General features: G+C 43.5%; 9 protein-coding genes across 17 annotated transcripts in view; 6 read left to right on the top strand and 3 right to left on the bottom strand.

Annotated features, from left to right (window-relative positions):
• The window catches only part of gins1 (GINS complex subunit 1 (Psf1 homolog)), a 6,769-nt gene extending 6,362 nt beyond the window's left edge, over positions 1-407 (bottom strand). The window contains exon 1 of the mRNA XM_088086703.1: positions 190-407. Coding sequence (XP_087942829.1) covers positions 190-264 — 75 coding nt within the window. The 5' untranslated portion in view covers positions 265-407. The remainder of the gene's footprint in view (positions 1-189) is intronic.
• On the top strand, positions 389-15,497 carry abhd12 (abhydrolase domain containing 12, lysophospholipase). 3 transcript variants are annotated; one of them, XM_088086700.1, is made up of 14 exons: positions 389-524; positions 1,897-2,035; positions 10,110-10,231; positions 10,642-10,747; positions 11,118-11,237; positions 11,338-11,368; positions 11,468-11,513; positions 11,774-11,906; positions 12,006-12,043; positions 12,168-12,247; positions 12,477-12,559; positions 12,993-13,071; positions 13,173-13,300; positions 15,081-15,497. In XM_088086700.1, the coding sequence occupies exons 2-14, from the start codon at positions 1,899-1,901 to the stop codon at positions 15,124-15,126; spliced, it is 1,149 nt and encodes a 382-aa protein (XP_087942826.1). In that variant the 5' UTR covers positions 389-524; positions 1,897-1,898; the 3' UTR covers positions 15,127-15,497. The 3 variants fall into 3 exon arrangements, with proteins under 3 accessions (XP_087942826.1, XP_087942828.1, XP_087942827.1); XM_088086702.1 differs by having other exon boundaries at positions 398-524; positions 1,887-2,035; XM_088086701.1 differs by lacking the exon at positions 389-524 and having other exon boundaries at positions 939-2,035.
• Positions 15,498-15,856: 359 nt separating this feature from the next.
• On the bottom strand, positions 15,857-21,553 carry LOC148187581 (glycogen phosphorylase, muscle form-like). The gene is made up of 4 exons (XM_088086704.1): positions 19,913-21,553; positions 17,642-18,921; positions 17,440-17,506; positions 15,857-17,079 (listed from the first exon to the last, which is right to left on the bottom strand). The coding sequence occupies exons 2-4, from the start codon at positions 17,758-17,760 to the stop codon at positions 16,918-16,920; spliced, it is 348 nt and encodes a 115-aa protein (XP_087942830.1). The 5' UTR covers positions 17,761-18,921; positions 19,913-21,553; the 3' UTR covers positions 15,857-16,917.
• LOC121940279 (voltage-gated potassium channel regulatory subunit KCNG3-like) lies at positions 21,542-28,320 on the top strand. Its single transcript, XM_088086699.1, has 3 exons — positions 21,542-21,679; positions 21,785-24,584; positions 25,006-28,320. Exons 2-3 carry the CDS (start codon positions 24,010-24,012, stop codon positions 25,649-25,651), a joined length of 1,221 nt encoding a protein of 406 aa, XP_087942825.1. The 5' UTR covers positions 21,542-21,679; positions 21,785-24,009; the 3' UTR covers positions 25,652-28,320.
• Positions 28,321-28,820: 500 nt separating this feature from the next.
• LOC121939180 (cytochrome c oxidase subunit 7A2-like, mitochondrial) lies at positions 28,821-33,022 on the top strand. The gene is made up of 3 exons (XM_088086318.1): positions 28,821-29,010; positions 32,431-32,565; positions 32,665-33,022. Exons 1-3 carry the CDS (start codon positions 28,942-28,944, stop codon positions 32,803-32,805), a joined length of 345 nt encoding a protein of 114 aa, XP_087942444.1. The 5' UTR covers positions 28,821-28,941; the 3' UTR covers positions 32,806-33,022.
• A 4,133-nt stretch (positions 33,023-37,155) lies between these two features.
• tspan14 (tetraspanin 14) lies at positions 37,156-46,038 on the top strand. 2 transcript variants are annotated; one of them, XM_088086317.1, is made up of 9 exons: positions 37,156-37,220; positions 38,224-38,304; positions 39,510-39,560; positions 39,739-39,885; positions 41,493-41,663; positions 41,898-42,023; positions 42,106-42,156; positions 43,290-43,403; positions 44,968-46,038. In XM_088086317.1, exons 2-9 carry the CDS (start codon positions 38,224-38,226, stop codon positions 45,031-45,033), a joined length of 807 nt encoding a protein of 268 aa, XP_087942443.1. In that variant the 5' UTR covers positions 37,156-37,220; the 3' UTR covers positions 45,034-46,038. The 2 variants fall into 2 exon arrangements, with proteins under 2 accessions (XP_087942443.1, XP_087942442.1); XM_088086316.1 differs by having other exon boundaries at positions 37,171-37,367.
• A 2,248-nt stretch (positions 46,039-48,286) lies between these two features.
• Positions 48,287-79,143, top strand: eml4 (EMAP like 4). 4 transcript variants are annotated; one of them, XM_088086949.1, is made up of 24 exons: positions 48,287-48,620; positions 49,808-49,993; positions 50,091-50,211; positions 53,659-53,883; positions 55,364-55,504; positions 56,955-56,980; positions 57,914-57,949; positions 62,050-62,173; positions 63,230-63,379; positions 63,481-63,550; positions 63,794-63,904; positions 64,025-64,120; positions 64,216-64,350; positions 64,570-64,705; positions 67,299-67,447; positions 67,813-67,938; positions 68,442-68,573; positions 69,407-69,474; positions 69,791-69,879; positions 69,984-70,081; positions 75,325-75,412; positions 75,517-75,615; positions 75,707-75,837; positions 76,135-79,143. In XM_088086949.1, exons 1-24 carry the CDS (start codon positions 48,596-48,598, stop codon positions 76,609-76,611), a joined length of 3,039 nt encoding a protein of 1,012 aa, XP_087943075.1. In that variant the 5' UTR covers positions 48,287-48,595; the 3' UTR covers positions 76,612-79,143. The 4 variants fall into 4 exon arrangements, with proteins under 4 accessions (XP_087943075.1, XP_087943074.1, XP_087943076.1 ...); XM_088086948.1 differs by having other exon boundaries at positions 57,911-57,949; XM_088086950.1 differs by lacking the exon at positions 57,914-57,949.
• Positions 79,144-80,802: 1,659 nt separating this feature from the next.
• On the bottom strand, positions 80,803-82,093 carry LOC148187580 (uncharacterized). Its single transcript, XM_088086372.1, has 3 exons — positions 81,932-82,093; positions 81,378-81,476; positions 80,803-81,060 (listed from the first exon to the last, which is right to left on the bottom strand). The coding sequence occupies exons 1-3, from the start codon at positions 81,975-81,977 to the stop codon at positions 80,975-80,977; spliced, it is 231 nt and encodes a 76-aa protein (XP_087942498.1). The 5' UTR covers positions 81,978-82,093; the 3' UTR covers positions 80,803-80,974.
• Positions 82,094-82,203: 110 nt separating this feature from the next.
• On the top strand, positions 82,204-100,778 carry LOC148187579 (uncharacterized). 3 transcript variants are annotated; one of them, XR_015778385.1, is made up of 8 exons: positions 82,204-83,678; positions 85,434-85,467; positions 85,552-85,673; positions 85,800-85,920; positions 86,069-87,340; positions 87,430-87,613; positions 89,518-89,683; positions 100,144-100,778. XR_015778385.1 is itself a non-coding variant. In XM_088086370.1 (7 exons), the coding sequence occupies exons 5-7, from the start codon at positions 87,540-87,542 to the stop codon at positions 88,460-88,462; spliced, it is 375 nt and encodes a 124-aa protein (XP_087942496.1). In that variant the 5' UTR covers positions 84,909-85,467; positions 85,552-85,673; positions 85,800-85,920; positions 86,069-87,340; positions 87,430-87,539; the 3' UTR covers positions 88,463-88,671. The 3 variants fall into 3 exon arrangements, 2 of the variants coding, with proteins under 2 accessions (XP_087942496.1, XP_087942495.1); XM_088086370.1 differs by lacking the exons at positions 82,204-83,678; positions 89,518-89,683; positions 100,144-100,778 and adding exons at positions 88,031-88,254; positions 88,386-88,671 and having other exon boundaries at positions 84,909-85,467; XM_088086369.1 differs by lacking the exons at positions 82,204-83,678; positions 87,430-87,613; positions 89,518-89,683; positions 100,144-100,778 and having other exon boundaries at positions 84,909-85,467; positions 86,069-87,290.
• Positions 100,779-110,000: the final 9,222 nt, after the last annotated feature.

Below are 110,000 nucleotides of genomic sequence, written 5' to 3'. Positions count from 1 at the left end.
TTCGGCAGGAATAACTGCTGTTTGGTGAGTTTGGTTTAAGCCGAAATATGACGCAGTTATTGATTTTTGGGTTAGGGTAGGGTTATACGTGAATAATCCGTCTGTGTGTCTTTCAATCCGCGGGAAAACGTTAAAATGTCAGATTTTTCAATGAGGATCGTTGTCAGTGTTGTCACCGGGATGACTCACGTTAAAGGCGGGCAGCTGTCCGTCGCTCAGCCGGTGCAGCTCTCTGATCAGCTCGGCCGCTTTCTCACAGAACATCCCGCCGCCGGCTCTCACACGCACACTCACGCAGAACCGATAATTAACCGATAATTAACCGATGAAAACAGTCGTTTTGTCTCTGCGCGACTTCGCGGCAAAATCCGAGTGTTGTGGTCACGTGGCGGGGTGACGTCAGAGTCCGGCTGCCCAGGTGGGACAAACTTGGTTGCGGGAAGCGAAGCGCGCTTCGGAGTGCGGTGGAGGGTTCGTTTTCGGTAACGATGCTGTGAAGACGCGTCATTCAGCCGGACCGAGAGGTGAGAACCGTTTTTTTAAATTTATCTTGACGTTTCTGAGCGCAGACTCGCAGATTGTCGCCGTTTTTTTGGTCGGCGCGACTTCCTTCCGGTTAGCTAGCAGCTGGAGGCTAAAAATAAACCGGACAGACCGGACAGCTGACGGTTCACCGGCGGCAGGGAGCCTCCGCAGCCCGGTACCGGCTCCGTATCGAAGCTCCGCGCCTCTACATATCACCGTGAAAAGTGACGTTTTGTAGTTTGTTTTTGTCGCAGAGCGATTGAAGCGGATTAGCGTCAATGCTAACTGTGCTAACTAGCGCCGCGTGCAGCGTTCAGGGAACCCGGGAAACCAGAGAGCCTCTGAGAATGTAAATATCCGCTCACCGGAGTTTTTATTTTAACGACAGAAATACATAATCAAACTGTTTATAGCTGCAATATAAGATATGGGACCAGGGAGTTGTAGGATTTGTTGTTTTTTCTCTGAGAGAATCTGATTAAAGACCAAATTTATCTGTCAAAAAGCTGTTAACAATCAGGACTAGAAGAAGTTATGTTGATAAAGTATTAATAGATCAATGGATGTTTTTAAAATATAAACCACAAAATATGAACAGAAAAAGAGTGAAAATAAATATATATGTATTTTTAAAAGACTGCCCAGTTTAACGTTAAAGACAGGAGAATGCTTCTTTAACAATTGGAATTAAGATCTGTTTAACAAATGAAAGTAAAACAGACATATTAAAAAATAAATATTAAAGCAAATATTAATTTAAAACATACAAACAATGAAATAGAAAGATTGATGAAAACACCATCTGTCCAGCAGCGAAATACTTGTTTAATAATTAAGAAGATACTCTTTCTACGTTAAGTGACGTAAAAAATAAAACATTTAACATATTTGAGATATGATATTTAATAATAATAATCATAATAACAGTAGTAGTAATAGTAATTGTAGTTGTAGTAATAGTGGTAGTGGTAGTGTTATCGGGCTCGTTCTGTATGAATTTCCCCTCAAAGATGTGTGTTGCGCGGCTCCAGTCGCGTGACCCGGTGTTGTTTTGTAGCCGATTCTCCGACGCTCCGGGGGGCCCGTGGAGGCAGCACGGTGACATCACGTGGTGCAGAGTGAGCGCTGTGATTGGCTGAGGCCGCTGCTGCTGATCAGCTGTTCTCTGCGGGTCTCAGTCTGCGGGAGTTGCCGTTCAGCGAGACTCTGCTCCGGTCCACCGGCCCCCAACCCTCCGGTGTGTCTCCGGTTAACGGTTTTGTGTGTGTGTGTGTGTGTGTGTGTGTGTGTGTGTGTGTGTGTGTGTCTGTGTCTGTGTGTGTGTGTGTGTGTGTGTGTCTGTGTGTGTGTCTGTGTGTGAGACCGTTGCAGTGATGAGAAAGCGGAATAACTCCTCAGACAGCAGCGGCTCTCTGCTGGACACCGACCCGGACCTCAAGCAGCGTCCCGGCAGGACGGCGGCCGAGCCTCCGGCGGCCAGCACCGGCAGCATGGGCAAACCGTTCAGAAGGTAAGACCACCGACACCGGCAACAACACCGGGACTAACAAAGTTTTCAACATTATCAGTATTATACATCTATGTAAATACATGTGTAGAGCGTGCACACATGCACAACAACACAAACAACCACAATAACTGAACAGAACAAATCAAATACATGAAAAGGTAAAAGAAAACAAGATTTTTTTCAGTAGAAAGTAGAAAGAAAAGTAGAGTAGAAAAGAGAAAAAAAAGAAAATAATATATAAAATGTCCTGGAAAGTGCATGGAAATTTAAAATAATTCTGTAACATGTCTTTATGTTATTAGAATACTTACAAACATAGTTTTTCCCAGACATTTTTCTCTGGCTTTTAAAATCATCTTTTAAAAATCTACTAATTTCTGGCTATTTGTGGAACATTTATTACCAAATTATTATTATTATTCAGTAAATATCAAGTAAATTATAAGGTATGGAAACATAAAAATGTGACAATTAATAAAAAATGTAACTTCTAAGGGGTAAAAATAAAATTAGTGACATACGAAAATTATTTTAAAAATCCAGTGTTTAAGTAATTACAAAAATGAAAATGATAAAATATTTACAATAAAACAGAAACTAAATTAAAAAAGAAACTTTATGTATAAAATGTATGTATGTATGTATGTATGTATATGTGAGTGAGACTGGTCTGAGTGAGACTGCAGAGCTGGTGGGACTGGTGGGACTGGATGCTGCAGACGGAGCAGCAACAAACGAATCATTGACACACTGAAATAAAGTCAAACTGTGAAAACTGATAAAAGACTTCAGAGTGAAGCAGTGGAGCTTCAGTTCACCTGAAACCAACACACACACACACACACACACACACACACACAGCTGCTCCGTCTGCTGATTCGTAATCCACTGAGGACAGACACTCAGCTGTCCTCTGACACAGACAGCGTGGACACAGACATGATAATTACAACAACAACAATATTTTTTTATTTATTTCATGTCTTTATTTAAAGAAGGACCATGCATAAAAACATGAATCTCAAAAAGAGAATAGATGATTAGAAAATAACAACAATAATAATAATGATGATGATGACAACAACAATAATAATAATGATGATGATGATAACAATAATAATAAGGATGATGATAATAATAATAATAGCAATAATAATAATGATGATGATGATGATAATAATAATAATAACAATAATAATAATGGTGATGATGATGATAATAAAAATAATAATAATAATAATAATAATAATGGTGATGATGATGATAATAACAATGATGATGAGGATGATAATAACAATACATGAGACTTTTGTTGACTCATGAACACTTTACATAGGACTTATATAAAAATATGACGGTAAATTCCTTTGTAAAAACAGTAGTAAAACAGTAAAAAGCAGTAAAAACTAAATGAATGAATAAATAACGAGTATGCAGATCTGTGGTCATGTGATCCACGTCCTCAGCAGAGCTCGTCACTGTACCACGTTACTGTGGTTTCAAATGTTTTCCAGTGTTGTGATAGAAAAATACATAAAAAATCAGTGTGATATTTTCCTTTTTTAAAACTGTAAATTCAGGAAAAGCTTCAGTTCTTCTGTCATCAGAGTTTTCAGTTTTTGCAGTAAAATGTTTGTCGTGAACTGAAAAATCATCCGATTCATTTTTCTGATTTAAGACCAAAAGTTTCATTTATATTTGTAATATTCAGAATTTACACCGTTAAGAAATCAGTACTTGCCGTCCATTAACCCCCTCCGGTCCTCAGTGGAAAACCAAAGAAAAATACCAGAGAAAAAAACAAACAAGCATACAAACCAAAAACACGGTAAAGTTAAAAAAAAAAAACAAGACAGAAAACAGTAACATCAACAACAAAAGCAAGAAAATTATTAAAGGAAAAAATAAAACAAACAACAATGACTTAAAAATCTTTAGAAAGTAAATAAAATAAACATCAGTGCTCTTTAAAAAAGCCAGGGGAAAAACGAAAGTCACTAAAGGGTGAAAATAAAATTAGTGACATACGAATATATTTAAAAAGAATCCAATCTTAAAGTAATTACAACATATACATTAAAAACATATTTATAATAGAAACTAAATAAAAAACATCAGTGAATTTGTTCCAATTAAAAAAAAAAATTTTTTTAAAAAGCTACGGAAGAAGAAGAACTACATTTATAATGATCATAATTACAATTTTAAATTTATGTTTAAAAATAATGATAATTTTGTTGGCACTTTCCAGGCTGTTTCTTCTTCTTGTTTAGGTGTTTTTCTCTTTCGTGGCTCGTTACTTCTTTCCATGTTTTTGGAGGAAACATAAGCAGTTTGTTTGAAAGGGTTAATAAACAGGTTTAACCCCTTTTATCCGTCAGATCCTAAACTCTATGACGGCTGACAGATTTAATATGAATCTGTTCACACGCTGATCAGCTGCGTCCTGCAGGCTCTTCTTCCACTTCTTCTTCCTCTTCGTCTTATTCCTCTTCTTCTTCTTCCTCTTCGTCTTCTTCCTCTTCTTCTTCTGCTGTTTAATCCTCATTAGCGTCTCGGTGCAGCTTAACCTCTGACCGGCTGACAGAGGACACTGCAGTGCATTGTGGGACGTCTGTTGGCGGTGTAATCAGACCTGCGACAGTCGCTCGCTCGCTCAGACGGAGCAGGACGTCAGATCAGAGTCAGATCTGAATTCGGAGTCGGTCGCTGTGAGAAAATGTGAATTTACGGCAGCAGAACATAAACTGATCAATAAGATCAATAACTTCACATTATTCATCTTATATTGGAGCTCCGACAGTCATTGAAAAACCTGGAAAAGTCCTGGAATGACCTGTACAAGAACACATGATGTGTTCAAGGAGCGTCTGAAATATGAAAATCCAACAGCAGTTTCTGTTTTCACAGTTTCTGGCGGAGATTCGTGCGGTCGCCGAAACGCTTAAAGAAACTCACCGAAAAAATCAGAATAAAAAAAAATCAACAGATTTTCCTTTTTTTTTAAAAAAGAAAAGAAACATTTCTCACATTTGTACTGTAGTAGTATTAGTATTTGTACTGTAGTAGTATAAGTATTTGTAATGTAGTAGTATTAGTATTTGCACTGTAGCAGTTTTAGTATTTGTACTGTAGTAGTATTAGTATTTGTACTGTAGTAGTGTTAGTATTTGTACTGTAGTAGCAATGGTATTTGTACTGTAGTAGTATTAGTATTTGTACTGTAGTAGTATTAGTGTTTGTACTGTAGTAGCAGTGGTATTTGCACTGCAGTCGCAGTAGTATTTGTACTGCAGTAGTAGTGGTAATAGTACTGTAGTAGCAGTAGTATCAGTACTGAGCTGTTTGTTGTTGCAGTATTTTTAAATCAGTCGTGGCGAAAACGCTGACAGGAAGTGACACGGTGTTGGACAGAGTTCAGCGGACAGGAAGTGACCTCGCTGCTGACCCGGCTGAAGGTCAGGCGTGTGCATGGCGTGTGCGTGGCGTGTGCGTGGCGTGTGCGTGGCGTGTGCGTGGCGTCACCTTAAAGGACGTAGTGAAAGAGGAAGTTTGTCCCTCAGTGGACTGAGTCAGCGTCTCTAAACTCAGCACTCACTGCAACATTAATCTGCCGCTGAAAGTAGTCCCTCCTGTTTGTTTTACAATTTTTTTACTTTTTTTAAAATAAATTTTATTTGAATTGTTTTTTGTTCATTTTGTGAAACTTTTTTTGGAGGGGACACAGAGAATCAACAACAACAAACAACAACAACAATCAACAACAACAAACAACAGCAACAAAAACAACAACCAACTCTTGATGATTACTCATGTTTTTACATGATTATAACATCTTCTCTACATGACAGTAACGTGAACATGACAGTAACACGTGTACATAATACTAACGTGTACATGACAGTAACACGTGTACATGATACTAACGTGTACATGACAGTAACACGTGTACATGATACTAACGTGTACATGACAGTAACATGTGTACATGACAGTAACATGTACATGACAGTAACACGTGTACATGATATTAACGTGTACATGACAGTAACACGTGTACATGATATTAACGTGTACATGACAGTAACATGTGTACATGACAGTAACACGTGTACATGATACTAACGAGTACATGACAGTAACGTGTACATGACAATAACATGTGTACATGATACTAACGAGTACATGACAGTAACGTGTACATGACAGTAACACGTGTACATGATACTAACGTGTACATGACAGTAACGTGTACATGACAATAACATGTGTACATGATACTAACGAGTACATGACAGTAACATGTGTACATGACAATAACATGTGTACATGACAGTAACATGTACATGACAGTAACATGTACATGACAGTAACGTGTACATGACAGTAACATGTGTACATGATACTAACGTGTACATGACAGTAACATGTGTACATGACAGTAACACATGTACATGATACTAACGAGTACATGACAGTAACGTGTACATGACAGTAACACGTGTACATGATACTAACGAGTACATGACAGTAACATGTGTACATGACAATAACATGTGTATATGACAGTAACATGTACATGACAGTAACGTGTACATGACAGTAACATGTGTACATGATACTAACGTGTACATGACAGTAACATGTGTACATGACAGTAACATGTGTACATGACACTAACGTGTACATGACAGTAACACGTGTACATGACAGTAACGTGTACATGACAGTAACACGTGTACATGATACTAACGAGTACATGACAGTAACGTGTACATGATACTAACGTGTACATGACAGTAACGTGTACATGACAGTAACATGTGTACATGATACTAACGAGTACATGACAGTAACATGTGTACATGACAGTAACGTGTACATGACAGTAACACGTGTACATGATACTAACGTGTACATGACAATAACATGTGTACATGACAGTAACGTGTACATGATAGTAACATGTACATGACAGTAACGTGTACATGACAGTAACACGTGTACATCACAGTAACATGTACATGACAGTAATGTGTACATGACAGTAACGTGTACATGATACTAACGTGTACATGACAGTAACATGTACATGACAGTAACATGTGTACATGATACTAACGTGTACATGACAGTAACACGTGTACATGACAGTAACGTGTACATGACAGTAACACGTGTACATGACAGTAACGTGTACTGATCTGATGTCTTTCAAACTTGTCAGATCAACAGCTCCTACTGATGGAGGTTCACTGTCTCCTTCTCTCTCTCCTCTTCTCTCCCCCTCTCTCCTCTTCTCTCTCCTCTTCTCTCTCCTCCTCTCTCCTCCTCTTTCTCTCCGCTCTCCTCTTCTCGTCAAAAAGACAGAAAATGGAGAGGTTTTATTTTCTGTGGAGAGGAGGAGTGTGACGGTCAGGAGGAGCAGAGTTTGTCTTTGTGCTGACAACATTCACACCAACAACATTCACACAAACAACACTCACATCAACAATATTCACACAAGCAACACTCACATCAACAACATTCACACAAACAACACTCACACCAACAATATTCACAAAACACTCACACTACCAACATTCACACAAACAACATTCACACCAACAACACTCCCACAAACAACACTCACACCAGCAATATTCACACCGACAATATTCACACAAATAACACTCACACCAACAACATTCACACAAACAACACTCACACCAACAACATTCACACAAACAACACTCACACCAACACTATTCACACAAACACTCACTCCAACAACATTCACACTACCAACATTCACACAAACACTCACACCAACAATATTCACACAAACACTCACACTACCAACATTCACACCAACAACACTCCCACAAACAACACTCACACTGACAATATTCACACAAACAACACTCACACCAACAACACTCACACCAACAGTATTCACACAAACACTCACACTACCAACATTCACACAAACAACATTCACACCAACAACACTCCCACAAACAACACTCACACCAGCAATATTCACACCGACAATATTCACACAAACAACACTCACACCAACAACATTCACACAAACAACACTCACACCAACAATATTCACACAAACACTCACTCCAACAACACTCACACCAGCAATATTCACACCAACAATATTCACACAAACACTCACACTACCAACATTCACACCAACAACACTCCCACAAACAACACTCACACCAGCAATATTCACACCGACAATATTCACACAAACAACACTCACACCAACAACATTCACACAAACAACACTCACACCAACAATATTCACACCGACAATATTCACACAAACACTCACACCAACAACATTCACACAAACAACACTCACACCAACAACACTCACACAAACACTCACACCAACAATATTCACACAAACACTCAAACTACCAACATTCACACAAACAACACTCACACCAACAATATTCACACAAACAACACTCACACAAACAACACTCACACCAACAATATTCACACAAACACTCACTCCAACAACATTCACACAAACAACACTCACACCAACAATATTCACACAAACACTCACTCCAACAACATTCACACCAACATTCACACAAACAACACTCACACCAACAATATTCACACAAACACTCACACTACCAACATTCACACCAACAACACTCCCACAAACAACACTCACACTGACAATATTCACACCAACAACACTCACACAAACAACACTCACACCAACAATATTCACACAAACACTCACACTACCAACACTCACACCAACAACATTCACACCAACATTCACACAAACAACACTCACACCAACAATATTCACACAAACACTCACTCCAACAACATTCACACCAACAACATTCACACAAACAACACTCACACCAACAATATTCACACAAACACTCACACTACCAACATTCACACAAACACTCACACTACCAACATTCACACCAACAACACTCACACAAACAACACTCACACTGACAATATTCACACAAACAACACTCACACAAACAACACTCACACCAACAATATTCACACAAACACTCACACTACCAACACTCACACCAACAACACTCCCACAAACAACACTCACACTGACAATATTCACACAAACAACACTCACACAAACAGTATTCACACAAACACTCACACTACCAACATTCACACAAACAACATTCACACCAACAACATTCACACAAACAACACTCACACCAACAACATTCACACAAACAACACTCACACCAACAATATTCACACAAACACTCACTCCAACAACATTCACACCAACAACATTCACACAAACAACACTCACACCAACAATATTCGCACAAACACTCACACTACCAACATTCACACCAACAACACTCCCACAAACAACACTCACACTGACAATATTCACACAAACAACACTCACACAAACAACACTCACACCAACAATATTCACACAAACACTCACACTACCAACACTCACACCAACAACATTCACACCAACATTCACACAAACAACACACACACCAACAATATTCACACAAACACTCACACTACCAACACTCACACCAACAACATTCACACCAACATTCACACAAACACTCACACCAACAATATTCACACAAACACTCACACTACCAGCATTCACACAAACAACATTCACACCAACAACACTCACACCAACAACATTCACACCAACTGGAAGAGGGATCCCTCATCATCCTCTGTCGCTCTTCCTGCGGTTTCTTCCTTTTTTTTTCCCGTTACAGGGGTTCTTTTTCGGGTGATCTGAAGGTCTGAGGGCAGAGGGATGGTGCCTGCTGTAAAGCCCTCTGAGGCAAACCGTGTTTGTGATAATGGGCTCTATAAATAAAACTGACTTGACCTGACTCACACCGACAACATTCACACCGACAACTTTACAGACAAACACGGCAGCTCTGAATCATTAAAGAGAAACCGGATCATGTGACCGCTCAGGGATCACCTTACACACACACACACACACACACACACACACACACACACACACACACGCTACTCACTGTGTGTGTGTGTATGTGTGTGTCCTCAGGCTGGGTGTGGTGGGGAAGCTGAAGAGGATCATGTTGTGGCTTCTGGTCATCTATGTCTCCATCCCCTTTGTCATCAAACTGTGTCCGTCCATCCAGGCCAAACTCGTCTTCCTCAACTTCGGTGAGTCCTTCAGACGGCGTTTGTGAGTAAATCGACGGTTTTCTCCTTCAACTGACAAATCTGTTACTTTATAAGATCGACAAATTCTTTCAAAGGAAAAGGAAAATCATCAGAAAAAGTCACCTGACAGAAAGGACAAAGACGAAAGCGAGGAGCGTCTCAGCAGAGAGCTCCTGTCCTCTCTTCAGCAGGTTTGAGCTCCTGAGCTCTGGGAGGCGCTGTCGAGTCCCTCTGACACGAAAACTGTATTTAACGAGTCCTTCAAGTGCCATCAGTTTCCTCAACTCAGCAAAATATCGACAATGACCTGAACCTGTTGCGTTTGCAGTGTATTGTGCCGTCTTCTGTGTTTGCACACAGCCCGTCTGAGTCATGTGACCTGTCAGTGACCTCTGACCTTTGACCCTCAGTGAGGATGCCGTACTTCATCGACCTGAAGAGACCCCTGGACCAGGGATTGAACCACACTCACAACTTCTACCTGGAGCCTGAGAGTGGGCTGAGGATCGGAGTCTGGTAACACACACACACACACAGACACACACACACACACACACGCATTTAACACACACACACACACACACACACACATTTAACACACACACACACACACACACACACATTTAACACACACACACACACACACACACAGAGGGGTGCAGATACAAATACATTTGTAATTGTATGTGTTAAATTTATGTGTGTGTGTGTCTGTGTGTTAAATGTGTGTGTGTGTGTGTGTTAAATGTATGTGTGTGTGTATGTGTGTGTGTGTGTGTGTGTGTTAAATGTGTGTGTGTGTGTGTGTGTGTGTGTGTGTGTGTTAAATGTGTGTGTGTGTGTGTGTGTGTGTGTGTGTGTGTGTGTGTGTGTGTGTGTGTTTCAGGCACACAGTTCCTGCTCAGATGTGGAGAGAAGCTCAGGGGAAACAAGCCGATTGGTACGACTCCACTTTCAGCTCCACCCATTCTGCTATCCTCTATCTCCATGGAAACGCAGGCACCAGGTGACACTCCTCACCACACACACAAACATACACACACGCGTCTGTCAAATGATGTATGACCTTTGACCTCATGCTGGTGTTTTTGCTTGTTTGTGTGCAGAGGAGGAGACCACCGAGTGCAGCTCTACAAGGTCAGTTTACACCTGTCTGCTCACCTGTCTGCTCACCTGTCGATACCTGCAGATGTCATGTGACTGACCTCATCTGTGTGTGTGTGTGTCCTCCTTCAGGTCCTCAGTTCCTTGGGTTATCATGTGGTGACGTTTGATTACAGAGGTCAGAAATCTGATTCACTCACACACTTTATGATCAGGATCAACATGCTCAGTACAGCTGACAGGTATGTGTGTGTGTGTGTGTGTGTGTCTGCGTATGTATGTGTGTGTGTGTGTGTGTGTGTGTCTGTGTGTATGTGTGTGTGTGTGTGTGTGTGTGTGTGTGTCTGCGTATGTATGTGTGTGTGTGTGTGTGTGTGTGTCTGCGTATGTATGTGTGTGTGTGTGTGTGTCTGCGTATGTATGTGTGTGTGTGTGTAGGGTGGGGGGACTCAGACGGATCTCCGTCAGAGGGGGGGATGACATCAGATGCCCTCTTCATGTACGATTGGCTAAAACACCGCCTGGACGACAAAACACCGCTTTACATCTGGGGACACTCTCTGGGGACAGGGTAACACACACACACACACACACACATTTCTAAATACACACACTCAATGAAGTTGATGCGATCATTAAACGATAATAAAATTTTGTTTTGTGATTTCAGAGTTGCCACCAACCTGGTTAGACGGCTGTGTGACAGAGGTCAGACACACACACACACACACACACACACACACACACAGAGGTTATTATCTGCATCATGTTAAAGTGGCGTGTGAATAAATGGAAAATGAAATCATTAATATGTGTCTTATTTTGTAAACAGGAAGTCCTCCTGACGCTCTGATCTTAGAGTCTCCGTTCACCAACATAAGAGAGGAGGCCAAGAGCCACCCCTTCTCCATGGTAACACACACACACACACACACACACTCTATCACCTAAAACAGAAATAAAATTAAGTGGTGCAATTACATTTTAATTTATTGTAATGTTTTACAGTGTTTATTATTACAAAAACATCTAAAATGCGTTAAAAATACACACACACGTGTACACACACACACACACACACAAACCTGCAGCAGGTAAAGGTGTGTTTAGCTGGTACTCAGTCTGCGTGTGTGTGTTTCAGGTGTACAGGTACCTGCCCGGCTTTGATTGGTTCTTCCTGGACGCCATCACGGCCAACAACATCCGCTTCTCCAGCGATGAGAAGTACGTCTCCTCCTCTCTGACTCATCGCTGAATTCTTTCTGGACCTTTTCAATGAATTCAGGAACTTTTTGTAATTTGTGAATAATATTAGAAACTTTATTAGAAACAATGATTTTTAGATTTGTTTTGTAACCTTTTTGTAACACCTTTTTTATTATCTCCATCACTTTAAAAAGTCCATGAAATGTTTTTGTAATGGAGAAACTTTTTTTTGCTAAAGTTTTATCTTCTGTAGGATTTTTTTGTTCAAAGCTTGAAACTATTTGAGATATTGAGAAACATGAACCTATAAAAGTTTTTCTCGAATTTTTATTTGAATGTTGGAGTTTGTGAACCTTTCAGGATCACGGTGTCGCAGTCTGCTCCTCTAGACTGCTGATATCGTTATTACAGAGCAGCAGAGGAACATTAACCCCTAAACGTCTCTCCTCAGTGTGAATCACATCTCCTGTCCCGTGTTGATCCTCCACGCCGAGGACGACAGCGTAGTTCCTTTCCATCTCGGCAAAAAGGTAACACAGACTTTTACCACAAACACATAACAAGGATGTTTTTGTAGAATAATTTATTAATAGTAAAGTAAATGCTGACTGTTAACTGTCTACTCCTGCAGCTGTATACCATGGCGTCCCAGTCAAAGAGCCTCAGTGGTCACAAGGTCCAGTTTGTCCCCTTCCCCTCAACTTTAGGCTACAAGCACAAGTTCATCTACAGGAGCCCAGAGCTGCCAAACATCCTCAGGTACCAGCAACACCAACACAGAAAAACAACCGACATTTGGGAGTCAAAAATGTCACAGAAACGTCATAGTATATATGTTGTTGAAAATGTTGTGAAAACGTCATAGTATAGTACTTCCCTGAAAAACGTCACAAAAACTTCATAGTATGTCAAAAATGACTTGAACACGTCATAGTATATGTCGTGAAATATTTCATAAAAACATAATAGTATAGTATGTTGTAAAAAATGTCATAGTATGTCGTCAAAAATGATGTGAAACCGTCAGTAAAGTATGTTGTCAAAAATGTCTAAAAAGCATTATACTATAGTATGTTGTTAAAATGACATGAAAACGTCACAGTATATGTTGTTAAAAATGTCACAAAAACATCATAGCATAGTATGTTGTCAAAAATGTCATAGTATGTCGTTAAAAATGACACGTAAATGTCAGTATAGTATGTCGTCAAAAATGTTGTGAAAACATCATAGTATAGTATGTTGTCGAAAAAATGTCAAAACTGTCATAGAATGTCAAAAATGACGTGAAAATGTCTTAGTTATCTATTTCGTCAAAATAGTCAATGAAGTATAATGTCAAAAATGTTACAAAACATCATAGTACAGTATGTCGTCAAAATGTCCAAAAAAAAAACATCATAGTATATTATGTTGTCGAAAATATTGTGAACACTTAATAGTATAGTATATCATTGAGAAACGTCACAAAAATGTTTTGTTGAGAAACGTTACGAAACGTCATAGTTAACTATGTTGTCAAAAATGTCACAAAAAATGTCATATATAGTATGTCGTCGAAAATGTCATGAATAAAATGAAATGTCGTGAAAACTTAATAGTATGTTAAAAATGACATATGCAAATGAAACCGTATGCATGCGTAATGCAAATGGCATAGTGAAGTATGTCGTCAAACACATCAGTAAAGTATGTTGTCAAAAATGTCACAAAATGTCAGGATAGTATGTTGTCAAAAATGACATGAAAATGTCATAGTATACTATGTTGTCAAAAATGTTACATAAACGTCATACTATAGTATGTCGTCAAAAATGTGACAAAAACATAATATTGTATGTCGTCAAAAAGTCACAAAAACACCATAGTATGTTAAAAATAACATGAAAACGTCATAGTGTAGTATGTCGTCAAAAACGTCATAGCATAATTTTCCATCAAAAAACCATCAAAATTATAGCTTAGTATATTGTAATAAATGTAACAACATATGTCTTAAATGAAGTCATGTAAATATATCATATATCATATTTCAATCTGTAAAGATTTTTGTCAAATTGTCATGTGGTGTAACAAACTCAGTCTATAATGTGACAAACAGCTAACATGAGTTCACAGTATAACAAACAAACTCCACAATGTGATGAACTTACGTTAGCTAGGGAGTCCACAGCCTGATAAACTTACGTTAGCTAGGGAGTCCACAGCCTGATAAACTTACGTTAGCTAGGGAGTCCACAGTGTGATAAACTTACGTTAGCTGAAGAGAGTCCACAGTGTGATGAACTTACGTTAGCTAGAGACCACAGTATGATGAACTCATGTTACCTAACATAAGTTCATAGCGTACAAACTCATGTTTGGTTACATATTGCAAAGATTACTCTCCCATTTCTTAAATGTTTGAGTTTTTTTTTAAAGCCATGTGTAGTCAGTTTTAATCATCAGGTTAGCAAGCAAAGTAACGTTAGACCTTTGTAACGTTCAAGTCAACTTTTCTGTGGACGCTAACGTTTGTGTCTGTTTTTTGTTGTTGCAGTGATTTCCTCGGCACAGCTCATCAACAGACAGATGATTCGACCTGAAAACGCTCACACGAACCGAAAACGTAACTCATTACTTTTTTCTGACCGGACTCAATATTCTCGCATGAACTGAACAACAAACACATCATTCCTTTTTATTTACCATTCCCCTCACACCAACGCGGGCTTCACGGTGCACCGGGGCGCCACGGGCGAGTGTTTTTAACGCACTGTAAAGCGAGGACGCCCACAATCAAACCAAACTGGATAACGAACAGAGATGTTTTATCTTTTTATAGTTTAGTCTTTTCAATGTGAGATTTTAATTTTTGTTTCGGGTCCATCTGATCATGTTGGTTTGTTTTTAAAAATGTCTTTACGTTTGAAGGCCTGTTAAGACTTGAATTACGAATTAAATATTTCTTGTTTTACGCGGCTGTGGTTCAGGTTTTCTGGGTCGCAGGAAAACAGTCACTGACAGCGAGTTAATTAATACATCGTCAAAGGCGTTACAGGTGCAACTAAAGTTTGTTTTCGGCAACAGATACAGTACGGGAGTCAAACTAACATTCATGTTGAGTAAACAGTGATTCTGAATCGACTACATTACCCATAAGGCACCTGTAATGTAATGCTGAGGGCTTTGTGTTGCATTCATGTCATGTCGGCATTTCCATTATTTTTAGTTGTGGACTTGTATAAACCATTCACGTCGACTTCCAAGTCATAATTTTTGAAAAGGATTTTTTTTCCAAAAGTTTATATGCTTTTTTTTTTTTTTTATATATACTTTATTTTTATTATTCATATGAACATCCGAACATGTAAGGTCTGGGTATTACAGAACAACAGGCAGAGAAGACAAAAGACAGGTAATTAAAGGCTCTTCTACATTGGCTGATTGTAGCAATCCCATTTTTCCCAGTATTTATCTCCCTTCTCCTTTTGTAGTCTAAGGGAAAAAGTCATTTTCTCCATTAAGCGGATCCAGTTAACTATGTTGATGAGAAGGGAAACAGAGGATGTGTTCCTCTGTAGCCAGCTTTTGGTAATTGTTTTTTTGCTTGCAGCCAAAAAAATCTTCAGAAGGTAAGTGTCCCTCTTACTGAGCCCTTTTGGAATAATTCCAAGGTATAAAAAGGTGAAAGAAAAATCAGTTTTCAGATTTATAATCTTTAAGATTAAATTGTCCACACCTTCCCAAAAAAGTTTGACCTGTGGGCAAGTCCAAAAAATATGTGCATGATCCACCAACGTTGAACCACACTCCCTCCAGCATGATTGCTGAGACCCACTGAATTTGGATTTCTGATTAGGGGTAAGAAAGAACCGTACTAAATTTTTCCAGCAAAAATCTCTCCAGAACAGAGAGTTTGTCGAGGTCGACTGGGTCCCCCCGCCTTCACCTGACAGAAGAATAAAGTCAACAGTAAACACAATAAACACAGTCAAAGAAATACATCTTTAGTTTTCCTAAAGATAAGAAATCTGTAATTAAGGTTAATGAGAAAAAATGTTCTGTTCACATCGACTTCTACTTAGTCAGGAGTTTAAAGGTCAAAGTAAAAAAGAAAGTTTTCACCATTTTTTAAAAAACAGACTACTAAATGAGGATTTGTGCTATAAAGGTGTAAATATATACAATATCTTTGGGTTTTAAAGTTTAACTCTTTGTTTAGAACTAGTTTTAGAAAAAAAAAGTGCGAGCTAGACAAATATGAACTGCACGAGGGCGAGAACATAAAGAAAGACATTTAAATGTTTGGGGCTGAATAATTCCTCCCAGAGAGTTCAGAGATGAGACGTTCAGGTCCTGTCTGGGTCAGAAACCTGCTGCACAACGCCGCCTCCTCAGTCACGAGACTGGAATGGTTCGTTGGGCGCCGGGATCTTCACATCAGACGGTTCGACCCCCCAGATTGCGCGGGCGTACTGGGAGATGGTCCGGTCGCTAGAGAACTTTCCAGAGGTGGCGATGTTGCGGATCACCATCTTGGTCCACTCTTTGGGGTTCTGAAGGAAAACAGGAAACAGCAGCTGGTAAGTCTGAAATTCTTCTGTAACGTTTTCATGACTTTTTTTTAAATGACATACTGTGACGATGATGTTCTGGTGACCTTTTTACAACAGGCTGTACTGCGAGGCTTTCTTGATTATTATGATTTGAATCCTCGCATTTACAAGTCTCAGTTTGCTGAAATGTGTCGGCAGTAACACACAAAATTTTCAAAGACTTCACGACAGTAAGTAAGAAATGGAATTAGTTACGATTAAATAGCAATAAATCATAATTAAGAGTCAGACGTGGATTTGGAATTGACTGTTTGATTGATTCGGATACGTTCAAAGACAGAGGACGATGGTTGAAGTTACCTTGTAGAGCTCGCTGACTCTCTCCTGACACCTGGTGTACTCTTCATAGTCAGCAAACACTTTAAACCTGAGACACAAACAGTCATGTTGAGACGACGTTCTTTAAACTGACTTAGAAAATGGATTTTTCACACGTTACCTGATCCTGCAGGAAACTGTCAGACACACTGTCTCTCCCTCTCTCAGGTGTGATGGTGTTTACCTGTCATGGTTCATCAGCATATCAGTCAGGTCTTTGAACAGTTCTGGTTGGTTGGCACTGAAGAAGCCGCCCTGGATCTGATCCACGGCCAATTTGAGCTCTGGCAGACTCTCTGGCATCGTACCTGAAACACAGGTAAACAGGAAGTGGTCTCGGTCACTCTCACCCTTGTTTTCGACATAGTACACAATGGTGCGTCTCTACAAGCTATAATATGTCGTTTTCAGCAATTTTTAGGACATGTCAAAATCTGATATTTATACTTTAAAATTTTTGCCATTTTTTTCAACATTCTAAATTATGACTATTTTGGCCTTCTTAATATGTTGTTTTTAGACACGTTAAATTTTGATGTTTGTCACCATACTATAGTATTGCTTTTTCGGCCGTTTCTTAGACGTACCTTATTATGATGTTTTTGGCTGTTTTTGCAACATTATATGCCATGGTGTATCTCAGGTAGGTGCGCACCTGTCTCCATGTCTTTTTGGGTTGCTTGAAGGCTGATCGAGGAGAAATAAATCCACTGTTGTCAACCACATCTGTGACTGACTGCGAAAAATGTTGAAATTTGACATGCCTAAAAAACGGCTAAAAACAACTGAAAACCACATTAAAAAGCATCCAGAAACATTTCATAGCATAGAATGTTGCAAAAACGGCCAAACAGAACTTAATGTAGCATCTTGAAAAAATTACCAAAAAAGCAATATTATTAAAATTTGGCATGCCTACAAAAAAGGCTAAAAATAGGTGAAAACCACATAAAATGGCATGCTGAGACACACCATGGCATAGAATGTTGAAAAACACCCCAAAACATCATAATATCACATGTCAAAAAAATATCCGAAAAAGCAACTCTATTGTATGGCAAAAAAAATGTCAAGATTTGACATTTCCAAACAACAGCTGAAAACCGCATAAAATATAATGCATGGACACCTCATGGCATAGAATGTCACAAAAACATCCAAAAACACCTTAATATAGCCTGTCTAAGAAACACCTAAAAAAGCAATACATAAAGTATGGCTGAAATTGTCAAAACTGACTGTCTGAGATCCGTTTCCGCTCCCGAAGAGCCAGTTGAGACCCACGATTCCTCTGACGGACAGCCAGACAGCTCCGCCTACATCAGCAGAAATGTCCAATGAGAGCGCAGCAGTCTGAAGCTGCTGGACCAATCAGCAGCTGTTGTTCTGACTGATGGTTTAACTTTAACCTCTGTTCAGTTTCTGGTCCAGTTCTCATGACGCTCAGTCCGAACGACCATGGACCTGTAACATTGTGTGACACACACAACCACAAAGAGACAGAAAACAACCACAAAGAGACATAAAACAACCACAAAGAGACAGAAAAAGAACCAGAAGGAGACACAAAACAATCACAGATACGAAACAACTACAAAGAGACGGGAAAACAACGACAAAGAGAAATTAAACAACTACAAAGAGACGGGAAAACAACGACAAAGAGAAATTAAACAACTACAAAGAGACGGGAAAACAACGACAAAGAGACATTAAACAATTTCAGACACATCAAACAACAACAAAGAGACATAAAACAACCTCAGACTGACACAAAAAAAATACAAAGAGACAAATACTAACCATGAAGAGACACCAAACAACATCACAACCTTGAAGAGACGCCACAATAACAAAAAAGAGACAAAACAATCTCAGAGAAACACAAAACCTTTAACAAGACGCAAAACTTCAAGGACATACAAGACATCCTCAAACAGACACCAAACAACCTCAAAGAGACTCAAAAAACCTCAGAGATTCAAAACGACTACAAAGACTCAAAAAGCACTTCAAAGAGAAGAAAAACTTTAGAGAAAACTTTAAAGACGAGCAAAAAATCTTCAAAAAACTTTGAGTCTTCTGGAGGAGGGGTCGGAAACATTTAATGCGTCCATCAATTTATCGTGTCTTACTGAGTCTCACTGAGTCTTACTGAGTCTCACTGAGTCTTACTGAGTCTAACTGAGTCTCACTGAGTCTTAATGAGTCTGACTCAGTTTTCCTAAGTATCCCTGAGTCTTACGGGGTCTCAGTGAGTCTTATTGAGTCTCAGTGAGTCTTACTGAGTCTTAATGAGTCTGACTCAGTTTTCCTAAGTATCCCTGAGTCTTACGGGGTCTCAGTGAGTCTTATTGAGTCTCAGTGAGTCTTATTGAGTCTCAGTGAGTCTGACATGAGTTTCTGTCTCCAGCTAAATTCATGTTGATCAGTCAACACTAATAAAGACATGAACCTCAGTAGGAATGTGACTCCTCCTTCTTCCCCTCATCCTCTCCTTCTTCACCTCCTTCAAGAATGACATCACTCTCTTCCTCCTCTTTGCAAACAAGGTGCGTACTTGTGTGTGTGTGTGTGTGTGTGTGTGTGTGTGTGTGTGTGTGTGTGTGGCATTACATAACTATATGTTAACCCTGACCTGTTAAAGGCAGAGTAATCAGTGTGTGTGGTTGTGTTAGCAGCGTGTCGGTCCATGAGTGGAGGGAGGAGCTCTGTGTGCTGCTGGTGGTTGGCGGCGTCTGCTGAGGACGAGCCTGTCTGAGCAGCAGGAGACAGGTCAGTTTACAGGTCTTCACAAGTCAGTTTACAGGTCCCAACAGAGTCACAGCTCTGTAGAGCCTCGTGTTCCTCCGGCCCTCCGCAGTGACGACTTTATGAGTTTCTTCTATGATAAAATTGTAACAATTGGAGAATTATCACCTCTTGCCCCTAACTGACCTGACCTCAGACACAGGTAGCCTGGATATGGCAGCAAGGCCTGGAATTTATTTAGACTGTTTTTCCCCCATTGACCTTCAGCGACTCTCTAATTTGATTTCTGTATCTAAGCCATCAAAATGCCTGTTAGACCCCATCCCAACTAGGTTATTTAAGGAAGTCTTACCTTTATTACCTTTATTTTACCTGTATTAATCCTATAAGATCTCAGTGCCACATTTGACACCATTGACCATCAAATCTTACTGCACAGACTGAAACACTTAAACACACCTTAAAGGAACGACACTAAGCTAGTTTAAATCTTACTCTGATCGTTCCCAATTTGTTCACATCAATGATCAACCCTCCGCACATACAAAGGTCTGCTTTGGAGTGCCACAAGGTTCGATGCTTGGACCAATCCTTTTCACTTTATATATGCTTCCTCTAGGCAACATAATTAGAAAACATACTGTAAATTTCCATTGTTATGCTGATGATACGCAATTATATCTATCTATGAAACCAGATGAAACTGATCAGCTATCTAGACTTCAAACATGTCTTAAGGATGTAAAAGCCTGGATGAGCCGTAATTTCCTGATGTTGAATTCAGACAAAACTGAAGTTATTGTTCTTGGCCCAAAACACCTCAGAAGCTCCTTTTCCAACAATGTAATTTCTCTAGATGGCATTACCTTGGCCTCTAGCACAACTGTAAGGAACCTCTGAGTTTTATTTGACCAGGATTTATCTTTCGCCTCCCAAATATAACAAACTTCAAGGACGGCTTTCTTTCACTTGCGTAACATCGCAAAAATTAGACATATCCTATCCCAAAGAGACGCTGAAAAATTAGTACATGCATTTGTCACCTCTAGGCTGGATTACTGTAATTCCCTATTATTTGGTTGCCCCAACAAATCTCTTAGGTCTCTCCAGCTGGTGCAGAACGCTGCTGCTCGTGTTTTAACGGGAACCAAGAAAAGGGATCATATTTCTCCTGTTTTAGCTTCTCTGCACTGGCTCCCTGTGAAATCCAGGATTGAATTTAAAATCCTCCTCCTTACTTACAAAGCTCTAAATGGAGTGCTTTTGGAGTGCTTGTGTGGCTGTTTTGTGTGCATGCTTGGTGTTTGTTGTTCTGTGTCTTCTGTGTTGCAGGGGCTGGGCGTGGCTTCCAGGGTACTGGAGCTCAGGGCAAACTTCCTCACCTGTGCCTTGTCAGCAATCACCTCCCTCACTGCATTCAAGCTTCAGCCTCACCCGACTTCGGCGTCAGATTTTTTCCACTCCTACCGTGGTAGAGCGACCGTCTCTCTCATGAGATTCTCTCTTGTAATTTTTGCGATTCTTGTTGTCTCTAGTTCTCAAGCTCATTGTGTTTTTTATGCCTTCCTCTTTCCAGTGCCTACCATCTCCGAGCTCCAGTGCTCGCCACCCAGCCACTCGCCTTCGTGCCCAGCCACTCGCCTCCACCCCATCCCCGGATCCTCACCACCCTCTGCTTCACCAACCTCACCAGCACCCTTCACCTACCACCTTGGAGATCCCCAGCTCCCATTCCCTGACTGTCATTCCTCACCCCCTCCTTGTCATCTTCATTAAAGCCCTTTGTTTGTGCACCTCGAACCTGTCTGTGTCTGCTTTTGGGTCCACCTCACGCACGCACGGTGTACACACACCGTAATGATCTCCAAAAGTAGGATGGGAGCCAGTCTTCAGCTACCACGGTCCTCTTTTATGGAACCATCTTTCAGTTTCCACTTTTAAGGGTACACTGAAGACCTTCCTCTTTGATAGAGTTTATAGTTATGGCTGGCTCAGGTTGCCTGGACCAGCCCCTCGTTAGGCTGACATAGGTTTAATCTGCCGGGGGACTTTCTGTGATTCGCTGAGCTCCTTTTTCTTCTCTTGATCCGTCCATCTGAAAACGCTCATGTCTGTTTACTTCATTGCGTTTACTCCGTTGCCTCTCCGGAGCGCTCCTGCTCCCTTGTCTCCTAGTTTTCTTGGATCCTGGCTACAGTCTTGGCTGCGCCTGATCACGGTGATAGCTGTGCTTCTTCCTCTTTTTTCCCGTTACAGGGGTTCTTTTTTCGGGAGTTTTTCCTTGGGTGATGTGAGGGTCTGAGGGCAGAGGGAGGGTGCCTGCCGTAAAGCCCTCTGAGGCAAACCATGTTTGTGATAATGGGCTCTATAAATAAAACTGACAGGACTTTACAGGTCACAAATGGTCAGTATACAGGTCTTCACAGGTCAGTTTATAGGTCATCGCAAGTCCTGATGGGCCAGTTTACAGGTCAGTTTACACATCCTGACAGGTCAGTTTGCAGGTTATGATGGGTCAATTTACAGGTCTTCACAGGTCCTCACAGGTCCTGAAAGGTCAGTCTATAGGTGCTCACACATCCTTAGAGGTCAGTCTGCAGGTCCTCACAGGTCCTGACAGGTCAGTATTCAGGTCCTCACAGGTCCTGACAGGTCAGTCTACAGATCCTGGCAGGTTATAACTGGGATTATTCTGATGTTAAAAAAGTGTGAATAAAGAAACTTCAGAATTATTGTTCAGATTTTCTGCTTAAACTTTTTGCTTTTAGTTTTTTTATCCTTTAGATTTAATTTCAATTTGAAACCCAGTTGATTTTTCTGAATAAAAAAGGAAGTGTTTGCTATTTTTATAAAGAATAAAAGACTGAATTTATTCCCTGTCTGGCTGACTGAGCAAAGAGGAGCGGCAAAATGATGAAGGAGGCTTTTCTGTGATGGAGACATGCTGTTTCCTGTCTCATCCAGCAGGAGGTGCCATGTCCTCGCAGACTGCAGCTCCTTATGGCTTTTTTATTGTTCATCTCTGATGTTCACATGAAATTAGCATGAAGAGGATTACATGTGACATTCTGGGGGATGATGAAGGTCGTCACATCTGAGGAGGAGGAGGAGGAGGAGGAGGATGGTGAAGAGGAGCAGCTCTCTGTTCAGTCTGTCAGACTCTGAGGAGGTTTACGGAGGTTTCAACAGTCCGACTGACTGCTGCCTGAATCATCGACTGATCCTCCTCCTCTCAGACAGGAGGAGGAGGAGGAGGAGGAGGAGGCGGAGGAAAAGGTGCTGCTGCTGCTCTTCAGTCTCAGATTCAACAACGACAAAAACAGAGCAGAAGTCAAAGAGGATCCTCTGAGTCCAGAAACAGATCTGCTGCTGGACTCTGAAACATCACCAAGAAGAGAGAGGAGGAGGAGCAGGAGGACGGAGGATCTCTGAGATTTTAAAGGAGCTGGAGGAGCAGGACAGAGGAGCTCTGAGGTTTTAAAGGTGCCAGAGAGAAGACAAAGCTGAACATTTTAAAGGAGCCGGAGAGGAGGTGAAACTGTAGATTTTAAAGGAGCTGGAGAGGAGGTGCAGCTGGAGGTTTTAAAGGAGCCAGAGAGGAGGTGCAGCTGGAGGTTTTAAAAGAGCCAGAGAGGAGGTGCAGCTTGAGGTTTTAAAGGAGCCAGAGGGGAGGTGCAGCTGGAGGTTTTAAAGGAGCCAGAGAGGAGGTGCAGCTGGAGGTTTTAAAGGAGCTGATAGGAGAGGAGATGAGGTCTGGAGGAGGTCCGGGGTCTGGAGGCGGTCTGAGGTTTTAGCAGGAGCATGAAGTGCATCAGCGGTCTGTGCACACTGAACGTCGGTGGCCGCAGGTTCTCCTGCTCCGTGGAACTGATGAAGCGCCTCCCCCTCAGCAGGCTCAGCCGGCTGCATCGTTGTGTGTCGGAGAGCGAGCTGCTGGAGCTCTGCGACGACTATGACTGCGACAGGAACGAGTTTTTCTTCGACCGGCACGCGGAGGCCTTCAGCTTCATCCTGCTGTACGCGCAGCATGGCACGCTGCGCCTGCTGCCGCACATGTGCGAGCTGTCCTTCTACAACGAGATGCTGTACTGGGGCCTGGAGAGCGCCGACCTGCAGCCCTGCTGCCAGCGCCGCCTCGATGACCGCATGTCCGACTGCTTCGTCCACTTCTTCCCTGAGGAGGAGCTGCGGGGCCCCCAGGAGCCCCGAAGCTGCTGGCTGGAGCGGGTCAGGAGGACGCTGGAGGAGCCCACGTCCTCATTGGTAGCGCAGGTCCTCGCCTCCGTGTCCATGCTGTTTGTCGTCATCTCCATGGTGATGCTGTGTGCCAGCACCTTGCCAGACTGGAAGACCGCCGAGAACCTGGACCAGCACAGGTAGGACATGCCCACTTTAGACCACCTGAGAGTACCTAGGACCACCTGAGACTACCTGTGACTACTTAAGATCACCTGAGACTACCTGAGACCACCTGGGACAACCTGGGACTACCTAGGACCACCTCAGACCACCTGTGACTACTTGAGACCACCTGAGGACGCAGACTGTGCATCCATTCTCTGTTTATTTATAAATGTATTCTATTGGTCCTCTCTCGTCTGTCTCTGATCTGTCCCCTGTGTCTGTTCCCTCTGTCTCTGATTGGACCTCTCTGTCTGTCTCTGATCTGTCCCCTGTGTCTGTTCCCTCGGTCTCTGATTGGACCTCTCTGTCTGTCTCTGATCTGTCCCCTGTGTCTGTCCTCTCTGCCTCTGTCTCTGATCTGTACCCTGTGTCTGTCCTCTGTGTCCCCTGCAGGATCATCGAGGCAGTGTGTATTGGTTGGTTCACAGTGGAGTGTCTCGTCCGGTTCCTGGTGTCTCGGGATAAATGTGAGTTTGTCCGGCGTCCTCTGAACATCATCGACCTGCTCGCCATCATGCCGTATTATGTTTCTGTCACCATGACGACCCTGACAGGGGAGAACTCCCAGCTGCAGCGGGCTGGCGTCACACTGCGCGTCCTGCGCATCATGCGGATCTTCTGGGTGATCAAGCTGGCGCGTCACTTCCTGGGCCTGCAGACACTCGGCCTGACGCTGCGCCGCTGCTACCGTGAGATGATGATGCTGCTCATCTTCATTTGCGTTGCCATGGCGATCTTCAGTGCCCTGGCCCAGCTGTTGGAGCACGGCCTGGACCTGGAGGCCGGAAACCAGGACTACGCCAGCATTCCTGCTGCCTGCTGGTGGGTCATCATCTCCATGACCACGGTCGGGTACGGGGACATGTACCCGGTGACGGTGGCGGGCCGCGTGCTGGGCGGGGTCTGTGTGGTGAGTGGCATTGTGCTGCTGGCGCTGCCCATCACCTTCATCTACCACAGCTTCATCCAGTGCTACCATGAGCTCAAGGTCCGGTCTGCCCGCTGCACGCCGAGCCTGTCCGCCGAGTTCATCCACTGAGCAACCAGTTCATCAACTGACCAACCAGCAACCAGACGATCCAATGACCAACCAGCAACCAGTTCATCAACTGACCAACCAGCAACCAGTTCATCAACTGACCAACCAGCAACCAGGTCATCAACTGAACAATCAGCTGGCAAGTTGCAGAGGCGAGTTGCTGAAGTGAGTTTGGGGGCAGAGGTCAGGGGCCAGGGCTGGAGGTCAGGGGTCAGGGGTCAGGCGTTTGGGGTTTGGGGGTTTGACAGCTTAGTTGAAGTTGAGCTTTATTTATTTATTTATGTATTTTAATGATATTTTTTTGGGTTTATATTTTTGTGTCTTATCTTGTGTTTTGCTGATTTTAAGACTTTAAATGTTTAATTGTTTGTATAAAATCTTGCTTTGATTTGAACTGATTATTGAATTCTTATTGATTGGTTTGAACTGATTATTGAATTCTTATTGATTGGTTTGAACTGATTATTGAATTCTTATTGACTGGTTTGAACTGATTATTGAATTCTTATTGATTGGTTTGTTGTTACTGTTGTGATTATTGTTGACTTCAGCACTTCAGCGATGCTGCAGACGAAGTTTTCACTGAAATAAAATAAATAAACAGTTTTTCAGTTATCCAGGAAAACGCTTCAACACGTCTCCCCGAAGACATCTGCTGACTGTCGTCCCTCGCAGGACTGGGACTGCTGGGACGTGGGTCTGTGGACTAACTGGGACTGCTGGGACGTGGGTCTGTGGACTAACTGGGACTGCTGGGACGTGGGGTCTGTGGACTAACTGGGACTGCTGGGACGTGGGTCTGTGGACTAACTGGGACTGCTGGTTTCCATAGCAGCTGCAGCCTCAGAGCCAGGAAGTGGAAGTGTTGGGGACATGAGGACGGCGAGCTGCTGAAGTGCAAGTTATCTCACTGAAGACACTTTTTCTTCTTTGTCGGTGTGAAATCCTGCAGCGCTGAAACCAAAGCACGACCACCCGGGTGTCCCTTTGACTTCCTGTCGGGAGCCTTCGTTCCTCCGGCTTCAGATTTCGTCGTGATCTGTCACTGAATCTGTGAACATGTGAACACGTGTGTCGTTGACATGTGAATCTGATGAATATTTCTTCTTCTTCTGCACTAAAACGTGTGTGTGAGTAAAGGAGCAGTTCGTGTTTTTCTCCCTCTTGGTTCTGATCAGCTTATTGATTACTGTCAACACCTGGTTTTCATGGTGACCAGCAGCTGGAGTCACTGCCAAGCTGAGAGTTTGTCAGTTTGAGGTCTTTAAAACAACAATTAAACCATCAATCAATAATCAGAAACTGATCAGTAGATATTAACCCTTTAACAGCTGATCAGCAGCAGCGCCCTGTGCTGCCTGTAAGCACCTCTTATCAGCTTTTTAACTCTTTTTAACCCAAGAATCACAGAGAAAAACTGGGCAGGAAATGTTCTGTAGATTACAAAAGAATTAGAAGAAGATGAAGAAGAAAATTAATTTTTAAAAAAGAGGAAGGATTATTCAAAAATTATTAAAAAAAAACAAACAAACAAATGCTGAATCATCATAAGTACTTATTTGAAATTATGTTATAGAAAAAAGAATATATTCGTTTTTAATTTTCTGCTCTTTTTTTGGGTCATTTTCTTGATTGTTTTAGTTTTTTACTTTTCTTTTTTCTGGGCTTTTATTTTCTTAAATTATTGAACTCAGCAGTTTTTTGGTTGTTGCTGTTGTTGTTGTTGTTGTTGTTGTTTTTACTTTATTTGTAATCAAAAACTGGCTTTTACATTCATGAATAGGTCCATCAAGTAAAATTACAGACTAAGTGTCATTTTGTAAATTAAACAACAACAGCAACAACAACAACAAAATCCGCACAATTATCAAAAGAAATATTTTTTTTTAAAAAGGAAGAAAATAAAAACAGTCAGCAATCTAGTCGGGAATTAAGATATGAATCAAACTGTTTATGTGAAATGCTTGTTTAGTTCTAATATATTTCAGTGCTTTTTTGAAATTTATCAACTCATTCATAAGGACAAGAAACTTTGGTCTGATTTTGTCTGATTTTGAAAAATCGACATCTGTGAATATATTGTTTGGCCAAAATAAATACGGTGTTATACAAATTTTCCTTTTTTTGTCCTCCATTAAAATACCAAATTTAATGAGCTCATATTTCAACTTTGGAGATTCTGAGTCCTTTTCAGAAATCCAGTTTTGAAATTAACCCCAAAGAGATATCGTATGTTCACAAATAAAAAACAGATGTTCTAAAGTTTCAATTTCAGAATCACAAAATACACAATTACTTTTCTCCATGTTAACTCTTTGTCTTAGAAACTTATTACAGGGGTAAATATCATTTATCATTTAATAATGAGTTTCTTTGGCTTTAGGTGAAAGTGGGGAGAGGGAGAGATTTCCAGTGTGTATTCTTCTTATTTTTTCCTCAGATAATTGTTTTCAGAGATTTTTCCTTTTCAACAATAGAAGGAAAAAGTTCTGAGGTGAGAACACCTCTGATAACTCTGATGTTTGTACATTTCTTCTCTGTAAAATTGAATTGGTCTATGAGCAGTTTAGGCAATTGTAGAATATTTCCCTTATATGATAATATGCCTTTTACCATATTCACCATTGCTACAGGAATAGCTTTTATAAGCATTAAAAACGGCTTCTTTGTACATCCCATTTTGAATTTCCAAATAAATTCATAATATCTGGGAGGATTTCCTTCTGAATCCATTATATGTAAGACAGACCAGATAAAACTCTCCAACCACCCACAATAACGTAAAGATTTTCTTTCAGCCAAGAAACATCTGTTGTTGGGGAATTATGAGGAGTAAAACTGTGTTTATAAAACAGTTTCCAGTTTAAGAGGACACTCAGCAGGTTTATAATTTGGACAGGATTTTATTTTCTTTCACACAAAACTGTTGCTCAGCAAAGATGAAAATACACTCAAATTATTTATTTTATGCCTGCCTTAAAACCTGGGCAAATTTTGTTTGATTTATATTTCATTTTCATATTTTATTCATACATATATATACACATATATATGTATATGTATATACACATATATATGTACATATATACATATATGTGTGTATATATGTACCAACATTTCCGGTCAGGCAGATTACGGTCTACGTCCAACTCGGGTCCTTCTGTGCCGCGCTTACGTCATCACGCGGCGTAGCGTCGTCATCGGGCAGCATCAGGTTAGCTCGTGAGTCCAGCGCTAACAGGTGAGACCTTCTCGCGTTCAGGTGAGTCCAGGTGTTCGTCGCCGCAGAGATGTATTACCGACTGAACGGAGTGACGCAGCGGCTCACCGGAGCTCCCGCCGCCGCCTACAGCCCGCAGGTGAGACCGGAAGTCCTCATGACCTTGTTAGCTCCTGTGCTAATGCTAATGCTATTCCTGAGGTGATCAGGTACCGATCATCTGATCGATCTCCTCTGTCAGCTGTTTGCGTCTCTGATCGGTTTAATATCAGAGTGTAACTAATCAATACTTTCATGACGGCACGTCTGAACCTGATCAGTCAGCTGATCATCGAGTCCTGGAACTGATCGATCATTTGTCCCGTGAACCTGATCAGTAAGCCGATCATCAGTTAACCCTTTGAAACCCGAGCAGACTGATTTCTGGGAGGAAGGTACCGATCGACGGACGAAGAAACGACCCGAAATCATCATCGGATCAATCAAACGGTCCAAAAAACGACCCGAAAATTCTGATTAAAACAAACAAACAAAAACATAAAACGACCCGAAAATTATAATTAAAACAAACAAACAAAAACATAAAACGACCCGAAAATTATAATTAAAACAAACAAAAACATTCTGCTTGATTCTCTATAAATGTCTCAGATTAGTGTCTTTGTCTGAAAATGTCTCAGATTAGTGTCTTTGTCTGAAAATGTCTCAGATTAGTGTCTTTGTCTGAAAATGTCTCAGATTAGTGTCTTTGACTGAAAATGTCTCAGATTAGTGTCTTTGTCTGAAAATGTCTCAGATTAGTGTCTTTGTCTGAAAATGTCTCAGATTAGTGTCTTTGTCCAAAAATGTCTCAGATTAGTGTCTTTGTCTGAAAATGTCTCAGATTAGTGTCTTTGACTGAAAATGTCTCAGATTAGTGTCTTTGTCTGAAAATGTCTCAGATTAGTGTCTTAGACAGAAAATGTCTCCGGTTCGTGTCTTTGACTGAAAATGTCTCCGGTTCGTGTCTTTGGGTCTCTGACGTACTCCCAAAAGTGTTTGAAATGTTTGCAGAGGACAAACAAACTGTTTAAATTCACAAACTAAACAGACGAAGATCAAATATTTATTTTACTGAAGTCAATTTATATCCGATTAATCAATGAGTCCAGCACAAAGTCAGTCACAAACTCCTCAATAAACTCTTCTGATTATTGATTATTTATTGTTTTAAACACACAAACTGTCAAACTTTGAAAATCTGCTGGATCAATATTGAAAGTCTTTGTTGTTATTGACAAATACAAACGTAAATCAGACAGAAAGACAGCAGGTCCAAGAGTCAAAACAGACAAAACAACCAACAAACAACAAACATGACCAGATCAATGAGTGGACTGTGTCCTCAGGTGGACTGTGTCCTTGTGTCTTCAGGTAGACTGTGTCCTTGTGTCTTCAGGTGGACTGTGTCCTTGTGTCTTCAGGTGGACTGTGTCCTTGTGTCTTCAGGTGGACTGTGAACAGTAGATTTGTTGGAATGACTGGTCTCTGGGATCATGTTTGGACAGCCGTCATTTTCAGATATTGTCCCTCAGAGAGACAGTGGACACCGTCAGCCGGCTGTGTGTCTGACTGTTGGATCAGTGTAAACAGAACAGGCTGATCTCAGATCTGTTTTCTTCTTCAAACATTTACTCCCCTGAAGCTTCACCCCCGGCTCCAAACTGTCACCTCCTCCTCCTCCTCCTCCTCCTCCTCCTCCTCCTCCTCCTCCTCCTCCCTGTTCATCCAGTTTACTCACCAGAAACTCCACCAGAACTCACCTTTATTGTGACTGTGATTTACACTGAACACAAACAGAAACGCAACACTTCTGTCTTTGCTCCCGTTTTTCATGAGCTGAACTCAAGGACCTAAAACATTTTCTAAAAACACAAAAGACACATTTCTCTCAGATACTGTTCACAGATCCGTCTAAATCTGCGTCAGTGAGGCTTCTCCTTCTCCATCCCACCTCACAGGTGTGGCAGATCAGGATGCTGATTGGATAGGTGATTATTGCACAGGTGCGTCTCAGGCTGGACACAGTAAAGGTTCGGTTTTACGGCACAACGCCACAGACGTCGCAGGTTTTGGGGGAGTGTGCAGTCGGCGCTCTCTACAATAAGCCGTCTCCAAAGGTGTTTCAGACAATTTGGCAGTACATCCGACCGGCCTCACAATCGCCGAGCAGGCGTGACCCCCCCGGACCTCCACATCCAGCCGCCCGCACAGCTGCTGCAACAGTCGGTTTGCATAAACAAAGAATTTCTGCACAAACCGTCAGAAACCGTCTCAGGGAAGCTCGTCTGCGCGCTCGTCGTCCTCATCGGGGTCTCGACCTGACCGCAGGTCATCTTAACTGACCTCAGTGGGCAAATGCTCACATTCGCTGGCGTCTGGCACGCTGGAGAGGTGTTCTGTTCACGGATGAATCCCGGTTTCACTGTTCGGGGCGGATGGTGGACAGCGTACGTTGCGTCGTGTGGGTGAGCGGTTTGCTGATGTCGACGCTGCGGATCAAGTTGCCCGTGGCGGCGGTGGGGTTATGGTATGGGCCAGCGTATGTTATGGACAACGAACACAGGTGCATTTTATTGATGGCATTTTGATTGACGGAGATGTTGTGCCATTGATCCACGACCATCATGTCACGCTGCCGCGCGATGATGCGCGGACACATGCTGCAAAGATCCGCACACGAGTCCTGGAAGCTGAAAACATCCCAGTTCCTGCATGGCCAGCATACTTGCCAGACATGTGACCCTTTGAGCTGGTTCGGGATGCTCCGGATCGGCGTATACGACAGCGTGTTACACTTCCTGCCGATATCCAGCGACTTGGCACATCCACCGAGGAGGACCAGCGCTCCTCAGGCCACAATCAACACCCCGATCAGCTCTGTACGGAGCAGCTGTGAGAACTGCGTGAGACAAACGGGGGTCACACCAGATACTGAACGGTCCTCTGACCCCCCAGACCCCCCAATAAAGCAAAACCTAACCTTTCAGAGCGGCCTTTACTGTGTCCAGCCTGAGACGCACCTGTGCAATAATCACCTGTCCAATCAGCATCCTGATCTGCCACACCTGTGAGGTGGGATGGATCATCTCTGCACAGAAGAAGCCTCGCTGACGCAGATTTAGACGGATCTGTGAACAAAATCTGAGAGAAATGTGTCTTTTGTGTTTTTAGAAAATGTTTTAGGTCTTTGAGTTCAGCTCATGAAAAATGGGAGCAAAGACAAAAGTGTGTCGTTTATATTTTTGTTCAGTGTATGTCCAAACTGTCCAGGCTGTCCTGACTGTCCCAACTGTCCTGACTTTCCCGACGGTCCAAACTGTCCTAACTGTCCTGACTTTCCCGGCTGTCCCAACTGTCCTGACTGCCCAAACTGTCTTGTCTGTCCAGATTGTCCAAACTGTTGTGGAGTCTGTTTGGACTCGATAACAACAAGAGAGAGAGACGTCCATCCATTTTAACCATCATGTCCACACCTGTCTCTCTCTCCACCTGTCTGTCTCTTTACCTGTCTCCGTAGGGTCTGCGTCCAGGTGTACCTCCTGTCAGTCCTCCGGTTATTTTTGCATCTCCGACCAAACTGGTATCTGAAACAGGAAGTCAGGTGGAGTACCTGGGAGCCAATAAAGTCCCGGACCTGCAGAAACTCTTCCAGGTAACTGACATCATTAGGTGACTTCATCAGGTGACCTGGATGGTGACTTCATCAGGTGACCTCTACAGGTGACTCGTCTCTCTCTGTGTCTGTCCCCAGAGGACGGATGGCGTGCCGATCCACCTGAAGAAGGGGCTGATGGACCGTCTTTTGTACCGGACCACCATGGGACTGACGGTGGGCGGGGCTCTCTACTGCCTGATGGCGCTCTACTTCGCAGCGCAGCCCAGCAACAAGTGATGCAGCAGAGCCACTGCGCCCTGATTGGACCACAGGTCTGTGTGACCCTCAGTGTGATGGACAGGTGATGAGGCATTGGAGGACGGGTAGAGTGTTTGACAAACTGTTTATGGACACCATGTCAACAACGACAACAACAACAAACACTTTGTGCAGAAAATGATGTTTAGTGTCAAAGATCACAGAGATTAATAAAGTTTATTTTATCGTAAAAGAACTCGTCTGTCTGTCTGTTTGTGTGTCTCCACCAATGTCCCTGAGGACAAGTGCGATCAGCAGGTGTTACAACAGCGTCTCACTGAAAGCTGTCAACACATCAGCTCATCGTCAAGGTCTCAACATCTCACCGTCTCACTTTCTCATCATCTCAACGGTTCACGGTCTTATCGTCTCAGTGTCTCACCATCTCAATGTATCAACGTCTCACCGTCTCACCATCATAAATACATTCATTTGTTGTGTGTATTATATGCGTGTGTAGTTTGTGAGTATTATTTGTGTGTTATGTGTATTATGTGTATGTTATGTGTGTATCCCCTTGTTAGGCTGACACAGGTTTAATCTGCCGGAGGACTTCCTGTGATGCGCTGAGCTCCTTTTTCTTCTCTTTCTTCCTCCTTCTGCAAACGCTCATGTCTGTTTACTGCGTTACGTTAACTCTGTTGCCTCTCCGGAGTGTTCCTGCTCTCTTGTTTTGTAGTTTTCCCAGATCCTGGTTGCAGTCTTGGCTGCGCCTGATCGTGGTGATGGCTGTGCCGATGCTGTGATCCTGCCTTTAGTCGTGCTCGTGCTGAGGCTGCACCTCTGGCTCACCTTGAGGTGGTCTTGGTTGTGCTGTTGCTGTGGTCCTGTCTGAGGCTGCGCATGTGTTGTGCTCTTATCAACACCTACGATATTTGGACGTAACATCACTATCATAGAGTGCATTTAGTAATTTTACATCTATCACTGTTGTTGTATGACATGCGTGTGTTTCCATTATTGCTGTGCTTCTCTCCCCTCTCTCTTTCTCTTTCCTTTTTGTCATTACTGTAATTTAATCGTTACGTACGACATCTATTGCACATCTGTCCGTCCTGGAAGAGGGATCCCTCCGAGGTCGCTCTTCCTGAGGTTATAATCATTTTTCTCCCCATTACATTGTAAAGCCCTCTGAGGCAAATTATGTTTCGTGATAATTGGCTATATAAATTTATTTAAATTGTATTTTTTTGTATTTATATGAATTGTACTTTGTGTGTATTGTTTGTAATGTGTGTGGTATGTATATTATATGTGTGTATTTTGTGTGTATGGTATGTGTGTGTTTTGTACATATTGTGTGTATTATACGTGTATATTTTGTGTGTGTGTGTGTTATATTTTGTATCTGTGGACACACAGACACTGAGTTTGTCCGTGTGTGGACAAAAAAAAAAAAAGGTGTCTTTGCTCAGAATCATGAGACAAACTGATCCAAAAATTCTGTTATGTGTCATACTGCAGGCCCTGTTGCCATGGAAACAGTGATGGGAAAGCATCATGGTAACAGATTACACACACACACACACACACACACACACACACACACACACACAGGACAGTGTCCAGTTTTTTTAGATGAGGCTTTGTGTTGTGTGTGTGTGTGTGTGTGTGTGTGTGTGTGTTATTTAAGTGGTTTGTTTGTGTGTTGTGTGAGTGGTGTGTGTGTGTGTGTGTGTTGTTTGAGTGGTGTGTGTGTATGTGTGAGTGACCCAGAAACAATCACTATGGTGACAGAGAACATCAGGTCACAGTCTCCATGACAACAGCAGGATCTAGACCGCAGACACCAAAAAACTGACTCAGTTTCTCTGAAAGCTGCAACAGATCAGTTACCATGACGACTAGTTCACACACTCCTGTGGAGACACACCGAGGTCACACCGATGGGTCATGTGACCCTGAGTGAGCAGCAGCAGGGAGCCTGATGAGCTCGTTAACAGCTGAGTCATTAACAGGGGAAGGCTGTCGTCATGGTAACAGCAGAGCACAGACCACACCATTCACTCATTCACTCGTTCATTCATTTACTCATTTACTCATTCATTAATCCACTCACTCGTTCATTCATTTACTCATTCATTAATCCACTCACTCGTTCATTCATTTACTCATTTACTCATTCATTAATCCACTCACTTGTTCATTCATTTACTCATTCATTAATCCACTCACTCGTTCATTCATTTACTCATTTACTCATTCATTAATCCACTCACTCGTTCATTCATTTACTCATTCATTAATCCACTCACTCGTTCATTCATTTACTCATTTACTCATTCATTAATCCACTCACTCGTTCATTCATTTACTCATTTACTCATTCATTAATCCACTCACTTGTTCATTCATTTACTCATTCATTAATCCACTCACTCGTTCATTCATTTACTCATTCATTAATCCACTCACTCGTTCATTCATTTACTCATTCATTAATCCACTCACTTGTTCATTCATTTACTCATTCATTAATCCACTCACTCGTTCATTCATTTACTCATTCATTAATCCACTCACTCGTTCATTCATTTACTCATTTACTCATTCATTAATCCACTCACTCGTTCATTCATTTACTCATTTACTCATTCATTAATCCACTCACTCGTTCATTCATTTACTCATTTACTCATTCATTAATCCACTCACTCGTTCATTCATTTACTCATTTACTCATTCATTAATCCACTCACTCACTCGTTCATTCATTTACTCATTTACTCATTCATTAATCCACTCACTCACTCGTTCATTCATTTACTCATTTACTCATTCATTAATCCACTCACTCACTCGTTCATTCATTTACTCATTTACTCATTTACTCATTCATTAATCCACTCACTCACTCGTTCATTCATTTACTCATTTACTCATTCATTAATCCACTCACTCGTTCATTCATTTACTCATTCATTAATCCACTCACTCGTTCATTCATTTACTCATTCATTAATCCACTCACTCGTTCATTCATTTACTCATTCATTAATCCACTCACTCGTTCATTCATTTACTCATTTACTCATTCATTAATCCACTCACTCGTTCATTCATTTACTCATTCATTAATCCACTCACTCGTTCATTCATTTACTCATTCATTAATCCACTCACTTGTTCATTCATTTACTCATTCATTAATCCACTCACTCGTTCATTCATTTACTCATTCATTAATCCACTCACTCGTTCATTCATTTACTCATTCATTAATCCACTCACTCGTTCATTCATTTACTCATTCATTAATCCACTCACTCGTTCATTCATTTACTCATTTACTCATTCATTAATCCACTCACTCGTTCATTCATTTACTCATTCATTAATCCACTCACTCGTTCATTCATTTACTCATTTACTCATTCATTAATCCACTCACTCGTTCATTCATTTACTCATTTACTCATTCATTAATCCACTCACTCACTCGTTCATTCATTTACTCATTTACTCATTCATTAATCCACTCACTCATTCATTCATTTACTCATTCATTAATCCACTCACTCGTTCATTCATTTACTCATTTACTCATTCATTAATCCACTCACTCACTCGTTCATTCATTTACTCATTTACTCATTCATTAATCCACTCATTCTTCTGTGGATTGACGAGCAGCAGCGGCTCTGATGAAGGAGGAGAGAAGAAACATACAAAGAAGTGTTTGGTTGTGACGTTTTTGGCTGTTAAAGTTTGTGTTGTTACAAACTTTGACAGCGTGGCTGAAAGATCTGTGTTTTGTTGTCATGGGAACAGATGAAACCTTTGAGGTCAAATAATGAGCGACATCACAGTTCCTGAAAACAGATAATGATTTTAGAAACAACAAAAACAGATCTCTGATGAGATCTCAACGGGAATTATTTTTGTTTCTGTCTCTGTCCGTACATTTTGTTTTTTTGGTTTATGTGTTGATATTATGATCGTTTTTTATTTCGTATGATCTATGTAGAAGGTCGGCCGCTCTCAGGTATGTGTGTGTTGTAGGTAAATATTTTGTACATGTTTTTGTTAAATATAAAAAAGATCCTGAATGACTGTCAGTGCGGCGTCAGTCAGCTGATTATTACATCACTCCAACACTGATGGATATATATATATATATATATATATCAGGATAAGGTAATATGTTATCTTATGTTATACATTATGTTATTTTATATTATATTATGTTATACTATGTTCTGTTATGTTGTGTGTGTGTGTGTGTGTGTGTGTGTGTGTGTGTGTGTGTGTGTGTGTGTTCTGTGAGCAGCCTGCAGTGTCTCTGGTGTCCTTTAGGCGGCGCTGACTCTGCTGTCTGCCAACAATAATCTCACAGAAGAAGAAGCAGCTCAGTGTGATTGAGAAACAGAAGAAGAAGAAGTGCAGTTAGCGGGGTGTGTTTGTTTGTTTGTTTGTTTATTTGTTTTGCTTGCTTGTTTGTTTGTTCCTGAATTTTTGACCTTTCAGAAAAAAAAAATCGAAACCGCTGATCTCAAGAGACCGATCTGAACGGCTGATTACCGGGCCGTTAACGGTGTGAGGTGAGACCGTTTCCGTTATCCCGTTACTTCACTAATGCTAAAGCTAATGCTAAAGCTAGCATTAGCTTTAGCATTAGCTCCCAACAAACATGAACTCTTCACTCACGAGTCAGCACCGAGTCAGCACCGTGTGATTATCGGTCCCGGAGAGCTGATGAGCCGAACGGTGATTTATAACAAACTTCCGCCCGGAGTCACGGACAGATTAGCTTCAGCTAAGCTAACGTTAGCCTGACTCAAAGTTGAGATGATTCTCACTTCCGGATTCTTCTTCTTCTTTGACCAAAAACGTTTCAGCTGTACCTGCACGGGGGCCAAATACTACGTGTTTATGTATTTAAACAGTAGAAATACTACGTGTTTATGTATTTAAACAGGAGAAATACTACGTGTTTATGTATTTAAACAGGAGAAATGCTACGTGTATATATATATTTAATCAGTAGAAATACTACATGTGTATATATTTAAACAGTAGAAAGACTTCGTGTATATATTTAAACCATAGAAATACTAGGTGTGTATATGTTTTAACAGTAGAAATACTACGTGTGTTTATGTTGAAACACTAGGTGTGTGTATAAGCTGCATGAATAGAAAGAGAACACATAAAGAGAATAAATATTAACAGTATATCATTACTGGTCTGATGGTACATTAACAGTATTTATGACAGTATTTATGACAGTACTAACATTAACTGTATTTATGAAAGTACTTATATTAACAGTATTTATGACAGCACTAACATTAACAGTATTTATGGCAGTACTAATATTAACAGTGTTTATGACAGAGCTTATATTAACAGTATCTATGTACAAACAGTGTGTAACCGCAGTATTCTTTCTGTCAGATGTATTACTATCGCTATGAGAGCGCTGAGGTCAGCTGCTGCTACAAATACCTCATGTTCAGCTACAACATCATCTTCTGGGTGAGTCCCTCCTTTCAGCCGCTGCTCACACAGAGACACAAAGTTACCACTTACAGACTCGTGCTGCAGGTTGGTACAGTATTTTGACAGTATTTTTATGCTGCAGGTCGGTGATATCACAGTATTTTTATGCTGCAGGTTGGTGATATCACAGTATTTTTATGCTGCAGGTCGGTGATATCACAGTATTTTTATGCTGCAGGTTGGTGATACCACAGTATTTTTATGCTGCAGGTCGGCGATATCACAGTATTTTACGCTGCAGGTTGGCGATATTACAGTATTTTTATGCTGCAGGTTGGTGATATCACAGTATTTTTATGCTGCAGGTGGGTGATATCACAGTATTTTTATGCTGCAGGTGGGTGATATCACAGTATTTTTATGCTGCAGGTCGGTGATATCACAGTATTTTCATGCTGCAGGTCGGCGATATCACAGTATTTTACGCTGCAGGTTGGTGATATCACAGTATTTTTATGCTGCAGGTCGGTGATATCACAGTATTTTACGCTGCAGGTTGGTGATATCACAGTATTTTTATGCTGCAGGTCGGTGATATCACAGTATTTTTATGCTGCAGGTCGGTGATATCACAGTATTTTACGCTGCAGGTTGGTGATATCACAGTATTTTTATGCTGCAGGTCGGTGATATCACAGTATTTTCATGCTGCAGGTCGGCGATATCACAGTATTTTACGCTGCAGGTTGGTGATATCACAGTATTTTTATGCTGCAGGTCGGTGATATCACAGTATTTTACGCTGCAGGTTGGTGATATCACAGTATTTTTATGCTGCAGGTCGGTGATATCACAGTATTTTTATGCTGCAGGTCGGTGATATCACAGTATTTTACGCTGCAGGTCGGCGATATCACAGTATTTTACGCTGCAGGTTGGTGATATCACAGTATTTTTATGCTGTAGGTCGGTGATATCACAGTATTTTATGCTGCAGGTGGGTGATATTACAGTATTTTTATGCTGCAGGTCGGCGATATCACAGTATTTTACGCTGCAGGTTGGTACAGTATTTTGACAGTATTTTTATGCTGCAGGTTGGTACAGTATTTTTATGCTGCAGGTACGCAGCATTGTACGCAGAATGTGTCTGAATGCTGTTCTCTGTGGGATCTGACTAATCACTGAAATGTGTTTCTGTGGTATCTGGCTAATTGCTGGAGCATGTGTCTGTGTTGCAGCTGGCTGGAGTCGCCTTTATTGCAGTTGGTTTCTGGGCATGGAGTGAAAAGGTGAACAAACACATTCATAGATTATGTTAATCAAACTGTCTTTATCTCTGATTTATAATAAAAGCGACATTTAAATAACAGTTTTATTTATAGGTATATAATTTATAACGTCAATAATTATTTTCATGTACATTTATATGACACTGTCACATTATACTGATCTCTAAAATCTTTACAGGGAGTCCTGTTGGATCTGACTCAGGTGACCCGGCTGCATGGTTTTGACCCAGTCTGGTTGGTCCTGGTGGTGGGCGGAGTCACCTTCATCCTGGGCTTCGCTGGCTGCGTGGGAGCCCTTAGAGAAAACATCTGTTTGCTCAAGTTTGTACGTTAAAAACAGCCGTCTGCTGTAGTTTATACGCTAAAAACAGCCGTCTGCTGTAGTTTATAGGCTAAAAACAGCCGTCTGCTGTAGTTTATTCCCTAAAAACAGCATAAATGAGTACACCTCTTTGAAGATTCAGGTTCGTCTCTGTTGCTCAGTGTCTGAGTACAGTTTGCTGTGTTTGATAAAACTGAGTTTCATTAGACATTCATCGTCTCAGCGTAGAAGGACGGTCACCGTCAACATAATTAGGATAAGAAAAAACAATTTAACTCAACGGAGGTGTTGCAAAAACGATTAAACCTACAACAAATCCTCCTAAATCAATATTTTGTGTGGCCTCCTTGATTTTTAAGAACAGCACCGACTATTCGACATTGAACTAACGAGTTGGCACCATACTGCGTCATCTGTCTTTCTCCGGTCTTTGAGGATGAGATCTTTCGGGTCCTGGATGCTGGATGGAGAACTCGGGCTCGGCCGGTCTTTCAGGCCTCCTCACAGGTGCTCTGTGGGTTGAGGTCTGGTAATTTGTTTGTCCACTGAGTCACTTTTACCCCGCTCTTCCTCAGAAATGAAATGGTGAGCTCGGCTCTATGTTTTGGGTCGGTATCGTGTAGGAGGACCGCCCGGCGACCCGGTGCGCAGAGTGATGGGAGCATCTCCTCTTTCAGTATCTCACAGCAGGTTTGTGAATTCGTGATCCCGTCGATGATAGCAGCTCCCTGACGCCTGCAGCACTCGTGCGACCCCACAGAAGAACACTGCCACCACCGCGCTTTACTGCGGGCACCGTGCATTTGTCCTCGAACCGCTCGCCCTTTCGACGTCGCACAGTTTGGACCATCAGTGCCAAAAAGATTCGTCGTTGTCTCGTCACTCCAAAGTATAGAGTCCCAGTAGTCCACGTCTTTGTCAACACTGGCCCCGGAAAATGCTAGCCGGGCTTTTTTGTGCGTGGGCCTCAGCAGTGGTTTCCTTGGTGGACGACGCCCGTGCACGCCGCTCCTCTGCAGCGTGCGTCGTATTGAGTCACGGGAAACACTCGCCCCCGTTCGACTCTCTAATGCTTTGGCTAACTGCGACAAACTTGCATGCCGATTTCCTTCAGCTCTTCTCATCATAAGACGCTCGTGTCGAGGTGTTAACTCTGTGGACGGCCTGGACGTTTAACCAGCTTCCCGCAGGTCCGTCCTTTTTGAATCTTTGGATCATTTTTGTTTTTGTATTCTGACTTATTAGCAGTGCTTTACTGATTTCCTTGTAACTCAGGCCTTGTTTGGGTAAAGAAATGATCTTTTTCAAGTCTTGACATTTCTCTTCCATGTTTGTCAGCTCTGAGTGGATGCTCTCACCTTTAATGTCACTTACCTGGTGTCCACCTGTCTGATGGTTGATTACACTCATCTGTCGCTGAATTCCTCTTAATTAGAATTTTATCAGGTTTTATTTCTACGACAATCATCGGGCTGTACTCGTTTTTACACCAACATTTTAGTGTATAGGATCCCATAGACGGTATTTATTCTAAGGAGAGATGTGTGTTTTTTGAAAAATGTGTTATGGTGTTCTCATTTATGCTGAGCACTGTATCTGTGTTGTGTCAGTTTTCAGGTGTGATCAGCTTCATCTTCTTCCTGGAGCTGACGGCGGCGGTGCTGGCAGTGGTTTTTCAGGCTCAGTTCAAAGAGTGGATCAACGACTTCTTCTTAGCAAACGTCAAAGCGTACAGAGACGACATCGACCTGCAGAACCTCATCGACTCTCTGCAGAGAATGGTAACTTACCATGTGTCCTGTAAAGAACTACTGCTGTGGAACCCTTAGTTATACCTTCAGTGAGATGTTCTGTAAAGAACCACTGCTGTGGAACCCTTAGTTATACCTTCAGTGTGATGTCCTGTAAAGAACCTCTGCTGTGGAACCCTTAGTTATACCTTCAGTGAGATGTTCTGTAAAGAACCACTGCTGTGGAACCCTTAGTTATACCTTCAGTGTGATGTTCTGTAACAGAACCACTGCTGTGGAGCTCAGGAACCGGATGATTGGGATCTGAATGATTATTTCAGCTGTAACGGAACCCATCGCAGCAGAGAGAAGTGTGGCGTTCCTTTTTCCTGCTGCGTCACGGACCCTGCTGTAAGTTCATCACTGATCAATACTGGTTTTAACTGGTGAGGGTCCGTGTGATTGAAGAACGGGTTCTCTGTGTTTGTTTCAGGACTCGGTGGTGAACACTCAGTGCGGCTATGATGTTCGAAGCAGTAACAAGGTGAGGTCACTTCTTGCTGTTTAAACAGAACTTCCTGCTCAGAGAGCTGAGGGTTCAGTACAGCCGAGGAACTCTGATCCAGAATGTTCTGTACATTTCTAAACTCTGTGGAGGAACACAACACTAACGTTCTCACAGTGACCTCACAGTGAACAACTGTCTAAAAGATCTCCCTGGAACATCACCGTCTAGTTTGTGTTCTAAAAGGAACATGTTCTTTAATATTTTACTAATGGAAACATGCTAAAGGTTGTTTAGGCTCTAAGACTCTCTTCGTGTTCCAATTGAAACATTAAAGAAAATGTTCCTGTTAGAATGGGTTAGGGTAACCTTGGTCATGTTCCTGTCTTTCATGTTCTTTGAATTGGAATTTGATGAAAGTTATAAACATACTAAAAGGAACATGTTCCTTCAAGTTGCAATAGGAACATGTTCTTTTGCAATCCAGTAGAAATTGTTAGAAAAGGAATAGTTTTCTTAAGTTTCATTGGGAACTTTTGAAAGTTCTTCATGTTCTTACAGGAACATCATCTTTAACATTTCAGTAGAAACACAAGGAAAGTTATTCCTGTTCAAAAAGGAGCATGCTATTTCATGTTTCAGTAGAAAATGACAAAAATTTCAAAGGTTCTTACAGGAACATGTCCTTCAATGTTTTGATAAGAACATGGCGAAAGTTGTTAATGTTAAAAAAGAAAAAATTTCTTAAAGGTTTTAATAGAACATGATGAAAGCTTTATTATTTTTGAAAAGGAACATGTTCTTGAACGTTCTAATAGAAACATAAGGAGAGTTTTAAATATTCTAACAGGAACATGTTCTGATGTATTAATGGGAACATTCCGAAATATATTCATGTTTTTATGGGAGCTTGTTCTTTAAAGTTTTCTCAATGGGAACATGAATAATAGTTGTTAATATAATAAAAAGAACATGCACCGTACTGATAACATGTCATTAACCCTTCAATGTGAGCATGACAAACGTTCTGACGGGAACATGCCATTAACCTTTTAATGGAAACGTGGTCCATTTTGATAACATTGTAAAAGGAACTCATCATTAACCTTTCAATGTGATAAATGTTGAAATTCTAGTGGGAACATGTAAAACGTTCTTCTGTTCCTGTACAGAGAGATTGGAGTGACCATATCTACACTAAAGGTTGCATCACTGCGTTGGAGGACTGGTTACCGGGGAACCTCTCCACTGTGGCCATCGTCTTCGTCGTCATCTCTCTGCTGCAGGTACACCAATTCTCCGACGCTGTGGCGGGACCCGGTCTGTAAACGGTACCTGGTCTGTAAAACAGTACCTGGTCTGTTAACAGGACCAGGTCTGTTAACAAGACCTGGTCTGTAAAACAGTACCTGGTGTGTTAACAGGACCTGGTCTGTAAAACAGTACCTGGTGTGTTAACAGGACCTGGTCTGTAAAACAGTACCTGGTGTGTTAACAGGACCAGGTCTGTTAACAGGACCTGGTCTGTAAAGCAGGACCTGGTGTGTTAACAGGACCAGGTCTGTTAACAGGACCTGGTCTGTAAAACAGTACCTGGTCTGTCAACAGGACCTGGTCTGTACCTGGTCTGTTAACAGGACCTGGTCTGTAAAACAGTACCTGGTCTGTTAACAGGACCTGGTCTGTAAAACAGTACCTGGTGTGTTAACAGGACCAGGTCTGTTAACAGGATCTGGTCTGTAAAACAGTACCTGTTGCGTTAACGGGACCTGGTCTGTTAACGTGACCCAGCGTGTTAACGGTGCCGGTGTGTTAACGGGACCAGGTCTGTAAACAGTACCAGGTGTGTGTGAGAGAACAGCGTTACATCACTACATGTTGACACTGACGTGTTGTGTGGGAAAATTAAAAAAAAAAAAAAAGGGAAGAAACCTCAGGAAGAGTGGTAGAGGATGATGAGGGATCCCTCTTCAGGACGGACAGACGAGTGATAGATGTCGTAAATCAGAAATGAGATACAATCATGACAAAAAAGGAAAGAGAAAGAGAGAGGGGAGGAGAGAGAGGGGAGGAGAGAGGCGAGGAGAGGCACAGCAATAGTAAACAGATGTGTGTCATATTACAGTAAGGACAGGTGTGAAGGTCCCTAAATGACTGTATGATAATATTGTGGGTGTGGATCAGAGTCCCATGTGTATACTGATAGTGGAGGCGTGGCTCATAATAATGGCAGTAGGAGGTCGCGTCAAGCACGATTACGGCATCGGCGCAACCAGGATCCACAACACAGGCGCAGCTTCAGACAGGACCACAGCAACGGCAAAACCAAGACCACGATCAGGGCAGGCCGGGGGTTTAGTATCAGTGCAGCCACAGCACGAGCACAACCAAAGGCAGGATCACAGCACCAGCACAGCTATCACCGTGATCAGGCGCAGCCAGGATCCAAGAAAACTAGAAGACAAGGGAGCAGGAACGCTCCGGAGAGGCAACGGAGTAAACGCAATGAAGTAAACAGACATGAGCGTTTTCAGATGGACGGATCAAGAGAAGAAAAAGGAGCTCAGCGTATCACAGAAAGTCCCCCGGCAGATTAAACCTGTCTACCCTCAAAAGTGGAGACGGGGTCTGCCTCCCTGACCGAAACCGGAAGGTGGTTTCATAAAAGAGGAGCGTGGTAGCTGAAGGCTCTGACTCCCATCCTACTTTTGGACACTTTGGGAACCTAAAGTGACCCTGTGTTTTCAGAGCGCAGTGATCTTGAGGGTTGATAGGGAACTATGAGCTGTGATGGATAAGATGGAGCCTGACCGTGTGTGTGTGTGTGTGTGTGTGTTTACCTGTGTTCAGATGGTGGGGATCTACCTGGCGAGGACGCTGATCTCTGACATCGAGAAGGTCAAATTCAGCTACTGATGCCGCGGCAACAGGGGGCGGAGCCTCTGACAGGTGTTACTGGACTTTCTTCAGTCAGACGTGCCTTCTTCTTCTTCTCCTCCTTTTCCTCCTCCTTCTCCTTCTTCTCCTTCTCCTCCTCCTTCTCCTTCTTCTTCTCCTCCTCCTTCTCCTCCTTCTTCTTCTTCTTCAGTTTCTGCCCTCTGTCTTCTTCTGATGACCTTGTTGCTATGGTAACTGAGAACATGGCGCTCTATTGAATGTGCAGAGCTCCCAGGTTTTTTCTTGGTTTTATGATGTCTGTCTGTTTTATGATTTTTGTAAAAATGTCTGCCGCTGACCGCTCTGTGCCTCTTCATCATCATCCAGCCGAAGTCTTCTTCTGTGACCGGCTGACTGAAATCAGTTATTGGTTGATCAAAGTGATCAGTTATTGATCAGTTATTGATTAATCAAAGTGATCAGTTATTGATCAATAACTGCTCATCAGTTAACAGTGTGAGTGTGGGAGGCGGGGCCATCGAGCCATTGAGCTCTCATTGGATGACCATCACTCAGACTCCAGTCAGAAACCACAGAAGAAGAATGTCGGTTGAAATGGGGGACTGTCCCTTTAACTCGTCTCCGCCTCAGGTCACGTGTTTGTTTTTGAGCGTGAAAACTCGACACACTGGACTCATGTTAACGAGCTTTGAATTAATTAAGTGTTTTGTTAAAATGTTTTGTAATAAAGATTTCAGGATGTTAAATTTTCTACTTTAACTGGTCAAACTGGTCAGACTGGTCGGACTGGTGGAACTGGTTTAACTGGTCAGACTGGTCGGACTGGTGGAACTGGTTTAACTGGTCAGACTGGTCGGACTGGTGGAACTGGTTTAACTGGTCAGACTGGTCGGACTGGTGGAACTAGTTTCTTCTGTGTTTCTGTTGATGAATTATTGATTCCATGAGCTTTATTCTGAAAGGATCATGTTGTTCTTTTATAAAGTGAATTTTATATCAAAATAAAATGAAGTTTGGGTTTCATGTTTTTATTTTTGATTTAGTTTTTGTTCTCTGAAGTGAAACATAAAACCAAGATTTAATATCTGATCAATAAGATTGATCACAGACTGTTAACGGTCAGAGAAATAAAACACCTGATTTCTTCTCTGATTTTAATATTCATGTTAATGATGTCAATATTCTAATGTTCTTCTTTTGTAAATGTTTAAAAAAAAACAAAATACAAACAACTGGTTGATTAAAAACATTAAAACGTGTGTAAATGATAAACTGATTTAAACAAATAAAGAAATATAAATAAATAGATACACAAGGTTTACTTTAGACTTTAGAGATACAAACTCAAACAAATAAACACGGCATTCAAAAAACACGGGACGTTCTGAAAATGGGACATTCAAACAGAAGACGTCAATGAAAGAAACAACGATGGCGTAAAGATAACCAATAATTTTACTAAACAGAAATAAATCATCTGTTTCCCAGAATAAAATACTGCAGCAACAATGACAGAGAGGAGGTGATCACAGAGGAGGTGATCACAGAGGAGGTGATCACAGAGAGGAGGTGATCACAGAGGAGGTGATCACAGAGGAGGTGATCACAGAGAGGAGGTGATCACAGAGAGGAGATGATCACAGAGAGGAGGTGAGAGGAGGTGATCACAGAGAGGAGGTGAGAGGAGGTGATCACAGAGGAGGTGATCACAGAGAGGAGGTGAGAGGAGGTGATCACAGAGAGGAGGTGATCACAGAGAGGAGATGATCACAGAGGAGGTGATCACAGAGAGGAGGTGATCACAGAGGAGGTGATCACAGAGAGGAGGTGAGAGGAGGTGATCACAGAGGAGGTGATCACAGAGAGGAGGTGATCACAGAGGAGGTGATCACAGAGAGGAGATGATCACAGAGGAGGTGATCACAGAGAGGAGGTGAGAGGAGGTGATCAGAGAGGAGGTGATCACAGAGAGGAGGTGAGAGGAGGTGATCACAGAGGAGATGATCACAGAGAGGAGGTGATCACAGAGGAGGTGATCACAGAGAGGAGGTGATCACAGCGGAGGTGATCACAGAGAGGAGGTGATCACAGAGAGGAGGTGATCACAGAGGAAGTGAGAGGAGGTGATCACAGAGAGGAGGTGATGAGGAGGCTCTGCTGCACCCGCATCGGGTGAAGCTGCAGCACTGATCTGCTGCAGAGCAGCTGCAAGTCCTCCAGCACCTCCTCAGTGCTCACCTCCTCTCAGTGCTCACCTCCTCTCAATGCTCACCTCCTCTCTATGGAGTCTCTGTGGTCAGCAGCTTAAGAGCCGTCTGTCTGTGATCACTGAGGTTCATAGAGAGCAGCTGTTCAGGGAGTTTGGTCGTAATGGTCAGCCGGTGGTTGTTATGGGTCAGTCGGTTGTTGCTATGGGTCAGCCGGTTGTTGCTATGGGTCAGCCGGTGGTTGTTATGGGTCAGCCGGTTGTTGTTATGGGTCAGCTGGTTGTTGTTATGGGTCAGCCGGTTGTTGTTATGGCTCAGGTGCTCCTGGATCCTCCTCTGCCTCCTTTAGGCCTCTTCAGGTGGGCTGTCAGCTGACTGCAGTTTTTTGGGACTACAGTCGCCCTCCAGGGTTTCTGGTAGGGAAACGTCAGACGGTGTTTTTGACCATGAAGTTGTCAGCACATAAATACATAAATATAAGTACATACATGTAAATACATAAATATAAGTACATACATGTAAATACATAAATATAAGTACATACATGTAAATGCATAAATATAAGTACATACATGTAAATGCATAAATATAAGTACATACATAAATATGAATACATAAAAATAAATATATTCATATACATAAAAATAAATATATTCATATACATAAAAATAAATATATTCATATACATAAAAATAAACAAAAACAGCCTGATACCTCAAAGAGAAACCTGTCCCCCCTCGTGTTTCCTCCCCCTCTCTCCTCCCTCGTGTTTCCTCCCCTCTCCCCGTTTCCTCCCCTCTCTCCTCCTCTCTCCTCCCTCGTGTTTCCTCCCCCTCTCCTCCTCTCTCCTCCCTCGTGTTTCCTCCCCCTCTCCCCGTTTCCTCCCTCCTCTCTCCTCCTCTCTCCTCCCTCGTGTTTCCTCCCCTCTCTCCTCCTCTCTCTCCTCCCTCCTGCCCCCACCCCTCCTCCTCTCTCCCTCCTGTTTCCTCCCCCCTCTCTCCTCACTCTTGTTTCCTCCCTCTCTCTCCACTCCCCTCCTCCTCCCTCCCCCGGATGGAGCGCGCTCTCGGAGGGGCGGAGCAGGAAACGCGCAGCCCGCTCGGTCCGTGGTGTCTGCGGCTCGGCGGCTCCTCTCTCTCGGCCTCTGGGTGTCGGATCTTCGGGGAGCAGCCCCTTCTTCGGCCCGAAGGGAAACAGCGGATCTTCGGCCTCGCGGACTCGGCGGGCAGCGCAGCGGGGACAGACCCGGCTCGGCTCGGCTCGGCTCGGCTCCTCTCCCCTCTGCTGCGGTGGAAAAACCCGGACGGAGGCCCGCAGTGTGTGCTCAGCCTCCCGCAGGCCTCCCGCCCGGACTCCCGCTCTTATCCCGGAAAATGGACGGATTCACCGGCAGCTTAGGTGAGTCCCGGCCGCCGGTCGCGCCCCGGACTCCCCCCAGTCACTGGTCCGTGCACCGGCGGGAGGGCGAGACACGCACGCGCCTTTGGCGGCTTTACACGTGTCACTGCTGTATTTATCAAAAAGTGTCTGCACCGCCCCTCCGGCGTCTGCAGGGCCACAAATCCAACGTCCTCTCTCGGAGACACCGCTGCATGATGTGCACGAGTTTTTACTGTACGGTTCTATTGTTTTTACCGTTTCTACTGTACGGTTCTATTGTGTCTGCTGTTTCTACTGTACGGTCCTATTGTTTCTGCTGTTTCTGCTGTACGGTTCTATTGTTTTTACCGTTTCTACTGTACGGTTCTATTGTGTCTGCTGTTTCTACTGTACGGTCCTATTGTTTCTGCTGTTTCTGCTGTACGGTTCTATTGTTTTTACCGTTTCTACTGTTGGATCCAACATCCCTTCCAGAGGAGACACAGCTGCATGATGTGCACGAGTTTCTGCTGTTTCTACTGTCCGTGAGGGGACGTCGGTCTGTCTCTGTGAACTCTGAAGTTTCTATTGTTTGTTTCTAGTATTTCTACTGTCCGTGAGGGGACGTCAGTTGGTCTCTGATGTTGGGATCAAAGACTCAGGAAATCATTTATTATTCAGCCCCTCTGAGTGTGTTTCAGGAAGTAGTCAGAGCCACTGCAGATTATAAACTGCAGTCACACTAATGAATCCTATCAGCCCATCAAACACCGTCTTATCAATAACTGATCAATATTCATCACTGATTATTAAATAATATAAACTTTGCTTTAGCTAAAATCACTTCCTGTAGAAGGCTGCAGCCAATCACAGCTGAGACACATGGACATGTACGGTCTTTGTTGAGACACCTGGACAGGCACAATCCCTGCTGAGACACCTATGTGGGTACGGTTACAGTTTAGACACCTGAACAGGTACAGTCCCTGTTGAGACACCTGGACAGGTACAGTCCCTGTTGAGGCACCTGGACAGGTACAGTCCCTGTTGAGGCACCTGGACAGGTACAGTCCCTGATGAGACACCTGGACAGGTACAGTCCCTGCTGGGACACCTGGATGGGTACGATCACAGCTGGGACACGTGGACAGGTGCTGTCACAGCTGGGACACCTGCACAGGTCCCAGTTGAAGCACCTGGCTGATTTGTGTCTCTGTCCCCTGCAGATGACAGCATGTCTGGAGCGAGTGTCTCAGATGTCAACGACCGCCTGTCGGCCCTGGAGCTACGTGTCCAGCAGCAGGAGGACGAGCTGACGGTAATGAAAGCGGCGCTCGCTGATGTCCTTCGCCGCCTCGCTGCCTCTGAGGTCTCCGCCGCGTCCTCGGCCAAGAAACAACATGGAGGGAAGGGTAATTCCACACAGTTTGAGCTGGTTTTGGCCGGTCTGTAACTGGTGATGTTGAGGTTTTTGCTGTTGTTAACTGGTCGGCGTGTCGCCCCCTGCAGGCGGCGCTGCGCTGCGTGAAGCATACTCAATGTCCTGTATTGCTAACGGAGGAACGTCTGGACGCAAGAGAGACTCCACCTCCGTCACCAGGAAGGAGACAGTGTCGTCCGCTGCCAAGAGGTAATGTGCACACACACACACACACAGTCAGACTCGGGGAAGAGCGCACACAGGTTCTTCGTGTTACGTGTTCGTGTGCTGCAGCGCTGCGGCTGCTGTGATTTGTCACCTGACAGACTGATAGTCCAACAGCGAAGGAGGAAATGATTGATGGTGAGACGTCGACCTCAAACCTCTGAGAGAAAAAAGCGAAAAAACATCCGTGTGTCATGTTGTGTGCTTATAATTTAAACGTTAGCCTGCTGCTAACGAACAGAAGCTCTCCTGCTGAAACGGTGTCTCACCTCAGGACAACGAGCCAGGAAGCACGCCTCCTGCCTCTGAACTCCGTCAATAAATCAGTAAATCAATACATTGATAAACTACATGAATACAGTACAGACAAAGCGAATGGGGAATTTTGTTTGTTGGTAATAGGAGCTGCAGGGAGGGGGAGACCATCCAAACCCCCCGCCCAAAAATGACCGATGTTTATTTATGAATGTATTGATTCATTTATTTCTATAGTTTATTTGACAGGAACGATCAGACACAGTCCGTCTTCCGCCTGTTACTGACGTTTCACGTGTAGAGATCAGAGCTGTCTCTGGTTCGGCTTTTAGTGAAGAAAAAGAGAAAAAACAAGATCACATACAAGAACAGTTATGGTAAGGACACAATTATCAGTCTTACATACGCTGACAGCACTCAACTCAAAGACATGAAATAGAAATTTTCACACCTCTGATGTTGCTTCTACCAAACTTTAAGACTGTTGTTTAAAATCTTAATATCTTGTGTTAATTTTATTTCGGTCGGTAGCGTGTTCCTCATATCAGAGCTTCTTCGGAAAAGGCCGACTGGCCCGACGAGGTCGGTCGGTGTGATTTTACAGTTGCTGCTGGCTGTTCCAGCCACTGTTTCATCTGCTGATACATTTGCATCAGACGTCCATTTAAAGAATTTAAAACATGATCAGCTGTGAGTAAATCGTGCTGCTTCAGTATGTGACAGTGCTGCCGTCTCACGTTTATATCGGCTATTTTAACACTTGGCTCTGCAGCTGAGTCACACATCAGACGTGAAACAGTCACACATCAGACGTGAAACAGTCAGACATCATACGTGAAACAGTCACACATCATACGTGAAACAGTCAGACATCAGACGTGAAACAGTCAGACATCATACGTGAAACAGTCACACATCAGACGTGAAACAGTCAGACATCAGACGTGAAACAATCAGACATCAGACGTGAAACAGTCACACATCATACGTGAAACAGTCACACATCATACGTGAAACAGTCACATCAGACGTGAAACAATCAGACATCAGACGTGAAACAGTCACACATCATACGTGAAACAGTCAGACATCATACGTGAAACAGTCACACATCATACATGAAACAGTCACATCATACGTGAAACAGTAAGACATCGTACGTGAAACAGTCACACATCATACATGAAACAGTCAGACATCATACGTGAAACAGTCAGACATCAGACGTGAAACAGTCAAACATCATACGTGAAACAGTCACACATCAGACGTGAAACAGTCACACATCAGACGTGAAACAATCAGACATCAGACGTGAAATGGTCACACATCATACGTGAAACAGTCAGACATCATACATGAAACAGTCACACATCATACATGAAACGGTCACATCATACGTGAAACGGTCACATCATACGTGAAACAGTCAGACATCATACATGAAACAGTCAAACATCATACGTGAAACAGTCACACATCAGACGTGAAACAGTCAGACATCAGACGTGAAACAGTCAGACATCAGACGTGAAACAGTCAGACATCATACGTGAAACAGTCAAACATCATACGTGAAACAGTCAGACATCATACGTGAAACAGTCAGATGTGAAACAGTCACACATCAGACGTGAAACAGTCAGACATCAGACGTGAAACAGTCACACATCATACGTGAAACAGTCACACATCATACGTGAAACAGTCACATCATACGTGAAACAGTAAGACATCATACGTGAAACAGTCACACATCATACGTGAAACAGTCACACATCATACGTGAAACAGTCAGTCACACATCATACGTGAAACAGTCACACATCATATGTGAAACAGTCAGACATCAGACGTGAAACAATCAGACATCAGACGTGAAACAATCAGACATCAGACGTGAAACAGTCAGACATCAGGCGTGAAACAATCAGACATCAGACGTGAAACAGTCACACATCATACGTGAAACAGTCACACATCATACGTGAAACAGTCACACATCATACGTGAAACAGTCAGTCACACATCATACGTGAAACAGTCAGACATCATATGTGAAACAGTCACACATCATACGTGAAACAGTCACACATCATATGTGAAACAGTCACACATCATATGTGAAACAGTTAGAGCAAAAACAGCCACTCAGCTCTGATTGGAGTATATATTTATTTTATATATATATATATATATATATATATATATATATATATATATATATATATATATATATATATATGTGTGTGTGTGTTTATATATATGAACAGAAGATGTGTGTGATTGTATTTAGTGAGGCTCTGTCTCTGAGACGTGTTTTGTCCCCAGCTCTTCTTTCAGCAGGCAGTGCGTCCTCAGGAACTGATTGATCAGAAAGATGTCATCAATAACTGCTGTTTGTTTTCTCTGTTGGTTATTTCTGTCCTCAAACTGTTTCAACCACGTCCTCACGCCAGCAGAGACAGAGCAGAAACACAGCAGAGACAGTAGAGACACAGCAGAGAAACAACAGAGGCACAGCGGAGACAACAGAGACAGAGCAGAAACACAGCAGAGACAGTAGAGACACAGCAGAAACACAGCAGAGACAGTAGAGACACAGCAGAAACAGCAGAGACACAGCAGAGACAGTAGAGATACAGCAGAGAAACCGCAGCAACACAACAGAGACACAGCAGAGACACAGCAGAGAAACAGCAGAGACACAGCAGAGACAGTAGAGACACAGCAGAGAAACCGCAGCGACACAGCAGAGACACAGCAGAGACACAGCAGAGAAACAGCAGAGACCGTAGAGACACAACGGAGACACAGCAGAGACAGAGCAGAAACACATCAGAGACAGTAGAGACACAGCAGAAACGGTAGAGACACAGCAGAGAAACAGCAGAGCAGAAACACAGCAGAGACAGTAGTGAAACAGCAGAGACAGTAGAGAAACAACAGAGAAACAGCAGAGACAGTAGAGACACAGTAGAGAAACCGCAGAGAGACAGCAGAGAAACAGCAGAGCAGAAACACAGCAGAGACAGTAGAGACACAGTAGAGAAACCGCAGCGAAACAACAGAGGCACAGCGGAGACAACAGAGACAGTACAGACACAGCAGAGACGCAGCAGAGAGACAGCAGAGACATTAGTCTTTTGTTCCTCATCGTCCTGGTTTTGTCCACAGTGGGACAGACAGGAAGAAGGAGGTCAGCAGTCAGCGGTCTCAGATGGAGGAGATCCAGGAACGTGAGGAGCCTCGTCCAAAGGATCTGTCCCCCTGTCCCTCCTCCCCCCACCCTCCCTCTCAGTCCCACCTGGCCCCTCAGACCCCTCAGACCCCCCAGACTCCCCAGCAGCAGAGACCCGCCCAGTCCGCTGAAAGCAGTAAAGGCCACACCCCCCTCAAAAGGTTCCAAATTGTAATCTGTTGGCTGCTGTGACCTCACTTCCTGCTGCTTTGACATCATTTCCTGCTGCTGTAACCTCACTTCCTGCTGCTCTGACAACACTCCGTCAGAGGATACTAACCCGCCTGTGAGGACCCACAGTCCCTCCGTGCTCCGCCCACTCCTGAGTCACATGACCAGCTGAGGGACAGGTGCTCCTGATTGGCTGGTAGGACTGTGGCTCCTCAGGACCCCTCCTGGAGGTCCTGGATCCTCCTGGATTCCCCTGGAGGTCCTGGAGAGTCCTGGAGCCTCTTGGTGGTCCTTGAGTCCCTCTGTCCTCTCTGCTGGACTCTGTGTGTGTTTGATCCAGACTAACAGTCTTCTTCTCCTGGCTTCAGCTGCAGACTCACCTGCTCTAACTGGGTTCTCCAGGAGCCCCCTCCTGGAGGTCCTTGATTTTCCTGAAAGTTTCTTGACTCCTCTTAACTCTTTGCTGGTAGAAAGTTCAGGCTGAGCTATCAAGGAACTGACCTCCTCTTCTCCTCCTCCTCCTCTCTCCTCCCCTCTCTCCTCCCCTCTCTCCTCCCTCTGCTCCTCTCTCCTCTCTCCCCTCTCCCCTCTCTCCTCTCTCCTCTCTCCTCTCTCCTCCCGTCTCTCCTCCCCTCTCTCCTCCTCTCTCTCCTCCTCTCTCTCCTCTCTTCTCCTCTCCCTGCTCCTCGTGGTCTCGGCTCTGTCACCTCCTGCTGGAGTTTTGTGTGTCTGGAGGAGACTTCGGGTTCTCTCTGTTTGATCTGAAGCTTCAGTTTGATAAAATCAGAGCTGATTTTTGTTGAACGATGCAGCGAGAACTTTTCACGTCCGAACATTGTGACGATGTAACGTTGTTACATCATAACAACATAACAGCAACATAATAAGGTAACAACGTCACAACGTTACTGCAACGTAACCGCAACATAACCGCAACGTAACAGTGATGTACAACATGGTAACAGTGTCACATGTTACCATGTTACTATGTTACTATGGCGACATGGTCAGAGATTCAAAAAGACGCACATCCTGTTGTGGGTGCTGGATCCAAGATAAAATGTGGAAGATATAGAGTTCGGCACACCAGACAGCCCCCTTAAAGTATTTTATTCTGCGGAAAATAAGTGACGTCTCAAGCTAAAAAACACTTTCTCAGACTCAGACTTTTTATTTTTTCACATGGTAACAAGGTAACATGGTGACATGGTAACATGGTAACAAGGTAACATGGTGACATGGTAACATGGTAACAAGGTAACATGGTGACATGGTGACATGGTGACATGGTGACATGTTTATTGAGTAACCCTGAGCCCACATCAAACTGATCTGAGGATAAACAGAGAGAACGCTCTGCGGCCTCCTCCTGATGTTACAGCTGTGGCTCTGACTCTGTGTGTGTGTGTGTGTGTGTGTGTGTGTGTGTGTGTGTGTGTGTGTGTGTGTGTGTGTTTGTGTGTGTGTCAGGGGGCCCAGTGTGAAGCGGTCCTCAGGTATGGAGCGTTCTCAGAGCAGCACCTGGGACAGTTCAGAGGAAAACAGGAACAAACTTGTGAAAGCTGCGTCCACCTCCAAACTGCTTGCCAAAGTGGTCAAGAACGCCGACAGGTACACACACACACACACACACACACACACACACACACACACACACACACACACACACACACACACACGTGTCTTTATATAAACTGTGTTGGGCTAGAATCTGGTTCTAGCCAGAACCAGATTCTGAGATTCTGGTTCTGGCTAGACTCTCTCAGGTGAGGGGCTTTGGGCAGGTGTGCTCCAGTTATTGAGGTATCACTGCTCAGCCTCTGAGGGAAATATAGTCCAGGTCCTACAGAGGCTCCAGCCGGTTGTCAAACCTTCAGGAGGAGCGATGTGGACTCTATCTTATTCCGGGATCAGTGGACCAGCTCTTTACCCTGTAGGGCTGCTGGAGGGGTCATGAGAGTTCACCCATCCGGTCTATGTGTGCTTTGTGGACTTGGAGAAGGCCTATGAACATGTCCCTTGGGGAGTCTGAGGGTTTTGAGGGAATACGGGGTACCAGGGTCGCTGTTACGAGCCATCCGGTCCCTGTATGACCAAAGTGAGAGCGTAGTCCACAGACTCGGCTTGAAGTCAAACATGTCCCCGATGGGTGTTATCCTTTGTCTCCAATCCTGTTTCATTCAGGACCACTTAGTCAAGAAAAACACTTCTGAGCAGCTTTTAAATTTAGCTTATTGCAGTTATTGGTATTTGGCGGTATGGCTCTGTTCTGGGGACCGCCTGCCCTTCCACGTGCTTACGTGGAAAGCATTAAACAGGAACCGCACGCGTTCCTGAGGCAGGGAGAGCAGCAGCAAAAACAGAAAAGAACAAAATCCCCCACAGAGCAGGCACCAATGACAACAACCTCATTGATCAGCCAAAACGGCACAGAGCAGGAGGGGGGGGGGGCGCAAAAGTGGCGTGCTGAGGAAACAGGGAAGAGCAGGTGGGCCACAGCAGCTCAAATGAGGTGGCACGAGTGAGTTAGCGATGCTTAGAGGTGAATCAGCTGATGAGGCCTGCATGATATCAGCTGATATCAAAAGTAGCAGCGCTTGACACCGTGGCCGGCCTGAACTGACGCTACGATCAATTTGTGATATTCAGGACAGGATCTCAAGGAAGGGGATCCAGTTTGGGGACCTCAGAATCTCATCTCTTTGCAGACGATGTGGTTCTGTCGGCTTCATCACACCCCGACCCCCCAGCATGCACTGGGGCTGTTGGCAGCCGGGTCGGGATGAGAGTCAGCACCTCCAAATCTGAGGCCGTAGTTCTCTGCCCCCTCTGGACCCACCTGACCCTGACCCTTTTAACCCTGACCCACTTGACCCAGACTCAAGTTACTGACCCCAGAGAGACTCAGAGTATCTCAGGCAGAATATTACACTGACATACTGATTCATTGGTTGACTGACTGATTGATTTTTAATTGACTGATAGATTGATTTATTGATCAGCGGTCTACAGATACTGAATCCCAACCTCAGAGTGAAGTTTTTTGTTTTTCTCATTTCAGACACAAAGACCTGGTGGTCAGTCAAGGTAAATACACATTTATCCTCATCGTCATCACAAAGGTACATTCATCATCATCTTCATCATCCTCATCATCATCATGATCTTCATCATGTGTCACAGCCAATAGGACGTCAGAAATCCCCTGAGACATTAATAATGAATCCTGTTGATGCTTCTTTTAGTTCAGTTTTTAATCTGCTGCAGAGGACATGCTGTTGTTGTTGTTGTTGTTTGTGTCATAGCTGTTGTTTATGTTGTTTTTTGTGTTGTTTGTTTGTTGTATTTGTTGTTGATGTTTGTGGGTTTTTTTGCGTTGTTGCTGTTTTGTTGTTTGAGTTTTGTGTATTGTTTGTGTGTGATGTTTGAGTGTTGTTTTTTGATGCCTGTTTTGTAGTCTGTGCTGTTGTTTGAGATGTTTGTGTTGTCATTGATGTTTGTGTTGTAGTTTGCGTTATATTGTTGTTTGTGATGTTTTTTGTGTTGTTTGTGATGTTTGTGTTGTTGCTGTTAATGATGTTGATGTTTGTTGTATTTTTGGCTTTTTTTGTTTGTGATGTTTTTGTTGTTTGTGATGTTGTTTCTGTTATTGTTTGTGTTGTTTGTGCTTTATGTGATGTTATTGTTTGTGATATTGTTCGTGATGTTTGAGATGTTTGATTTGTTGTTTGTGATGTTTCCGTTGTTTCTATTGTTATGTTGTTTGTGAGGTTTGCGATGTTGTTTGTGTTGTTGTTTGTGATGTTTGCGATGTTGCTGTTTGTGTTGTTGCTTTTGTTGTTTGTGTTGTTGCTTTTGTTGTTTGTGTTGTTGTTTGTGATGTTTGTAATGTTGCTGTTTGTGTTGTTGTTTTTGTTGTTTGTGATGTTGTTTGTGTTTTTGTTGTTATGTTGTTTGTGATGTTGCTGTTTGTGTTTTTGTTGCTGTTTGTTGAGTGACGCTGTCTCTGTCTCAAAGCAGCCAAAATGTCGACCCGAGAGAAAAACAGCCAAGCCGGTGAGTCTTCACGAGCTAACAAGCTAACACCAGGCTAGCATGCTAACAGCAGCTGAATGAGCGCTTCCTGTTCCTGCTCTCGACCTATCACAGCTCTCTCTCTCTCTCTCTCTCTCTCTCTCTCTCTCTCTCTCTCTCTCTCTCTCTCTCTGCTTTACATTGTCAGCCTTGCTCACCCTCCCGCTTTCTCTCTCTCTCTCCTTCAGACTGATCAGGTGATGTCACCTGTCTGTGGCTCCGCCTCCTGCTCTTGTTAACCTCCATATAAGGTCAAACAGTTTGATAAAATGACCAATCAGTGATTCAAACACAGGCCCCGCCCACCGCCTTATTGCAAAGCTCCTGATTTGCTCTCACATTGATTGGCAGGTGTGTCAGCACCATTGAGTTTATGGAGGTAAACAACATCCTGCCTCACCTGACAGGTGTTCCATCAACGGCGACCACGAAACCTGGAAATGCCGTTTGACTAAACGCCAACTTTCTGTTCCACCAACAGCTCAGCCTTGTCTGATCAGATTAACTCGAGGCACCGTGAACTCAAGTCAGACATAACTCGTGTAACAGTGAACTCGAGTCACTGTAAACCCAAATCACAATGAACTCGGGTCCCTGTCGGGCTGAACGGTCCCAAAACAGACGATGAATCAACAGTCAGACAGACGAGAGCCGACAACGTAACTGCAGACCTGCCAGCTCAGTCAGTCACAAGGCATGCTGGGAAATGGAGTGTGGCTGCAACATATAGTCTGATATAGTTAAGCAGGGCGAATAAAATGATGGTGAATAAAACGAGGATGAACTGAAACAGAGCAGCGTATTTTATCATCTGCTGCTTTTTAAGATATTTAAAGTGGTGACGTGATTTTTTAAAATAACAATTATTATGACGTTCTTTGTAATTAAGCCAAATGTTTGTTCTCGGTCAAAAAAAAGTGAAGGCAGGTGGCTGTCTGTCTGACTGTCTCTCTGACTGTTTGTCTGTCTGACTGTCTCTCTGACTGTTTCTCTGTCTGTCTGACTGTCTCTCTGACTGTTTCTCTGTCTGTCTGACTGTTTCTCTGACTGTTTCTCTGACTATCTGTCTGTCTGTCTGTCTGTCTCTCTGACTTGTCTGACTGTCTGACTGTCTGTCTGACTGTTTCTCTGACTGTCTGTCTGACTGTTTCTCTGACTGTCTCTCTGACTGTTTCTCTGTCTGACTGTCTCTTTGACTGTCTCTCTGACTGTTTCTCTGACTGTCTCTCTGTTTCTCTGTCTGTCTCTCTGACTGTCTCTCTGACTGTTTCTCTGTCTCTCTGACTGTTTCTGTCTGTCTGTCTCTCTGACTGTCTCTCTGACTGTCTGTCTGACTGTTTCTCTGACTGTCTCTCTGACTGTTTCTGTCTGTCTGTCTCTCTGACTGTCTCTCTGACTGTCTGTCTGACTGTTTCTCTGACTGTCTCTCTGACTGTTTCTCTGACTGTCTGTCTGTCTGTCTGTCTCTCTGACTTGTCTGACTGTCTGTCTGACTGTTTCTCTGACTGTCTGTCTGACTGTTTCTCTGACTGTCTCTCTGACTGTCTCTCTGACTGTTTCTCTGTCTGACTGTCTCTTTGACTGTCTCTCTGACTGTTTCTCTGACTGTCTCTCTTTCTCTGTCTGTCTGTCTGTCTGTCTCTCTGACTGTCTCTCTGACTGTTTCTCTGACTGTCTCTCTGACTGTTTCTGTCTGTCTGTCTCTCTGACTGTCTCTCTGACTGTCTGTCTGACTGTTTCTCTGACTGTCTCTCTGACTGTTTCTCTGTCTGACTGTCTCTTTGACTGTCTCTCTGACTGTCTCTCTGACTGTTTGTCTGTCTGACTGTCTCTCTGACTGTTTCTCTGTCTGTCTGACTGTTTGTCTGTCTGACTGTCTCTCTGACTGTTTCTCTGTCTGTCTGACTGTTTCTCTGACTGTTTCTCTGACTGTCTGTCTGTCTGTCTCTCTGACTTGTCTGACTGTCTGTCTGACTGTTTCTCTGACTGTCTCTCTGACTGTCTCTCTGACTGTCTCTCTGACTGCTTCTCTGTCTGACTGTCTCTTTGACTGTCTCTCTGACTGTTTCTCTGACTGTCTCTCTGTTTCTCTGACTGTCTCTCTGACTGTTTCTCTGACTGTCTCTCTGACTGTTTCTGTCTGTCTGTCTCTCTGACTGTCTCTCTGACTGTCTGTCTGACTGTTTCTCTGACTGTCTCTCTGACTGTTTCTCTGTCTGACTGTCTCTTTGACTGTCTCTCTGACTGTCTCTCTGACTGTCTGTCTGACTGTTTCTCTGACTGTCTCTCTGACTGTTTCTCTGTCTGACTGTCTCTTTGACTGTCTCTCTGACTGTTTCTCTGTCTGTCTGTCTGTCTGTCTGTCTCTCTGACTGTCTCTCTGACTGTCTCTCTGACTGTTTCTCTGACTGTCTCTCTGACTGTCTCTCTGACTGTTTCTCTGACTGTCTCTCTGACTGTCTCTCTGACTGTCTCTCTGACTGTTTCTTCTGTCTGTCTGTCTCTCTGACTGTCTCTCTGACTGTCTGTCTTTAACCTGCAGCTAAACTAAGCCTGACAGTTATCGTGCCATGGAGCAGGCTAACTCAGCAGGGACAGGTTACCGTGCTTACTGAGCTGGGTTACCGTGGTTACTGAGCTCTGTTACCATGGTGACTGACCCAGGTAACCATAGTTACTTAGTGGGACTCACATTGCCACATTCATTGGAACAGATCTCTAACCTGAACCAGCGAGACAAAAAAAAAAGACCTTCTTTTCATTCATCTGTGTCAATGGAACATCATCGCTTACTCACCTGTCCCTCACCTGTCCTTCACCTGTCCTTCACCTGTCCCTCACCTGTCCTTCACCTGTCCCTCACCTTTCCTTCACCTGTCCCTCACCTGTCCTTCACCTGTCCTTCACCTGTCCCTCATCTGTCCCTCACCTGTCGTTCACCTGTCCCTCACCTGTCGTTCACCTGTCCCTCACCTTTCCTTCACCTGTCTCTCATCCGTCCCTCACCTGTCGTTCACCTGTCCCTCACCTGTCCCTCACCTTTCCTTCACCTGTCCCTCACCTGTCCCTCACCTGTCCTTCACCTGTCCCTCAGTTGTCCCTCACCTCTCCCTCACCTGCCCCCCAGCTGTCCTTTGCCTGTCCCTCACCTGTCCCTCACCTGTCCCTCGCCTGTCCCTTGCCTGTCCCTCACCTGTCCCTCACCTGCCCCCCAGCTGTCCTTTGCCTGTCTCTCACCTGTCCCTCACCTGTCCCTCACCTGCCCCCCAGCTGTCCTTTGCCTGTCCCTCACCTGTCCCTCACCTGTCCCTCGCCTGTCCCTTGCCTGTCCCTCACCTGTCCCTCACCTGCCCCCCAGCTGTCCTTTGCCTGTCTCTCACCTGTCCCTCGCCTGTCCCTCACCTGTCCCTCACCTGCCCCCCAGCTGTCCTTTGCCTGTCCCTCACCTGTCCCTCTCCTGTCCCTCAGCTGTCTGTCAGTTGTTGTTTTTGAGCATCTCAGTCTGTTTCAGAAACTCTTTGAGAGCCTAAATCTGATTGGACACAGTTCACCTATAAAAGCGAACCTGATTGGAGCAGGACACATGAACACACACACACACACACACACACACACACACACACACACACACACACACACACACACACACACACACACTCTCACACACTCACGCTCTCCTGATACACTGTCCAGAGTTGAAGTACACAACCAAACTGAAGCAGAAAAGTTAGAACGAGATGAACCGCAGACTCAGATCTGATGGTCCAGCTGAAGATGGACTCAGATCTGATGGTCCTGTTGAGGACAGACTCAGATCTGATGGTCCAGCTGAAGATGGACTCAGATCTGATGGTCCTGTTGAGGACAGACTCAGATCTGATGGTCCAGCTGAAGATGGACTCAGATCTGATGGTCCTGTTGAGGACAGACTCAGATCTGATGGTCCAGCTGAAGATGGACTCAGATCTGATGGTCTTGTTGAGGACAGACTCAGATCTAATGGTCCGGCTAAGGATGAACCTCCCAGAGTTGATTAAACATGATCTCTTTCAGGTTCTTCTAACTTGTTCTCTGTGTCTCAGAGGGGAACCACATCAAGATGTTCATGCGTGGACGACCCATCACCATGTTCATCCCTTCAGACGTGGAGAACTACGAGGACGTTCGCACAGAGCTTCCCTCAGAAAGACTCAAGCTGGAGTGGGTGTATCCTTCACACTGAGAACATCAGACAGAACTGATTGAGAACATCCTGCAGTCATAGACTGTAGGTCAAAACTATAAGATCCTCAGTGGAACCTTCTGTTCTTAAAGAATATAATCATTTTCATGTTTAGTCAAAAACATCAGAAAACAGACAGAACGATAAAGCCTGCCAGCAGCTGCAGAACGACTCGTTTCATGCTTAAACATCAGAGGATGATCCACAGAACAAGAGAACACTGCTGAAAGACCATCACACAGAGAAGACTGCTGACAGACCATCACACAGAGAAGACTGCTGACAGACCATCACACAGACAACACTGCTGACAGACCATCACACAGACAACACTGCTGACAGACCATCACACAGAGAAGACTGCTGACAGACCATCACACAGACAACACTGCTGACAGACCATCACACAGACAACACTGCTGACAGACCATCACACAGAGAAGACTGCTGACAGACCATCACACAGACAACACTGCTGACAGACCATCACACAGAGAAGACTGCTGACAGACCATCACACAGAGAAGACTGCTGACAGACCATCACACAGACAACACTGCTGACAGACCATTACGCAGAGAACAAGAGAACACAGCTGATAGACCATCACACAGAGAAGACTGCTGACAGACCATCACACAGACAACACTGCTGACAGACCATTACGCAGAGAACAAGAGAACACAGCTGATAGACCATCACACAGAGAAGACTGCTGACAGACCATCACACAGACAACACTGCTGACAGACCATCACACAGAGAACAAGAGAACACAGCTGATAGACCATCACACAGAGAAGACTGCTGATAGACCATCCCACAGAGAAGACTGCTGATAGACCATCACACAGAGAAGACTGCTGACAGACCATCACACACAATTTAAAGACTGAAAAGTAGAGCAGCCAGAACTGAGCATCAGTTAGAAGATTGTCAGTAGATCCTCAGTAGATACTTAGAAGATTGTCAGTAGATCCTCAGTAGATCATCAGTAGATCCTCTGGATGTTGTCCAGGTGCTTCCTTGACATCCTGCAGATATGGTTACCGCGGAAGAGACTGCAGAGCGAACGTGTACCTCCTTCCAACGGGGGAGATCGTATACTTCGTGGCGTCCGTGGTCGTCCTGTTTAATTACGAGGAGCGGACGCAGAGACATTACCTGGGACACACAGACTGCGTCAAGTGGTGAGGACACACACGCACCACCTGCTGCGTTCCCATTGGCTGCTCTGTGGTCATGGTCATCATCTGTGTGACATTATCGTCTCTCTGTCTCTGTCCGTCAGTCTGGCCATCCATCCTGACAAGATCCGGATTGCTACAGGACAGATCGCAGGAGTGGACAAAGATGGACGGGTGAGGACAAATAAGAGATGAAATCTAATTTAAATATGAACTGAGACAATCTCATTTCTAATTTTTAACTGTAAATTAAAGAACAAAATGATTTACTCGGTCTTTGTCCCTGTCTCTGTCCATCTTCGTCTCCGTTTCTGTCTGTCTGTCTGTCTTTCTCTTTTTATGTTTCTGTCTCTGTCTTTGTCTGTCTTTCTGTTTCTGCCTCTGTCTGTCTCTCTGTCTCTGTTTGTCTGTGTCCAGGCGCTACAGCCCCACGTTAGGATCTGGGACAGCGTCAGTCTGTCCACCCTGCAGGTCGTTGGTTTGGGGACATTTGAGCGAGGCGTCGGCTCTCTAGCTTTTTCCAAAGCTGTGAGTACGGTCCAGATGCATCATGGAAGCTGTAGTCCATGTAGCCCACAGTGCTAAGATCTACTGACGGTCTGTTAATGTCCATCTCACATCCTGTCCCTCTGTGTGTCCATCCCTCAGGACTCTGGACAGCACTTGAGTGTGATTGACGACTGTAATGATCACATGCTGACGGTTTGGGACTGGCAGAAGAAGTCAAAGATCGCTGAGATCAAGGTGAACGATCTCTGAACTAACCCTCTTTATTTTCAATGAATGTCCACCTTTTGTCCCTTTCGTCCCCTGCTGTCTCACCTGCCACTGTCTTTCAGACCACTAATGAAGTGGTCCTGGCCGTGGAGTTCCACCCGACTGACCCCAACACCATTGTCACCTGCGGGAAGTCCCACATCTTCTTCTGGACCTGGAGCGGGAACTCTCTGGCCCGGAAACAGGGGATCTTTGGGGTGAGGACACGTTTGACAAACGTCCCGTTTGAACCGTCTCCATGGCCACTGTGTCAGTGTCTCATTTTAAAGAAACAAACTTAATCACAGTAAACACCACAGAGACTAAATGTACAGCGTAAACACAATGTAAACACAACGTAAACAACGTAAACACAACATGGTCCTGGTCTGTAGTCCAGGTCTGTCTCCGACCCTGTTATTTCTTTGTGTTGTCAGAAATTTGAGAAGCCGAAATTCATTCAGTGTCTGGCCTTCCTGAATTCTGGAGACATCCTGACCGGAGACTCTGGAGGAGTCCTGCTGGTCTGGACCCGGAGCACAGCTGAGACCCCGACTGGCAAAGGACCCCGAGGTGATATACACACACTTTAACGCACACCCGACTGAGTGTATTCATGATGGGCGATATGACCTCAAATCAATATCCCGATTAATGAACGATTACTTGGGGGTTTTGTTTTTTTTTTTAAGCTGTTTTTGTTTGTTTTTCACCCTCAGTTCACTGAAATGGTTTGTTCTTTAAATATGCACAACTATTGAAGCTGAAATATTTTTTTAATGAAAAAGTCAAAATCTTATCTTAGTGATTTTAAAATAGTAGACTGCAATACACTCAGACAAACTTTTTATCATTATTAATTGAATATTTCAAACAATGAAAACCAAAGCACACTTTGCTTGAAATGGAAACATCTTATATAAAAGGTCACATTTTAATTTTACTGTAAAAAGCAAGTTTCATAAAAATGTAGAAAATAAATAACTTGCATTTCTTGCAAACAGAATAAATTATTTTAAATATTTCCATGTACAAATAACTTGTATCTCTCATAAAAAAATATTTTAAAAAATGCCATGTCGAAAAATGTTATGGTAATAAACATGAAACATCAATATTTATTAAACTATCCAGCATGATATAAGAATGCTAAAAAGCTCCATCTGAACTTCAGGTCAGTTTAAGCATATCGTGCTTATAACAGGCCAACGTCTCCTGACTGCAGGACTCGGACCTTCACTTCTGCCGTGTTGTGAGTTGGCCTGCTTTTTCTGTAGCTGCCAACAGCCTGCCGACATTCCTAGTTAGAGAAAGGCTGAAATAAGCTCATGTGCTTGTGGCCCCGGGCCCTCAAATCACTACACGTGGCCCTGGTAATAATAATGAGAGCTCAGCGCGAGCGGCTGGATGAGACACGGAGCGATGCATCCTGGTGTTTCTAAATAATTCAAAGTCTGACTGAAGATGAAACTAAAACAAAGTCATCTGTAGACGTCTAATGAATTCCCTTTGCACTGCTGAATATTTGGCTGTTTTTTCATTCAGAGAAGCTCCGCTCTGATTGGGTGTCGGTCTCACTGCGCCGCCGTCGGACCATCAGCTGATTGATTCATGATAATTAAATGCCATGGAAGCACAAATGACTCGGCCGTCAAATACTCAGCTGTTTTCCAGACCAGTGGTTCACTCACATGATTGTTCAACACTTGACGCTGTGTTTTGGCGTGAGATTTTCCTTGAAGTCCTGAGAGTGTGAGACTGAGCCCAAAAGTGAGAGACTCACAGCAGAAGCATGGCCGTTGGAAACCCCAGGGGGAAAAGGGTTAACAAAATTTCACAAAGTTGCTTTTCTCTGTGAAGGTCAGATAATGCACACAGAGAGTTTGTACCCTGGAAAGAGATATTTCACATGGTGTAGTACTTCCAGCGACCATTAGGTGGCAGCGGGGGGGACACAATTTCCAAGTCATCTTGTACATCGTTTATAGACCAAACCATGTAAATATCATGTAAATCCAATGATAATTGTTCCCTAAGGCTTACTTGAGATAAATCAACCTGCTAGGAGCTGAACCTCCTACTGTAAAACTTTGTCTTTCCTGTGCCTCATTATCGCTTAAAAGTGTCATATAGATGTTTACAGGGCGGGACCCAAACATGTGAAGTTTGGGTCATATCGGACCATTTACAGCAGAGTTACATACCACTTCCTGTTTACTTCCTGTTTCATAGCAGAACATGGAGATTAGAAGCCTCATACAGATCACACGTGTGATGAAAACTCACGATTGGAACAACTTTTGCTGTCAAAGGTCTTACGAAGGTAGCCCTAACATTTGAAATTGATCGGGTGAAAGCTCTGGGACAAGTTCTCAAGATTACGACCCCTGAAAATGGCCAAAAATACACCAAAATTACAACTTCAAATCAAAACGGCTGACTTCCTGTTGGTTTTACGGTACGGCCCCAGGAGACTTTTTTTAGGTACGCGGGTGTCGCACAGGCCTCCGAAGTTTCACAGCTCTAGGTCAAACGTGCTGCGGGGGCTGCTTCGTTAAAAAATCAGTAGAGGGCGCCACTAATACATTTCCTTCCACCCACACACGAGAGCATTAAAATATGAAAGTTTTCACCAGACCTGAAAAGTCTGCAAAGTTTCATGAGTTTTTTGAGCAATTCCCAAAAAGGGAATTCAGTTCTCGTCAGAGGAAGAATGATTTGTTAGATTTAAAGAGGGTCCTCGCATCCGTTTGGTGCTCGGGCCGAATGAACATGAATGAGTCTATACAACACAGACAGTGTGTGTGTGTGTACATTTATATAACACTGTGTGTGTGTGTGTGTGTGTGTGTGTGTGTGTACATTTATATAACACTGTGTGTGTGTGTGTGTGTGTGTGTGTGTGTACATTTATATAACACCGTGTGTGTGTGTGTGTGTGTGTGTGTGTACATTTATATAACACCGTGTGTGTGTGTGTGTGTGTGTGCGTACAAAATATACACTGTGTATAACACGACTGTCATTTTTTACTTAAAACTTTTCTGTTCAGCAGGTTTGACTCACGTGTGTGTGTCTTTCTGTGTCTGTTTGTGTGCGTGTGTTTATGTCTGTTTTTCTGTTTGTGTGTGTGTGTTTTTCTGTTTGTGTGCATGTGTGCGCGCAGCGTTTCAGATCAGTCGGCAGGTCAAAGGTCACGAGGGCAGTGTGTTCTGTGTGTGTGAGATGAGAAGCGGCACTCTGCTGACCGGAGGAGGAAAAGACAGAAAAATCATCCTGTGGGACCACGAGCTGAGAGCCGAGAGGGACATCGAGGTAACACACACACACACACACACACACACACACACACACACACACATTGAAACAGACATACATACACACTCTCACACACACACCCACACACACACACACACATTGATACATACACACATATTTAAACACACACACACAGATACACACATAAACACATACACACACATATTGAAACACACACAGACACACACATACATACATATGGTTTCTCATTTCTTTGTTATCCATCGCTGAAATTTTTGGCAAAAATTAAAATTTCTGTTGGTGTTCAGAGTTTTTATGTCACACTATGTAACTCAGGTCACATGACTCGGGTCACGTGGCTCGGGTCACATGACTCGGGTCACATGACTGTATGTCTGCAGGTCCCTGATCAGTATGGAACCATCAGAGCGGTGTCTGAGGGGAGGGGGGACGAGTTTCTTGTTGGAACATCTCGTAACTTTATCCTGAGAGGAACCTTCAATGACGGCTTTCTGGTGGAGGTCCAGGTGAGACCATGACATCACCATTACGTCATCGTGATGTAATGGTGATGTCATGATTGTAATTATCTGTACTTGTAAGTTCAGAGTGATGTGTTCAGTGACTCTGTGATGTGTTCAGTTTCTCAGCGTCTCTGTGTCTCTGTGATGTGTTCAGTGTCTCTGTGTCTCTGTGGTGTGTTCAGTGTCTCTGTGTCTCTGTGATGTGTTCAGTGTCTCTGTGTCTCTGTGGTGTGTTCACTGTCTCTGTGCCTCTGTGATGTGTTCAGGGTCTCTGTGATGTGTTCAGGGTCTCTGTGTCTCTGTGATGTGTTCAGGGTCTCTCTGTCTCTGTGATATGTTCAGGGTCTCTGTGATGTGTTCAGTGTCTCTGTGATGTGTTCAGGGTCTCTGTGTCTTTGTGATGTGTTCAGGGTCTCTCTGTCTCTGTGATATGTTCAGGGTCTCTGTGATGTGTTCAGTGTCTCTGTGATGTGTTCAGGGTCTCTGTGTCTTTGTGGTGTGTTCAGGGACACACAGACGAGTTGTGGGGACTGGCGTCCCACCCGTCCAGGGGGACGTTTCTGACGTGCGCTCAGGACCGGCTGGTCTGTCTCTGGAGCTCCGAGGATCATCGACTGCAGTGGAGCCGAATGCTGGAGGTCAGTCTGATCAGCTGATCAGTAACTGCTGCTGATCAGGAACTAGATTTACCCTGATATACTTTCCTTTCTTTTCTTTTCAAATCTGTTTTTTTTTTCAAAGAAGACAGTTAAAAACAGTAAAAAAAAGGAACAATTGGTCAATCAAGAGAAGATTTAACAAAAGATTTGGTATCAAGTGAAAGAAAACGAAATCACGACACGACTAACCCAAAACAAATACTATGAACCAGATCAGTACCTAGACCGAGACAAAAACTTAAAAATAATAATGCTAATTTTTAAAAAATAAACATTAAAACATGATAAAACTGTTGCTGATCAGACAGTTGGTCACAGTTTACTGTCTCTAAAATAAATGGTCAACCGTTCTGGGACATCTGAAAGTCGAGCTCTAGTACACGTTTGTAAACGGGGTCCCACATCATTCAGAGTTTCCTCAGAAAGTCCGACATTATGCACCGGATTCTCTCTAGCTTGGCGAAGTTAAGGACATCTCTCGTCCAAAGAGTGTGTGAAGTGGGTTTTGGGTTATCCAGAATTTCATTATTCGATTTGATCGGCTGCCACAGTAAAATCTAAAATTCGGCAGAGCACCTTTGGCCTCTGTAACCCTGATAAAATTTCTAAGTATATACTGCTGTCAGTAGGAGGACAACTGGGAGGATGACTGGGAAGACAGAGGACAACTGGCATGGTGACTAGGAGGATGACTGTGAGGATAACATAGAGGATCACTGGGAGGACTATTGGGGAAACAATTGTTTTGTGGCCCAGCTGATTGATTAATTAATTGATTGATTGATTGATCGACGGCTCTGTCTCTCTCTCAGGAACATGGACACTGTGCAGACTTCCACCCCAGCGGAGCCGTGGTAGCCATTGGAACACACTCTGGAAAGTCAGTACTCACCTGTCTAACTTGTCTGTAACTGGTGTCTCTGTGTCTCTTATCGGTTTCTAACTGGTCTCTCAGTAGTCCCCGCATCTCTTACTGGTCTCACTGGTCTCTAACTGGCTGCTTTTTGGTCTCAGTGGTCTTTAACTGGTCTCACTTGTGTCTACTGGGGTCTCTCACTGGTGTCTTTCACTGGTGTTTCTCACTGGTGTCTCGCACTGGTGTCTCTCACTAGTCTCTAACTGGTCTCACTGGTGTCTCTTACTATAGTCTTGTACTGGTCTGACTGGTGCCTCTTACTGGTGTCCCTGTGTCCCAGGTGGTACGTTCTGGACGCTGAGACCACTGACCTGGTTGCGATCCACACAGATGGAAACGAGCAGCTGTCAGTGATGCGCTTCTCTGTCGGTGGGTGACGTCATGCTACAATATTCTGTTTACAAACTGTTTCCATGCCAATGTTATGAGAGAAGTGAACTTCATTACCCAGAATGCTGTGTGTGTATCTGCAGATGGCAGCCTGCTGGCAGTCGGATCTCACGATAACTTTATTTACCTCTACACCGTCTCCGAGAGCGGCAGGAAGTACAGCCGATACGGGAAGTGCACGGTGAGTCGGCTGTCTGGACATCTCTTTCGTTGTTGTTTTGAAACGCTGTGTCCTCCACGTCTTCAGTGTCTCACTGTCAGTCCCAATCCACACAGGAGGTCTGGGATAATTTTTTAAGGGTTGCCTTCAGTCTCTTAAAAAAAGCAGAGTGGAAACAGGTGACTCTTCTCTTCACAGCGAGGATGTGAATCAGGATTTTAAGTCCTGTCTACACCCACCAACATCCATAAAACAGTGACATGTTCTTAGTGATCGCCACTCCCACACCTGCACCGCAGTCAGTACTATTGGTAGATGGCATCAGGCATGATCACTGCAAGACCAAAACCAAAGACCAAGATCCAGTTGGCAACCGGGATCCAAGAAATCCATGAGACAAGAGAGCACAAAGACTCGGGAGAAGAAGCAGAGTTAGTGACCTACAGGACTAGGACATGAATAGAGAGAAGGAGAGAGGAGCTCAGTGTGTCACAGGAAGTCCCCCAGCAGACTATATCAGCGTAACTAAGGGCTGGTCCAATGTAAGCCTGAGCCAGCCCTAACTATAAACTTAACCAAAGAGGAAAGCCTGAGCCAGCCCTAACTATAAACTTAACTAAAGAGGAAAGCCTGAGCCAGCCCTAACTATAAACTTCATCAAAGAGGAAAGCCTGAGCCAGCCCTAACTATAAACTTCATCAAAGAGGAAAGCCTGAGCCAGCCCTAACTATAAACTTCATCAAAGAGGAAAGCCTGAGCCAGCCCTGACTGTAAGCTGGACTGAAACTGGTTCCATAAAGGAGGAACTGGTAACTGAAGACTCTGAGGTGAATGATTTTATGGGGAGCAATGCAGAGAAGCTTAAACAAGAGAAGTATGATTGAGACGAGGACAAAAGAGACTTGTTGGAGAAACGTGATAAGAAATTACAACAAGTCAGATTTAAATTTCGAAGTAACTGATGGACTGATTTTTCTGCATCTTTTTGATTTTTGCCGTATTGTGTAGGTGACAGGATGCAGTCCTTAAAGTTTGTTTAATATGGAAGTTAAAAAGAATAATGCAGGTGATGATGATGTTGTTCAGGTGATGATGATCAGGTGATGATAGTGCTGATAATGTCCAGTAGATGATAGTAATGATGATGATGGTGATGATGATAATGTTCAGGTGATTATGGTGACAATGATGTTCAGGTGATGACGATAATGATAATGATGATGTTCAGATGATGATAATGTTGATGATGATAATGTTCAGGTGATTATGGTGATAATGATGTTCAGGTGATGACGATAATGATAATGATGATGTTCAGATGATGATAATGTTGATGATGATAATGTCCAGGTGATGATGATAATGTTCAGGTGATGGTGATGTTCAGGTGATGATGATGATAAAGATAATGATGATGATAATGTTCAGGTGATGATGATGATAAAGATAATGATGATGATAATGTTCAGGTGATGATGATGATAAAGATAATGATGATGATAATGTTCAGGTGGTGATGATGATGATAATGTTCAGGTGATGATGATGATGATGATGATAATGTTCAGGTGATGATGACGATAAAGATAATGATGATAATGTTCAGGTGATGATGATGATAAAGATAATGATGATGATAATGTTCAGATGATGATGATGTTCAGGTGATGATGGTGATGATAATGTTCAGGTGATGATGATGATAATGTTCAGGTGATGGTGATGATAATGATAATGTTCAGGTGATGATGATGATGATGATAATGTTCAGGTGATGATGATGATGTTCAGGTGATGATGATAATGTTCAGGTGATGATGATGATGATGATCAGGTGATGATGATGATGATAATGTTCAGGTGGTGATGATGATGATGATGATGATGATGATGATGATGATAATGTTCAGATGATGATAATGTTCAGGTGATGGTTATGATAAAGATAATGATGATGATAATGTTCAGGTGATGATGATGATGATGATGATAATGTTCAAGTGGTGATGATGATAATGTTCAGGTGATGATGGTGATGATGATGATGATGATGATGATGATGTTCAGGTGATGATGGTGATGATAATGTTCAGGTGGTGGTGATGATGATGATGATGATGATGATGATGATGATGATAATGATGATGTTCAGGTGATGATGATGATGTTCAGGTGATGATGATAATGTTCAGGTGATGATGATGATGATCAGGTGATGATGATGATGATGTTGTTCAGGTGATGATGATAATGTTCAGGTGGTGGTGATGATGATGATAATAATGTTCAGATGATGAACATTAATGATGATGTTCAGGTGATGATGATGATGACGATGATGATAATGTTCAGGTGGTGATGATGATGATGATGATAATGTTCAGGTGATGATGATGATGACGATGATGATAATGTTCAGGTGGTGATGATGATGATGATGGTGATGATAATGTTCAGGTGATGATGATGATGATGATGATGATGATGATGATAATCAGGTGGTGATGATGATATGATGATGATGATGATGATAATGTTCAGGTGGTGATGATGATGATGATGATAATGTTCAGGTGATGATGATGATGATGATGATAATGTTCAGGTGGTGATGATGATGATGATGATGATGATAATGTTCAGGTGGTGATGATGATGATGGTGATGATAATGTTCAGGTGATGGTGATGATGATGATGATGATGATAATGTTCAGGTGGTGATGATGATGATGATGATGATGATAATGTTCAGGTGGTGGTGATGATGGTGATGATGATGATGATGATAATGTTCAGGTGGTGATGATGATGATGATGATAATGTTAATGTTCAGGTGATGATGATGATGATGATGTTCAGGTGGTGATGATGATGATGATGATCATCAGGTGGTGATGATGATCATCAGGTGGTGATGATGATGATGATGATGATGATCAGGTGGTGATGATGATGATGATGATGATGATGATAATGTTCAGGTGATGATGATGATGATGATGATCAGGTGGTGATGATGATGATGATAATGTTCAGGTGATGATGATGATGATGATCAGGTGGTGATGATGATGATGATAATGTTCAGGTGTTGATGATGATGTTCAGGTGGTGATGATGATGATGATCATGTTCAGGTGATGATGACGATAAAGATAATGATGATAATGTTCAGGTGATGATGATGATAAAGATGATGATGATAATGTTCAGGTGATGAGGATGATGATAAAGATAAAGATGATGATAATGTTCAGGTGGTGATGATGATCATCAGGTGGTGATGATGATGATCAGGTGGTGGTGATGATGATGATGATGATGATGATCAGGTGGTGATGATGATGATGATGATGATGATGTTCAGGTGGTGATGATGGTGATGATAATGTTCAGGTGGTGATGATGATGATGATGATCAGGTGGTGATGATGATGATAATGTTCAGGTGATGATGATGATGATGATGATGATGATAATGTTCAGGTGGTGATGATGATGTTCAGGTGGTGGTGATGATGATGATGATGATGATGATCAGGTGGTGATGATGATGATGATGATGATGATGTTCAGGTGGTGATGATGATGATCAGGTGGTGATGATGATGATAATGTTCAAGTGATGATGATGATGATGATGATGATGATGATCAGGTGGTGATGATGATGATGATGATGATGATGTTCAGGTGGTGATGACGATGTTCAGGTGTTGATGATGATGTTCAGGTGGTGATGATGGTGATGATGATGATGATCATGTTCAGGTGATGATGATGATGATAATGTTCAGGTGGTGATGATGATGATGATGATGATAATGTTCAGGTGGTGATGATGATGATAATGTTCAGGTGGTGATGATGATGATGATGATAATGTTCAGGTGGTGGTGGTGATGATGATGATGATGATGATGATGATAATGTTCAGGTGGTGATGATGATGATGATGATCATCAGGTGGTGATGATGATGATCAGGTGGTGATGATGATGATGATGATGATCATCAGGTGGTGATGATGATGATGATGATGATGATGATGATGTTCAGGTGGTGATGATGATGATGATAATGTTCAGGTGGTGATGATGATGATGATGATCAGGTGGTGATGATGATGATAATGTTCAGGTGATGATGATGATGATGATGATGATGATCAGGTGGTGGTGATGATGATGATAATGTTCAGGTGGTGATGATGATGTTCAGGTGGTGATGATGATGATGATGATGATAATGTTCAGGTGGTGATGATGATGATCATGTTCAGGTGGTGATGATGATGATGATAATGTTCAGGTGGTGATGATGATGATGATGATAATGTTCAGGTGGTGATGATGATGATGATGATAATGTTCAGGTGGTGATGATGATGATGATGATGATGATGATGATGATAATGTTCAGGTGGTGATGATGATGCTGATGATGATAATGTTCAGGTGGTGGTGGTGATGATGATGATAATGTTCAGGTGGTGATGATGATGATGATGATGATGATAATGTTCAGGTGGTGATGATGATGATGATGATGATGATGATAATGTTCAGGTGGTGATGATGATGATGATGATAATGTTCAGGTGGTGATGATGATGATAATGTTCAGGTGGTGATGATGATGATGATGATGATAATGTTCAGGTGGTGGTGGTGATGATGATGATGATGATGATGATAATGTTCAGGTGGTGATGATGATGATGATGATCATCAGGTGGTGATGATGATGATCAGGTGGTGATGATGATGATGATCATCAGGTGGTGATGATGATGATGATGATGATGATGATGATGATGATGATGTTCAGGTGGTGATGATGATGATGATAATGTTCAGGTGGTGATGATGATGATGATGATCAGGTGGTGATGATGATGATAATGTTCAGGTGATGATGATGATGATGATGATGATGATGATCAGGTGGTGGTGATGATGATGATGATGATAATGTTCAGGTGGTGATGATGATGTTCAGGTGGTGATGATGATGATGATGATGATAATGTTCAGGTGGTGATGATGATGATCATGTTCAGGTGGTGATGATGATGATGATAATGTTCAGGTGGTGATGATGATGATGATGATAATGTTCAGGTGGTGATGATGATGATGATGATGATGATGATAATGTTCAGGTGGTGATGATGATGATGATGATAATGTTCAGGTGGTGATGATGATGATGATGATAATGTTCAGGTGTGTTCATGAGTTCACCTTAATGTTTCCACAGGGACATTCCAGCTACATCACACACCTGGACTGGTCACCTGACAATAACTTCATCATGTCCAACTCAGGAGACTATGAGATCCTCTACTGTGAGTACTTTGTACTTCAAGCAGCGTGTAGTTATACTGCACTGTGCTTGTACGGCAGTTTTGTGTAGTTGTAGTATTGTGTAGAAACAGTTGTGTATTTTCAGGGGACGTCCCAAACGGTTGTAAACTGATCAGAAATCGGTCCGAGTGTAAAGACATCGACTGGGCAACCTACACCTGCGTACTGGGCTACCACGTGTTCGGTAGGTGCACCCGTGTGCTCGCTGTACTGTGAAGACGTTGAACACTCGGCACACCTGCTCATCCGTTCACCTTTGTGTGTGTGTTTGTCAGGTGTGTGGCCGGAGGGTTCGGACGGGACCGACATCAACGCTCTGATTAGATCTCACAACAGGAAGGTGATTGCTCTGGCAGACGACTTCTGTAAAGTTCACCTGTTTGCCTACCCGTGCTCCACACCTAAGGTGAGACACACACACACACACACACACACACACACACACACACACACTTTTTTGAAATCAAACTTTATTCGTTGCGCCAGTTTAGTTCAGTATGTAATTAGTTAAAAACAGCAGATTGGTGTTGAGTCAGTCTGAAGGAGACAACTGGTCTGGACCCCAGACTGGTTTAATGTTTAGAATCTGGGGGCCAAACTGGTATCATGACTGGAGTCTGGACCCCAGTAATCAATACCCTGTCGATCATTAATCAATACTCTTTGTCTGATCAATAATCAATAATCAATACCCTGTCGGCAGGCTCCCAGCCATAAGTACAGTGCCCACAGCAGTCATGTGACCAACGTCAGCTTCCTGTGTAACGACAGTCACCTGATCTCGACGGGGGGGAAGGACACCAGCATCATGCAGTGGCGTTTGGTGGAAAAACCATCGCTGTCGCTCGCCGATGGCCTCCTCTCTAACCCCGCCCCCCACAGGGCCGACCCCACATTTATCCCACCCCCTACTGCAGTAGCTGCGCCCACGCAGGAGCCAGCCCCTCCCCCGACAGCCAATGGGACCCAAGAACCCTCCCCTGACACTCCACCCCCCACAGAGCTAGCTCCGCCCATCTCTGAGTTACCCCCGCCCCGCTCCGAGTCGACCCCGCCCCCCTCCGACAGCACGGTGAGCCTGAAGGACAGCCTGGAGCCGAGCGACGACATGGCGGCGCCAAGCGACGACACGGCCACGCCCAGTGATGAGGGGCTGCCCCCCCTAACCCCTCCCTCATAGACTGTGTGTGTGTGTGTGTGTGTGTGTGTGTGTGTGTGTCTGTTGGTACAGCTATCTTTGTGAGGACCAGCAGTTTTATACTTTTACAAAGTGGGGATGTTTAGTTAGGTCCTCACTTTGTTGGACCTTGAAATGTTTTAAAGCTCACAGCCACGTTTACATTCAGTTTAAGCAGGGGGCTGGGCAGGGGGTGATGGATCAGTAAGAGTTAATATGATACACAGGCTGACATTGTCTCATCCTTCTGACATCAAACATAATCATCCTGTTGTTATCTTTACTGCAGTATCACAGTAACGATGTCTGACAGACAGACAGCAGCAGCTCTCAGATCGGTCTGTGGATCAGTCTGTAGACCAGCCACTTTCAGATCAGTCTTTAGATCGGTGTGTCGTTCGGCAGCACTCGGATCGGTCTGTAGGTTTGGGGATCTCAGATCAGTAGTCTGACTTAAGTTTTCGTCTGAACTCAGAATCTTCGGTGGTGGTGGTATAATGTGTGTAGGGGCAAGGGCAGGCATTATGTCAGTAAGGGTCCTCACAAGTATAGAAGTACGTGTGTGTGTGTGTGTGCGTGCGTGTTTGCATGTGTGCGCATGCACACGCGTGCGGGTGTGTGTCTGGGACTCGAACCTGTGGCTGCAGTGTCACATGGTTTTTCTCATTAAAATAAACTCCTTCAGTCTGAACGAACGTGATGTCACAGTATAAAACACCTGGAGAGTCTGATTTACCTGAGCAGTTACCTGACACACCTGCAACACCTGGACACACACACCTTAACATCTGTATATAGCGGTCACACCTGGACACACCTCAACATGCACCTGACACACACCTGTCACAACTGCACATCAATCTGTCACACAAACCTGTAACACCTGATACACATATGTCACACGCCTGTAGTACCTGAACATACAACTGTCACTCCTGGGCACACCTTGACACACACCTGGCACAAACCTGTATCACCTGATACACACACGTCACACCTGGTCTCAGACTGATGATTGATCCAGGTACGTGTTCTACCTGTGAGTCGGCAGAGGACGGGAACTCCGGAACAAGGTGAGATTCCTGCTTTTGAAACTAAATGTTTTTAACTCTGACGAGACAAAACACTGACAGAAGGAACGATACCTGAGACAGGTGTGACAGGTGTTACAAATGTGACAGGTGTGACAGTTGGTAGGAATGTGACAGGCATTACAGGTGTGACTGATGTGACAGGTGTGACAGATGGTTCCCGTCCAATGAGAGTAGAGCAGTAAAACAGGAAGTGGCGGGAGGGTCACAGAACCTACAGGTTGTAAACGTTTTATTTTGGACACAGTTTTTTACTGGTGTGTTCATTAAGAAAATGATGATTGATCAGAGGAAGCACGCCTTTTAAGTGAAGTGTTATTCTCTCATTTGTTGCACATCTATTTTGTTAAATTACCAACCTCAATATTTTTGAGAGACATTTCACAATAAAAGCCTTCCAGAAAGTGACAGTGCTATGGAAGTCTTATTGTGAAACATTGGGAGAGTATCAACTACAAACAGAGCATTTCAAGCTAAAATAACTACAACTTCCATGATGCATTTCGCTCAGAATCACCCCGTCTCATACTCTGCTGTCTCAGGTCTTAAATCAGAACCGGTGCGGTTCGGTCTCAGCTCTTGGACCTGAGCTGAAATTAAACTTATGTAAACAGGATGTAAACAGGTCACATGATGCGACCTCTAGAGTAAAAACTGTGACTTGGATGTTTTTTTCTCAGTTTGTATATACTGCAGATACCTGTGTGTATATTTCTGTTCGCCACCAGGGGGCAGCAGCTCCACAGCTACACTGTAAAAACAGCATTCAACGCTCACATCTGTCAGCCAATCAGGACACAGGAAACAAACGAGAGCCTCTCCTCTGATTGGATACTTTTCAGTGACTCCACGAATGACTGCTGATGTTTGTTTTTGTCTCTTCTGGACCATTTCTGTTCAAAATGTTTTCTGAATGTCATGATGATGTCATTATTTCGGGATTAATGTTTTTGCCTTTTTAATACTCTTCATCTTTGATATCATCTTTTCTATGCTCCTCTCTCGGAAGGGCTTGTACAGAAGTCAGGGACTCAGCTGGATGTTCAGGGATTCACTGGACGTTCAGGGACTCAGCTGGACGTTCAGGGACTCACTGGACGTTCAGGGACTCAGCTGGACGTTCAGGGACTCAGCTGGACGTTCAGGGGCTCAGCTGGACGTTCAGGGACTCACTGGACGTTCAGGGACTCAGCTGGACGTTCAGGAAAGGGCTGGATTATTTGAAGGGCGGGGTTTGTGGGAGGTCTGGATTTATGTGTTTGTTTATTTTACAGTGTTCTGTAACAACATTGATACCGATGATGATGATGATGATCATCATCATCATCATCATGATCATGTGACTGCTTTGAGCCAATCATGTCTTCTCTCATGCATTCCTGTCAGACGACAGACTGTACTGAAGATTTCAACAAAAAATGCAAATAAATGTTTTCAAAACTAATGACTTCCCTTCCTGTAGGAGGTGTGGTCTCTGTGGAGGAGGTGTCAGTGGAGGAGGTCTCTGTGGAGGAGGTGTCTATGGAGGAAGTGTCAGTGGAGGAGGTCTCTGTGGAGGAGGTGTCTATGGAGGAGGTGTCAGTGGAGGAGGTCTCTGTGGAGGAGGTGTCAGTGGAGGAGGTCTCTGTGGAGGAGGTGTCTATGGAGGAGGTGTCAGTGGAGGAGGTCTCTGTGGAGGAGGTGTCAGTGGAGGAGGTCTCTGGAGGTGTCTATGGAGAAGATGTCAGTGGAGGAGGTCTCTGTGGAGGAGGTGTCAGTGGAGGAGGTCTCTGTGGAGGTGTCTATGGAGGAGGTGTCAGTGGAGGAGGTCTCTGTGGAGGAGGTGTCAGTGGAGGAGGTCTCTGTGGAGGAGGTGTCTATGGGGGAGGTGTTTGTGGAGGAGGTCTCTGTGGAGGAGGTGTCAGTGGAGGAGGTCTCTGTGGAGGAGGTGTCTATGGGGGAGGTGTCAGTGGAGGAGGTCTCTGTGAAGGAGGTGTCTATGGGGGAGGTGTCAGTGGAGGAGGTCTCTGTGGAGGAGGTGTCTATGGGGGAGGTGTCAGTGGAGGAGGTCTCTGTGAAGGAGGTGTCAGTGGAGGAGGTCTCTGGAGGTGTCTATGGGGGAGGTGTCAGTGGAGGAGGTCTCTGTGGAGGAGGTGTCTATGGGGGAGGTGTCTGTGGAGGAGGTGTCAGTGGAGGAGGTGTCAGTGGAGGAGGTGTCTGTGGAGGAGGTGTCAGTGGAGGAGGTGTCTGTGGAGGAGGTGTCAGTGGAGGAGGTGTCTGTGGAGGAGGTGGTGTCTGTGGAGGAGGTGTCAGTGGAGGAGGTGTCTGTGGAGGAGGTGTCAGTGGAGGAGGTGTCTGTGGAGGAGGTGTCAGTGGAGGAGGTGTCTGTGGAGGAGGTATCTATGGGAGAGGTGTCAGTGGAGGAGGTGTCTGTGGAGGAGGTGTCAGTGGAGGAGGTGTCTGTGGAGGAGGTGGTGTCTGTGGAGGAGGTGTCAGTGGAGGAGGTGACGGTGTGCTGTCTGTATGGTGGAGACAGTCTATAGTGTGTACAGTTTCCTGACATTTGTCAGTAATAACTTGTTAATAAGCTTGTTAAGGCATTAACGAGCTTATAGCGTATAACATAGAATAACAGTAACTTTTTGCTTCTGGCGTTGATCTGTGAAGGTTTTCATGCGAAACCAAACATGTAAATCTCAATTATTTTTGGCGATAATCCCATTCAAAAATCCTGTAAGGTTTTTGATGAGGGAACCAGTCCGATGCAAACTTCCTGGTTAGCTGACAAAAATACGTCATTCCTTCACCACACTATTAACGAGCTTGGTAATGAGCATGTTTGGTGATTCACGTCAGTAATCAGCTCATTAACTTGTCAATTAACTCATTAACTTGTTAAGGAGTTTGTTAAATCAGAGTATTTCTGCATCTCATAATTTCATTTACTGTGTTATTTGTTTAGCGAGCATCAGGTAGGTGAACGGGGAGTTTAAACTGGAGCAAAGAGATTTTTCTTGCTTTAATCCCTGATTATATATATGTACATATATATATATATGTATGTATGTACATATATATGAAGCATGTGTGACTAAAGTCTTCCTGAACATAACTGAACAAACGATTCTGCAGGTTTCTGAGTTTATTGAGTCCACATAAACAAAGTACAGAAACTGACAGACTGTAAATATTTGTGTTTACACAATGAGCTCAGAAAAAAACACCCTGCATTTTTGGAAAAATCACTTTACAGGGTGCACTCTGATGGTGTCAGTGTTTCCCTGGTTGCGATTGGCTCAGGCGTTGCAGCCGTCAGTGTAGCAGCAGGTCCAGTCACGTTTAGAACAGTTCTCCAGCTCTGTGCAGCCTTTCTCTCCGTTACCTGCAACAGGAAACAGGAAACACATCATTACAGCATCCACAGACAAGATCAATAACAAGATTTATATATATAGGGAGATACCTGAAGGACACATTTAAAGGAGATACCTGAAGGAAACATTTAAAGGAGATACCTGAAGGAAACATTTAAAGGGGATACCTGAAGGAAACATTTAAAGGAGATACCTGAAGGAAACATTTAAAGGAGATATCTGAAGGACACACCTAAATGAGAGACCTGGAAGAGATACCTGAACCTCAGAGCTACACCTGTGTTTCATAGGGGGTGGAGCCTATATAAACATATAGAGGAGTCACCTCTGGTGTAGCAGGCCTGTTTGGCAGGGCTGCTGCAGTCCAGCAGGAGGTCCCTGAGCATCAGGAAGTCATTCCCGTAACAACGGATGTTATGCTGAGCTGCAACACAAACACACCTGATGATCAGATCTCACCTGAGACTCACCTTAATGATTATTTGACATGCTTGGTGTTGTTAAAACTGACTGGATGATCCTGCTTAAATAAACTGAACCAGTTATTGATGCCTGAACAATAATATTACAATAACACCTGTCTGACGATAAACAGTAACACCTGGAACACACGTTTGATGATCATCACTATGTGTGTTTTTATTAGTTGTTAAATGTGTATTTTAGTATTTAAATGTGTTTGTGTGTTAGTAGTTAAGTGTGTGTGTGTGCGTGCGTGTATGTTAGTACTTAAATGTGTGTGTGTGTGTGTGTGTGTGAGAGTGTTAGTAGTTAAGTGTGTGTGTGTGTTAATAGTTAAATGTGTGTGTGTGTTAGTAGTTAAGTGTGTGTGTGTTAGTAGATAAATATGTTAAAATGTAAACGAGTGTGCTGTGTTACCTGTGCACAGAGGCAGCACCAGCAGCAGCAGCAGGTAAACCTTCATGTTTCTAGTTTTCACTCAATGCAACTTGACGAGCAGCAAAAGACTGAAGGAGACGAAGAACGAGGCTGAACTTTTATCCTGACAGACAGACACAGTCACATGTTCAGAGAGATAACAGATCTAAGGACAAACTGAACTGACCTCGCGTTCACCGTGTCTGTTTGTCCAAATGTGTTCAGTTCAAAGTTTGAAAAGTGAAACAGTCCGTCTGTGTTTAAACTGAATCTGCAGTTTCTTCTGAGTCATCGTTGGGGAACTGTGTGTTATCTGGAGGACTCCCCACCTCGTCCGTCGATTGACTCTGAGGTTGTTGTTTCTTAAATTAAGCCCTAGGTTTAGGGGTTAGATTTGAAGGGCTGGTTGGATATTCATTTCATAGTCCCTCTCAAAGATTTTTACTGGATGTTGTGTTAGGTTGTATACAGTGGGTTAGGGTTAGGGTTAAGGTTAGGGGTTAAGGGACACCTATGCATTTTGAATGTAATTTGGAGTTGGAATCCAAAACACGTTCTGTTGGATTGAAATTTGGAATTTGGAACTTCCTAATTCTGTGTCCACTGGGTGGCAGTAGAGCACCACGAATAAATTTGAATCGGGTCAATTAGAATTGGAATTTAGATTGAAAAATGGATCTATCTTCCTTACCGCAGCGATAATGGGGCCTAAATGTGAAAATGGAAGAATTATGTCAGACGTGTTTTCTATTAAAATAAAATTGTTAATTGACTGCTTATGCTTGGTGTTGACTGCTCTCCACCCCCAGAGCCAGGAAAGTCGAGCTATGTCCCTCTTTTTCAAGATGATGCATTTAAATAGCATCAAACATATGACTTGCCGTGGAGACGGAGCAACTCGAATGGATTTGGCCCGAGGGACACGAGCCAGGCATCTACAGAAAGGTCTTGGCACGCTGAGCGAGGCCCTGTCAAAACTGGCGGTCTGTGCCTTTCCCCTGCTTAACTAGGGGGTGACCAAAGTTCGCCTCGTTAAGGGCCGTATCTCAGCGAAGGAAGGGCGCAGAGACACCCAAAAGGCAGAGGCGGAAGGTGTCACGGCCATCTACGATTTATGTTGACCCCTGGCCGCAGGGACCCTCCCTGACAGATTTTTCGACCCCACCCTAGTTTGAAGTGCCATATATTGCGAAAGATTGAGAATTGAGTGACCCCACATTTTCATCTATACCAATTCAGGCGACCTTTGACCTTCTGGGGTCAAATTTGACACACTTCCCATCGAGCCAGAGGTACCAAATTTGAGGTAAATGCTTGCAGGGTCTCCCGCGTTCAGCCAGAAGAGGTTTGGTCCCTCTATCGTAGCATACGGCCTTTGAAGGCAAGATGACACATTTGCCTCTGAGCTCTCAGAGAGCCAAGGAGCAGACTTTGGCCTGAGACAGACACAGAGCACAGGGTGGGGGATGGGCACATAACCAATTTTTATGGCAATAGAGTATAATTTGGAATATTCCAAATTTAAATCTACGGAAATTCCAAATTCTCATCTCTTGCCTTGGCCATCGAATTGTAGATTAGAATCTGGAATTGCCGTAGAATAAAATTTGGAATATTCCAAATTGTAGTCTGCTTCCGTCTTCTCAACTACTTCCTGGGTCAACAAGATGTTCTTTTCGCGGAGTGAACGACAGGGTCACCGGCTGCAGTCCAAGGATGCTCCTTTTGTTTGCAGCTGAATTTACTGGTAAGTTGGCATTTTTGTCCTCAAAACACTTGTTTTTCATGTGGCTGCTTCACACATTGTGCAGTGATCAGAATCAGAATCAGAATCAGAAAAAGATTTATTGCCAGGTATAGTTAACACAATACGAGGAATTTGTTCTGGTGGGTTGGTGCAACATAAATACAGAAAAAGAAAACAGATAAAATAGAAGATACAAATATAAAATATAAAATATAAAATATAAAATATACAAAGTACGAGTCTTACAGTGCAAAACAAAACAAGTAACACAAGTAACAGTGTAACAGTGCAAGAAACAGAACCATGGAATTAAAGTTATATACAAGAATGGTTGGAGTGCAAGATATATATTGATATTTACATAGAAATTCACATTTATACAGGTTTGAGTGCAACTTTATGGTGTGGATGTGCCGCATGACCAGCAGCAGTGCCGGTGATGTGCATTAATGAACACGTAAATGTAACGTACAGTCTATGAGGAGAGTGCGTCAGTGGGGGACCTGGGCCTTGTTTATGAGGCCAGTGGCAGACGGGAAGAAACTGTTCTTGTGGCGTGAGGTTCTGGTCTTGGTGGACCGAAGCCTCCTGCCAGAGGGGAGTGATTGAAAGAGTTTGTGTCCAGGGTGGGAGGGATCGGCCACAATCTTACCTGCACGCCTCAGAGTCCTGGAGGCGTACAGGTCCTGGAGGGAAGGCAGACTGCAGCCGATGACCTTCTCAGCAGAGCGGATGATACGCTGCAGCCTGCGCTTGTCCTTGGCGGTAGCTGCAGCGTACCAGATGGTGATGGAGGAGGTGAGGATGGACTCAATGATGGAGGTGTAGAAGTGCACCATCATCTTCACTGGCAGATTGAACTTCCTCAGCTTCCGCAGGAAGTACATCCTCTGTTGGGCTTTTTTGGTCAGAGAGCTGATGTTCAGCTCCCACTTGAGGTCCTGGGTGATGATGGTGCCCAGGAAGCAGAAGGACTCCACCGTGACCACTGGAGAGTCCCTCAGGGTGATGGGGGTGAGTGGGGCTGTGCTCCTTCTGAAGTCTACTATCATCTCCACTGTCTTTAGAGCGTTGAGCTCCAGATTGTTCAAGCTGCACCAGGACACCAGACGGTCTGTCTCCCTCCTGTAGGCGGACTCATCTCCATCAGAGATGAGCCCGATGAGGGTCGTGTCGTCCGCGAACTTCAGGAGCTTGACAGACTGGTGACTGGAGGTGCAGCTGTTGGTGTACAGGGAGAATAGCAGAGGGGAAAGATTCATGTGGCCTCACTTTTGCCTCTATGTAAAATGTAGAAACCGCATTTTTAAAAAGACACTTATTAGCGAGCTAATGCTAATGCAATAGATTAGAATTTGGAATATTCCAAATTTCAACCTACAGAAACTTCCTTATACTGTCAGAACTGAGCTCAGGAGGTTGTACCTGAAAGCACGACCAGACCGGTACTTTCAATGTGAAGACAGTTTATTAACACTTCACAAAACGTCTGAGAGCAGAATTAAAAAAACAGCAGGCAGACCTGGAGGAAACAGGCAGGGGATCCAAGGTGTGTGTGTGTGTGTGGGGGGGGGGTTCACCCAAGGCACAGGTGAAACACATTAGGGAGGAGGGAGGTAGTCACACAAGAGGAAGTAAAGACACCAGACATGACACAGGAGGGAGACTACCAAAATAAAACAGGAAATGACAAGACAAACGCTATGATCCGGAGACCGCAGTGACATATTCTAAATTATGACATTTTTTTTTCAGGCGAAACATCACCCTGATGGTTGGGTCCAAGATGGTAAGTTGATATTGGTACCACGTTTAAAATACATTGCATTTTAATGCAGCACCTTAATTTTGCACCTGTTTCCATCATATGCAGTTGCAGAAAATCTGTGCCTTATGCTATGGCGCATATGCCAATTTAAAACAGCACCTAAGACTCCAGCATGTCATCCCAAACCACCAAGCATATTTGCTGCTTGTAAAATATGGGAATGCACGGTAAGATCGATGTTTTCATCTATAGAATTACTTAATATGCAACGTATCGTGAGACATCTGAATTGGTGTTGTGTGAATAAAATGGATTTATTAAATTATGTTAAAGTCAGTGTCTAATTTTAACAGGAACGAGAGCCCATCATCACAGAGGCCAAGAGATTGGCCATTGCTAAAGAATTTGCTGAGCTCCACATGTCTGAACCTGACCCACCAATGGTGTCGACCCTTGGTTTGAGCAGTGATCTAGGTATGTCCATGTGTGTATGAAGTTTTGTGAATCTTAATACTTGTTAAAGATTAACTGTACAATATTTACATGAATTCTGAGTAACAACAAACAATACACTGAATTGCCAAGCCGCGTTTGTCTACAATTGGTTTGTTCTTAACCCCAGAGAATGACAGACCTCCAAGTGGTTCTGATGATGACTGTCGGCCTGCCCCGAGATCTTCCACGCCGATTGTGTCGTCCAACAATGCCAGTACTAGGTCTCAGTCCTCTCAAGCTCCCCTTGAGTCTCCATCGAAACCACTTTTCAACACCCCTTCTGGCCAACTTCCAGCTACTTCTTTACCTGGCCCACTTCCCAACACTTCTTCACCTAGCCCACTTCCTGCCAGTTTTTCATCCGGCCCACTTGCCACCAGCTGCTGTCCAGGAACAGTTCCCCCCAGCCCTGCTCCTAGAAGGTCTCCTGAGACTCAGCCAGGGCCCTCTCTAATATCTCAAGCCTTGCATGCCCATAAAAAAGGCTAGAGTTGGTCAAGAGAGTGGAGGCGCTGGAGCGCAAGTTGCTGGTGAGCACGGTGGAGGCCTCAGTTCAGCTTGCGCCAGTAGCTGCGCAGAGCGGGGAGCGCACGAGAAACGTGTAGCGTACGCCAGTGTCTGCACAGAAGGGGGACCACGTGAGAAAGGCATCCTAGGAGGAAATTCTATACAGTGTCATGGTTCCTGCATCCTCCTCCCCCTCACTGCCAGTAAATTTCCATTCACCTTCCTCTGACCTGCTCTACCTCCTAGCCACGCCCACTGCTGCAGCCTGCTCTCCCACAGCTGCAGCTCATCACCAATCAACCCGGTATTTAAGACACTCCTGTTCACACACTCATTGCCAGATTGTCCTCTGCAGCATGCACGTCTTTCCAGCACTCTCCGTCCAGATTCTCCGTTGCCGACTCTGCCTGTCCCTGACCATCTCTTCTCGCCTGCCTCCCTGTGATCCGACCTGCCTTCTGTCCCCGACCACGAACTCAGTTTCGGCGTTCCTGAAATCTGACGGATTCCCCATTAAAGACCTCTCTGCTCAGACTCGACGATTCTTCCGCCTGATCCCTGCTGGTGCTGCTGTTTCCGTGGACGGACCTCCCGGTAACCGAACCCCTGCCTGCCCTCGACCACCCCTCCGTTCGATCCCCGACATCGCTCTCACACGTGTTGTCGGCTCACGGAGCTACGGGGTTTCCTCGCCACCGGCTACTGCGGGTACGAGCTTCGTGTCTTCGTTACTGGTGATCTCCAGAGACATTGTTTGGGCTCACAGCTCGAAGAACGAACTTTCATTCTGTGTCCATTCTGCCATTTGTGTTGGTATTAATAAAAGTTATTACCAAGCGCCAGTGAAGCGTACTGTTCTGCATTTGGGTCCTCCTCACGCCCATTACATACAGTAGGTTTTCCTTTCCACTACCGTTAACAACTGTGTCTAGCACAGCAGAGGCTCAAATAGTCGGATTTACTGTTTTTGTTGCCCCACAGAAAAAGTCATCGGCGACTTCGAGAAGTTTCGGGTAGGACCGCGAAGTGGGAGGAAGGACAGAGACAATGCCCAGCAGGCTGCTGGGCATTGTCTGCGGTTCTGCCAGTACATGGTGGGTGGCCTCGCTGAGAGTTGTACCATGCTGGATCTCAGGTTTTTGGCACGTATGGACAAGCTGTGGAAGTAAGTGTCATTGCTGTTTCGAATAGCCTGTATTATTTATGTATATCATAATTTGGAATTTCGGAATATATAGTAGATCATAATTTGGAATTTTGGAATATAAACAGTAGATCATAATTTGGAATTTTGGAATATAAGCAGTAGATTATAATTTGGAATTTTGGAATATAAGCAGTAGATCATAATTTGGAATTTTGGAATATAAGCAGTAGATTATTATTTGGAATTTTGGAATATAAGCAGTAGATCATAATTTGGAATTTTGGAATATAAGCAGTAGATCGTGATTTGGAATTTTGGAATATAAGCAGTAGATCGTGATTTGGAATATAAGCAGTAGATCGTGATTTGGAATATAAGCAGTAGATCGTGATTTGGAAGGTTGAATGTCATTTATGTGCTCAACTCTTCCGACAGCTATCTGGTTTACCTGAAAAAAACGGGTTACATGCCCACAACAGTCAAAAACATGCTGACAAACGTCACAATGTTCTACAAACACATTCAACACTGCTTCCTGCGGTCGAGCAGGCTGCAGGATGCGGACATTGGCAGGATCCTGTACGAACTGAAGTGGATACAGGCGGACATCCGCAGAGAAGTGGTTGTGCGCCAACAACAGGTCAAGCGCAGCAAGACTGGTACGGCCCCCCCACCCCTCCCTTTTCTCCCAAGAAATACCTCCAAAATGTGATGTGTAATAATTTCACATTTAGAACGATATATTATTAAATCAATTTCTTGGGCTTCTCCTACTCTTTTATCTCTACAGCCAATCAACTTGATTCGGCTCAAGAATTGGCTTTCCTGAGCAAGTCAAGTCAAGTCAAGTCAGTTTTATTTATATAGCCCATTATCACAAAACAAGGTTTGCCTCAGAGGGCTTTACAGTGTACGACATCCCTCTGCCCTTAGACCCTCACATCACCCAAGGAAAAACTCCCCAAAAAGAACCCCTGTAACGGGGAAAAAAAGAGGAAGAAACCTCAGGAAGAGCGGTAGAGGATAGTGAGGGATCCCTCTTCCAGGACGGACAGACGAGCAATAGATGTCGTAAATAGCAAGTGAAATACAATCATGGCAAAAAAGGAAAGAGAAAGAGAGGGGAGAGGGGGAGGGGGGCACAGAACAATAGAAACAGATGCATGTCATATTACAATAATGGTAGGTGTGAAATTAGTAATTGCTCTCTATGATGATGTTGATAGAGATGATAACAGTCTCATGCATATGTGAAAGGGAGGTGTCCAAAGGCAAGATCACAGCATTGGCGCAACCAGGACCAGACCACGATCAGGGCAAGCAGGGGGCACAGAATCAGTACAGCCACAGCACGAGCACAACCAAAGGCAGGGTCGCAGTATCAGCACAGCTATCACCACGGTCAGGCACAGTCAAGGTTACGGCCAGGATCCAGGGAAACTAGGAAACAAGGGAGCAGGAACGCTCCCGAGAGGCAATGGGATTAGCGTAGTGCAGTTCAACAGACCCAGGCTCTGTAATCGCGAGCCCCAGGTGGTGAGAGTACCACATGGCTATCACAGAGCTAAGTTAAGCTTGCACATGGCAATGCAGTAAACAGACATGCATGATTTCTGATGGCAGCATTGAGAGAAGGAAAGGAGCTCAGCATATCAGAGGAAGTCCCCCGGCAGGTTAAACCTATGTCAGCCTAACTATGGGCTGGACCAGGCAACCTGAGCCAGCCCTAATTATAAGCTTTATCAAAGAGGAAGGTCTTAAGTCTACCCTTAAAAGTTGAAACGGTGTCTGCCTCCCTGACCGAGCACTGCGAAGAAGAGAATCCCGCAACTCCTCAGTAAGTGGACCTCTGTGTTAATGCCGCTCTCTGTCCCTTGTCCAATATCTGCAACGTTTGATGTATGTGCTTGTGTATTTTTCAGATTTCTTATCCAATGACGGGAACCTGTGTAACGAGCACGCAAAACTGATGGGGTACATCATGGGGTACTTTTGCATCATCAGTGGTCACAGGTCCGTTGTACTGACCAACATACTGACGGATCACGAGCGTGATGCTGGGTGGACAGCCAGAGATATCAGATTCTGGTGAGTACACTCTTGTCAGATTAAAGTGTTGAATCAGCCATTTAGTAGATGAGAATCTGGAATTGCCTAGATTGAAATTTGGAATATTCCAAATTTCAATCTACAGCCACTGAGTAGATGAGAATCTGGAATTGCCGGAGATTAAAATTTAGAATATTCCAGATTATCATCTACTCATAGGCCCATAGATGAGAATGTGGAAGCAATTTTAAAGACTCATTCTTCAAAAAATAGAGTGGACAGTGGGCTGAATCATAGTGCATTTGAAAGGACAGAGCGGAATGCATCTGAAACAGGTGTCAACATCAGGACAGCCACAGGTAATGATGACTTATCAAGTGAGAAAAAAACTTCCAAATTCTCATCTACTCATGGACCCATAGTTGAGAATGTGGACGTTGGAAGGTGTAATGTGAAAGTTGAAAGCTGGAAGGTGTAATGTGGAAGTTGGAAGGTGTAATGTGGAAGTGGGAAGTCGGAATGTGGAAGTTGGAAGGTGTACTGTCGAAGTTGGAAGTTGGAATGTGGAATGTGGAAGTTGGAAGCTGGAAGGTGTAATGTCAAAGTTGGAAGTTGGAATGTGGAATGTGGAATGTGGAATGTGGCATGTGGAATATGGAAGTTGGAAGGTGGAAGGTGTAATGTCGAAGTTGGAAGTTGGAATGTGGAATGTGGAATGTGGAATGTGGAAGTTGGAAGTTGGAATGTGGAATGTGGAATGTGGAAGTTGGAAGCTGGAAGGTGTAATGTCGAAGTTGGAAGTTGGAATGTGGAATGTGGAATGTGGAAGTTGGAAGTTGGAAGGTGGAAGGTGGAAGGTGGAAGATGGAAGATGGAAGGTGTAATGTGGAAGTTGGAATGTGGAATTTGGAAGTTGGAATGTGGAATGTGGAATGTGGAATATGGAAGTTGGAAGGTGGAAGGTGTAATGTCGAAGTTGGAAGTTGGAATGTGAATTGTGGAATGTGGAATATGGAAGTTGGAAGGTGGAAGGTGTAATGTCGAAGTTGGAAGTTGGAATGTGGAATGTGAAATGTGGAAAATGGAAGTTGGAATGTGGAATGTGGAATGTGGAAGTTTGAAGCTGGAAGGTGTAATGTCAAAGTTGGAAGTTGGAATGTTGAATGTGGAAGTTGGAAGGTGGAAGGTGGAAGTGGAAAGTCGGAATGTGGAAGTTGGAAGTTGGAATGTGGAATGTGGAAGTTGGAAGCTGGAAGGTGTAATGTCAAAGTTGGAAGTTGGAATGTGGAATGTGGAATGTGGCATGTGGAATATGGAAGTTGGAAGGTGGAAGGTGTAATGTCGAAGTTGGAAGGTGGAATGTGGAATGTGGAAGTTGGAATGTGGAATGTGGAATGTGGAATGTGGAAGTTGGAAGCTGGAAGGTGTAATGTCGAAGTTGGAAGTTGGAATGTGGAAGTTGGAAGGTGGAAGGTGGAAGATGGAAGATGGAAGGTGTAATGTGGAAGTTGGAATGTGGAAGTTGGAAGGTGGAATTGGGGAAGTTGGAATGTGGAATGTGGAATGTGGAATGTGGAAGTTTGAAGCTGGAAGTTGTAATGTCAAAGTTGGAAGTTGGAATGTTGAATGTGGAAGTTGGAAGGTGGAAGGTGGAAGTGGAAAGTCGGAATGTGGAAGTTGGAAGGTGTACTGTTGAAGTTGGAAGTTGGAATGTGGAATGTGGAATGTGGAATGTGGAATGTGGAAGTTTGAAGCTGGAAGGTGTAATGTCAAAGTTGGAAGTTGGAATGTTGAATGTGGAAGTTGGAAGGTGGAAGGTGGAAGGTGGAAGTGGAAAGTCGGAATGTGGAAGTTGGAAGGTGTACTGTTGAAGTTGGAAGTTGGAATGTGGAATGTGGAAGTTGGAAGCTGGAAGGTGTAATGTCAAAGTTGGAAGTTGGAATGTGGAATGTGGCATGTGGAATATGGAAGTTGGAAGGTGGAAGGTGTAATGTCGAAGTTGGAAGTTGGAATGTGGAATGTGGAAGTTGGAAGTTGGAATGTGGAAGTTGGAAGGTGGAAGGTGGAAGATGGAAGATGGAAGATGGAAGGTGTAATGTGGAAGTTGGAATGTGGAATGTGGAAGTTGGAAGGTGGAATTTGGAAGTTGGAATGTGGAATGTGGAATGTGGAATATGGAAGTTGGAAGGTGGAAGGTGTAATGTCGAAGTTGGAAGTTGGAATGTGAATTGTGGAATGTGGAATATGGAAGTTGGAAGGTGTAATGTCGAAGTTGGAAGTTGGAATGTGGAATGTGGAAGTTTGAAGCTGGAAGGTGTAATGTCAAAGTTGGAAGTTGGAATGTGGAATGTGGAAGTTGAAAGGTGGAAGGTGGAAGTGGAAGATGGAAGATGGAAGATGGAAGGTGTAATGTGGAAGTTGGAATGTGGAATGTGGAAGTTGGAAGGTGGAATTTGGAAGTTGGAATGTGGAATGTGGAATGTGGAATGTGGAATGTGGAAGTTGGAAGGTGGAAGGTGTAATGTCGAAGTTGGAATGTGGAATGTGGAATGTCGAAGTTGGAAGTTGGAATGTGGAATGTGGAATGTGGAATGTGGAATGTGGAAGTTGGAATGTGGAAGGTGGAAGGTGGAATGTGGAAGTTGGAAGATGGAAGGTGTAATGTCGAAGTGGGAAGTCGGAATGTGGAAGTTGGAAGGTGTACTGTCAAAGTTGGAGGTTGGAATGTGGAATGTGGAAGGTGGAATGTGGAATGTGGAATGTGGAAGTTGGAAGGTGGAATGTGGAAGTTGGAATGTGGAAGGTGTAATGTGGAAGCTGGAAGTTGGAATGTGGAATGTGTAAGCTGGAAGTTGGAAGTTGGAAGGTGGAATGTGGAGGTTGGAAGCTGGAAGGTGTAATGTGGAAGTTGGAAAATGGAAGGTGTACTGTCGAAGTGAGAAGTCGGAATGTGGAAGTTGGAAGATGGAATGTGGAATGTGGAATGTGGAATGTGGAAGTTGGAAGCTGGAAGGTGAAATGTCGAAGTTGGAAGTTGGAATGTGGAATGTGGAAGTTGGAAGGTGGAAGGTGGAAGATGGAAGATGGAAGATGGAAGGTGTAATGTGGAAGTTGGAATGTGGAATGTGGAATATGGAAGTTGGAAGGTGGAATTTGGAAGTTGGAATGTGGAATATGGAAGTTGGAAGGTGGAAGGTGTAATGTCGAAGTTGGAAGTTGGAATGTGGAATGTGGAATGTGGAAGTTGGAAGGTGGAATGTGGAAGTTGGAAGATGGAAGGTGTAATGTCGAAGTTGGAAGTGGGAATGTGGAATGTGGAATGTGGAAGTTGGAAGGTGGAATGTGGAAGTTGGAAGATGGAAGGTGTAATGTCGAAGTGGGAAGTCGGAATGTGGAAGTTGGAAGGTGTACTGTCAAAGTTGGAGGTTGGAATGTGGAATGTGGAACTTGGAATGTGGAATGTGGAAGTTGGAAGGTGGAATGTGGAAGTTGGAATGTGGAAGGTGTAATGTGGAAGCTGGAAGTTGGAATGTGGAATGTGTAAGCTGGAAGTTGGAAGTTGGAAGGTGGAATGTGGAGGTTGGAAGCTGGAAGGTGTAATGTGGAAGTTGGAAGGTGGAATGTGGAAGTTGGAATGTGGAAGGTGTAATGTGGAAGCTGGAAGTTGGAATTTGGAATGTGTAAGCTGGAAGTTGGAAGTTGGAAGGTGGAATGTGGAGGTTGGAAGCTGGAAGGTGTAATGTGGAAGTTGGAAAATGGAAGGTGTACTGTCGAAGTGAGAAGTCGGAATGTGGAAGTTGGAAGATGGAATGTGGAATGTGGAATGTGGAATGTGGAAGTTGGAATGTGGAATGTGGAATGTGGAAGTTGGAAGCTGGAAGGTGAAATGTCGAAGTTAGAAGTTGGAATGTGGAATGTGGAATGTGGAAGTTGGAAGGTGGAAGGTGGAAGATGGAAGATGGAAGGTGTAATGTGGAAGTTGGAATGTGGAATGTGGAAGGTGGAATTTGGAAGTTGGAATGTGGAATGTGGAATGTGGAAGTTTGAAGCTGGAAGGTGTAATGTCAAAGTTGGAAATTGGAATGTGGAATGTGGAAGTTGAAAGGTGGAAGGTGGAAGTGGAAGATGGAAGATGGAAGATGGAAGGTGTAATGTGGAAGGTGTAATGTCGAAGTTGGAAGTTGGAATGTGGAATTTGGAAGTTGGAATGTGGAATGTGGAATGTGGAAGTTGGAAGGTGGAAGGTGTAATGTCGAAGTTGGAATGTGGAATGTGGAATGTCGAAGTTGGAAGTTGGAATGTGGAATGTGGAATGTGGAATGTGGAAGTTGGAAGGTGGAATGTGGAAGTTGGAAGGTGGGAGGTGTAATGTCGAAGTTGGAATGTGGAATGTGGAATGTCGAAGTTGGAAGTTGGAAGTTGGAAGTTGGAATGTGGAATGTGGAATGTGGAAGTTGGAAGGTGGAATGTGGAAGTTGGAAGATGGAAGGTGTAATGTCGAAGTGGGAAGTCGGAATGTGGAAGTTGGAAGGTGTACTGTCAAAGTTGGAAGTTGGAATGTGGAATGTGGAAGTTGGAAGTTGGAAGGTGGAAGGTGGAAGTGGAAAGTCGGAATGTGGAAGTTGGAAGGTGTACTGTCGAAGTTGGAAGTTGGAATGTGGAATGTGGAAGTTGGAAGATGGAAGGTGTAATGTCGAAGTGGGAAGTCGGAATGTGGAAGTTGGAAGGTGTACTGTCAAAGTTGGAAGTTGGAATGTGGAATGTGGAAGTTGGAAGTTGGAAGGTGGAAGGTGGAAGTGGAAAGTCGGAATGTGGAAGGTGTACTGTCGAAGTTGGAAGTTGGAATGTGGAATGTGGAAGTTGGAAGCTGGAAGGTGTAATGTCAAAGTTGGAAGTTGGAATGTGGAATGTGGAATGTGGCATGTGGAATATGGAAGTTGGAAGGTGGAAGGTGTAATGTCGAAGTTGGAAGTTGGAATGTGGAATGTGGAATGTAGAAGTTGGAAGTTGGAATGTGGAATGTGGAATGTGGAAGTTGGAAGCTGGAAGGTGTAATGTCGAAGTTGGAAGTTGGAATGTGGAAGTTGGAAGGTGGAAGGTGGAAGATGGAAGATGGAAGGTGTAATGTGGAAGTTGGAATGTGGAATGTGGAAGGTGGAAGTTGGAAGTTGGAATGTGAATTGTGGAATGTGGAATATGGAAGTTGGAAGGTGTAATGTCGAAGTTGGAAGTTGGAATGTGGAATGTGGAAGTTTGAAGCTGGAAGGTGTAATGTCAAAGTTGGAAATTGGAATGTGGAATGTGGAAGTTGAAAGGTGGAAGGTGGAAGTGGAAGATGGAAGATGGAAGATGGAAGGTGTAATGTGGAAGGTGTAATGTCGAAGTTGGAAGTTGGAATGTGGAATTTGGAAGTTGGAATGTGGAATGTGGAATGTGGAAGTTGGAAGGTGGAAGGTGTAATGTCGAAGTTGGAGTGTGGAATGTGGAATGTCGAAGTTGGAAGTTGGAATGTGGAATGTGGAATGTGGAAGTTGGAAGGTGGAAGGTGGAATGTGGAAGTTGGAAGATGGAAGGTGTAATGTCGAAGTTGGAAGTTGGAATGTGGAATGTGGAAGTTGGAATGTGGAATGTGGAAGTTGGAAGATGGAAGGTGTAATGTCGAAGTGGGAAGTCGGAATGTGGAAGTTGGAAGGTGTACTGTCAAAGTTGGAGGTTGGAATGTGGAATGTGGAACTTGGAATGTGGAATGTGGAATGTGGAAGTTGGAAGCTGGAAGGTGAAATGTCGAAGTTAGAAGTTGGAATGTGGAATGTGGAAGTTGGAAGGTGGAAGGTGGAAGATGGAAGATGGAAGGTGTAATGTGGAAGTTGGAATGTGGAATGTGGAAGGTGGAATTTGGAAGTTGGAATGTGGAATGTGGAATGTGGAAGTTTGAAGCTGGAAGGTGTAATGTCAAAGTTGGAAATTGGAATGTGGAATGTGGAAGTTGAAAGGTGGAAGGTGGAAGATGGAAGATGGAAGATGGAAGGTGTAATGTGGAAGGTGTAATGTCGAAGTTGGAAGTTGGAATGTGGAATTTGGAAGTTGGAATGTGGAATGTGGAATGTGGAAGTTGGAAGGTGGAAGGTGTAATGTCGAAGTTGGAATGTGGAATGTGGAATGTCGAAGTTGGAAGTTGGAATGTGGAATGTGGAATGTGGAATGTGGAAGTTGGAAGGTGGAATGTGGAAGTTGGAAGGTGGGAGGTGTAATGTCGAAGTTGGAATGTGGAATGTGGAATGTCGAAGTTGGAAGTTGGAAGTTGGAATGTGGAATGTGGAATGTGGAAGTTGGAAGGTGGAATGTGGAAGTTGGAAGATGGAAGGTGTAATGTCGAAGTGGGAAGTCGGAATGTGGAAGTTGGAAGGTGTACTGTCAAAGTTGGAAGTTGGAATGTGGAATGTGGAAGTTGGAAGTTGGAAGGTGGAAGGTGGAAGTGGAAAGTCGGAATGTGGAAGTTGGAAGGTGTACTGTCGAAGTTGGAAGTTGGAATGTGGAATGTGGAAGTTGGAAGCTGGAAGGTGTAATGTCAAAGTTGGAAGTTGGAATGTGGAATGTGGAATGTGGCATGTGGAAGATGGAAGGTGTAATGTGGAAGGTGTAATGTCGAAGTTGGAAGTTGGAATGTGGAATTTGGAAGTTGGAATGTGGAATGTGGAATGTGGAAGTTGGAAGGTGGAAGGTGTAATGTCGAAGTTGGAGTGTGGAATGTGGAATGTCGAAGTTGGAAGTTGGAATGTGGAATGTGGAATGTGGAAGTTGGAAGGTGGAAGGTGGAATGTGGAAGTTGGAAGATGGAAGGTGTAATGTCGAAGTTGGAAGTTGGAATGTGGAATGTGGAAGTTGGAATGTGGAATGTGGAAGTTGGAAGATGGAAGGTGTAATGTCGAAGTGGGAAGTCGGAATGTGGAAGTTGGAAGGTGTACTGTCAAAGTTGGAGGTTGGAATGTGGAATGTGGAACTTGGAATGTGGAATGTGGAAGTTGGAAGGTGGAATGTGGAAGTTGGAATGTGGAAGGTGTAATGTGGAAGCTGGAAGTTGGAATGTGGAATGTGTAAGCTGGAAGTTGGAAGTTGGAAGGTGGAATGTGGAGGTTGGAAGCTGGAAGGTGTAATGTGGAAGTTGGAAAATGGAAGGTGTACTGTCGAAGTGAGAAGTTGGAATGTGGAAGTTGGAAGATGGAATGTGGAATGTGGAATTTGGAAGTTGGAAGGTGGAAGGTGGAAGGTGGAATGTGGAAGCTGGAAGGTGTAATGTGGAAGTGGGAAGTCGGAATGTGGAAGTTGGAAGATGGAGGGTGTACTGTCGAAGTTGGAAGTTGGAATGTGGAAGTTGGGAGTTGGGAGTTGGAAGTTGGAATGTGGAAGTTGGAAGTTGGAAGTTGTAACCCACCCAGATTTTAAAGAGAATAAATGGTGACGTTTAATCTTGGAATGATTGGAATATGTTTAAAAATGATGAAATAACAGCTATTCACATTTATGGCAAAAATGAATGAAATCAATAAGAAACTGGAATAATTCCAAATCTCAGTCTATTTTTTCTTGCGCCACCTGGTGGATATACCAAAAATTGCAGGGTCTCCAATCGACATAAAAGTGGTATCAAAGATGGAGGCAAAAAAAATGGAATTATGGAAGGAAGGGTCTTTCCTGGGTCTGGGGGCCGAGACGATCATTTCTGTCTTGGTCCCGTCATTCTGCGACACTTTTGAAGATGTCGCAAAAATTAGATTTGCTCCTAATTAGGATTAGGGTTAGGGTTAGGGGTTAGGGTTAGGGTTAGGGGTTAGGGGTTAGGATGAAAGAAATTTGGACCATGTCACGCCGGAGGCGTGGCACAGTCCGATGCATTCTCCGTCCATCAAATCCCGTGTCTGGGACCTCTCAGTGACTCCCTAAAATAAATACATTTTCCAAAAAGAGCTTTATTACAGAAAGTTATGAAAAACAGATTTATTTATTAATTTTATTTTATTATTTTGTATTTATTTTATTTCTTTGTTTATCTATTAAATGGGAAAGGGGGTTATAATTAATTGGTTTATTCGTAATTGATATTTTGATCGGTTTTATTTAGGGGTAAAGAGAGAAAAAGTTAGGGTTATAAATTGATTTGTTTATCTATTAATTTCTTATTTTATATAATTTAATATTCAATTTAGGGTTTAACATTATTAATAGGGATAGGGGGATGGTTAGGGTTAGGAAATTGGTCGGTAAGGGCATATGAGGGGTATGAGTCTTAAAATAAAAATTCCGGTTAGGGTTATGCGTTATGAAATTAATAATTTAGGGTTAAAGGAATGGTTAGGGTTAGGGTTAGGGTTAGGATAGGGGAACTGAGCCCATCCCCAAGAGGGTCCGGGAGGTGCACGGGCCTTCCACCGATCCCCCCCGTCATCCCGGCCCCAACCCTGCTGATAGGAGCGATTGCGCCCTCTGCTGTAGCGGACCTCTGTCCACCATCCATCCAGGACCCACGCCATCATGTGTATGAGTGTCCCTTTAATGTGAGCGTGTGTGTGTGGGTGTATATGTGTGTGTGTGTGTGTGTGTGTGATTTGTCCTCTGTTCTTTGAGCTTTGTTATTTATTCATAAATTTTGTATGTGCTATTTTTTATAAGGTCAATATGAAATGAAAGAATGTATTTATTAATGAATGTGTAACTTTTTAAATGATATGAATTGAAATGAAAACCAAAAAAAGAGAAAAGTAAAAAAGAAAAAAAGATTTAGTTTTTAAATGAAAATAAAAAAAGAATTTGTTTTTGTGGTAAAGAAGCCGAAATAGTGTGTGCCTGCGGCGACGTTTCGACCCAGAGAGGGTCTTCTTCAGGCCAAGGCACACAGAAAGAAAGAGTGTAGTCTGTCTGCTGGAGCTTAGAGTGAGAGCTGTGTTCTCTTTGAAAGTCTGATGCAGAGTGAGCCTCTGAGGAGGCATATCCTGACACATTCCCCACACTGCTGTCTCCCCCAAGCTCCGCCTCCCCTCCCTGTCCATCCAACTGACAAAAAATGTTTTTAAATGATTTTTAGCCCTTTTAACTATATTTGTAAGCCAATGATATTCCCCATTTATGTTTTGTTGCAATTTTAAAAATTTATTTATTCCTGGTTTTTGTCATTTTAATTATTTATTTGTGTTTTAGAGAATTGTAAATGATTCAGTAAGTTATTAACTTGTTTTTAGCCCTTTTAGCCATGAATTTAAAGCAGTGTTAATCTTCAGTCATTTATTATTGCAATTGTAAGAATTTATTTATTTCTGTCTGTTGTACTTTTGATTATTAACTTTATTTAGGATTGAGGTTAGAATTAGGGGTAGGGGTTAGGGTTAGGGTTAGGGAGTTAGGGATTAGGTAGGGATTAGGGTTAGGGTTAGGGTTAGGGTTAGGGGTTAGGGTTTAAGATGAAGGAGGTTTGGACAGTGCCACGCCAAAGGCGTGGCACAGTCCGATGCATTCTCCATCCATCAAATCCCGTGTCTGGGACCTCTCAGTGACTCCCCAAAATAAACAGAATCCAGAAAGAGCTTTATTACAGACAGTCATGAAAAACAGATTCATTTATTAATTTTATTATATTTATTTAATTTGTTTGTTTATCTATTGAATGGGAAAGGGGGTTATAATTAATTGGTTTTAGGGTTAGGGGGTTAGTGTTGGGGGTTGGGGTTAGGGTTAGGGTTAGGGGTTAGGGTTAGGAGTGGGGAAGTATCCCCCTCTCCTTTCGGAGAAGGGAGGTGCCCTTGCCCTCCATCCAAAGGACCTGTCCCTCTCCTGGTCCCAACGGGGTTGGGTGGCCCACTGGAGCCGCCCACCGCGGCGGACCAGCGTCCAACCCTCCTCAAGGGTACCCATGCAATGGGTTTAATACAGTATGATATATATAAAAAAATGTACAACAATGAATTAAAATACAATAATTTTTAACTGTCAATGTATAAACATATATGTGTCAACAGTAAAGAACTAAAGAAGGCGTGCCAAGACAACGTTTCGACCGAGTGAGGTCTTCCTCAGGTCAATTTAGGCACGCAAAAAACTAAAGTGTCAAAGAGGCTGGAATGATGTGACTCCTTCAGAGGTGTAAGATGAAATGAGCACTTTCCTGAAGTTGAAGCTTTTATACCCTCTGTTTTGTCTTTTAACTTTGTGTTTTAATGTTAGTGTGTAATTCTTAACTTACTTTCTACTTGACTGTTTTTAACCTATAACTCCCCCCATATGAACTATAACCCATCCCATATATGTATATATGCCCCTTAAATTATTAATATGATGTCCTTATGTATCCCCTTATGAATTATGAAATTTTGTATTTTTTAACTATATGATCCCTGTCACGATCCCTGCCTTCTCCTCCCTCCAGTATTTTTCCACTCACTCTCCCTCTGCTCACTCTACCTGCTGGCCACACCCACCTACTCTGCCTGCTCTGCTCTCTCACCTCACAGCTGCAGCTCATCAGTAATCAACCCAGGATATAAACCTCCTCCACACACACACTCATCGCCAGATTGTTCTTCAGCGTTATGCCAGACTTTCCAGCGTTATCCTGCCTGATCTTCCAAAGCCGACCCTGCCTGTCCCCGACCTGCTCTCTTCGCCTGATCCCCGGAAAACCTACCTGCCTTCTGTCCCAGACCACGTGTTCTGATTCAGCGTTCCTGATCTGCTCCGCTGGTAAAGACTTCTCCGCCTGGCTCCGACGATTCTGCTCTTTAATCCCCACTGGTACCGCTGCATTCTTGGACTGCTCCTCTGGCTTCGAAACCTCCGCCTGTCCCCGACCACTCTTCCGCCATCTCCTCGACAGTACCTCCACACGTGCTGTCAAGCCGTCGGACTACGGGGTTTCCTCCTCACCCACGCCGAGTGCAGTAAGCTTCGTCTCTTCGCATCGTTCGCCCTCCATAGACTTTGTTTGGGGTTCCGACCCGAAGAACGAACTTTGTGCTGAACTGCTTCTCCTTGCTGCGTGTTTGATTTGTGCTGGGATTAATAAACGTCATTACCAACTACTCCAGTTTACCGGTGTACTGCATCTGGGTCCACACAGCACCCGTTACAATCCCATTATAACTTAATTGCCAAAGACCAATTTGATGATTTGTTACTTGTTTAAGTTTTTAACCCTATAATACCCACATTAAACATTGCCCCACCCACCCTGTATATATTTCTCCTTTTATTGTTATGGGGGTGTGGTTAGGGAAAATTTTAGGGTCGTGGTTAGGATTAGGGCCAGAATTAAGGGTTAGGTTAGGATTAGGCACAAATTAAGGAGTGTGGTTAGGGTTAGGGCCTAATTGAGGGTTAGGTTAGGATTAGGCAAGAATGAAGGGGGGCGTGGTTAGGGTTAGGGCCAGAATTAAGGGTTAGGTTAGGATTAGGCAAGAATTAAGGGGGCATGGTTAGGATTAGGATTAGGGTTAGGGTTAAGGTTAGGGTTAGGGTTAGGGGAAATAGAACAATCCGGGAAAACAAATTTCCACGTAAAGCACGGGCCATCCTGGGATCAGCGTCTGGTGCCCCTCACTGCTCATTCAGACCCCAAGGATATTTTGTTCCAAGTGTACTGATCCAATGTTTTTCGTGTTTTTTATGTAAGGAGTCTGTCCATAAAGGACTTGTCTGTAGTCCCATGACCCTTAATGACTCGAGTTTGTGTGTTTCACCAGAAATGTATCTGTTCTTTTCTGGTGCCTGATGTAGTATCTATGCTGTATTAGTCTCATTTTTCTTGGTTTCTCCGACATTCATATTACACTTGGAACAATAGATCAAATAAACACAATTGGTTGTTTCTGGCCCTATGGGAGGCCCAAATTTTATGACCATTTTGGATTGTGAGTTGGTCGCAAACCGAATGTGTCTATATTCCAAACACAGTCTTTGTACCCCGTTCGTGGTCGGTTTTAGTTTGCTATGTACTAAAAGATCCTGTAAGTTGTGGTTCCTGCGGTACACAGAGATGGTTTTATGTTTTTGGAGCGTTGTGGTGTTGGATAAAAACCTGACATAATTTTTCCTCAAGATGTGGGTCAAGCCCAGGCTCTGTTTGGAATAGGTCGTGATGAGGGGGATGATGTCTTGTTTTCCGTTCTCCGTTGCATGTTTGGGGTTCAAAAAGGATTTCCATGCGTTCCGTATAAAGGAACGGGAATATCCTCTGTTTTTTAAGGCCCGGAATAGGGTTGACGTGGTTTCCTCAAAATCTTGTTTTTGGCTGCAAATTTTATGAAGACGGAGTAATTGAGACCGGATTAGACCTTTATATGTATGTCGTGGGTGAAAACTATTTTTCCAGAGCAGGGCATGTGTGTCAGTGTCTTTAAAGTAAACTTTGGAGTCCAATTGTCCTGTTTCTGCAAATCGTTGTCCTTTGAAAGTTACAACGTCCAAAAAATTAAGCGAATTGTCATCCACCACATACTACACTTTGATTGATGGATGGTGGTTGTTCAGTAATGTAATGAAGTGATCAAATTCTATTCTGGAGTGAGTCCACACGCCCCAAATATCGTCTAAAAATCTGTAATAGTGAAACGGTTTTAGTGGAGATTGGGCTAGTGCAGACTCTTCCCAATGTGCCATGCAGATGTTTGCGTACGAGGGTGCGATTTTTTTACCCATTGCCGTACCACAAGTTTGCAAGTAATGCTGGTCATCAAATTCGAAGTCATTTCGAGTGTCATGGTTCCTGCATTCTCCCTCCTCCCCCCGCTGCCAGTATTTTTCCATTCACCTTCCTCTGCTCTGCTCTACCTGCAAGCCACGCCCACATTGCTAGGGCTCACCGCCCGAAGAACAAACTCACTAACTGTAAGCTGAACTCTATTTGTGTTGGTATTAATAAAAGTTATTACCGACTGCCAGAGCGTTTTCGTGTACTGCATCTGGGTCCTAAACACACCCGTTACATCAAGTCAAATTAATCTCTAATAATTTAATTAGGTGACTGTCTGGTCGTTTTGGATCAGGAAATTTATCAAACCATTTCTGGACTGCTTCAAGGCCTGATTTGGTTTCAATGTTGGTGTACAAACTATCAGTGTCTACAGTGAATAAAATAGATGCGGTTGGTAATTGGAGTTTTTTAATTTTTTCCAGAAAATCATATGTGTCCCTAATGTAACTTGCGTGTTTGTTTGAAATTGGATTTAGGTGGTGCTCGATAAATTCGGCAATTTGGTACGTTTCACTACTGCAGTCGGACACAATGGGGCGTCCTGGAGGTATCTCAAAGGGTTTGCTCCATTGTGCAGGATCTTTATGGATTTTGCAGCTGATATGCGAGGGTAATGACCCAATTTTTGGTGTCCAATTTGAATTAGGTGTGAATGGCGGGGGTTCTTTCTTCCTTTTCCTTTCAAAGTATGTTGCCAATTTTATCCTGCAGTGGTATGCTTGGATGTCCACCATCATCTGTGCCTTTTGGCTTTTATGAATTTTGACCGTGGGTATAAAGGATAAGCCTTTGTTTAGTAATTTTAATTGTGTGAGTGTGGGCTTGAACTTTTTGGCTAAAACCACAATATTTTTAGGGGCAGTATCTGTGTCTTGATGAATGTCTGTAGTAACAGTGTTATTGTTGTTTGTAAATGAATTGTGCTGAGTGTTTCGGTGCTTAATACTGTCCAAGGGAGCGTTGTTGGTGTAAATATTGTTGGTGAGAAAATCTTGGTTTGGTAGCCCAGATCCAGGACTAGGTCTTACTGGGCTGTCCAGTTTAACTTTGTGGACCAATGATCCAGCATGGCTGTGGCCGTTGCGGTCGTCCAATGTATCTTGTCTCTTTCCGTGTTAAAATCCTTTTCTGGTAGTGGTGGTAAGACTGGCATGTGTGCTCTAATGTGTGCGTTGATGATGTCCAGGTTATCCTGTTCTTTTTTGGGTAGGTTTTTGGAATAGTTGATGATAGGAATCCAAATTTCGGTATGTGGAAACACATCCTTGGCCATTCTCAGGGCCTTTTGTAGTTGTTTGATTGACATTTCCCTGGGTTTTTGCTCTCTGTTATTTAAACCTACCGACAGGATGACTTTTTCTGTCGTGTTCGTGGGTGTGAGTTGTTTAGGATCGCTTCGATGTGTCTGAAATTGGCACCCGGGTAGCTGTCTATTTGAAGGTCTGGGCTGTCAAAACCTGGGATTCTGGCAAGGTTGGATTCTCCCAGGATGACCCATTTCTTATGGACCCTGAGTTTCCACTGAACCATTTTTTGGTGTGAAAGTGAGTGTCTCTGGGGGCGAAAACGGGGTGTTATCACCCTCGTGGGGCCGCCCTGTTCTACGTTTGATGTTAGATCCACCATGTTGGTGTTTGCGTTTGTTTCTCCTTCCTTATTGGATTCGTGAGGAGGAGCTGTGTCCTCTGAGTCTGTTTTTATTATTTCATCCGCAGTGGATGAAGATTCAAAAAATTCCTCTTCCCCCTGGGTTGATGATTCTTCCTCGTCTGGTGAGAGAGCTTCCTCGTCACTGGGAGGGTCATCATCAGGGGGGAGAAGGTGTTGTAGAATGGGTTCATGGACCAGTACCAGCCGGTCTGTGATGTTTGGGCCCACAGGTTTGACCCTCTCTGGGGCCGGGAGCCGCGTAGAGGCTTGTGTGAGCATTGGTTCAGGTCCCATGGCTAAGTCCTCCTCTTCCACAATACAGGGATTGGCCATTCTAGGCTTGCGTTGCTCTTTGGGGCTCTCGCCTGTTGGGGATGCCAAGGGGACCAGGTACAGTCTGGTATCAGCCAAGTTCCCGTGTCCACTGTGACCAGCGGTGGAAAGGCTTCCGCTGGAAACATTGGATTGTCCAGTGCGGGAACCCCCAGTTTCCACTGTGTTATTCTAGGTGAAGTTTGTGTGTCTGTGTGTGTGTGTGTGTGTGTGTCTTGCCTGAATTTGTTTCTGTCAGTAGTCATGAGTTGGTGTTTGTCTTGTCCGGTTATGGAGATAAGGAGAGCCTCCGTTTTCTCCAGAGTGTCATTCGTCAGTCTACGTTGGAACTTCTTTTTGGACCATCGAGCAGCTATTTCAAATGCCACGTGCCAATTTGGGCTTAGCATGGTCTGTAGTTCCGTCAGGGTTTGTTCTATACCCTCAGAGTAGTGTTCCTGTAGGATAATTTGCGTGTTGTACGCCCAGTTACGAGCGTTGCCGTCCAGCATTTCTTTAGTTTTGTCAGTCATGGTGACTGGCTTGATTATGTCTCTCAGATAATCAGTCAGTCTTTTAAAGGTCGCAGGTCGCTTTCGATCTTCTGTGTCTTCCAGGGTGGAGACATTATTCAGATGGTGTACCTGTCTAATGAGATTGTACATTTTGCGGATTTGTGGCCCTAGTTGGGGATCCTCAGTAGTGTTGTTGACCTGTTTAGGTGTGTTTGATTTCTTTTTGGGAGGGTCTCTAGGAAAGCATTGTGCATAGTTCCCCTCTTCTGCTTGGCGTAACCACGGTTTGTGTGAATTTCGCTCAAACAGTTGTCCGTTTCGTGAGTTTGATCTGTGTTGTGTATTGTTGTCATAGTCATGGCGTCTAGGATAGGGGGCTTCACCACGTCTGGATCTGTTGTCCTCCCTCCTAGGCCTGACTGTGGTCCAGGGAGATGATTTGACTGCGTCCGCATAGGTGCAGGAATGTCGTCTCTCCGCGGAGTCATAATATGGGAAGTTGATGCGTTGGCGTGGCCTGTTACGTGCTTTGCCGTATCGCACTTCCGTCCAATCATCCATGTTTGTTAAGTGATTAAGCCTGTCGCGACGTTTCGATATTAAAATATCTTCTTCAGGCTTGGGTTTAATAAAGGTTGTCCAATCTGGTCAGGGAGGAAGAACACATCATTGGACTTTTGCTGTGAAGTTATTTGTTACTTAGAGGACCCAGATAAGTGTCTTCCTATTTTAACCAACCAACTACAGATGTTTGGTTTCTATTCAGGGTATAAGTTGAATTTAACTAAAACACAGGTTCTAATAATTAACTATCACCCATCAAAAAATATGCAACAAATATATCATTTAAATTGGAGCTCCAAAAAGATAGACTACTTTGGGGTCACCTTAACAAGTGGAACTGATAAACTGTATAAAGCAAATTATACAAAAGTAGATCAGGACATTAGAAATGATATTGAGAGGTGGACCGTACTTCCACTGGATCTCAGCTCACGAGTAGAAATTATAAAAATGAATCTACTCCCACGGCTCCTTTACTTATTCCAGTCACTACCAGTTGATATACCTGATAAACAATTCAGAATTTGGGATAAAATCATTTCAAGGTTTATTTGGAATGGTAAAAGACCGAGAGTCAAATTTGAAACATTACAGATAGGAAAGCATAAAGGAGGTATGGCTCTACCAAACCTTATAAATATTTCCATGCAGCACAGATTAGACCATTAATCTGCTGGTGTGCTAGGGATTATGAAGCAAAATGGAAAGGCCTAGAACGATATGTACAAGGGCGTGAAATTCAAAGTTTCATTGCAGACAGAGAGACAGCAATGGACCTGCTTGAACAGCTAAATGCCGTAACTGGATTTACTTTAGAACTGTGGTTTAAGTTGGTAAGAAAATACAGCCGAGAACAGGAACTCAGTCTACTTAGACGGATAGCCTATGATAAACATTTTACCCCAACTACTCTTGACGAGAGGTTTAAACAACGGATTCCTAATGGTATAACGGCATTATGTACAATTATGAAAGATGGAAAGGTTTTAAGTTTTCAGGATCTGAAACAAGATTACAGATTAAACAATCAGGATCATTTCAGATATTTGCAATGAAGGGATTATTTTGACAGAAGAATAAAACATAGCGTGAATTTAGATAAAAATGGAATAGTTAGAACAATAATTGGAGTCTACCATTCAAAGAAATACAGAATAATATCTACTATATACCAACATTTAATGGAGAAAAGAGGGAATACAATATATATAAAGCACAAATGGGAGAAAGAATTAGGAATAAATATTTCAGAAGACGATTGGTTGAATATTTGGAAAACACAACAATCTACTACATCCTCACGTGCTTGGAGAGAACATTGTTGGCAGAATGTAATTAGATTTTTTATTACACCCAACGTTAGGAGTAAATATCAGTATATATCACAACCATGTTGGAGACAGTGTGGAGTAGTGAATGCAAATCACTCACATATATTTTGGCTCTGTACTGGAATTTTGCAATTTTGGGGAGATGTTCACATGACTATTGTCAAGATTCTGGGCTATGATGTATCTAAATCGTGTACAGTGTTGTATTTTGGTTGTTTCACAGCTGATACTATATTAAGGGAAGATAAATACTTGTTAAAAATCCTGTTGGCAGCCTGTAAAAAGGCCATTACGAGGAAATGGTTTAAAGCTGAACCACCAACACAAGAGGAATGGCTGGAAATTGTGGCTGAAATATATAACATGGAACAATTAACCTACAGAATAAGAACTCAAGAGGAAAAATGTCAAGAGAAATGGGAGAAATGGACATTGTTTACATATCAACGACAAACCGAGAGGATGAACAGATGAACTTGTTATAGAAATTGACTGATTTTGTGGAGACAAAGCAATCCAGACCCTTTTATATGTTTTTGGTCTCATGTGTTTGTAAGTTTACACTTGAAATTAATAAAAAAGAAAATGATTAAAAATAAAATAAAAAGAGAAAGTGTTTTTGTGGGAAAAAACTGCATTATTGTGCGTCTATGGTGACGTTTTGACCCACAAAGGGTCAAAACACACAAAACATGGAGACAAAGAGAGCAGAAGTGTGTCTGCTGGAGAGTCACATGTGCTTTTATACTCACTTTCCTTCTCTGTCCTTTAAACTGTCAAACACTGTTTTTTTAACTTGTTTTTAGCCCTTTTAACCATGAATTTAAATCGCTGTAAATCTCCATTTATGTTTCTTTTGCAATTTTAATTATTTATTTATCTCTGTCTTTGTAATTTTAATTATTTATTTCTGTTTTGGGGAATTTTAAATGATGAACAATTTTTAAACTTGTTTATAACCCTTTAACAAAGCATTTAGCCCCGTGGAAATCTTAATATATGTTTTTTGCAATTTTAATTATGTATTTATTTCTGTGGGTTATGGGTTAGGATTAGGGGTTAGGGATTTTCTCAGAACTTATATTTGACCTCAATATTTCTAAAATCATGGCTAAAGCAGTATCTTTTTATTTTTTGTGTTTTAGATTTGAGAGGACGTGTTTCATAAAGTCTTCCAGCAGATGGCAGCAAAAAAAACAACAACAACCATACACTTCACAAGTGAGACACCAGGAAAGACACAGAAGAAGGTAAAATGTATGACTTTTATGAATGATTTATGCTATTGTAGCAGCATAGAGGTGTTTATCCGCTGTCATTTGCCGCTGCTGGTAATGAGCGCAGCTGGTGGCCGTGATGAGGTGGGCTGGTATAAAATCCTCCCACCAGTTTTACCTTTCGCGCCTCTCTCCGTCACCACCGGCGCGTCACTTCCGTGCCGGAGGTCGCTCGGCCAACAGGTGTGGCTGCACGCTGCTTCACCTCGCGGGTTGTTTGTGTCTGTTTGTGTGCTTACGGCATCGGTGTTGTGTTGTAGGGCGGTTGCCTGTGCGCTGCTCCGTGCCCCGTGTAGGTGCTGCTGCATTTGTTGGCCTTGGTAAGTGTCCTCTCTGTTTCTGCTGTATGGTTGATGCTACTAAAGTGGCTAATGCTAGCGTGGTCACAGGTAAACGCTGGTCGCAGCCCGGACTCCTCTCTCTCCCTCCCTCCTCTCGTGTGTGTCTGTGTGTGTGCCGGCTGTGACCGAAAAGGTATGCGTGTCTCGTGGCGCGCACCGCATCATGTTCAGTCATTTAGCCATGCTAATAGTATTTTTCTTGGCTAGGTGTTAATGTAACCAGCTGATCGGGGCGCTGCTGTTTTTGTCTCCGCTGCTGCTCGTCTCCACCGCCTCTTGGCCGCACGCCACGGGCGAAGCACAATTTTAAATATTGTATGTACAAGTGTGTGTGTGTGTGTGTGTGTGTGTGTGTGTGTGTATGTAAACGTGCGGGTTACCTTCTGTTACTTTTGGATTAGTTGTATGGGTTAATTTGTATTTTTTTCTTTTTTGATTAATCCTGATTTTGGCTACTGATGTAATTAATTTGTTAATTAGGTTAAATTGAAAGATTTTCTATATGTAATTCGGTCATTGTTGGGTTTGGGTTTTGTTTTCTTTTCTTTAGCTTTCCTTTTGTTTATGATTGGTTATATTTAAGTTCTGCTTGGGCAGTTATTGATTGATATATTTTGTTAAGCTTAAGTGTGCGACCTGCCCCTTTAATTATAATTTTTGTTAGATTCTGATTTATTATTTCTTTGTTTTGTGTTGTTCTGTGGTAACCCCACTGATTTGTTTAATTTTAATTTTAATTACCGCTCCAGCGCGCGGACATGGACAGCCCGGTCCAACGCGAAAATGTGTGACAGCCTGCTCCACTAGAGCAGTTTTACAAACTGTCTCGCTCCTGTAATGTTTTCCAACTCCAGTGTGGACATGTGCGACAGTCCGCTCCAGCGCGCGGACTTGTCTGATTGCCCGGTCTAGCGCGGACATGTGTGAAAGCCCTCTCCAGCGCGCGGACATGGACAGCCCACTCAAGCGCGCGGACATGTCCACAGCCCGCTTCAGCGTGCGGACCCAGAGACCCAGCTGGAAATTTTTGGTTCTAAAAACGTTCTGAGAATGTTACAATGTAACCAAATGTGTCATTAATGTTTTCAGCTGCAAGTTTATTTTAGTTGTCAGAACGTTCTTCTTAATGTTCAGCTAATATTCTCCAGAAACATCAGAACATGTTAAATCTTTTTGATTGTTAACATATCACATTACATTTTCATTCAGTGTTTAGCTCAAACGTTACGTCTCAGTCAGCATTTATTTGATATAATCAACATTTTTTGGGCCGTAGGTAGATTTATTGGTCATTTTTTAAATAAAGTTTAAAACACGAAATTACAAAGATCCTTGATCCTGCTTCATCTCTGGAGCTGAAGATTGAGTTGATTAAAATCAGCAGATACTGTGAAGATTACACCTTAAAACGTTTGTTGAACATTTGATTAAAATGTTTTCTTTAAACATTATTGGGACTTGTAGGTAATGTTAGTTGGTGTTGTGGGAACGTTCCCTGCTGGCTGGTGAGTCTTGGGAACATGTTAGATCTGTCCCTGTCCTGCTGGAGAATTGGGTCCATCTTTATTTGGAAAGTGTCAAATGAAATAAGAGAACAAAATAAAAGCCTGAAAAACAGCAGCAGAACGCC

This window comes from Plectropomus leopardus, chromosome 13 (genome assembly GCF_026936395.1).
Source record: "Plectropomus leopardus strain MGB_pleo_1.0 chromosome 13, ASM2693639v1, whole genome shotgun sequence".
NCBI classification, from domain to species: domain Eukaryota; kingdom Metazoa; phylum Chordata; class Actinopteri; order Perciformes; family Serranidae; genus Plectropomus; species Plectropomus leopardus.
This window is presented reverse-complemented; position numbering and strand designations above follow the sequence as displayed.

Excerpts from the sequence above, each read along its gene's own strand:
- LOC148187580 (XM_088086372.1), bottom strand. The coding sequence starts at position 81,977 with ATGAAGGTTTACCTGCTGCTGCTGCTGGTGCTGCCTCTGTGCACAG. Across the intron at positions 81,477-81,931 it reads GGTGCTGCCTCTGTGCACAG|CTCAGCATAACATCCGTTGT; the intron begins GTAACACAGCAC and ends TTTGTGTTGCAG. Across the intron at positions 81,061-81,377 it reads ACAGGCCTGCTACACCAGAG|GTAACGGAGAGAAAGGCTGC; the intron begins GTGACTCCTCTA and ends TTCCTGTTGCAG.
- eml4 (XM_088086948.1), top strand. The coding sequence starts at position 48,596 with ATGGACGGATTCACCGGCAGCTTAG. Across the intron at positions 56,981-57,910 it reads AGACCTGGTGGTCAGTCAAG|CAGCCAAAATGTCGACCCGA; the intron begins GTAAATACACAT and ends TCTGTCTCAAAG. Across the intron at positions 75,413-75,516 it reads AGACTATGAGATCCTCTACT|GGGACGTCCCAAACGGTTGT; the intron begins GTGAGTACTTTG and ends GTGTATTTTCAG.
- LOC121939180 (XM_088086318.1), top strand. The coding sequence starts at position 28,942 with ATGTATTACCGACTGAACGGAGTGACGCAGCGGCTCACCGGAGCTCCC. Across the intron at positions 29,011-32,430 it reads CCGCCGCCTACAGCCCGCAG|GGTCTGCGTCCAGGTGTACC; the intron begins GTGAGACCGGAA and ends CTGTCTCCGTAG. Across the intron at positions 32,566-32,664 it reads ACCTGCAGAAACTCTTCCAG|AGGACGGATGGCGTGCCGAT; the intron begins GTAACTGACATC and ends GTCTGTCCCCAG.
- LOC148187581 (XM_088086704.1), bottom strand. The coding sequence starts at position 17,760 with ATGCCAGAGAGTCTGCCAGAGCTCAAATTGGCCGTGGATCAGATCCAG. Across the intron at positions 17,507-17,641 it reads ATGCTGATGAACCATGACAG|GTTTAAAGTGTTTGCTGACT; the intron begins GTAAACACCATC and ends TTTGTGTCTCAG. Across the intron at positions 17,080-17,439 it reads GAGTCAGCGAGCTCTACAAG|AACCCCAAAGAGTGGACCAA; the intron begins GTAACTTCAACC and ends GTTTTCCTTCAG.
- abhd12 (XM_088086700.1), top strand. The coding sequence starts at position 1,899 with ATGAGAAAGCGGAATAACTCCTCAGACAGCAGCGGCTCTCTGCTGGAC. Across the intron at positions 11,514-11,773 it reads GGTGACGTTTGATTACAGAG|GGTGGGGGGACTCAGACGGA; the intron begins GTCAGAAATCTG and ends GTGTGTGTGTAG. Across the intron at positions 13,301-15,080 it reads GAGCTGCCAAACATCCTCAG|TGATTTCCTCGGCACAGCTC; the intron begins GTACCAGCAACA and ends TTGTTGTTGCAG.
- tspan14 (XM_088086317.1), top strand. The coding sequence starts at position 38,224 with ATGTATTACTATCGCTATGAGAGCGCTGAGGTCAGCTGCTGCTACAAA. Across the intron at positions 39,886-41,492 it reads ACATCTGTTTGCTCAAGTTT|TTTTCAGGTGTGATCAGCTT; the intron begins GTACGTTAAAAA and ends GTGTTGTGTCAG. Across the intron at positions 42,157-43,289 it reads ATGTTCGAAGCAGTAACAAG|AGAGATTGGAGTGACCATAT; the intron begins GTGAGGTCACTT and ends GTTCCTGTACAG.
- LOC121940279 (XM_088086699.1), top strand. The coding sequence starts at position 24,010 with ATGAAGTGCATCAGCGGTCTGTGCACACTGAACGTCGGTGGCCGCAGG. Across the intron at positions 24,585-25,005 it reads GAGAACCTGGACCAGCACAG|GATCATCGAGGCAGTGTGTA; the intron begins GTAGGACATGCC and ends TGTCCCCTGCAG.
- LOC148187579 (XM_088086369.1), top strand. The coding sequence starts at position 85,416 with ATGACATTTTTTTTTCAGGCGAAACATCACCCTGATGGTTGGGTCCAA. Across the intron at positions 85,468-85,551 it reads TGATGGTTGGGTCCAAGATG|TTGCAGAAAATCTGTGCCTT; the intron begins GTAAGTTGATAT and ends CATCATATGCAG. Across the intron at positions 85,674-85,799 it reads GTAAAATATGGGAATGCACG|GAACGAGAGCCCATCATCAC; the intron begins GTAAGATCGATG and ends TAATTTTAACAG.